The sequence below is a fragment of the Hemiscyllium ocellatum genome, chromosome 18 (assembly GCF_020745735.1).
Source record: "Hemiscyllium ocellatum isolate sHemOce1 chromosome 18, sHemOce1.pat.X.cur, whole genome shotgun sequence".
Classification (NCBI taxonomy): domain Eukaryota; kingdom Metazoa; phylum Chordata; class Chondrichthyes; order Orectolobiformes; family Hemiscylliidae; genus Hemiscyllium; species Hemiscyllium ocellatum.
In genome coordinates this window covers 31,889,744-32,033,922 of record NC_083418.1, presented here as the reverse complement: position 1 = coordinate 32,033,922, position 144,179 = coordinate 31,889,744, and the positions used below count along the sequence as shown (strand labels likewise).

At 40.4% G+C, this 144,179-nt stretch overlaps 2 protein-coding genes across 3 annotated transcripts; both read right to left on the bottom strand.

Moving 5' to 3' along the window:
• Nucleotides 1-34,835: 34,835 nt before the first annotated feature.
• LOC132824287 (inner centromere protein-like) lies at nt 34,836-98,815 on the bottom strand. The gene is given in 17 exon segments (XM_060838629.1): nt 34,836-35,044; nt 38,061-38,213; nt 44,271-44,469; nt 45,388-45,523; nt 56,990-57,171; nt 60,793-60,908; nt 61,060-61,169; nt 63,524-63,618; nt 66,162-66,261; nt 70,499-70,544; nt 73,930-74,047; nt 77,556-77,754; nt 81,838-81,883; nt 83,761-84,479; nt 85,874-85,975; nt 95,712-95,866; nt 98,693-98,815. Coding segments are annotated over 16 exon segments (2,679 nt in total). The 5' UTR covers nt 95,861-95,866; nt 98,693-98,815.
• A 2,213-nt stretch (nt 98,816-101,028) lies between these two features.
• LOC132824402 (inner centromere protein A-like) lies at nt 101,029-141,799 on the bottom strand. 2 transcript variants are annotated; one of them, XM_060838829.1, is made up of 19 exons: nt 141,648-141,799; nt 134,263-134,433; nt 133,516-133,671; nt 131,680-131,775; nt 129,226-129,971; nt 126,432-126,468; nt 121,631-121,700; nt 121,406-121,523; nt 119,937-120,000; nt 118,475-118,592; nt 115,813-115,947; nt 115,478-115,587; nt 113,180-113,300; nt 112,927-113,049; nt 111,392-111,585; nt 110,986-111,127; nt 105,774-105,980; nt 103,463-103,622; nt 101,029-102,459 (listed from the first exon to the last, which is right to left on the bottom strand). In XM_060838829.1, exons 3-19 carry the CDS (start codon nt 133,662-133,664, stop codon nt 102,251-102,253), a joined length of 2,799 nt encoding a protein of 932 aa, XP_060694812.1. In that variant the 5' UTR covers nt 133,665-133,671; nt 134,263-134,433; nt 141,648-141,799; the 3' UTR covers nt 101,029-102,250. The 2 variants fall into 2 exon arrangements, with proteins under 2 accessions (XP_060694812.1, XP_060694813.1); XM_060838830.1 differs by having other exon boundaries at nt 119,937-119,985.
• Between the last annotated feature and the right edge of the window lie 2,380 nt (nt 141,800-144,179).

Below are 144,179 nucleotides of genomic sequence, written 5' to 3'. Positions count from 1 at the left end.
CACCACTGGAAAGGCTGCCCTTGAATTGCAGAGAAGTTTGTGGTAAAGATGGTATTGGGCTGTCTTTTGAACTGCTGGAAAAGCACAGCAGGTCAGGCAGCATCCAAGGAGCAGGAATATCGAAATTTCAGGCAAAAGACCTTCATCAGGAAAGGGCTTTTGCCCGAAACATCAATTTTCCTGCTCCTCAGATGCTGCTTGACCTGCTGTGCTTTTCCAGCACCACTCTAATCTTGACTCTGATCTCCAGCATCTGCAGTCCTCACTTTTGCCTGTCTTTTGAACTGTAGCAATCCTTGTGATATTGGGATATCCACAGTGCTTTCAGGATGGGAGTTCAGGATTTTGACCCAGCATTATCGAAGGAATGGTGATATACTTCAAAGTCAGAATGCATTGTGGCAAAGAGGACTTTGTAGTTAGTGTTATTGACATGTATCTGCTGCCATTATTCTTCTGGCGGTAGAAGATATGAGTTTGGAAGGTTTTGTTGAAGGTGACTCGGTGAAATGCTGCAGTGCATCTTCTAGATGGCATATATTGCTGCCACTTTGCATTGGTGGTGGAGGGAGAAATCTTGGAACCAGTGGTTGGGGTGTCAGGCATGTGGGTTACTTTGGCCCAGATGGTATCAAACTTCTTGAGTTTTGATGAAGCTGCATTTGTCTGGGCAAATGGAGAGTACTCCATCACACTTCTGACTTGTCTCAAAAGATATGTTTGGCACTGTGGCTCAGTGGTTAGTACTGCTGACTCACAGCGCCAGGGACCCGGTTCAATTCTAGCCTCGGACAACTGTCTATGTGGAGTTTACACATTCTCCTGTGTCTGCGTGGGTTTCCTCCAGGTGCTCTGGTTTCCTCCCATAGCCCAAAGATGGGCAGGCCAGGTGAACTGGCCATACATCATTCAGAGGGAAATGAGCCTGGGTGGGTTACTTTTCGGTGGGTCGGTGTGGACTAGTCAAGCCAAAGGGCCTGTTTCCACACTATAGTGAATCTATCTAATCTAAAATGTGAGAAAAAACAGCAGTCTGTGCCATAGACATGTCTTATCTGTTTCCTTTTCAAGAAGACACAAGAGCAAGGCCAGTTCAAAGCTGGTTCAACACTGATCTGCATGTACAGTCATAGAGACATAGTCATACAGCATGGAAAATGACCCTTCAGTCTAAATCATCCATGCCAACCATGTTGCATTAACTGTATATGTCTCATTTGCCTAAGTTTGACCCTAGGGAGAGGTTGAATAGGCTGGGCCTGTTTTCTCTGGAGCATCAGAGACTGAGGGGTGACCTTATAAAGGTTTATGAAATCATGAGAGGCATGGATAGAATAAATAGACAGAGGCTCTTACCTGTGGTAGGGAAGTCCAGAACTAGAGGGCGTATCTTTAGGAAGAGAGGGGAAAGATGTAAAATAGACCTAAGGGGCCACATTTTCATGCAGAGGGTGGTACCTGTATGGAATGAGCTGGTGGAGGCTAGTACACTTGCAACATTTAAAAGGTATCTGGATAGGTATATGAATAAGAAGGCTTTGGAGAATATGTGCCAGGTGCTGGCCAGTAGGACTAGATTGGGTTGGGATATCTGGTCGGCATGGACGAGTTGGACTGAAAGGTCTGTTTCCGTGCTGTACATCTCTATGACTCTATGGTTGAGGGCCAGACAACATACAAGATGGAGGATCGGAAAATAATTGGGGGTGTAATACCTATTCCTTTTTTGAGGTATTTTCAGTGTTGGAGCTGATTTCCTCAAATTCTAGGAGCAGTAATAACTATTTTATAAGCTGTTGCATTGTTTTGGAACTTTGGGGGATAAAAGATCAAAACGACAGCACTTTTGTATGAAGACAGACAAAGATAGTGACCACATGGGAAGTGAATCAAACAGAGAAATAAACCTGCACTACTGTCTGACCCAGCAGTGAATCTACAAAGCTGACTGTTCTGCTGTTTGATTACAAGTATCTCTGGATATCAGAGTTCATTGTAAGTATCATTAATAAACAGAGACATTCATAACTGACCTTGGAGAAACCTGTGTGGGAGAGTTCACGGCAAGGAACAGCTAAGTGACTTTTTAAAGTGTAATCTTATTGTTTTTATTGTAAATCTACAATAATGAGTACAGTGATTTTGATTATATGTTTTATTGAAGTCTGTTTCTTGATTACCCTATAAAAATATAAAATATGGTACTAAGTTAACCTGGAACAGGGTTTTTTTTAGAACAGTAAGAGTGCTATTTCTGGATATACAGATTGTTAAGTTGCAAAGATGACCTTTAGTAGAGTGATGTGCTCTTCCTGTCAGATGTGGGAGATTAGGGACAGTTTCCATGTTATTGATGCATATCTGCAGGAAGTGTGTTTGGTTCTAAATCCTATTGGACTGCATGGATGGGCTGGAGTGGCAGTTGGAGGCAATGAAGAAGTTGTAGGAAGGGAAATGAATCAAAGATACAGTCAGGTAGATAGGTAGGAGAGGGAGGCAGGTGGTGTAGGAGTCTCCTGTGGCTATCCCCATCTCGAACAAGTATGCTGTTTTGGAAAATGAAGGATGTGATGGTCTCTCAGGGGAATGGAGCTCTGACAGGCAGGTTTCTGGTACTGAGATTGGTTCTAATGTAATTAGGGTTATGCCAGGTTCCAAGTAATCAACATTAATCGAGGACTATCTAGCCAGAGGCACAGATGGACATTTTTGCCGCCGACATCAAAACACAAAATGGTGTGCTGCCTCTCCAGTGGCAGGATCAAGGATAACTCAGAATATTTTCAAAGACCAAGGGGGCCAGGGAAGTCATTCTGAACTTTGGAACTAACAACATAGAAAGAGAAAAGGATGCAGTTATGAGGAGAGAATATAGGAAATAAGCAGAAATTTAAAAAGGAGATCCTCAAGGGTAGTGATACTTGGATTACTCCTGGTGCCATGAGCTAGTGAGGGGAAGAATAGGAGGATACAGCACATGAATGCATGGCTGAGGAACTGGTGTATGGGAAAAGGATTCACATTTTTGGATCACTGGAATCTCTTCTGGGGTAGAAGTGACCTGTATAAGAAGGACAGATTGCATCTGAATTGGAAAGATATTAATATACTGGCAGGGAGATTTGTTAGAGCTGCTCAAGAGAATTTAAACTAGGAAGCAGGTGTGGGGATGAAGTTGAGATCCAAGGAGATAGTAGGGAAAAAGATCAGTCTGAGACAGGTACAATTGGGAAAAGGAGTGAGTCAAACAGTCAGGGCAGGCATGAACCTAGCAGAGAACAAGGTAGGACTGATAAATTATACTGCATTTATTTCAATGCAACAGGCTTAACAGGGAAGGCAGATGAATTCAGGGGATGATTGGGAATATGAGACTGCGATATCATTAGCAATTACAGAGACATAGCTCAGGGATGGACAAGACTGGCAGCTTAATGTTCCAGGGTATAGATGAAAGGAAGGATAGAAAGGGGGGAAAGAGAGGGGAGGGGTGGCGTTTTTGATTAGGCATAATATTACGGCTTTATGTATGGAGGATAATCCCCTAGGAATATGTACAGGGAAGTTATTTGGTTGGAACTGAGAAATAAGAAAGAGATGATCATCTTCTTGAGATTGTAGTATAGACCTCCAATAGTCAGCAGAAAATTGAAAAACAAATTTGTAAGAAGATCTGTTATCTATAAGAATATGAGGTGGTAATGGTAGGGGATTTTAACTTTCCAAACATAGACTAGGACTGCCATAGTGTTACGAGCTTGGAATGGAGAGGAATTTGTTAAGTGTGTACAAGAACATTTTCTGCTTCACTGTGTGGATGTGCCTCATAGAGAGGATGCAAAACTTGACCTACCCTTGGGAAATAAGGCAGAGCAGGTGACTGAGGTATCAATGGGGGAGCATAATTCGATGAGTTTTAAAATAGTGATGGTAAAGGATGGATCGAATCTAAAAGTTAAAATTCTAAAAGATTGAGCGGGTCGGATGTTCGCAAGTGAAGGGACAGCTAGAAAATAAAAAAATTAGATCACGAAAGTCCAGAGACACTATGTTCCTTTTGGGGTGAAGGGCAAGGTTGGCAATTGTAACAATGTTGGATGACTAGAGAAATTGAGAAAAAAGATTTGATTAAAAGAAAAGAAGCAAGACAGGTATAAACAGGAGAGATTGAGTGAATCCCTTGAAGAGGATAACAGCAGTCGGAATATACGTCAGATGGAAATCGGGAGGGCAAAAAGGAGACATGAGATAGCTTTGGCAAATAGGGTTAAGGAGAATCCAAAGGGAATCTACAAATACGATAAGGACAAAGGGGAAATTAGAGAGAGAATAGGACCACTTAGAGATCAACAAGGCTGCATGTTTGTGGAATCGCAGAAGGTGAGAAAGACGAGGGAGAGAGACATTATTTTGCATCAATGTTTACTATGGAAAGGATATGGAAGATACAGAATGTGGGAGATAAATAGTGGCATCTTGAAAAAAATGTCTTTATTACAGAGATTAGATTAGATACCCCACAGTATGGAACAAGCCCTTCGGCCCAACAAGTCCACACCGACCCTCCGAAGAGCAACCCACCCAGACCCAATCTCCAAACCTATATTTCGCCCTGACTAATGCACCTAACACTATCGGCAACTTAGCTTGGCCAATTCACCTGGCCTGCACATCTTTGGATTGTGGGAGGAAACCCGAGCACCCAGGGGAAATCCACGCAGGCACGGGGAGAATGTGCAAACTCCGCGCAGTCACTGAGGCAGGAATCGAGCCCGGGTCCCTGGTTCTGTAAAGGCAGCAATGCTAACTACTGAGCCACCATGCCGCCCAAGGAGGAGGGCACGGATGGCCTAAAACACATATAGATGGATAAATCCCCGTGACCTGATCAAGTGTGCCATAAAACTTTGTGGGAAGCTAGGAAAGTAATTACTGGGCCCCTTGCTGAGATATTTCTATCATCAATACCAACTGGTGATGTGCTGGAAGACTGGAGTTGGCTAACATGGTGCCACTAATTTAAAATGTTGGGAAGGAAAAGCCAGGGAACTATAGACTGTGAGCCTGATATCGGTGGTGGGCAACTTGTTGGTGGGAATCCTGAGGAACAGGATTTATATATATTGGGATAGGCAAGGTCTGATTAGGGGTAGTCAACATGGGCTTGTGCATGGAATCATGTCTCACAAACTTAATTGACTTGTTTGAAGAAGTAGCAAAAAGGATTGGTGAGGGCAGAGCAGTGGACATGATCTATAGGGACTTATTGAACAAGGTTAGCAAGATTAGATCACATGGAATATAGGGAGAAGTAGCCATTTGAATACAGAACTACCCAAGATGGAGGATGGGAAAAAAATTGTGACTGTAAGAGCTGCTCCTTTTTTGAGGTACTTTAGGTGTTAGAAGTGATTTCCTTGAATTCCAGGAGCAGCAATTACTGTGTTATATGCTGTTGCATTGTTTTGGAACTTTGGGGTAAAAAGATCAAAACAATGGCATTTTTAAAAAGAAGAAGACAGAGAAAAGGCAGTGACTACGTGGTCAGTGAGGGAGAGAAAGAAAGACACCTACACTGCTAACTGACACAGTAGTGAACCTGTGCAGTTACTGCCTTTCTTGTTCGAGTTTATGTATCTCTGGACATTGGAGTGCATCTAGGAAAAATGAACAAACAGCGAAATTCACACTGACCTTGGAGGAACCTGTGTGGAAGAGCTCGCAGCACAGGAACAGGTAAGTGCATAGTTTTAAAGTGTAACCTTGCTATAACTCTACAGTCGTGAGTAGAGTGGTTTCTTTCTTGAATATATGTTTTATAGAGATCTGTCTCTTGAGTAAATTTTAAAAATATAAACCATAAATACAAAGTTAGCCTGGAGCACTATCTTTGAGAGCAAAAAGACAGTGATATTTTCTGGGTCTGTAGATTATGAAGTAGAGGGATATGCTCTTCCTTTTGGATGTGGGAATTTAGGGAGAGTTTCCATGTTACTGAGATTATGTCTGCAGAAAGTGCCTTTGGTTGAGAATCCTATCAGACCGCATGGATCAGTTGGAGCAGCAGTTAGAGGCAATAAGGAATTTACAAGATCTCCGGGGTGTGATGGATGGCAGTTAGAGGAAGGTAGAAAAGCCGCTGATACAGTCAGGTAGATGATTTAACTCTAGGAAAGGTAGGAGGGGTAGGTAGGTAGGTAGTGCAGGAATCTTCTGTGGCTATCTCCACTTCAAACAAATATGCTGTTTTGGGAAATGAAGGGGTCGATGGAATCTAAGGGGAATGTAACACAAACAGCCAAGTTTCTGGTATCGAGAATGGCTCTAATGTAATGAGGGGTACATCTGGTTCTAAGCGATCGATTGTGACAGGGACTCTATAGTCAGAAGCACAGACAGGTGTTTCTGAGGCCTGGAGCGAAAAATCAGAATGGTGGGTTGCCTCCCTGGTACCAGTATCAAGGATATCTTGGAGAGGGTGCAGAATATTCTCAAAAAGAGAGGGACCAGTAGGAGGTCATTGTACACATTGGAACTAACAACATAGGAAGGATGAGATTCTGAAGGGAGAATTTAGAAAGTTAGGCAGGAATTTAAAAAGGAGGTCCTCGAGGGTAGTAATAGCTGGTTTACTCCCGGTGCTACGAGCTAGTGAGGGCAGGAATAGGAGGGTAGAACAGATGAATAAGTGGCTGAGGAACTGGTGCAGGGGAGAAGGGATCACATTTTTGGATCATTGAAATCTCTTTTGGGGTAGAACTGACCTGTACAAGAAGGATGGATTGCACCTGAATTGGAAGAGGATATTGGCAGAAAGGTTTGCTAGAGCTGCTTGGGAAGATTTAAACTAGTGAGCTGGGAAGTAGTGGGGGGGAGGGGTGAGGGAAATAATGAGGAAAGAGATCAATCTGAAACTGGTACAATTGGGAAAGGAAGCAAGTCAAACAATCAGGGCAGGCTCAGACAAAGCAGAGAACAAGGTAGGACTGATAAATTAAAATGCATTTACTTCAATCCAAGAGGCCAAATAGGGAAGGCAGATGAACTCAGGGCATGGCTAGGGACATGGGACTGCGATATCATAGCAATTACAGGAACATGGCTCAAGGATGGACAAGACTGGCGGCATAATGTTCCAGGATACAAATGCTACAGGTAGGGTAGAAAGGGGGCAAGAGGGAGAGTGACGATTTTGATAAGGGATAGTATTTTGCTTTACTTAGGGAGGATATTCCTGGGAATACATTCAGGGAGGTTATTTGGGTAGAACTGAGAAATGAGAAAGGGATGATCACCTTATTGGGATCATATTACAGACCCCAAAGAACCAGCAGGAAATTGAGAAACAAATTTATAAGGAGATTTCAGCTATCTGTAAGAATAATTGGGTGGTTATGGTAGGGGATTTTAACTTTCCAGACATAGACTGGGATTGCCGTAGTGTTAAGGATTCAGATAGAGAAGAATTTGCTAAGTGTGTACAAGAAAATCTTCTGATTCAGTATGTGGATGTACCTATTGGAGAAGGTGCAAAATGCAACCTACTCTTGGGAAATAAGGCAGGGCAGGTGACTGAGGTGTCAGTGGGGGAGCACTTTGGGGCCAGCAACCATAATCCTATTAGTTTTAAAATAGAATGGAAAAGGATAGACCAGATCTAAAAGTTGAAGTTTTAAACTGGAGAAAGGTCAATTTTGATGGTATTAGGCAAGAATGTTCAAAAGCTGATTCAGGGCATATGTTCGCAGCTAAAGGGACAGCTAGAAAATGGAACACCTTCAGAAATGAGATAACGAAAATCCAGAGACAATATGTTCCTGTTAGGATGAAAGGGAAGGCTGGTAGGTATAGGGAAAGCTGGATGACTAGAGAAATTAAGGTTTTGCTTAAGAAAAAGAAGGAAGTATATGTCAGGGGTATAGACAAGATAGATCGAGTGAATCCTTAGAAGAGCATAAAGGCAGTGGATAAATCAAAAGGGCAAAAAGGGGACATGAGATGACTTTGGCAATTAGGCTTAAGGAGAATCAAAAGGGATTTTATAAATACATTAAGGATAAAAGGGTAACTAGGGAGAGAATAGGGTCCCTCAAAGATCAGCAAGGCAGTCTATGTGTTGAGCTGCAGGAGATGGGGGAGATACTAAATAAGTATTTTGCATCAGTATTTACTGTGGAGAAGGAAATGGAAGATATAGACTGTAGGGAAATAGATGGTGACCTCTTGAAAAATGTCCATATTACACAGGAAATGGTGCTGGATTCTTGAAATGTATAAAAGTGGATAAATCCCTAGGACCTGATCAGGTGTACCCTAGAACTCTGTGGGAAGCCAGGGAAGTGATTGCTGGACCCCTTGCTGAGATATTTGTTTCATCGATAATCACAGGTAAGGTGCCAAAAAACTGGAGTTTAGCTAAAGTAGTGCCATTATTTGAGAAAGATGGTAAGGAAAAACCAGGGAACTATAGACCAGTGAGCCTGCCATCAGTGGTGGGCATGTTGTTGGAGGGCATTCTGAGGAACAGAATTTACATATATTTGGAAAGTCAAGGACTGATTAGGGATAGTCAACATGGCTTTGTGCGTGGGAAGTCATGTCTCACAAACTTGATTGAGTATTTTGAAGAAGTAGTGAAGAGGATTGACAAGGGCAGAGCTGTGGACATGATCTATGTGGACTTCAGTAAGGTTCCACATGGGAGATTGGTTGGCAAGGTGAGATCTCATGGAATATAGCGAGAACATTTGGATACAGAAGTGGCTCAAAGGTAGAAGACAGAGGGTGGTGGTGGAGGGTTGTTTTTCAGACTGGCGACCTGTGACCAGTGGAGTGTCACAAGGATTGGTGCTGGGTCCACTGCTTTTCGTCCTTTATGCAAATGATTTGGATGTGAACATAGGAGGTACGGTTAGTAAAATTATAGATGACACCAAAATTGGAGGTGTAATGGATAGTGAAGAAGGTTATCTCAGAGTGCAATAAGATCTTGATCAGATGGGCCAATGAGCTGAGGAGTGACAGATAGAGTTTAATTTAGATAAATGTGAGGTACTGCATTTTGAAAGGCAAATCAGGGAAGTACTTATACAATTAATGATAAGGTCCTTGGGAGTGTTGCTGAACAAAAGACCCTGGAGGGCAAGTTCATTGTTCCTTGAAAGTGGAGTCACAAGTAGTAAATAGGATGAAGGTATTTGCTATGCTTGCCTTTAATGGTCAGAGCATTGAGTATAGGAGTTGGAAAGTCATGTTGCGACTGTACAAAATATTGGTGAAGCCACTATTGGAAAACTGTTTGCAATTCTGGTCTCCCTGCTATAGGAAGTATTTTGTGAAACTTGAAAGGGTTCAGAAAACATTTACAAGGCTGTTGCCAGGGTTGAAGATTTTGTCCTGAAGGGAGAGGCTGAATAGACTGGGGATATTCTCCCTGGAACATTGGAGGCTGAGGGATAGCCTTATAGAGGTTTATAAAATCATGATGGACATGGATAGGTTAAGTAGTCAAGGTCTTTTCCCCAGTGTGGGGATCCATAACGAGAGACCATAGGCTTAAGGTCAGAGGAGAAAGATTTAAAAGGGACCTAAGGGGCAACTTATTCACGCAGAGGATGGCGTGTGTATAGAATGAGCTGCCAGAGGAAGTTCGGGCGGCACGGTGGCACAGTGGTTAGCACTGCTGCCTCACAGCACCGGAGACCTGGGTTCAATTCCCGACTCAGGCGACTGACTGTGTGGAGTTTGCACGTTCTCCCCGTGTCTGCGTGGGTTTCCTCCGGGTGCTCCGGTTTCCTCCCACAGTCACAAAGATGTGCGGGTCAGGTGAATTGGCCATGCTAAATTGCCCGTAGTGTTAGGTAAGGGGTAAATGTAAGGGTATGGGTGGGTTGCGCTTCGGCGGGTCGGTGTGGACTTGTTGGGCCGAAGGGCCTGTTTCCACACTGTAAGTCTAAGTCTAAGGAAGTATTGAGGCTGATTTAACTACAGCATTTAAAAGGCATCTGGATGGGTAAACGGGGATATGGGCCAGATCGTGGCAAATAGGACTAGATTAGGTTAGGATATTTGGTTGGCATGGACGAGTTGGACCGAAGGGTCTGTCTCTGGGTTGTTTATCTCTAATCTTCTATGGTCCAACAGCAGAGTTCCAAACACCTGGATATAAAGAGAGATAACCTCATGTGAGATTAGCAGCTGTCATGTTTTTCAGGGAGATAATACAGCCTGGACAAGTTTAACTGCATGAGTCATATCTGGTCCTAGTCTGGTAGCCAGTAGTAGTTTAGCTAAGGATTGCAACAAAGACTTAACGTTGTGATTCGTGGAGTAATTAATGTCAGAATCAGCAGTTTTATAGTGAGAGCAGGGTTTTGGATAATATTTGGCAACATGGCTCTTTTGTGACTTCGGTGTATTTTGTGAATAAAATTGCAATCAATTACGCTCTGATTCCTCTGTTTCACAAGTATAGTACCTGAATAAAAGGAGTTCACGTAGCAACTGGTCTAAGTATCCTAAGCATGACAACACTCCTTGCCCAGGAACTTGACAATTTGGGTAATTCGACCTGGAATTGTGGTAACTTGGAAACCCTCATCTGGGGCCTGCTCATTCGAAAATGGGATCTCATGGCTGTCATGCACAGCCGCTGATGAAATAAAAATGAAAATGGCAAACTGTCACTTTGAAACCAATTTTTATTTACAATAAGCTGGAAAAGGCTTTATTTTTGCACTGCTACAGTACAGAGATGTCCACATTGGATATCAGCACAATACAAACAGAATTAAGGGAAGTTCCTTTTGACGATTTAATTGTCTCTGGAACAGTCAAAAGATTTAGTGAGGGCCTTGGGATGAGAATGAGGTATAGAAGCAAGAAGTGAAGAGAATTTCAGGAAAAATGGCAGGAAAGGGAGCTTGAACTAAGACAGGCTGGGCTTCAGAGTCTTTCTGTATAGGAGACACTACAGGCTCTAATTTAAGAATAAAAGCAGCAGACGGTTGCTAACTTAAGTTAAAAAGACAGAGGCAAGAAGCTTCTTTTAAAATCCCAGAGTGTGTAGCACAGCAATTAAAGTGGCCAGTCCTTGTTACTGCAGAATAAGATTTTGAGAAAATTCTACAAGATTCACACTGTTTTGTCTGAGGAGTGTGCTACTGATTATGAGGTAGCAAAACGGTAGTTAGTGTCTAAGGCAAACTGTCAAATATTCATCACCCCCAGGAAACCGCCTAACCAGAACCTCCTGGAATTTGAAAGGCATGAGCAATTTAGGTTTGACCATTGAGTATGGGCACAGAAGATACTTTCATAAACCTCCATGAGCTAATTCTCCTTGAGGAGTTCAAAAACTTAATATTGTTCTCAATAAAAAGCACCCTCAAGGACAGAAGGTGACTGGGTCTGTGTTGTAACCGGTTAAACATTCTCATTTTGTTTTCCTTCCCTATCAAAATACCTTTTGAATATCTTCACACAAATCATCTAGATTTCTTTCTAACTGGTATTCTTATCAAATAATTCATTTCAATTTCCTATGACTTTTTGATTTCTTGTCTGCTTTCTGTTTCATCACATGCTGTGCAATTTTTAAATGCTGTCTAGCCAACTCTATTTAACCTTTCTCTAAATATTTGACACTCTCCAGATATGTGGACTCTGAAATCTAAACACCAATGTCTCCTTAAATAATTAACTCCAATGGTCCTCTCATATCACACCCCAAAACTAATTCAAATGGATGGAATATAGTTGATTCATTAGGTGCATCCCTACTTGCCAAATGTGCATATGGAATTCCTTTACCCTCATCCTGTGTAACATCTTGACTATAAGTCCTCAACATGGTCCTTAAAATTTGATGTCACTGTTCTAATGTTCCCTGTAATTCTAGATGGTATGTGGTGGATTTGAACAGTTGTATTCCTAAGGTATCCGTAACTTGTTTGAATAACTTTAATGTAAATTTTAATACTTGTTCCAGTACAACTGTGGGTAGTCTATACCTTGTTTAAAAAAGTTGTATAACTCTTCTATATTCCTTTTAGCTGTGATTTTATGTAATGAATGACCATTAGAAATCCATTATAGTCAACAAATACTGATTCCCACTTTTGTTTTGGTAGGGGTCCTATGCAATTACTTACGATTCTTTTGTGTACAGTAAAAGTTTCCTTAAATGTTGGAATGGGTATGAAGGGTGCTGGTTTTATCGCTGTCTGAGGTTTTCCAATTGCCTGATGTGTATGACACATTTGGCAAAAGTCAACCACACCCTTATGCAATCCAGGCCAATAAAAAATGTTTTTATGTTTTGGCTTGAATTTTCTTAACTCCCAAATGACTTCATATTGATATTTCAGGTGCCAACTCCAACACCTTCTTTCTATAACTCACTAGAAATACTCCATTTCTCATTTGCCTGAATGGACCAGACCAAACACCTTCAACCCTATTTTTCCAACTTTTAAACAAAACACAAGGCCTTTATTTATTGCCTCTGAGCAGATTGTTCGGCACCTCTGTCTTAACATCTCTTTAAAAGAACAAAAGGACAAAATATATCTCTTAAAGTCATATATTACCATAGATTCCTCATCAAGGCTTCATTTTTAAGATAGTAACGTACTGGGTTACACTCAATCTTCTTTGTTTGTATGCTTTTTGATACAATCACTTTAGTTTTTAATTTTTCTATTGCAATTCGGCTAATTTCTCTGAACTAAAAATATCCAGTTTGTTCTCCACCTGTTCTTATTTTTTCTCAAGCTTTTGATCAAACATAGTTTCTGATAGTAGAACTTCAACTTCATTATTTTTACTCTTTCATTTCTCCTCCTGCTTCAACCTGTGGTTTTGTGACCTCGTTACCATACAGTCAGGAAAAATCCCAGGACATACTTCCTATAACATCTCAGTTGCCTGTGTTTCCACTGGCTTTTCAACCGCAGTAGGCAGCACTCCTATCTGTGACCCAGTCATATTGTTAGCAAGGGCAAATTGTATTCCTGGTCCTGACAGTTCTTCCAGTACTCCTGCCATGACTTCTCCACTATTCATTCGGCACTGTATCCTCAGTCTACATAATTGAGCGTGTCTCATCTCACCATGAGTTCCACCTAATAACACTTCTACTGGCAATACCCCTTTTGAGTTACATATCTCATCCCTCATAAAAGATTGACTTGCACCTGTACCTCTTAAATTTTTAATTTCCTTTCCTGGCCCTCCTGCCATACCTGAGTAAACCTTACCCACACTTCTCAACCACTTTCTTCTCAACCAGTCCCTGACCATTTTGGTGCGGCTCTTTAGCTTTTACTGTGTTCTCCTTTATTACTTCAACAAAACTCACTGGCTTATCTGGTTTTCCCACATCCATCTTCCCAGTGCTGTTTCTAAACCATCAACACTGCCACTTCATGTGAACTACTTAATTACAGTAAAAGCACCTGAGTTTTTTTTACCTCTTTCCCCCCATAGTTTTCCTTTTACCCTGTTGTAGGCTATCGTTACTATCTTTAATGAGATCCCCCTTTCCTTCGACACCTGAGGATTTCTTTTTTTCCCCAATTTCTATCCCTCACAGATTGAAACTGATTTTGCAAGCCAAACTTTGATTTATGAGCCAACTCATAATCATCTGCCATTTCTGCTGCTAATCTTGCAATCTTAATTCTCTGCTCTTCCATGAGTTCTCACTACTTCAGGAAGTGAATTTTTGAACTTCTCCAAAATAATTGTCTGTCTAAGAGCAGCATATGTTTGATGAATTTTCAACACCCTTATCCACCTAACAAAATTACTTTGATCCTTTCAAACTCAGTATAGGTTTGATCAGATTCCTGCCTTACATTCCTAAAATGTTGTCTGTATGCATCTGGTAATAGCTCATATGCACTCAGGATGGCATTTTTCACCTTATCATACTCCTCAGATACCTCCTCTGATAGTAATACAAACACCTCACTAGCTCTACTGACCAACTTTGTTTGAATCAACAATATCCACACGGTCACTGGCCATTTCATTTGTTTAGCCATCTTCTCAAATTAACTGAAACAGGCTTCTACATCCTTCTTGTCAAACCTAGGCAACCCTTGAACACATTTAAATAGATCCCCACCAGACCTAAAGTCACAGTATCATCACAACAGGCACCAGCACACTGGTTGCTGGTGTATCTTTACCATCATTGATGTGGCTATCCATTTCCCATAGAGAGCCATATTAACCAAGACAATGGTGAAGGAATTGATGCAATTCTCCAACCAGTATCATTCACACACTCAGATCAGAGCTTAAATTTAACATCCAACCGATTCCAGGAAGTTACGGAAAACTTGGGTGGACCCCCGCTGAAGTCTTTAGCATATCTCCCACTGTGCCAGGGGGTGTTGGAACATAAAAACAGAACAAATAGATCAGGACAAAGCCATTCTGCCTCTCAAGCCATTCCATCTATTCAACAAGTCAATAGTTGATCTGCCCCAGACTTCAACTCATTTTTCATGTTAGCTCATTGTAACTCTGAGCTCCCAATATTTCAAAAATCTATCGACCTCTTTAATAACAAAAATGAATAGGAACAGGATAAGAACAGTGCCACCAGACTCTAAAATTAATGATGAGTGTACTGCCACTGCTACCTGCATAATTGGGATAAAGGACTAGACTTAATCCCTTTTGCCATCAAACATTCCCCAATGAGTCCATAGGTTTTACTCTGTTTTAATTAGTTTACAGCCATCAAGTGCAAGGGCATTTGAAGGTAATCAAGGAGAGGTTTTTAAGAATAGAATAAGCTACTTCTGAACTAAGAGGCTCAGGTTCAAATCCCACCTGCCCCAGAATTGCATAATAACTCAGAACCATATAACCTCTACAATGTGGAAGCAGGCCATTTGGCCTATCGAGTCCATACTAATCCTCTGAACAGCATCCCACCCAGACCCACCTCTCCATCTAATCCCTATAACCCTGTATTTCCCATGGCTAAGCCTGCACATCCCTGAACACTAAGGGGCAATTTAGCATGGTTTATCCATCTAATCTGCGCATCTTTGGACTCCTCTGAATCGGTTGATGAGAAAATATATAGAACAGAATGAGAAAGTCTCCACCAAGCAAAGTTCCAAGAGCAATTCTCGTCAGGCTGTAACTTTCATATGGCTTGAGAACACTTCAAATTATGCAGACAGTGATATAAAAATATATTCCAGCCAGAACCTTTCAGCTTGCAGACAAGGTGTGAATGCTCCTATCAAACTCAGGTGAACTTAACTGTCCAAATAGATTAGCAAAGTAGTTTGTTAAAGCAGGAAACTGTGTCATGTAAACAAGCTAAATCAACATCACCAAGAAGGGGACAAGTAGGTAATGATTTATGCCATTACCATTGACGTAGAGGATGAGGCTAGTGGTTGGGGTGAATTGGAAGGAGATGTGGGTGAGGCCCAAATTGATCCATCTCCTATTCAGTTAACAATAAAGTAAGTATACTTACCTATCTAGCTCAACATGATGTGGATATGGGAGTGCCTCCAACCATAAAGCAACATTTCTTCATTTAAGTACAGAAAGACTTCCACAGCTTCAAGAGATTAACTACATGGGAGCACCAATTAACAGAGCATTAGAGCAGTAGCTAGAGCTTCCCAGCTGTGAGTGCTCCCAAGCAAGACTGCTCAAGGCTCTGCATTGACGCCTGGGAAGTCAATGCAAAAACCAGAGCCAACTCCTAACCAATATACCAGATGAAACATTGCACAGACACAGAGTGGGGCAAGGACAGGTACTGCAAAGGCTTCAAAGCTATAAGCAGTAGCACCGTTCCTCTGTCCGACTATGAAACATAAAAGCATGAAGTTCTCCAGAATTTGAAAATTCTACCAAAATTTGGGACAAACACAGAAGCTGTACCACTGACAGTCCCACTATAGCAAAAAGATAGTGTGGAGATTCATGATGATGACACAATAAAAAGTCTGCTCTGTTGAGCTCTGTGCCATACCCCTGGCGAGGTGTGCTCCTACCTCCACTGTCTCATTAGCCACCCCTAAGTAAAATTGTCAGTGTAAAGCAGGCAGAACCTTTTAAATTTGGATTTGGAGGTTTTCGAGTCGAGATGAAGGCAAACAAAGGAAAAGGAGCAAGAGGAGCACAGTAGGCAGGGCACTCCCCTACTGTGTCAGGCACACCCGCAGCCACTGTTTTGACTCCCATGGTGACGCCTCTGAGCTCAGTGGAGTAGCAGCATCTACTCTCAGAGTTCGCAAAACTCCATGAAAAAAATCGAAATGTCGCTGGAACCGATTCCTGCCATGCTGACAAAGCATGAGCAGGAGATTCAGTCATTGGATCAATGCGTGGAAGCGGTTGAGCAAAGGACCGCAACATTGGAGACCGCGACGGAGAACTCCGAGGGGCAGGTCCAAACCCTGGAAGGCCAGGTTTAGGCCTTGCTGGAACAGGTTGATGACCTCGAAAATCTAGGATGGAGAAAAAAACTTATATGTAGTGGGGTCTTCCAGAGCGCGAGGAAGGTGAGAGTCTGGCTGAGTTCCTGAAGATGTGGCTTCGAAGCTGCTGGGCTGGAGATCGAGTCAGGCCGGGTGAGTGTGGAGCAGGCCCGGGTCGGATCAGCGCCCCGCCTGGTCCTAGTGCAACTCCAGCACTATAAAGAAAAGCAGTTATTAGTAGAAACATCCAGAAGACTGGGAAGAGATCCACAGGCTCTGGTATATAAAAGTTGGAGATAATGTTTTTTCAAGACTTTTCTGGGCCCATAATTAAGAAGAGGAAATCTTCTGATGATGTTAAGAAAAATTTAAGAGTCTAAAATATTCAATATTATCTAAGGTACCTGTCAGTAAGTTTTAATTATGGGGGCTCTGTCTAAAACTTTGACTCAGCGGAAAAAGCAAAGGAATTTGTGAACTCGCTGAAATGATAGACTTGGACCAAGGGGGGGTGGGGAAGAGGAAAAGATGTTTGCGGACAATGGCATAATTTTTTTATCATCTCTTTCTTTGTTCTTTTCCCTTTTGTGGTTTCTGGCCTTATAAGCTTGGTATTACTTTGGTGTAAAATCTGGATTGTTTCATACTGCATCCGTTTGGAAGTTATCTGGTATGTTACTGCTCTGTTTTTCTGGGTGAGGGATGGTTACTTCTTTGGTGTAAACATGTGTGGGGTTGAGATATGGAGGTGGGGGTTGGGGGGAGTGGGGGGGTGTGGGGGTGGGGTGGGGTGTGGGGGGAGAGAAGGGTGTCCATTACACTTGCCGAAACGTAAGTAACATGTTTTTTTCCATTGCCTGGGTTTGGGGCACAGCCTTAATTGGGTGGTGCCAGGCCAGCTATAAATATGGGCGAGGGGGAAGATCTCTGGAGATATGTGGTTTTTGTGTTTATTTGTTCAAGTTAAGAGGAGTGGTTAGTTTCTTCGTTTTAATAGTTTTAATCGTGTTTCTAGGAATAGTTTTCAGATTTGATAGTGTGTATTTTCCACTCGCCGCACATTTAATGGGCTCTTCCTCTTGGGGGACTGCGGGCTGTAGTGTGCGATCATGGCTAGTGTTCTGTTCAGCTGGTGCACCTGGAATATAAAAGGCAGTTATTCCCCCATTAAAAGGAAAAGGGGGCTCTCAAATGTTAAGAAGGAAAGGGTTGACATCGCTCTATTGCAAGAGATACATTTAACCAATAGGGAACATGTGAAATTATAGCAATGGGGATACGATAGGGTTTTCTTCTCCTCCTTTAGCTCCAAAAGCAGAGGAGTGGCCATACTGGTACAAAGGAACCTTCCATTTCAGGTGATAGATCAAATCAAGGATGAGTTTGTATGGTTCATCATTCTCAAGGTTCTGGTACACGAAGAAGAGTATGGCATCCTGAATGTTTACTGTTTCCCGGCATGTTCTGTCAAGTTTTTAATTGATACAGTCTCTAAAATAATGGCTTGCGAGCGCTGTATGATTATAGGAGGAGACTTTAATCGCCTCATTGACCCTGGGGTTCACAGGATGCCAAGGGGTCTGTCAGGTACACCTCTCCAGTCTAGACAGCTAGTATCTACCTGGTTTATCCCCATATTTGAACAGCGTTTGCTTTGCAAAGGAGACCCCTCTCTTTGCTGCTTGTGTGAGCACTGAGTCCAGAGCAGCCCAGAGAGCCATGACCCATGGTAACTTAATCACAGATGGTCTGATATAATATGCCCACTTGGCTGCCTTCAGCCAGGCCTCAAGCATCTGCTGCTGCTCTCCTCTCCGCCTCTTTTTAGTTTTGAATATCAGACTTATCTGGCTTGGAAGAAAAGTGCTCCGCAGTCCATTGTGTCTATTAGGGAGTGAACTGGCAACATCACTCGCAAGCTGAAAAGGATGAAGGCCAGATTTTGGGAATTCTATGCAGAGTTATACCGGTCAAAGGGTTGTGGAGATGGAGTAGTGAGAATGGAATCCTTTTTTGAAAACCTGGACCTCCTCAGTATAAATGCAGATCAGGTCTCCCTTTTAAATGCACCTCTGACGATACAAGAGGTCAAGAGGTATTAAGGCAGCTCCAAGGTGGTAAGGCACCCCATCCAGATGGGTTCCCGAGTGAACTTTTCAAGGAGCTTATACACATGAGCTGAACCACTTCTGAAGATGTACAGTCATTCGTATTGCCAGGACTACCTTCCACCCTCTCTTAGGGAGGCCAATATTTCCCTTCTATTAAAGAAAGGGAAAGACCCTGTTGGGGATAATCTGCTATCGGGGTACCTACATTGGGGCTAGGGAGGGGAGCACCATTATTAAAGCAGACACTGTCAGGTACCAGCTAAAACACAGCCATGTAAAGTAAACCCAGCCACTGCAGGCCACATTCCTTGGGGATTAGAACATGTCCGTCGAGGAGATCCAAGATGGCGGCGACTCAGCAAGTCTGAGTTTACAGTGCTCTTCCCAAAACCTGGGTAAAGTGAGTTACTCACCCCCAACACACTTACCAAACCACCCAAAAAAAATTTCTAACCTTAATTAGCTGCTTACTATTATATTTAAGCAGTTTAATATTAAGTGGATAATGAGTAAACCAAAGGGATCCCGCAGCTCTCAGAAAACAAAGACCCCTCCCCCACCCTCCTCTCCTCCTCCGGCTGCAGCTGATGTAAAAACAGGCCTTGAAGAGATGATTGCCAGGCTGGAAACGACACTCGTCAATTTCATCGCAGAATCCAGACAGAGATGGAACTCATTCGAAGAAAAGCTACAAAAGCACAGCCAGGCTATTGAGGAACTGCAGGGCCGAGTGAAGGGGGCGGAGCTAAAGGCCACGACCTCCGAGGCTGCAGCACAAACAGCTGCAGAACAGGTGCGAGCTCTGGAGCAGAGAGTCAGGGCCTTTGAAATCTACATGGATGACCCGGATAATAGAAATCGGAGAAAGAATATCCGTCTTCTGGGCCTCCCTGAACAAGAAGAGAAGGGACAGTTAGCAGTATTTCTGGAGCGATGGCTGCCCCAGCTTTTAAACCTGGGGGCTGAAACTGACCGGGTAAGGGTGGAGTGGGCCTACCGGGTCGCAGTACGCGGATCTGGCCCAAACCAGCGCCCACGCCCGGTCCTGTTCCGGCTGCAGAGTTATAGGGAGAGGCAGATACTCCTGGACGCCTCCAGAAAGCTTGGAAAGGATCCTAAAGCTATGATTCATGAAGGATCCAAGATTATGTTATTTCAGGACTTCTCCCCGGCTTTGGCACGAAGAAGGAAGGCGTTTGATGAGGTGAAGAAATGTCTAAGGAACTTAAATATTCAATACACCTTACGCTACCCAGCGACGTTATGCTTTAACCACGAAGGATCCGAGTATAATTTTAGATCACCAGAAGAGGCTAAGGAACTTTTAGACTCGTTTAAATAAATCGTAAGAGACAATTTATGTTGGCTCGCCTCTCCCACACTCCGTGGGGAGAAATGGATACTTTACTCTACTTTACTTTTGCTTCTGGGAGCAGGGTTGTCTTCCCTTGCTATTTATGTTATTATACTTAACTGTAATTTGTTGGAGTTGTAATTTTATAGTTATGTGTGTTTGTACGTGGCATTGATGCTATCAGATATACTCAGGTATGGGTGGGGAGGGGTGGGGTGGGGCGCTCACTGTTAACTCTAGCTCGGTATTATATTTAAATCCTATTAAGGAGCGCCCGGGTCAAGGGTGGGACACTGTTTGGGAGAGGATATGGTGGACCTTTAGAAAGGAAGTAAGGCCCCCTGAGAACAAGGGGGAGGATCTCCATTCAAACATGTTTTATTTTTTTTGTTCTTATTGTTTGGAAATAGTTTCCTTTTTATTATACTGTTATGAGTGTATTAGAGAACATTTTCTCTTGTTTGAAGGATATAAGTGACTCAACTATACACTCTGGATAATTGTGGATTAGATTAGTAGTTAACTGAGTTTCATTGTTTTTCTTTCTTCTTTAGTATCATTCCTTTGAATTTTGATGATTATATATTTAAGATCTATTTTTATATTAATGTTTGTGCTTGAAAGTTCTGTTTATTTTTGTAAATTTGTCAAAATATTAAATTTCTAATAAAAATATCTTTAAAAAAAAGAACATGTCCGTCAGTTTCAGATCATCCTGTTACAATCTCATTGTTAATAAAGGAAACCGGTAACTATCGGATAGTGTAAATCGCACCGATACTACACTTGATTGATAAAGTACTTGCTAATGCCTCCGCTGACGTCAAACTCATTCGGGTCCTGTGTTAAATGATAATACCTGTATATTCAACTATGGAGAACTATTGTGAACGCCCAGACAGCCAGGCGCGTAGCAATGAGGAAACCCTTCCAAACAATAAACTTTTAAATTACAAGATCGGAAACTGCTGAACCCAGGATGTCTACCCATTGTTCAGCACAGCAGGAGCTGGACAGGTATCTCGGGGCAGCCAATAGAGACACTAATCCCTTCACAGACAGGTGAACCGACCAATGAGAGAACCGAACGAGGGGAACCTGACCGGGAACTCGAGGAAGCGCGAAGTATAACTGCTCCAGGTCCGTAGAGGAAGACAGAACGCCTTCTCCAACGAATTGCATGCTCTTGAATTCGTTGTATAGCTTGCCAGTCTTGATTCTGTAATAAACGGTGTTTTTGCTCCAAACTCTAGCCGGTGTGATTTCTCCTTCCAAAGAACACGTGGAGACGAGGCGTATCCATTTTTGGCGAATACCTTGTATAGGTGTTGTATACACCAGAACTGCGAAAAGAGGAACAGGAACACCTATACAAGGTATTCGCCAAAAACGGATACCCGCACAACTTTATCAACAGATGCCTAAGAGATAGGCCACGGAACGAGGACATGCCACAACCAAAAGGACTAGCCACACTACCATACATCAGGAGCGTTTCAGAACTGACAGCCAGACTACTGCGACCCCTAGGACTCATAACGGCACACAAACCAACAGCCATGTTCAGACAACAACTTACTAGAACAAAGGAGCCAATACCCAACATGAGCAAAACTAATGTAGTTTATAAAATACCATGCAAGGACTGCACAAAACACTATATAGGACAAACAGGAAGACAGCTAACAATCCGCATACATGAACACCAACTAGCCACGAAACGACACGACCAGCTATCCCTAGTAGCCACACACTCAGACAACAAGCAACATGAATTCGACTGGGAAAACACTACTATCATAGGGCAAGCCAGACAGAGAACAGCCAGGGAATTCCTAGAGGCATGGCATTCATCCACAAACTCCATCAACAGACACATCGACCTGGACCCAATATACCAATCACTACAGCAGACAGCTGAAACTGACACCCGGAAGCGGCAAGGACAGACCACTATAAATACCGGAAGAAACATCAAAAAAGCGCTTCGCAGGAGGCTCCAGAGCACTGATGATGTCTCCTAGCCAGGGAACGAAACGTTTGCAACAAAAACTTCCAGCTCGGCGAACAGAACCACTACAACAAGCACCCGAGCTACAAATCTTCGCACAAACTTTGGACCCTGAAATAGTGGCACCAAAGGTGGGAATTGGAGAACACAAAATTATGCATTATGCAGATAATGTCCTTCTGTTTCTGGCTAATCCAGAAAAGTCCGTACCCCAGCTAATACACAAAATTAAATTATTTGGCAGTTTTTTGAGATACAGGATATATTTTGCAAAGTCATGCCTGTGGGGAATTGTGGAAGTGCTGGAGCTGGAGGACAGTTTCCTTTTCGGTGGTCACAGAAAAGGTTTTCTCTACCTGGGAATTTTTATTATCTCTACCTTCCATCAGCTGTACAGAGCTAGCTTTGTACAATTATTTGAGAGAATAAAGCAGGACTTGCAGCGGTGGGAGGGGCTATCAATCTCATGGTTAGGCCGTATAGCCCTGATTAAAATGAATGTTCTTCCTCAGCTGTTATATCCTATGAGGATGCTCCCATTGCTGTTACCCAGACACTGCGGAGGTGCCGTAGATGCCCCCTAATTAAATTTACAAAGCTGCAACTTTCGCAGGATTTGGGGTGGGGGGAACCTCCCAGATCTGAAGAGATACCAAATAGGCACCCTGCTGTCATATGTGGGTGACTGGGTGCTTAAGGACTTGAGGTTGATATGGCTTGATGTTGAGGCTTTGCAGGCAAGATGTCTCCTCATTAACTTACTGTTTATGGACAAAATGAGATCCGTGGCTGAGCACTGTGAGAGCCCAATTATCCTAAAACAGTGAAAGCATGGAGGATAATACGGCAGGTTGAGGGCAATTTGCTTAAGACTTCACCATTCACCCAGTTAGTGGGGGATAACGGAGAGACTCCATGAGATCTGGAATCAAGAGCTAGTGGAAGAAATTTAATCAGAAACATGGAAGGATATATGGGAGAATGTAAAGAAAAATTTCAATATGCAATAAAGCACAAGCTTTACAATTGAAGGTCCTTCCCAGGGTCCATATGGCGCCAGAGAGGTTAGAAAAGTTTAAGAAAGGATCTTCTCCAGAATGTCTCAAATGTAAAATCAGATTAGGCATCCTTACACATTGATTTTGGTCCTGGTACAAGATTCACGGATATTGGGGTGCCATAATGAATGCACTGGAGAGGATCCTGGGAATTGATATCCCTTCTTTTGGGACTACCAAATCTGTCCTCTCTGGGTGAACTCTGGAAGAGTTTACTTAACATTCTTACACACTGTGCGAGGAAGAACATTTTAATGAAGTGGACGTCAGAAAAACGTCCAGGTCACGCGGGGTAGCACAGACTTGTGATGGAGCTCGTCCCGCAAGATTATCTGACGAGTATGGTGCACCATGGAACAGAGCAATTTTATAAAACATGGCAGCCTTTTCCGAATTAACATAGACATTGACATATTGGTGATATTGTTTAGGGACTTTATATAGCTGTGAGGGTCGTATATGGTGGTCTGAGAACCCTGGGGGGAGGAGGTCTAGTAAATACAGGTATAACTGGTGCTCCTGTGGATGGGAGCTTCGGTGGAGGTGCAGCAAGTGAGTAGTGGAATGTAATGTAATTAATTTCATAGTATTACATTAAATTTCAATCCAATTTCGTTTAATTTGAGTTTATTTTAACTTGGGCTAAGTTAAGTAAATAGGAGACGATTGTATCCCGAAGAGTAGTAGATAGTTTATTATTAACATTATTATATTACAGAATGTGGTATTATTTCTATTGTTTTCTTTGTAAAAGTACAAAAATACAAAACAAAAAGTAATAAAAGAGTAAAACTTTTTCAAAAAATATATTAAAAAGATTTTCTAAAAAAAAGGTACTATGAACTGAGAAATGCCAGGCAGCTTTGAAAAGCTGATGGCCATTTTATTAAGTTTTTGCTCACAGTACCCAACTTTAACCAAACATTTAAAGCAGTAATCGATGTAAGTGACATAGGAGTAAGGGCTGTCCTCCTTCAGGAAGATATACAATCATAGGTACAGGAGTAGGCTATTCAGCCCCTCAAACTGGCTCTGACAATCAATAAGCTCATGGCTGATCTGTGACTTAACTCCATCTGCCCGCCTTGAACCCATGTTCTTTGATACCTTTGCTTAATAAAAATTTCTCTCACATTTAAATTTAGCAATTAAATTAACATCGCCCACTATCTGAAGAAGAGTTCTAAACTTCTACCAATCATTGCATGTAAAAGTGCTTCTAACATCACTCATGAATGGCTTGGCCCTAATCTTTAGACTATGCTTTTCTAGGATCTTCAACCGGTGAAAATGGCTTATCTTTATTTATCTTGTGCCACCCTGTTAATATCCTGAAAACCTTGATAGGCACACTCCTTCATCGTCTAAATTCTAGGGAATAAAGGTTTAATTTGTCTAATCTCTCCTCATAACACCTGAAGTCCACCTGCATTAAACTCCCTCCAGGGCAAAACATTAGCTCATGGTAGTCTAAGTGGGGCCTAACTAGGACCTAACTAGGACTTTGTATAACAGCATAACATCTGCATCCTTACACTCCAGCCCTTTAGATAAGGAGATTAATTGAATGTTTGCCTTCATAACTATGTGCTGCACATTTTCATAGATTTTAAAAGAGTTATCCATCTGAATCTCCAAATTTCCTTGGACATCCACTGCATTTAACTTTGTGACTTCTAAAAAAAATACTCTGGTCTGTTTTCCTTTGGTGTGAAATGAATAACCTCACACTTGTTTATATTAAAATTAATCTGCCACAACTTTGCCCATTCACCTAACCTATCAATATCCTATTGCTATTTTGTGCTGTTATCTAAACTGCTGCACAATTTGTGTCACCAGAAAACTTGGATACTTGTTTTTTTTTATGTCATTATCCAAGTTGTTAATGAATATTGTCATGAATATAGTAAGATAAACCCAGAATAAACAGACCAATCAGGGTACTTTTCCAAAAAACCTAAACAAATATCAGAGCCAGCTAACTCAAGTCTGTTGAAGGGGGGATAAAACAGCTTCAGAGACATTAGAAAGGTAAACTCTCACAAGTGAAAGAAAGACTGAATATGGGTGTAGAAACAACCTTGTGTTGACCTCAAAAAATCAAAAGGCAATAATAAAGGAAGTCATCAAATTCTGTCGTCTGCACTGTTACTGGTGAACTGTTTTTCCCTGATATTTTTCTCCTTCGTCCACACTTAATATTCATGCAATGTCTGTCTGTATGTGAGGAGTTATTTAAGAAAGAATTGAGTTTAAGTTATAAATTGCTAATGTATAATTCTATATTATCTTTTTGGCATTTGTTCACAATTGCTAGTTTTATCTTTTTATGTATACAAACGTGATGTACATATTCTTTTAACCGAAATAATTAAATGGAATTTGGGTGGCTTAATCAAATTTTCACATTCGTGGAAACTCCAGGAACAGTGGAGCTTAATTTTATAGTGCACTTTCTAATGAGTCATGACAGTATGCATGTCTGTGTTGTAAAGTATTCCACTCCCCTCTGCGTCTAATACAGTGTGAAAAAAAAAACCTTTTCCTGTGTTTTTTTTAAACCTTTACATCAGTGTTATGATCTTTACAAAGTCGGAGCCAACAAACAGAAGGAATGGGGGAAATTACAGACAGGTGGGGAGAATAGGGCGAAAGATTTGTTTAAAAACCCAATTGGACTGTGACAAAGGATAGAGACTGCATATGTTATCCTGTGGTGGTGTTTGTATATGAGAAATTGAAAAACAACTCTGTTTGCTGAGTACATCTATTTTACTATTTCATCGATTTTCCAGAAACTTGAGGAGAGGGTTCAGAAAGAAGAGAGACAAATAATTTTCACCCAGGCAGCAGGATACATATTTTACCTTGCACAATCATCCCTTTTGGTACTTAATATTTGACATCTCTTTTCCACTCCTCTTACTTACGTCACACCCCTTTCCCTAAGTCTGTGCTTGTTTAAGACCTATTTTATTTCTAACATTTTCTTACTCTGAAGAAAGGACATTGACTGAGATAATTCTGTAATTCTCTCCACAGGAACAACATGACCTGCCGAGCACTTTTTTGTTTATATTTCAGATTATGAGCTTCCCTGTTTTTTGTATACTTCCCACTGTCCAAAGGTGTGCAGGTCAGGTGAATTGGCCGTGTTAAATTGCCCATAGTGTTAGATACATTAGTCAGGGGCAAGTGTAGGCAAATGGGTCTGGGTGGGTTACTCTTCATAGGGTCGATGTGGACTTATTGGGCCAAATGGCCTTTTTCCACACGATAGGGAATCTAATCTAATCTAATCGTCCACCTGTTTTAGAACCTTCCGGTTATATTGAAATTAATGGAAAGGAAAATCTGGCAGCTCATATACTGGATGAGTGATCAACTCTGCTAATTTACTGCACAAGTTGCAAAATTTGAAAAACAGTGCAAAGATTTTTTGATAAACTAGAGTTGAAAGGGAGGTTTCAAAAAGACCTTTATGAAACAATAAATTCTACACTTTTCTGCAAATAGCTATTGCTGCTGTAGGTGGCAGTGTGATTTGCTAGAACCAGCACATACTCTATGATACAAAGTCTTTCTGCGATATCCTTTTTTTTGCCACAGGAACATTTTTATTGTTTTTAATTGTGAGCGCAGTTTAAAAATGCTTTAAGTCTTAATAGAATCGGTGGCCAATTGGAGAATCTTTGGAATTCTCTGACCCTAGAGTGTTCTGGAGTACCCATAGCTGAGCATATTTAAGGCATGATTTGGAGATGCCAGTGTTGGACGGGGCTGTACAAAGTTAAAAATCATGCAACATCAGGCTATAGTCCAACTGGTTTATTTGGAACCACTAGCTTTTGGAGCGCTGCTCCTTCATCAGGTGATTGTGGAGAGTTTATAGCAAAAGTTTAGTGAGATGTAACTGAAATGATATATTGAAAAACAATATGATCATGTTTGTTAAGTCGCTCATGTTTAGAGTGACCATGTTGGTCTCATTTCTTTTATATGTAAATCACAAAATTTTTTAAAAGTTACATTCTCAAGTGAACTTTAACAATTGGTGTCATCTCAGCCCACAAAGTATCGCAGGTGTCAGGGCCCTGTGAGGCTGTCTGTGCCACAATGGTCAGACTGGTTCTAATCTAAAAAACAGATTTACAGAGTCTTACATAGATTCATGCAGTTTTTGAGCAAAGTAAAATGTAATTCTGAAAGTACAAATTCACCCCACAAACTTACATGTATGTGTGTGTAGACAGGTTCAAGTCAGAGAGAGACTGAGTGTGAATGAGTTCAAGTCTGTGAGAGGGAGAGTGTGTAGACGGGCTCGAGGGTGTGAGAGTGAGTGTTAATAGGTTCAAGTCTGTGAGAGGGTGTGAGTCTGAGTGTAGACAGGTTCAAGTCTGAGAGTGAAGTATGAGTTCAAGTCTGTGAGAGGGTCAGTGTATATTGCAATTGGTAGTATGACATGAACCCAAGGTCCTGGTTCAGGTATTCCCCATGGATACCGAACTTGGCTATCAGCCTATGCTCAGCCACTCTTCGTTGTTGCCTGTCCCAAAGTCTGCCTTGGAGGACGGTCACCTAAAAGGTCCGAGGTCGAATGTCTCAGACTGCTGAAGTGTTCTCTAACTGGGAGGGAACACTTCTGTCTGTTGATTGTTCTGCGGTGTCCATTCATCCATTGCCGTAGCCTCTGTTTGGTCTCACCACAGTATCACACATATTTAAGGCACCACACATTTTTGGTCCCTTACAGGAGGTTGTCATTATTTAACCAATTGCCAACTATTTCTGAGGCTACCAGAATTTAATTGTGGCTCGGGGATTATGAGGGCAGCATGGCTTTCTGGTCTCCAGAAGGCTGCCCAGCAAAAACTGTGGCCTTGTACTGGTTTCCATTTCTCAAAGGTCTTACATAGAACCAGAATGTAGCCTTGAAAATCATTTGGTTTGAAAATTGCAAAAGTAGGATGGAGCTGCAGCCAGTACATGGAAGAAAAGTTTGAGACATTTGATTAACCTTATCATACGTTTCTTAACTACCATTATGTTACTTTTTCAAGAAAAAGTCTATGCCCCTGAACTGTACTTTAACAAGCAATATACTGCATCTTTTACTTCAGTTTTCTGATGTCACTGGGCACATATTCTTTATTTCTTGGACATTTTGTACAACTAAGGTCAGTAGTCACGGCTACTATAACAAACAATTCAGGCCATGAGAAGATCTCCTTGGGAACTTACACAGATTCTCTGCTCCAACTATGTGAATTGACAAATTTAGTGCCAGATTAGTGGTTAAATAGCTAAAAGCTGTTGTTCTGGGATTATTTAGTCAAACCATACATCCACAAGCTTCCAGCTCTTGTTCTGTCACTTAATTCCAAGTAAGTAACACCCACTTATTCTCAGTTTTTACTGGTCATAATCTTAGCTGATGACATTACTAGATAGGTCGGATCTCAAAACACTTGGCCTGATAGCATATTTATATAGACAATAGGTGCAGAAGTAGGCCATTCAGCCCTTCGAGCCTGCACCGCCATTCAATATGATCATGGCTGATCATTCCTAATCAGTATCCACTCCCTGCCTTATCTCCATAACCCTCGATTCCACTATCTTTGAGAGCTCTATCCAACTCTTTCTTAAATGAATCCAGAGACTGGGCCTACACTGTCCTCTGGGGCAGAGCATTCCACACAGCCACCACTCTCTGGGTGAAGGAGTTTCTCCTCATCTCTGTCCTAAATGGTCTACCCCGTATTTTTAAGCTGTGTCCTCTGGTTCGGCACTCACCATCAGCAGAAACATGTTTCCTGCCTCCAGAGTGTCCAATTTATTTGCTGCAGATTTTCTTTAATAGTAAAAGAAAAGTTTATTCCACAAGTGTAAAATAAAACAAACCAAGCTAGAGAGAACAGTTTGAAAGATCTTAAAACACAGAGCAAATTCAAGTTTTATCTACTCCCAATAGTCACTACAACATTTCATATCCACAGAAATTGTCCTTCTCTATCATATCTTTAAATTTGACTTGTAATCATTATCCTGTGAATTATGAAGCTGACTTGAATACTTACAAAACTGAAAGTTTAAGGCTTCCTTAGTCTAAAAATTTGTCAATTTCTACCCAGACACTCCTAGTCTTGATTTATTACTGTCACATATACTAAAGTATACTGAAAAATGTTATCTTATGTGCTTTATGGGCAGATCATACAAGTGTATCAGGGTATCAGAATAGGATGCAGGATATAGTGTTACAGCTGCTGAGAGAGATCAAAATTAACATTAAAGAGGTCCATTCAAAAGTAGGATAACAGCAGGGAAGGTGGTGTACTTGAATCTAGTCTGGCAGATTCACAAGTTAGATTTTTATACCAAGGTAATTGAGCTTTTCCTTCACTGTCCTATATTCCTTTCCCTAGGCAGGTTTGACTACTCAATACAATCATATCAGATTTTTGGCTTAAACTCCACTTTCCCATCTACTCTACATACTCAACTTCATGAGGGGCCCAAAGTCTATCTGTCTTTCTCATCCCGAAACATTATCAAAATGATCCAATTCATGGTTCATATCAGTACTTCAGTGGTAATAATTTTACTTGTACAAATGTAATTTCTCAAGATATGTTCTAATATCTTTTGATCTTCAGAAGTAAAAGCCTGACTTATAGGTTACTTTTAAACTATGTTTATTAATAGACTCTATTGTGGTAAGAATACGAGCAGCATGTTCTGTGCTGTACAGGTTCCAATCTCCTGGCAGAGTGCTATCACATGACAACTAAGGTCACCATTACATCACAGCTTACCTCAGAGGCTAATCAAGACATGCATTAAAACTTTAGAAATTGCCAGAACACTGCAAATAGTGTTTATTCAAGAGGTTCAATGTGTACATACAAGGTGTAAGATATTGTATTTGCTTCACCAACTTACTCACTGGTGCACTGTTTTCTATACTGCGCTTCCATCCATTCATAAAGCGATTTTGTAGTACATTTTACTGTTTTACAAGAAACTAAATTCAAACATCCCTTTCAAACCATTACTGCTTCTTTACACCTTTCAATTCTAATCGGCCCATGCTGCAAGCAGTGTTTAGACCTGTCTCTGTATCAAAGGCTACTCCTGAAAGAGTGTTAATTCTGTAACCTACCCGAAACAATGCCAACCCTATCGTGTCTCCATAACTCACTCTAAACTATGGAAAGATCATCATACTCATCTCTTAATAACAGTCTCTTAGGATCTGAATAGACCGCAGAACATCATACAATTTTCTCCCCTAGCATGTACTTTATAAAACACATTAAATAGGGCTGCTACCCCTTTTAAGAAACTTACTGTCAATAGCACTTCCATGAAATGGCATGAATAAATATGTAAGAATTGTCAGAACTGGCAACAGTAGATGAAATCTCTTAACCCAACTGTGGAAGATCAGTTTAATATCCTCTATACATTTATTTAGCACATGTATATAGATTCTAACTTATTTAGATCATATAGGTCTACTAGTTATTTACCAACATTACTAACTTTAAAGATAGCTCTTCTTAATTATGCAACTCAGATCAGACTGTCATTCTAATCCCATCAGGAATAACAGCCAGCATTTAACAAGTGCTTAAACCATCTCTTGCTTTCCCAGGACAGATGGCACACAAACTAGTGTACGATAGATACAATTATGTAGCACCATAGTGCTAAGATTTTAATATATCTAGGAACTGTATATAAAGCAGCTTCTGTAAAAACCGTACTTCAAATTCTATCGCTACCTCAAACTGTGCTACTGTGGATGCACAAAAAAAAGATTTTCACCACTCACTAACTTCGGTTGTTATTGAACACAATCCCACGGGAGGTCAGAGATAGGAATGTAAAGTCTTAAAGCAGCAGGTGGCCTTCATTTACCTGAGGAACTGCAAGCAGAGAGTCAGAGTCAGAGTCAGAGTCAGAGTCAGAGTCAGAGTCAGAGTCAGAGTCAGAGTCAGAGTCAGAGTCAGAGTCAGAGTCAGAGTCAGAGTCAGAGTCAGAGTCAGAGTCAGAGTCAGAGTCAGAGTCAGAGTCAGAGTCAGAGTCAGAGTCAGAGTCAGAGTCAGAGTCAGAGTCAGAGTCAGAGTCAGAGTCAGAGTCAGAGTCAGAGTCATCGAGCACAGAAAAAGACCTTTCATACTTAGAATAAATGGTTTGCTTTCATCAGGGATTTAAGTTGATCATACAGACCACAGGGTCAAGAGATTTAGTTTAGAAGTTATCAAGTTAACCCTAATAAAATATTAGAGATATCACAACTAACTCTGGTTTCAGGAGTTTAATGTTTCAGATTGAAACTCTGCAGTCACATTATGCACTAGACCTATAATTACATTTTCCCCTCCCTAAAGGACACAACAACTCATGTCTTTAACAGCAGCAAGTAGTTTCGTGGTCATGATTATGCGAATTAACTTGAAGTAAACTATTTTTTAAAATCCAAATCACAATTAGTAGGATTGAACTCAACTTATTAGACCAGGTATCTGAATTATTAATCCACTAATATGAACCACACAACTATACCTGTACACAATGTTAATCATTTAGCAAGCTTGCCCCTTAATCCATCTATACTGTAATAAAACAACCTGCAATGTGATTGAAACCATAGATTCTAAGCTTTTTTTTTGAGACAGTCCCTAACTTTAACTGGTGGAAATTGACATTGGATTAAAACCAGATAAAAATGATAAAAGCTATTTGACGTTCAATTGCAATACAGGTAAAGCTGAAAGTGGAAGTTGGGTCCAGGAGCTGGGATTTATTTTTTTAAAAATCACCCTGTTCAACTATCTTACAGACAGATGAGATTTGCTTTCTGACCCAGAATTAGGGACCTACCATTCCATCATAAGAGCTCTCCCATAAGCAGACATTTTATTTAAAATCAACTTGTTCAGAGATATTATTACATATCTCTGAGCAGGTGGGACTGGAATCCAGATCTAACTTTGAGGTGGTAGGAACTCTACCACTACACCACATGCTGTGACTAGGCAAATACACATTTACTGTTGTTACTTGAAGAGAACTAGTTGCATAGCCTTGAGACAGTCAGGAGCAGCATTGTGACAACTGCACAGATATCTGCCATTTAGGTAAAGACTTGGAATTCTGCTCTCATCTAAAGACCAAGCTAAATCCTGAGGGAGCTGGAGTTCTAGTGGAGGTACTTTTCGGACTGAAAATAGTGCCAAATATATGCAGTGGACTTGCCCTAAATGAGTACTTTTAAAAACAAAAACTGCCACTTAGCATAATTCAGTTTACACAAATTAAAAGCAAAATTACAATTAATATTGGATTCCCTGGCATATGACTCTTTGCATTTGGTCAATCCCCAGAAGGATCATAACAACAATTAGGTTGCAGTTTTATTATTCATGGAAATTAAAGTCATACAGAAAAGATGCACGGATTGGCAACATTACCAATTATATTTTGACTGACTATTTTATTAATACGTTCACAGAATACAAACGTTGTTACCTTGACCAGCATTTATTGCAATCGTCCCTAAATGTCAAGGAGATGCTGGCAGTCAGCTGCCTTCTTGAACTACTGCCAGTACATAATGTACGTAGAACTACAGGGCTGTTAGGGAGGTCCAAATCTTGGAACTCTAAGTGAAAGAATCAGAATATACTCCAAACATCAGTTGCATAGCTTGCATTTCCTGTCCCTTGTTGATTGAGCTCATACAGTTCACAATTGGAAGGTGATTGTGAAGGTATTGGACAAGGTGCCAAGCCAAACAAGCAGGTGGCTTGGCCCTGAATGGTGATGAGCTTAGAGTGTTATTGCAACAGCACCCATCCACACAAGTGGATAGCTGGCCATTACACTTCTCGCAGAAGTTGGCCTGGAGTTCAGGAAATAAGCTACGGACCACAGAATTCCTAGCCACTACCTGCTCTTCGAGTTACAGTATTTGTACAGCTATTCTCAGTCAGTTTCTGGTCACTGACAACCCACAGGATTTTGAGTGTGGGGGAATTCACTGATATACTGCCATTGCATGTCAAAGTTGGATTCTCCCTTGTTAGGAGATGGTCATTGCCTGGTACTTCAGTCTTATGAATATTATTTGCCATTAACCCAATCATCATGCAATACATATGTTTTTCTTGGATCAGGGAATGGACTGTTACTTAAATGAATATTTTTCCCCTTGCCCTAACAAGTGCTGATTATTGAAGGACAGAAGACATTATGGAACAACATTTTGTGTAGTGTGCAGGACCCTACCATACATGCAGCAAATGGGCAATAGTGTCAAAATCATGGATTTTTTTTCCTGTTAAAAACAGCATTCAAGCATTTGTGCAAGTAGACCACTTTAGTCTGTATTATGGGTATTTTTACATCAAATTTTACTTCCACAATAAATAATTGCTTCAGAGGTAATTTCAATCTAGAGATAAATGGCTGTTCATGAAAGTGTAAAATAAAATTAGCTGCAAAAACACCTTTACAATAATACTGTACTATAGTTGCAATAATATTTCAATGACATTCAATTTGAAAGAATAATTGAAGAATAAAGTTAATAAAACTCTATATTGAGTTTAGTTAAAAAAAATGAAAGTTCCCCTCATTAGACTTTTGCACATGATTTATTTACAGAAAAAAAAAAGACTTTACACCAAGATACTCATTACAAAATAAAAGTTTTGACACATTGCAGTTTCAACCTCAGTGCTGCATCAGATTTTGCAATGGTTTTAAACAGTAAAGAGCTGTGTGTGGTCAATTTACTCACCTTTCAAGACAATTTCTGTGGGTAATGAATGTGCAAGCCCTTTCAAGATTGCTGCCAGCTGATCATCCTGCACACAAGGTTAAATAATGGAGTTTGGCAGTCTAATTTGAGAAGGGGCACAGGGAAAGACAAGCCTGATCTTGTCCTCAAGTCTTCAAAAAAATGAAGATTTTGCCAGTTTCCCAGCCCCTCATCCAGGAGGTGTTTTTACTGATTTCACAATTTTAAAAAAATATTATTCCAATCAAGGTAGTGAATTCATAATAGATAAAGAAATTTAACCTGACAAATCTTGGACCACGTGGCCACATATTTCCAGTATTTTTGGATAAAAAGTACTATTCTAGTAGCTTCCAAAAACAAAAAAGTGCCAAATACACACAAGATCAATTACTACTCAGATTAAAAAAAAAATTCTATTGGAAATGAAATCCTCAATTTTAAACACAAGGAACATTTCACCAATCAAGAATTAGCAACCTGCCCAATTCAAGCAATTGGAGTCAAGACAGAGCCAGATGCACAACACAAAGCTTCTTGCACCTTGCCCAAGCCACTCAAAAAAAAAACTATATTCCAACAATGAGATTTCTTCAACTACAATGCATCATATCACATATCAGGCACAAGTTTGCCAATTGTTGCTAAGTTAGGAGTATTGTGCAGGTTCATCTCGGCAGCATAAACTTAATGGTATTTCCAAATTACATTTTGTACATGACCCTCTGGAAGGCAGGAGATAGAGACACACTTATCCCATCAGGGTATGAACTCAGGCACAAAATAAAAGTCTCATGAAAGTTAGCTTTAAGAAAGCCCTAGGTGTATTAAAATGCAACAGCTTTAGAACATCAATGCTCAAGAGTTTTGTGACAACAGCTGAGAGATGCTTGCCGGCAAAATAGGACACAGTTTTTAAAAAAAGCAATAAAAGATATAATATAGATAAGAGGATACAAGGAGAGTTCATTTTACTCATTACAACATTTAGAATGTCATTTCAAATGAAAGGATTACTTTCAGTATTTCATAAAACCATAGGGTACGTTCCTTATACTGTTTGATGCTGGTGGCGAATGCCACACTGCAGAACTCGTGCGTTTCAGATAACGTGGCTTGCTTTTACCGAAGATGTTCTCAAGATTTGGGGGTTGAATGACACCGAAGAATTTGTCTAAATCAAGTGGGTGATAATACTGCTTTACGAGCGCTTGCTGCAATTGGGTACCTGATGACAAAAAAAATAATAATGGCAATGTGATGGACTGGAGCTGAAAGTAAATCTTTGTTACAACTCTCCACATTGAGTGCGCAGACAACTTAGCGGTTTTGCTGATACAAGGAATTTACAAAGTTTCCAATAAAAGAGTGGTGGTGGAGGATATGGATGTTAGGATAACGAGGGCAACTTCATTTGACTGCAATTAGTAGGCTATACATGAAATAACTATTCCCTTACAGAAGCGTCATGACCATGGTTTTCAGAATTTTCTGATCGGAATTCAGATTTCCAATACTTTTCTCTCCTCCACAATTTCTGTGAGAAAAGAATTTCATCTCAATTGCTCAACATGTGGCTCAGACAAACTAATAGGAGGCAATTTCCACATACCCACGAGACAATGAGGGTGGCAATTTACATCACAAAAACAAAAAAAAAGGCACATATGCGCTAGAGAAAAAAAAGTGGAGGGACCAATAATAGATTATTGGGGCAGAATCAGTGGCAACAACATAGGAGTACGAGGATTGCAGGTAACACTGCATACAGCTGGAAAGAGATTGGATTTGACACCTGGGGAGGTTAGTCCTCACCAGCTGGAATTTGTCTCCATCTTCCAGCAAGTTGGAGATGGGATAACAGTTTTCAGAGGAGACAGATAGGAGAGGAAGTTTAAGGAGGGCAGTCACAAATTTGAATGGAACAGAGCTGTACCAGAAAAGAAATTGTTAATAGTTGTCATAGGAGCCAGATTAGTGACTTTAATGAAATTAAATATAAAAGTATTCATTAAATTCTTGCACGGAGCCAAATGGGTTGAGTGAGGGGTTTATCGGAACCTGTTGGCAGTGGAGTATAGGAAAAAAAAAGGAGTTTTCTTCACTTCCAGAACCATCTAGAAATAGCTGTTGGCTTTTGACAAAGAAAAACACCTTAAATAAGAATAGAAATATTTCTAAGGGCTGGCAGCATTTGGAAAGGATGAAATAACATTAACATGGGAGTCAGATTTGACTACTTACCTTCAGTTCTAAAAAAAAAGTGATGAGACTTAAGCCATTGAAGTGGGAAAGGGGAGGAAAAATAGAGAAGTGCTGAAATTGAATAGTAGGTTGGAGAGATGAAACAAAAATATTATGATTGGAAGACAAAAAAGCATTGGTTATAAAAATGCAGTGGTAGAAAAGAAACAGCATTTGGCCAGAGATTACAAGTGGCAGAACAATATTGTTCAAAAGCAACACAGAAGCAAAATTCAAAACAGTCCATGGCAAAATTAAAACGTTCCTGGTTTGAAATTGTTAAACTCAAATGTGAGGTCAAGAGAACATAAAGTGCCTTGTTGAAAGGCATGGTGCTGTTCCTCAAGCTTGCACTCAATGGAGCAATGAGTAGGCCAAGGACAGAAAAGTGAGCATGAGAGCAAGAGTGAACTAAAATCAAGTGCAGCCTCGTGTCATGTTTGTAGATCAAGTTGGAGATGTTTGGTAAACTGTCACCAACTCGGTTCTGTGGATCCCAAATATATGGGTGAGTTGCTTTGTTGGCTTTTTTGGCCAATGCAGACTAAACTCTTGTATGTATTATGATAAGGAGCTTATTGCAAAAAAAATTTCAAAAATCAGCATTATTAAGCTTCCCCTTCTCCAAATGTTAACTCTGAATAACAAATTCAGAAAACAAGGCTGAAGACAATTTTGAATCTTGGATTCAGTCTGTGGTGTACCAGATATGATCAAATCTGAACTTCAATTAAAAAGGTAAGAACTATAAACTTGGTAACAAACCTACATGAGGTAAATTTTAAGAGGAATAATACATTTAAAAAATGTAAAAAAAGGTGTAGCCAAGGATGGAGATACCTGAAGATAGGGCTACAGGACAGCCAAAAGGCAAGGTAGTTTAGATACTCTAAGATACTCAAACTGATTTCATGGAGAGCTCAAGGAATAAGCAGAAGGGTAGAATTGGGCTAGTTTTGCAATTACAGCAAGGGAAGTGGTTTTGAGTTAGTGAGGATGCTGCTGACAAGGAGGCCCTTTAGAGAAAGCCAAAAGGGACAACATTTAACTAACTGTAAGCTTATTCTGTGTGTCTTGGATAGTAACAGTGCCAGAGACAAAGAGAATGGTTGTGATCGGGATTCAAAAGAATCTTCACAAACAAAATGTAATTTGTAAATCGCATGCCAGATTGTAGAAGCACTTGCAGCAGTTTTAAAGTGAGATGAATGGAATCTTGACCAGGTTTGTGCACATATCTTCCATCAACTGATAAACCATGTTAATGTGTGTGTAAATTATGATTGCCAAGCTTGACCCCTTCTCTCAGTTGTAATCCAGAGTTAATACTTAGTTGGAATTGAAAGGAGAAATAGAAGGCAAACAGCAAACTCACCAGTATAGATACCCGAGTAAAAAATGAGGTCTGCAGATGCTGGAGATCACAGCTGAAAATGTGTTGCTGGTCAAAGCACAGCAGGCCAGGCAGCATCTCAGGAATAGGGAATTCCCAACAAGCTAATCTTTTTCATTTATTACGTGGAAAGATTTAGTCTTGTTTGTGCAAAAAACTGAAAAGGAATAAACTCAATTCTACTTTTTCCTCTGAGCTTGTACTTGCAATAATTCTTTAAGCTTCACTGCAAAGCCCATACAAGTGCTCCTTGCAAGAGTTAGAAATAGAAATTGATGGAAATATTGGCTGGTAAGGCAGCATCTGGAGCAAGTGCAGTGAGAATGAGAAAACAAGACCAAAAGTCAATATTTCAAGCGGATGGAGTATTTCCAGCATCTTTGTTCAAGTTTACAATTTCCAGCATCCACTTTGCTTTTGTTCCAAAGAGTGCATAACAAATCAAACATGGGAAGAATTACATAATTTGCCTGTTCTTATTGTGACCAGTTGTTGCTACCAAAATAGGCTAACTGAGCTGATAATTGGGATGGAAGTTGAAACTTTGTTTGCTTACATAGAGTCAGCTGCCTAATAAAACTCTAAATTGATCAAGTTATTTCCTTACCATTAGCCCAAGTAGGGATAGGTTTACGTGGTGCTCCCTCATCATCTGTTGAATCATCACTTTGTAAATCCATCCCGTAAGTTTCCAGATCGACTTTAGACAATTTAATTTTTGAGTAGCCATTAGGAGTCATAGTGTAAGACTCCAGTACCGCTGAGTGCTGGAAAAAAAAAGTTAACCCATTAAAATCATAAATTGTTGAACCATCAGCACTTTTCAAAAACACTGTCCCTTGAGTTCTCAATGAAGTACACATTTTTCCAACTATACCACAAACTCGAGGGATGACTTCCCAATCAGCCAATTTCTACAAAGTCACACTAACAGGTCACAGATCTGGTTGTTAGGCAGCCATTTACTGTTCGGCAGGTACCAGAGTTTTGGGCGGATGCCAAAAGGCATGCAAGCAAAGCCAAGAGAAGAATCTAGTTTATAATGCACAGCCACTTACGCAAAACTGCTCAGTTCGCTTTCAAATGGTGATTAAAAGAGGGAAAAGACAGGATTCAAGAGAAATGAATTTGCATTAATTTCAATATGAAAACATTAAAGTTAAATTCAGCAAGAATTAGAAAACATAGGTTTGCTTTTATACTACTTGGATGGGCAATAATAAAAAAAATTTCTGAAGCTGCACAAAACAGCCGGCCATTTAGCCCTTTGTTATTTCAAAGCACTGTAGGTACAATTTGTCTTACTTCATTGTTTCTCATGCCCTTGCAAGGGTTAAGTGTTGATCAAATTCCTCTTCAAGTTACTGAATTTGTTTCCTTGCATGAAGGCATTCCCGGTCATAACAGGATGGGTTTTCCAAAAAAAGAGAGATCTATTTGTTCATCTGATCAATCATTTGCTTATTATTCTTAGACAACAAGGATGCTCTTTGTACGATATGTGGTATAGCAATAAGTATGACTACATTCAAACATTGAGATCTTAGGGGACTGATCTTGCCTTCAAAAGCTACAAGAACAGGTTTCCCCCTTTTGCACAAAATAACAAATTTTACGAACTACTGCATTATCTTTTCACAACATTACCTACTTTTGTTTGTCTATATAAATAATTTGGATAAGAACACAGGAAGCATGGTTACTAAGTTTGCAAGTGATACCAGAATTGGTGGTATAGTGCACAGGTAGTTAAAAATACAAAGAGATCTTGATTAATTGGGTCAATGGTCTGAAGAATGCCAGATGGAATTGAATTTGGATAAATGTGTGAGTTGACATATCTTGGTAATACAAATAAAGGGCAGGACTTATATAATTAATGGTAGGGCCCTGGATAGTATTGTAGAACAGAGATTTAGGGGTTCAGCTACATAATTCTGTGAAGTTTGCATCATAGGTGCACAGTGGCACAGCAGTTAGCACTACTGTCTCACAGCGCCTGAGACCCGGGTTCAATTCCCAACTCAGGCGACTGACTGTGTGGAGTTTGCACGTTCTCCCAGTGTCTGCGTGGGTTTCCTCCGGGTGCTCCGGTTTCCTCCCAGTCTGAAGATGTGCGGGTCAGGTGAATTGGCCATGTTAAATTGCCCATAGTGTTAGGTAAGAGGTATATGGAGGGGTATGGGCGGGTTCCGCTTCAGCGGTTCGGTGTGGACTTGTTGAGCTGAAGGGTCTGTTTCCACACTAAGTAATCTAAAAAGTAATCTAACCTAAGGTAGACAGGCTAGTTAAGATGACGTTTAGCATGCTTGCCTTTATTGCTCAGACCGTTGAATATAGAAGCTGGGATGCAATGCTGAGGGTGTACAGAATGTTGATGAGGCCTCTCCTGGAATACGGTGTCCAGTTCTGTTCTCCCTCCTATAGGAAGGATAAATTAAACTGGAGAGTTCAGAAAAGATTTACCAAGAATGGAGAGCTGGAGATATATAAAATATAGACAGACTTTTTTCCCTCTCCATACTGGATTGTAAAAGGTGAAGGCGTGATCAATATTGAAGTTTATAAAAATTGAGGGGCATAGGCATTGTGAATGACAAGGATCCTTTCCCTCAGAGGGGATAGAGTTCAAAACTAGGGAGCTTATTTTTAAAAAAGGAGAGAGGGGGGAAAGTGTTTAAAAAGTTGCCGGTTGTCCTTTTAAAAAAAAGGACACGTGTGGAATAAATTGCGAGGAATTGGTGAATGCAGGTACAGTTACAACATAAGAAATTTGAATAAGTTCATGAATACAAAAGGTTGGGAGGGATTTGAACGAAGTGCAGGCAGGTGGAACTAGTTTAATTTGGGAACATGGTTGGGTGGACTGGAAGGGTCTATTTCGAAGCTATATGGCTTTGCAACTCTACTCCTCCAAACCATCTACCCCACTGATGAACCCAGAATAGCATTTTGTATATAACCATAGTTACACTATGTCCTTCGTTTCTTTGCAAAATGAATTCACACACGTCTGTCGAAATGCACTTTTCAGAATGCAGTTAATTGGACTCAAGAATGTTAGACATTGTGAATGACAATGCTTGATCTGTAGATTATTTCTCAGCTGGAGGATCTTTTCTCTCTTAGATCCTTTGCAGCATGAGTTATTTCACGTAAACTGTTGTCATGACCACAGATAATAACCCCAGATCATCAAAGGACAGGCCAAAACCTTAAACTCCAAAAACAGTTGTAGATACAAATCCAGTAGATATCTGGACAGGAACTCTGGAACATTACACCTGCAAATAAAAAAGAACTTTAAAGGGAACGTGAGGAGGAGAAGCGAGTGGCATTATCTCTGGACTATTAATCCAGGGAGGCAAAAGTGACGACTGCAGATGCTGGAGATCAGAGACAAGATTAGAGTGGTGCTGGGAAAGCACATCAGGTAAGGCAGCATCTGAGGAGGAAGAAAATCGACGTTTTGAGCAGGAGCCCATTATCAGCACTACTCTAATCTTGTCTATTAATCCAGAGACCCAGGTAAACATGCTAGGGACCAAAAACAAATCCTGCCATGGCAGATAGAACTTAATTCCAACTTTTAAAAAGTGACCTTAAGTGTTAAATGATGACCACAAAACCATCAACATGAAAATAAAACACCATCTGTTTCACTAATGCCATTTAGGGAAACAGATTTGCCATCCTTACCTGGTGTGGCCTACAACATGCAATTCCAGACCCACTGAATGTAACAGACTCTTAACTGCCCTCTGAAACAGCCTAGCAAGCCATTTGGTTGAAATAATCACTAGAAAGTAGCACCACCCAAGAACGGACCCTCTTTTGTAAGAGGGTTGATTGCATCATAGCAATATATGTAAATTTTATTTAGTCAGGCATAATTGCTAAGACCCAAGATGATCTGTCCCCCCTCAAAGCTGAAATAGAAAACCTCGTCTCTATCCACAGATTGTGTGCAAAGCAGACAGAATGCGTACAGCCAGTGTAACTTGAACATTACACTGCCTTTGACACCATTATCTCATACAGCAAACTTTATATTAAACGGGTACCTTATGAACCAAAATTCTTGATAATGCAGCAAAGATTATAGACTTCAAATATCAGATGTTTATTGTATTATCACAATCAGTACTGTCCAAAGTAGTCAGTTGTTTTTTTTTAAGATTAGATTACTTACAGTGTGGAAACAGGCCCTTCGGCCCAACAAGTCCACACCGACCCGCCGAAGCGCAACCCACCCATACATTTACCCCTTACCTAAGGCTACGGACAATTTTAGCATGGCCAATTCACCTGACCTGCACATCTTTGGACTGTGGGAGGAAACCGGAGCACCCGGAGGAAACCCACGCAGACACGGGGAGAACGTGCAAACTCCACACAGTCTGTCGCCTGAGTCGGGAATTGAACACGGGTCTCAGGCGCTGTGAGGCAGCAGTGCTAACCACTGTGCCACCGTGCCGCCCACAAGTGAGAAGGCTGTCTGCCAGTAAGTTTTAAGGAAAAGTTGCATGATTTTTTCCTTTATTTACAGTAATAAATCACTGAAATAGTGATGTGTATAAGTCCCTGCAGTAAATTTCTATTATCTTGTGTGCTTTTACATTGATTTTGTGGACCTCTTGATCAACCGAAATTTTTGATCAACAGCACATTCCATAGATGCTGCTAAATAAAGTTTGCTCTACAAGATTTGTCACCTTCAGTTTTTTGTCAATTATTTTATTTTATTAAAGAATATCCACATATTATTGACCTTGTTACTGGAAATAATTTAATCAAAATAGTTCATGATTTTAAATCATCTTTATCAAATCTCCTCGACCTACTTACTTCAAGGAGAGCAACTTAAGTATCTGCAGTTTGTCCACTTCTAATGAATTATGCTAGTCTCAGATACCATTCGAGGGAATAGATTTTGCTGCCTCACTAATGTTTTCACATCCTTCTTAAGGTATGACCCTCTGAACGAGGGTACTCCAGATGAGATCTAAGCAGCATACTTCATAAACATTTAGCCCAACATCCTGCTGTACACTTCATGTTTATAAAATCAACAATTCTGCATTATCATTTAAACTGACTGTTCAAGGCCCTGCCATCTTCAAAAGATTGGTGTATACATATCAAAGTCTTTTTATTGTAGCATTCACTAGAATTGTTTAATTTGGGTTACCTTGGCCCTAATCCCTAAAAAGGATTGGCTTCATCTATCCATTTCAAAGTCTTCCTGAGGCCCTTTACTATCAATCACACTGAACCAGAATTGCATTTTACCTGCAAAACTTCACAATTTGTGCAATTTGCATGAATTCCATTTGCTATCTACTGTATCAAGAGAATTCCAATATTGATCCAAGGGAACACGTCATTGCATAGTTTCTTCCGGTCCGAAAACCCTGACGATTTTCACTTTTTCCTCCTCCTCCTCAAACATTTAATAATTATGCAGGCATTTCCATTTTAATCCAAAGACTTCAAAATTTGCTACAAATCTATTTTGTTGTACTCTCTCAAAATACCTTTCAAAAGAACTATGTACACAATTTCATTACATGACCCAATCAAGCTCTCCAAACAATCATGCATGTTAAAATGATGTGTCTTCAACATGCTTGAATCCATTTAATTCTTTTGTTCCATCACACATGACAGTTTCATCCTGGATTACTGTTTCTACACCATCAGGCCTAGTTGCCTGCAATCACCAGGGTTAGGTCATTCTTTTGAAAAAAAAAGGGGAAGTCAAGTTGCGGTTGCACAGGACATTGGTGAGGTCTCCTCTGGAGTACACAGTTGGTTCTGCTCAAACATGTGCTTCTTCAACACAAATTTACTTGAACATGATTGAAGAATTTCGACCGGTATTTATAGAAGGCGAATATTTCCTTCCCATATCGGCTATAATGCCCCATTAGTTGAAATGGTGCAGCTATTGCACGATTTTCTTATAACCACAGATTGCTTGAGAACGGAATTTATCGGTTATATTAGAACCGAATGTACTATGTCCAGTTCTAGTTGCCCTGTTAAAATGAAGGATATTAAGTGTGAGAGGGTTTAGAAGAGATTTAGCATGATGTTGTTGGGTACAGAGCATTCGAGTTGTAAAGAAAGACTAGAACGTTTTTCACTAGAGCATAGGAGGTTGAGAAATGAGGGGTTTAGATAGAGTTAGTGGTAGGTGTCTTTTCCTTTAGATGGCAGGAGGGGGTGGCGCGTACATTAAAACATGAGATTTAAAAAAGGACAGAGGGGCAATTTATTCCCCCTCCTCGCACCCCACAGAAGTTCACATATGGAATGAACTTCGAGGAAGTGGTGAATATGGGCACAATTACAAATGTTTAAAAGACATTTGGGTAAGTACATGAATAGGAAAGGTTTGGATGAATATGGGCCAGGAGCAGGCAGATGGGACTAGGTTAGTTTGGGATTATGTTCAGCATGGACTGGTTGGACTGAAGATCCATGCTGCAGTGATCAAGGAAGTTCTCAATTTGCAGGAATTTTTTTGCATAATTTCTAGATGTAGGTCTGCTCTGTTGTTGCAGAGTCTTCGGGCAAGTAATTTGAAACAATAAATTGTCAGACATAATGCAGTCTCAAGATCGCTCAACTTTGATTAAAGGCAGTCATCCCAAAAAAGTTAAGGAGAAATTATTCAAAATGTCACTGAATAGCCCCAGTGTTCCAACAAACTTTTGTATTTGAAGAAGTTCATTATTCTAAGTCAAACAATTGAAGAGTCATGTCCTTCATAGTTATCACCCTCTCAGCCCCAGTACTGAAACAAACACACTCACATGGACATCTATAGTTACATTCAGTATATTTTTGTTGGAGACCTCTTCCTTCACTTTCAGGTTCTTTTCTTCCTTGCATTTTCTTTGATCTTCACAAAGTCTACTCTCATTTTCTTGCTGCTTTGGTTCCAATTTTAGACTTGTTTCCTCATTTGCTAAAGTCAGACTTCCCAGCTCTTCCAATTGCTGTTCTTCCTATAAATAGGGATATAAGTATTATTTCAAATCTTGCTTTCAAAACTGCTTTCCCTTTATGGCCTTTAAGATGCCTGACAAACTTCCTCAAGTCCCATACCTTCCAAAATAGGGAAAAAATAAAGAATTCATATTACAGAAGTTTGTCAGTCAGCCCATTGCACCTATGCCAACTTGGTAGAGGTATACATCCGAATCCCACTTACCAAGTTATTAGTTTGAAGCTGTGTTATGGCACTTCAGATGCATACCCAAGTGTTTCAAGAAACTACATGGAGGGGTTCAGCCTTTCCCATCCCAGGCTGAAAATTAAGCATCTTATTTACATCGTTACACATCAGTGCACTAGTGTAATTACCAGTGCATAGCATTTCAACATTAAAAAAGGTTTACTTTCAATTTGCCAAACTGTACTGGACAAACATTTCAGTAACTCATCTTCAAATCAGGAGTGCAAGCTAGTTGGCCCATGAAATCTTTGCCGCCATTTAATGAGATTGTGGCTGTTTTGATAATCCTCAACTCTACATTCCTGTGCAACCCCACCCCCCTCCCCAAAAAGGCCAACATTCCATTTGCCTTCTGAAGTAAACAATTTCACCACCCAAATTCCTTTAATCTTTTTGTACTTAACTGCAAATGCTATAATGTGTACAGTTTAATACACATACAATTTTCATGCAATATTGAGCTAAATAGCACTCCTAAATGGTTGATGGAGTCAGATACCATGGTTAGCAAAATGCTATACTTCAGGATAGCATTGACAGTAATAAAATCATTTCAGATATTTGCCCAAAACATGAACAAGGCTTAAGTATTCAATTTGTAGCGCCACTTTGAAATTTTCAGATTGTACAATCAGGGACTGGGTGGTCATTCCGAACATCAAACTCCCACTCGGAGACCGCCTCTTACCAGCTTGCTTTGTGTGTCTTGGGTTGCTTCATGAAGCTGTCCGAGTTCTTGTTCAGCCAGCAGGGCAGCATCCTCTGGTGTGGTTTGCTCCAGCTTTTGCTGCATGGCTTTGTCTTTCTCTAGATGTTCACACTCTCTGTTAAGAAAAATTAGGCAGTCATTTTAGTCTTCTATTTGAGGCAAAATCTACTGAGCTTGAAGTCCAAACAGGACCCCTAACCAATGCAGTACTTAAAATTTTAGTCTTGAAGAACACATGCATGAAAAATAGAGGGAGAAAAATCTACTGGGAAATTCACAGACATGTGTAAAAATTATATTGGTGACAAGGTGTAGTGCTGGTGGCAGGGAGAAGTGTGCTTACATTTCTCAAACATCAGTGTTCAGAATTTCCTTAGTCAAAATGCTTTTGTCCAAAAAGAATGGAGTCATTGCTGAAATGAGGCAGGCCAAGCAGACTAGTCAAATACATTTGAAAAGGTGATAAATGTGAAAAGGTGATAAATAGTCAAGTTGGACTCCAGTGACAAGGGAAATTACTTTTTTTTTAAAAAAATCTAGTAACAGACAATAATAATACCACACTGTGCACACTAAGCAAATTATTCCAGTGTGAATCAAGCCAACAAGTTGGAGGGTGAAGACAAAAGACAACCAGATATGATACATAAATGGTAACAATGGCAGTTGACAGCAATGGGGATCCCAAAAATATTAACTGACCTGTATTAATAGAGTCAATATATGGATAGAGCAGAACATAGAACAGTACAGCACAGGCCCTCAATGTTGTGCTGATCTTTTATCAGACTCTAAAAAGGTCAAACTAACTTACATACCCTTCATTGTACTAACTTCCATGTGCCTATCCAAGAGTCACTTAAATGTCCCTAATGTATCTGACTCTACCACCACTGCTGGCAGTCCAATCCACACACCCACCCCTCACTGTGTAAAGAAACTACCTCTGACATCTCCCTCAACCTTCCTCCAATCACCTTAAAATTATGCACCCTCATGACAGACATTGCCATAATGGGAAAAGTCTCTGGCTATCTATGTCTTTCATCAAGTCAAAAATGGAAACAGACCCTTCGGTCCAAACCATCCATGCTGACCACATATCCCAACCCAATCTACTCCCACCTGCCAGCACCTGGTCCATATCCCTCCAAACCCTTCCTATTCATATACCCATCCAAATGCCTCTTAAATGTTGCAATTGTACTAGCCTCCACCACTTCCTCTGGCACCTCATTCCACCGTGTGCGCGTGAAAGAGTTGCCCCATAGGTCTCTTTTATATCTTTCCCCTCTCACCCTATACTTATGCCCTCTAGTTCTGGACTCCCCAACCCCAGGGAAAAGACTTTGTCTATTTACTCTATCCTTGCCCCTCAATTTTGTAAACCTTGATAAGGTCACCTCTCAGCCTCCGACACTCCAGGGAAAACAGCCCCAGCTTGTTCAGCCTCTCTAGAGCTCAAATCCTCCAACCCTGGCAACATCCTTGTAAATCTTTTCTGAACCCTTTCAAAGTTTCCCAATATCTTTCCAATAGGAAAGAGACCATCCTTTCCAACAGGATGGAGACGATCCTATCTACCTGTGACTCCACTATCAAGGAGCTATGAACCTGCACTCCAAGGTCTTTGTTCAGCAACACTCCCTAGGACCTTACCAATAAAGTGTCTAAGTCCTGCTAAGATTTGCTTTCCCAAAATGCAGCACCTCACATTTATCTAAATTAAACTCCATCTGCCACTTCTCAGGCCATTGGCCCATCTGGTCCAGATCCTGTTGTAATCTGAGGTAACCCTCTTCGCTGTCCACTACACCTCCAATTTTGGTGTCATCTGCAAATTTACTAACTGTACCTCTTATGCTCACATCCAAATCATTTATGTAAATGACAAAACGTAGAGGACCCAGCACCAAATCATTGTGGCACTCCAGTTTGAAAAACAATCCTCCACCACCACTCTCTGGCTTCTACCTTTGAGCCAGTTCTGTATCCAAATGGCTAGTTCTCAAAGTGAGTAAAGTAAATATTGGTGCACTAGATGTGTTCCAAAAGAAAAAAAAAGTTTAGAATGTACAAGTCAGCTAGTCCAGATGGTGTCTATCCTCCATCGTAAAAGAAATTAGGCTGGAGATAGAATTGATATGATGCAGGAGGCTGTTGAGCTCATCTTGTCTCTATCAGCTCTGAGCATATTAACCTGTTGCTGACCACCTGCCTTTTTTCCAAAACCCTGCATATTGGATATTTCTAATTAAATCAATGCCTTTTTGAATACCTCAGTTGAACCTGCCTCCTCAACACTAAGTGAGGTCTGCAGATGCTGGAGATCAGAGCTGAAAATGTGTTGCTGGAAAAGCGCAGCAGGTCAGGCAGCATCCAAGGAACGAGATTCCTGAAGAAGGGCTTATGCCCGAAACGTCGAATCACTTGTTCCTTGGATGCTGCCTGACCTCCTGCACTTTTCCAGCAACACATTTTCAGCTCAACACTTTAAACAATGCATTTCATACCCTAACTCTGGTGCAAAAAACATTTCTTCTCACCTTGCATTTGGTTCTTTTCTTGCAAAAAAAAACATTAAAATGGAGGCTTCTGGCTCTTGATACACTAAGCAGGAACAATTTCCTCCCAATCTACTTTCCAGTCCAGGCTAGTTTTGAAAACTTCTATCAAACCTCCTTTTAGCCTTCTACACTCCAAGCAAAAACAAGTCAAGTCTCAAACTTTCCAGGCTTTCTTCATTAAAAGTGTCTCAGAAAAGGGAAAAAGTTAAAAAATCACAACACCAGGTTATAGCCCAAGTTTAATTGAAAGCACACTAGCTTTTGGAGTACCACAAATCAGAAAAGAGATCGTTCTCAAATCTGTTCTGCACTCTCTTCATGTCCTTCATATGTATTCATACCCTTCCTCAATGTGGTGCCCAAAATTGCACACTATTCCAACTAGAGGTCGAAACCAGTGAATTAGAACCTCCCTGCTCTTGTACTCGCAAAGTCCCTACAATAGGCTATTTGGTCTAACAAGTCCACATCGACCCTCCAACTCTAGACTCATTCGCCTACCCTATTACTTTACATTTCCACTGACTAAAGTGCCAAGTCTACACATCCCTGAACACTGAGCAATTTAGCATGGCCAATTCACCTAACCTGCACATCTTTGGATTGTGGAGGAAACCAGAGCACCCAGAAGAAACCTACGCAGACATGGGGAGAATGCACAAACTCCACATAGGCAGTTGATGGAGGCTAAAATCAAACCCAGATCTTTAGGGTTATGAGACAGCAGTGCTAACCACTCAGCCACTGTGCTGCTTCTACTAATATAGCCTACTTAAGTCCCTATTAATATAGCCCAAAATACAGGACACTAACAGCTCTCTGTCCTGCTACCTTTGCCTTATGCACATATATACCCAGGTCTACGTTCCAATACACCCTTTAGAACAGTGGCATAAAATATAAATTTAAGGATAATGTTTTGCACCAAAGCACATCACCTCTCACTTCTCTGCAATGAACTTCATCTCAGTAAAAACAAGGACTGCAGATGCTGGAAACCAGACCCTAGATTGGAGTGGTGCTGGAAAAGCACAGCAGGTCAGGCAGCGGAGGAGCAGGGGGAAAAAAAAAGACATTTCAGGCAATTAAAAAAAAATCGGTTCCTGATGAAGGGCTTTTGCCCAAAACATTGATTTTCCTGTTTTTCTGATGCTACCTGACCTGCTGTGCTTTTCCAGCACCACTCTAAATCGAGACCCCAGTGAACTTCATTTGCCAAATTTACCCACCATCGACAAGCAGGAGGCCAGAACACAGCAAACCAGGCAGCATCAGGAAGTGGAGAAGCCAATATTTCAGGTGTAGCCCTTCTTCTGGGCTAGGGGTGGATGTAAGGGGAGCTGCAGATAAAGAGCTGGGGGAGGGAGGTGGAAGGAAGGAAGAGTTTGGGTGGGGAGATGGGTAGTGTGGTGAGAGAGTGATAGGTGAACAGGTTGAGGGTATAGCCTGGTTGGTCAATAGGAGAAATGAATCTGGTTGGTAGCTGAAAGGAAGGGTCAGACAGAGGAATGGGGAGGGGCTGGAAAGGGAGTCAGGGGATGGGAAGTTATTTGAAATTCTGCACCAACATCCTCAGTTTACAATTCTCCCAAGTTTGAGCTTTCAACAAACTTCGAAATTGTCCCCTGCACACCAAGATTAGATCATAAATACAAAAAAAAAGTTTCAATTCCAGTCTTCCTGCCTAAAAAATACCAATCATTAGTCTGTTCCCTATCCTTCAGAGATTTTTTGTACCCAAATTGCAACTGTCCCTTTCCTTTCATGACCTACAATTACCCCAAGTCTTGTGTGGCACTATATCAGATGCATTTTAAAAAAAGTGTCAAATTAGTACAGCACTAAAGGAGGCCATTCAGCACATCACATCTGCTCCAATTCTATTACCTTGTGCCAATCTCGTTTTTTTTCCCCCTATCCCTGTTCATCATATCTACTCAAAAACATCCAATTGCACCTTGAATGCTTCAATTGAAACGGTCTCCATCACAATCCTTAATTGGGTTTATTTCATTAACTAAATATTTGGGTAAAAGATTTTTTGCCATCACCCTCATTTCATTTGTGCAAATCAAACCAATAACATCAAACTTTTTCTTCAAAAAGCAGAATGTTCTTCACCATCTACTCTGTCCAGCTTGCTCATGATTTTGAAAATGTCTAACCCCTCAACTTTCTTCTCTCCAAGGAGTGCAATCCCAATATCTTCAAGTTATCCTAATACCTGAAGTTTCCAATCCAGGACCAATGTAAGTTGCTTCTACATTCCCATCTTTCCTATAATATGGGACTGACAAATGGTGAGTAATACTCCAGCTGATGTCTAACAAGTATCTTGTACAAGTTCAACATCATCTCCAAGCTTGTACTTTACACCTCCATTAAAAGTAGACAACTCTGCTTTATGAACTGCCATCTCCTGTCCAGCCACCTTCAAGGATCTGTGCGCAAGGAACATTTGGCACAACACAAATGCCAGGTTCTTACCACCACCAATAAAGAGACAAACTAACCACCGCCCCTTGTCCCTCAAAGTGTTCCCATCACTGAATCGCCCATTATCAACATCCCTGGGGTTACCATTGACCAGAAACTCAACTGGACTTGCCACATAAAACATAATGGCTCCAAAAACAAGTCAGAGGCTGGGAATATTGTGGCAAGTAGCTCACCTCTGGATTCCCCAAAGCCTAGCCACCATCTACAAGACACCTGCTTGCATGGGTGCAGTTCCAACAACACTCAAGAAGCACACCAAAAGGATAAAAACAGCATACTAGAATGGTACTATAAAATCGATAACTATTCATTCCCTTCACTACCAATACTCAGTAGCAGCAGTGTGGATCATCGACAAGATGCACTGCAAAAATTTACCAAAAATCATCAGGCAGCACATTTCAATCCCACAACTACTTTCATCTAAAGAGGACAAGAGCAGTAGACTCATGGGAACACCAGCACCTGCAAGTTACCCTCCAAGCCAGTCACCATCCTGACTTGGAAATACCTTGCTGTTCCTTCACTATTGCTGAGCCAATATCCTGGAATTCCCTCCCTAATGGCAGATGGACTGCATTGGTTATGGTGGTAGCTCACCTCCTTCAAGGGCAACTAGGGACAGGCAATAAATGCTGGTCAGCCAGCAACATCACATCCCACAAGGTGAATAAAAAACACCTGGGTTCCTCTGCGCCTGTACCCCATTTAGAATTGTACACCTATTTTGTATTTCAAAGTTCTTTAAACCAATATACATCACCTCACTTCTCTGCATTGAACCTCATCTACCTCCAATTTGCCGACACCAGTTTGTCAATGTCCTTTTGGTGTTCCATACTATTTTCAGTTTATAATTCTTCCAGGTTTAATGTTAGATGCAGGCTTTGAAATTGACATGTTTATTGCATAATACGGGAAAAGCAAAGACTTCTGGGGAACTCGAGGTCAAACAAACCTCCAGCCCAAAAAAATACAAATATCTAGTGACCATTTCTGTTTCCAATCACTCAGCCAATTTTTGTATGTTGCTACTGTCCCTTTTATACCACAACCTATAAAGGTTTTCTTAAAACTATTACAGCACTGTATCAAATGTCTTCTGGAAATCCTTGTATACCACATCAATAGCATTAGACTCATTTAATCTTTTTCATCTCCTCAAAAACTCCAATTTTAGAAATCGCTGCCGACTCTAATCAAGCCAACTTTCCTCCCTTGATTACTAATTCTAGAAATGATGATTTGGGATAGAACATGAAACTGACTGGTCTGTAATTGCCAGGATTATCCATAGAACCTCTACTGATCGAGGCAATAGACATTTGCAATTCTCCAGTCTTCTAGCACCTGCAAGTCCAAGGAAGGTGGGAGCTCAAGGTGTTGGGGCTGTATTTTGGCATGGATAGAGAATTGGCTACCTGGGCTGTAAACAGTAAACTGGGGATAAAGGGTCCTTTTTCAGGTTGGCAACCTGTAACGGGTGGTGGGGGTTGGTGAAGGAGTATAGGTAATTCTGGGATAACATGATTTTCAGCAGGGCGATTTGGGGATAATGTCGCTGAAGAATTGGGAAACAGTATTTTAGAGAACGTTTACCTTCGTTGGTAATAGTGCAAGACCAGTGAGGATCTGTTTAGGTGCTTTGCTCTGTGAATGTGATGTCAGCTGCCAACTGAGCAGCTTTCAAATGTGAGGTACTGTACACAGAACACCTTGTTTACATTTTTTAAATGCATTGTGTTAAAAATTCACTTTTAGTTTTGTTAATAAATCAGATTTCAACCTTCATTCAGACTGTGCAATACTTTGCATTAGACTTTTGGGCAATATTTGAGCAATCGCAAGTGATTTTTTTTGCCAGTCTGTTCCTAACCCTACTTTCCTCATAGGCTCCATTATTCCTATTAAGTGGGGTTTTGCTGGAACGCAACTATGGCATTACAAGAGAACTACCAATACAAAATCAGTTTACAGAGAGAGATTGATAGTTTAAGCAAGCAGGCAAAACATTGACAAATGGAGTTTATAATGAGGGAAAACATGAGGTTGTTCATTTTGGAAAGGAGAACAGTATTTAAATTTAGGAGAAAGACTGCAGAAATCTGCAACACGAAAGGGACTTGGGTGTAGTTGTGCACGAAACAGAAAGCTAGCACACAGGTTCAGCAGGTAATCATGATATTAGTAGTAAGGCTATTGCAATGTTGGCCCTTTATTCAAAAAAAAGAGGGTTGGAGTACAAGAGTAAGAAAGTCTTACTGCAACTGTACTGTACAAGGTACAGGTGAGACCACATCTGGGAGTAGTCCGAGCAGTTTTGGTCTCCTTGAAGATGTCATTGGAGGCAGTTCAGGGAGTGTTCACTCGGATGATCTCTGTTATTGAGGGATTGTCTATGAGCAAAGGCCTAACAGATTTGATATCTATTGACCTGAGTTTATAAAGAATGAAAGGTTATTTCAGTGAAACACAGTATCCTATCAAGGGCTTGACAGGGTAAATGTGAGAAGATGTTTCCCTTCATAGTAGCATATGGGACCAGAGGGTATAGTCCCAGCATTAAAGGGGCACCCATTTAAGAATGAGATGAGGAATTTCTGAGGGTTGAATATCTTTGGGACTTTTGACAGAGCTACCAGGTGTGGGGTATGGGGGGTAGTTTAAGGCTGAGATACATTCTTAATCAGCAGGGAAATCAAGGGTTACAACAGCTTTGGTCTCAACCACAAGTTACCTCTTTTTAAAAAAGACTTCCAAAATGAGACACTATTTTCCCTTAAATCTATTCTGACTCTTCCGAGTCAATTCACATTTTTCCATGTGACTATTAATTCTATCCAAAATAAGTGTTTCTAGAGAATTCCCCAAAACATTAAACTGGTTTGTTTATAATTAGAGAGCTTACAACTTCTTTTTGTGCAAGGGCACAATGCTTGCAATTTTCCAATCTTCTGGCCCCAATCCTGAATCCAGGGAACATTGAAAGATCATTGCAAGTCCTTCCACAATTTCCACTCACTTCCTTCAATATCATTGGAGACATATCCAGTCCCAATGCCTCATCAACATTAGGTGTCAACAGCTTATCCAATGCTCCCCTCATTGATTTTAAACCCTTCAAGTAACAGTTTCTTCCTTAGTCACCATCAATTTAGACTTCATTGCTTTTTCCTCTTACTCTGATTGCACCCATTAACTTCCTATTCTTTACTTTAAAAGTAGTATCTGACTACCAGCATTGTGCACTGATACTTGCCAATATTCTCTCCTGGTTCCCACAATTGTGCAGGTTTAATTAAATCTTTCCCAAAAGCACAAGCAAAACACCCCACAAAGGAATGGAGCCCTAGATCTGTCAGATGCTGACTTGTACTGGTTCTTGTCCTGCAGCTGTTCTGTGACAACCTTGACATTGACACCAGAGAGACAAAGCAGCATCCTGCAGTCAGGTTGACAACCACAAAAATGCCCATTTCTTCTGCTCAAGACTCCCCGACCAGCGGCGGCCTTCTTCCTGTACATCAGGGCCACCTGTGCTGTCAAAGATCTATCGCTCAACGTGACATCCAGAATTGAAAGGAGTTTAGTAAGTGGACCCTTTGAGGATTCCTGCACTGCTCGTTTCTCTTGTAATGCCTATAGTCACTCCTTGCTGAAAATGTGTTACTGGAAAAGCGCAGCAGGTCAGGCAGAATCCAAGGAGCAGGAGAATCGATGTTTCGGGTATGAGCCCTTCTGTAGTCACTCCTTCCCGATCATCTTTCTGAATGGGCTATTCCTTCGTTCGCTACATCACTGATGCAACTCTGACTTCAGTGTGTAGTCCATGATACTACTTGAACTCAGGCTTTTCTGGGTCACAAGTAGTTGACATGATTCCCCAAGTGATAGGGTTAAAATTTAGCTTGGTTGAGCTGTCTGCCAATCCTTAACATTAAAATCTTGACATGACTTTCACCTTGCTGTGGTACTGTTAACTATAAACCACAAGACCATAAGACATACGAGTGGAAGTAAGGCCATTCGGCCCAGAGTCCACTCCGCCAATCAATCATGGCTGATGGACATTTCAACTCCACTTACCAGCATTCTCCCCGTAGCCCTTAAATTCTTGATATCACAAGGAATTATCAATCTCTGCCTTGAAAGACATTTAGCATCCCAGCCTCCACTGCACTCTGCAGCAATCCACCACTCTGGCTGAAGAAATGTCTCTGCATTTCTGCTCTGAATTGACCCCCTCTAATTCTAAGGCTGTGTCCATGGGTCCTAGTCTCCTTGCCTAACGGAACCAATTTCCTAGGGTCCACCCTTTCCAAGCCATGTATTATCTTGTAAGTTTCTATTAGATCTCCCCTTAATCTTCTAAACTCCAATGAATACAATCCCAGGATCCTCAGCCGTTCCTCATATGTTAGACCTGCCATTCCAGGGATCATCCGTGTGAATCTCCGTTGGACACGCTCCAGTGCCAGTATGTTCTTCCTGAGGTGTGGGCACCAAAACTGGACACAGTACTCCAAATGGGGCCTAACCAGAGCTTTATAAAGTCTCAGTAGCACAACGATAAACTATGAGAAAATAGTTTACTATCTCCACCACCAGCAGCTTCTCTTGTGCCAATAAAATTCTTAAAACTTCCAAACTGGCATAGTGATTTTCAAAATTACTGGAAATGAAAAGTTTCCAACAGCAGCTGCTAAACAAAATTGATTAACTCAACTCTCCTGTGATGTCATTTACACTATTTATCACACTCAGCCAAGTTCAAGGGTACTCAGTTTCAACTTTTCACCCCAAAGGCAAGTGAAAAGTCCGAAATTGCAAACTCTCTGCAGATCTGAAATGTGCTACAAGGATCCAACTCACCCATGGAAGCCAGGTCAAGAATGACTTGCTATGACCTTCCATCAAAATGGAGGGTGGGGATGCCAAAAGATTAACAAGTGGCATATTGGGCACTCATTTCTGAAAAGGTCCAATGGCATTCCTCAACTACTGGTCAATTTCACAGTGGTAATTAGTTTATGAATAAGAAGGAAAAATTAACTGAAACTTGGAAAGAGTTGAGATGACAGAGCAAGAGATTTTTTTTAAAAAAGCACTTAATATTTAAATCAAAAAATTCAATTAGATCAATCAAGTAACACAAAGTTGAAGTAGTAAATCAGTAGATAGTGGCTATTTGGATTTCTAGAAAGCTTTTGAGAAAGTAGCAAATAAAAAGGCTAATCAACAAATTTAAGATGTTTATATTACCTTCAGCTGGAATCATAATATAACAGAGGAGAGAACAGGATGCATTTTAATTCGGCTGTCATACTGACAAGACAGTACAAATTCTTCAGCAACCAGTACTGTCCCACAATCAGTTAAGACAATTGTTGCAGTTACAACCAACTCATTACACCAAACACTGAACTCAAAACCAACATTAAAAAAAAGTGTGTAAGTGAACATACAGTGAACAGAAAATAGGAGCAGGAAAAAGGCAGTTGCCTAGTTTTAATTTGTAACCTTTCCCTATTCACTTTGCAGGAGCTCGGAGAAAAGTAATTCAAATTGCAAGTATTAAAATGCCTTGGAAAATCTCCTTGACATAATTCACAGTACACTGTCTGGTCACCAGGATTTCTGAAAAAAAAAGTATAGTGATTGAATTCAAATCTCCATTAAACCTGTAAATACTCAGTATTATAATTGCATCTTCTCACTTTTCAAAATAGAGAACACTTGGGATTTTAAGAGTCATTTGGATGGGTATATGAATAGGAAGGTTTTGGAGGGATATGGGCTGGGTGCTGGCAGGTGGGACTAGAGATTGGGTTGAGATATCTGGTCGGCATGGACAGATTGGACCAAAGGGCTGTTTCCATACTGTACATCTCTCTGACAATGGAGACTATAGCTCTCAATAGTATATGGTAGTAGTTGCCAGGTGGCCCATGGACTGATATAAAATGCAAGTCACTACCATACAAGGATGCAGGCCAAACCTTAATTCCACCACTCATGAGTAATCTCACAACCATTCTAGTTCCTGCATATGCAGCATAAGCAACACTGATTTTACAAAATTTAATATTACTGTTACAACATACAATGGAGGCCAATTTTTCAATACTTGTGGGGTTGAAGACAAAAGATCAGACATTGGCTAAACAAAAAGCAAAATAAAAGACTGAGCTCGAGCATGGCATTAACAACTAGGCATTTTAAAACAAAAAGCAGTATTCCCTTTGATTCAGTTTAACTTTTTTGCAGTGATAATCAAGAGAAGGCTGGGCAGGACCAGGTGAGTAGTCCACTGGGTTTTTGCCCCACCTTGAGTGGTTCTTCTATTTAAAAAACAAATCTTAGAGAACCACTAGCAATAGGGTAAGGGAAAGTTCAATTCAAGGGAATGAACAAGTGGAAGAGAAAAAGATGACTCATGTTTGACCATTTGGGTTAAAAATTAATCTAATCTATAATTGGGTAATGGAACTGCATTATTTTAAATAGGTACATACTTGTCTGTCTGGGTGTGCTCTTGCTCCCTCTCCCTTTCCCACTGCCTATCTGTAGTCAGTTGCAACTCATGCAGTTTGGCCTTCTCCAGCTCAGCTGGTTGCTGCTCTTGAAGCTTTCTAGCTTCTGCCATTTTGTGTTGCTTCTCCTCCTTCTGTTGCAGCAGCTCTTGGTGTTTCTCTTCCTGCAGGAAGAAGCACTAATTGTTTCAACTTCAGAATTTAAATAAAGCAGTTCACACTGGACATCAACTTAAGATATTGCCAAAATTTTTAAATTCATAGAAATACCATTTTAAAAATATGCCATTATAAAAAGGCCTTTAAAGTAAGCTACTAAAAACAGTTGAAGGTTTTGACTTGTGGCAAAATCAGAGGGGGTAGAAAAGAATCTATAGAGTTAGCTTACTTGATGCTCATGAGTTCCTGGATTCTGGACTCGCTAATAAAGGAATGGATACATTACACACTGGCTAAACAGGCATACTGGAGGAATATTTCTCAAAGGATACAAAGAAAAACATACTATCTTCTGATAGCATACATTCAGAACATGGATGGAGTCATTTGCTGTAATAGAAGAGTTTTAAAAAAGTCTTCATATACTCAAGAATGTGGAGATAATTTGGGAGATGAACCAACTTTTTAAGTTAATAACACCTCTTTTAGCAAGGCACCCAAAGGACAAGGTGCATTAACTCAGGTGGTATGCCACTATGATCAAAGCAAAAAGAAAAAAAACTGTTGGAATGAAATACAAGGACACAGCCTCCACTAAGCCATATCCTAGTGCAGCATAAAGTGAAACAAGATACTAAGGAGACTACTTCAAAACCGGCTGGCCCAACATAATTACTTTTGTAAAATTCACTCCAGGGATGAGTGTGTTGCTAGCTGACAAACATTGCCCATCCCTAGTTACTTTTCAGAAGATGGAGATGAGCTACCTTCTTGAACTTCAGTCCATTTGGGGTCAGTAGATGCACAACGTCATTAGGAAGGGAAAGGTATTCCAGGTTTTTGACTCAGTGATACTGAAGGAGCAGCAAAAATCTTTCCAATTCAGGATGATGCATAGTTTGGAGGAGAACATGCAGGTGGCATTCCCATTTATTTACTGCCCTTGTCTTTCTAGATGGTAGGAGGTTTGGAAGGGACTGTTCAAGGAACAATGGCAAAATTACTGCAGGGGGGAGATCCAAGATGGCGGCGACTCAGCAAGTCTGAGTTTACAGTGCTCTTCCCAAAACCTGGGTAAAGTGAGTTACTCACCCCCACCCCACTTACCAAACCACCCAAAAAAATTTTCTAACCTTAATTAGCTGCTTACTATTATATTTAAGCAGTTTAATATTAAGTGGATAATGAGTAAACCAAAGGGATCCCGCAGCTCTCAGAAAACAAAGACCCCTCCCCCACCCTCCTCTCCTCCTTCGGCTGCAGCTGATGTAAAAACAGGCCTTGAAGAGATGATTGCCAGGCTGGAAACGACACTCGTCAATTTCATTGCAGAATCCAGACAGAGATGGAACTCATTCGAAGAAAAGTTACAAAAGCACAGCCAGGCTATTGAGGAATTACAGGGCTGAGTGGAGGGGGCGGAGCTAAAGGCCACGACCTCCGAGGCTGCAGCACAAACAGCTGCAGAACAGGTGCGAGCTCTGGAGCAGAGAGTCCGGGCCTTTGAAATCTACATGGATGACCTGGATAATAGAAATCGGAGAAAGACTATCCGTCTTCTGGGCCTCCCTGAACAAGAAGAGAAGGGACAGTTAGCAGCATTTCTGGAGCGATGGCTGCCCCAGCTTTTAAACCTGGGGGCTGAAACTGATCGGGTAAGGGTGGAGTGGGCCTACCGGGTCGCAGTACGCGGATCTGGCCCAAACCAGCGCCCACGCCCGGTCCTGTTCCGGCTGCAGAGTTATAGGGAGAGGCAGATACTCCTGGATGCCTCCAGAAATCTTGGAAAGGATCCTAAAGCCATGATCCATGAAGGATCCAAGATTATGTTATTTCAGGACTTCTCCCTGGCTTTGGCACGAAGGAGGAAGGCGTTTGATGAGGTGAAGAAATGTCTAAGGAACTTAAATATTCAATACACCTTACGCTACCCAGCGACGTTATGCTTTAACCACAAAGGATCCGAGTATAATTTTAGATCACCGGAAGAGGCTAAGGAACTTTTAGACTCGTTTAAATAAATCGTAAGAGACAATTTATGTTGGCTTGCCTCTTCCACACTCCGTGGGGAGAAGTGGATACTTTACTCTACTTTACTTTTGCTTCTGGGAGCAGGGTTGTTTTCCCTTGCTATTTTATGTTATTATACTTAACTGTAATTTGTTGGAGTTGTAATTTTATAGTTATGTGTGTTTGTACGTGGCATTGATGCTATCAGATATACTCAGGTATGGGTGGGGAGGGGTGGGGCGCTCACTGTTAACTCTAGCTCGGTATTATACCTAAATCCTATTAAGGAGCGCCCGGGTCAAGGGTGGGACACTGTTTGGGAGAGGATATGGTGGACCTTTAGAAAGGAAGTAAGGCCCCCTGAGAACAAGGGGGAGGATCTCCATTCAAACATGTTTTTTTTTTGTTCTTATTGTTTGGAAATAGCTTCCTTTTTATTATACTGTTATGAGTGTATTAGAGAACATTTTCTCTTGTTTGAAGGAAGTAAGTGACTCAACTATACACTCTGGATAATTGTGGATTAGATTAGTAGTTAACTGAGTTTCATTGTTTTTCTTTCTTCTTTAGTATCATTCCTTTGAATTTTGATGATTATATATTTAAGATCTATTTTTATATTAATGTTTGTGCTTGAAAGTTCTGTTTATTTTTGTAAATCTGTCAAAATATTAAATTTCTAATAAAAATATCTTTTAAAAAAAAATTACTGCAGTGTACCTTGTAGATGCTATACACTACTGCTACAAAAGGGTCAATGGTGGAGGGAGCAAATATGGTGCTAATCAAGCAGGCTGATTTATCCTGGATATTCCATCACTCCTAATTTGTCTTGTTACAAGGCTATGGAGAGAGAGAGTGAGACAGCAAGTCACTTACAGCAAACTCTAGGCTCTGAACCGTTCTTGTTGCTGTAGTATTTACATGGTTATGGATTAGTGGTGCTGGAAGAGCACAGCAGTTCAGGCAGCATCCGAGGAGCAGTAAAATCAATGTTTCGGGCAAAAGCCCTAAACATCGATCTTACTGCTTCTCGGATGCTGCCTGAACTGCTGTGCTCTTCCAGCACCACTAATCCAGAATCTGGTTTCTAGCATCTGCAGTCATTGTTTTTAACCCATTTACACTTCAGTTTCTGGTCAATGGTAACCCCAGGATGTTGACAGTGGGGGATTCAGTGATGGCAATGTCATTGAATGTTAAAGGACCCATGGACCCATAGTTAGATTCTCATGTTGATGATGGTTAATATCAGTTTCTTGGAACCACAATTACTACTTAACACTTGTCAGTCCAAACCTGGATGTTACCGCATTTAGATCCTGACTGCTTTTCGGTATTTGAAGAGTTGGGAATGGTACTGATCATTCTGCAAACAAAAATCCCCACTTTCTGACTTTAACAAATTCACAGACTGGTTATTGATGAAGTGGGTAATGATGGTCAGGTCACTACACTGAACAACTCCTGCAGAACCCATCCTGCAGGTGAGCTGTCTGATCCCAGCAACCAAATATTTTCCTTTGTAGCAGCTATGAACTGGCATGAGGGGATGGGGGGGGGGGCAGAAAAGTAACAGTGAACAAACAGGTACCTCACTGGTAACATAACCATACCACCTGAAGTTTCTGTTTTTGAGCTTCTTCCTGTGGCCTTCGGGATTTTGCCTCTTCCTTCCTCGGAGGGGCTTTCTTCTTGGCTCTTTCTTCAGCAAGACATTTCTCATGCATCTGTTAAAAAAAAAAGATATGGGAATGCTACACTGATCTCCAAGTGGAGTTTTTATTGGGGATGGAGGTGGTGAGAACAAAGAACACTCTCTGCCCACTCAATTGTTCAATAGCTGGTTTGCCCATGAGAAAGCCATCTTTAAAAGTAACAATGGTGTACCTTTTCATCAATCTGAGAATTCTTTTGCTCAGCTTTTCTCTTTTTCTCCTCTTGTTGATCAACTCGGGAACGAGTTTCCAAAACACATCTCAGATGCCTCCTTCTATAAGAGGACAAAACAAATCAAAAATTCTACTCAGAAAAGCATGTGTAGAAAAATGATAGAACCTACGTTATATAGTGTCCACTCAGAGGAAGGAAGATGGTGTACACTACTGCTTCAAAAGGGTCAGTGGTGGAGGGAGCAAATATGGTGCTAATCAAGCAGGCTGATTTATCCTGGAAGTTCCATCACTCCTAATTTGTCTTGTTACAAGGCTATGGAGAGAGTGAGAAGGCAAGTCACTTACAGAAAAGTCTAGGCTCTGAACTGTTCTTGTTGCTGTAGTATTTACATGGTTATGGATTAGTGGTGCTGGAAGAGCACAGCAGTTCAGGCAGCATCCGAGGAGCAGTAAAATCGATGTTTCGGGCAAAAGCCCTTCATCAGGAATACAGAAGGGCTTTTGCCCGAAACATCGATTTTACTGCTCCTCGGATGCTGCCTGAACTGCTGTGCTCTTCCAGCACCACTAATCCAGAATCTGGATTCCAGCATCTGCAGTCATTGTTTTTAAACCTATTTACATAAGCCTGTATGCATTCATGATCTGTGGTCACATTTAAAATTCGCATTCAATTTTATTGAATCAAAAAAAGAGAGTCATTGAAGGGTTCAACCATTAGAAAATTATCAACATTGGAATCTAGGAGAAAGTGGGGACTGCAGAGGCTGGAGATCAGAGTCAAAGCGCTGTGCTGGAAAAGCACAGCCAGTCAGGCATCCAAGGAGCAGGAGTCATCGTTGTTTCGAGCAGAAGCCTTTCATTAGGAATGTGCCCCTCCAAATTCTCAGATGCTGCCTGACTGGCTGTTCTTTTCCAGGTTACTCTGACTATACTGGAATCTGGACACAACATTTTGCCACCCAAGTTTTTAGTTTTAGTTTACAGCTTTGGTTCTCATTTCTAAGAGATTTTACAGCTCTGTTCCACAAAGTAACTGTCAGAATGATGTACAGCTGTGTGTTGCTGATGGGATCCATGAGCAGTACCTCTTCAAATGCAGAGGTCCCTTCTTTTATATAAAAAAAAAGGCTGGAGTGACAATCTGCAGGGAATTGCTACTTCCTGAAAAAGAAAATGCCGCTGTATGTTTCTTCAATTATCTAGGTACTTTATTTTCCCTCCCAGTTTGAAAAAAAATCATTTTTCAGATCATCTCCTAATCCCTTGAATCAAGTCATAGAATCCCTATAGCATGGAAACAGGCAATTTGACCCAATAAGTCTACACCAACCCTCCAAACAGTAACCCATCCAGACCCTATCACTCAGTTTTTTAACCCCGACTAATGTACCTAACCTACACACATTCTTGAACACTATAGGCAATTTAGCATGGTCAATTGTCAATTCACCTAACCTGCACATCTTTAGACCGTGGGAGGAAATCAGAGCACCTGAAGGAAACCGACGCAGACAGAGGGAGAATGTGCAAACTCCACACAGACAGACACCCGATGCTGGAATCGAACCTGGGTACCTGGAGCTGTGAGGCAGCAGTGCTAAGCACTGAGCCACCGTGCCACCTAAACCCTCACTGATTCTCAAATAAAAAAAATAAAAAAAAACAAAACCCAATTTGTTTATCCACTATTTAAAGCATCGTGTATATGTTTGAATCTGTGAAAATAACAATGAGAACAAGCACATTCGCATGGAACAATAAACTAACTGTCCTATACTTTTCTTCATCTCAGCAAAAATTGTCTGCAAATGCCTTTTATTCCTTCCCAGCAGGTTTCATTAACTGAGTTTCACGCCAGCACGTGTAAAGGAATTCACTTCAGTGTGGTGCAGGATTTGAAAGTAGCAAGAAATAATTAAGACCAAAGGTTTGGGCATTCCCAAATTTGCAGGATGTAGTAAATCAAGTCAACGAGACTTTTAACAAACTCCTGAAGCTGACTGAAAAGAAACAAGATCCAGAGGGATTTCTGGATACTGAAATAATTAATAGTGGTGTTTAAAATTTTCAAAATTAAAAAGATTCAATTCCCTCTTTGCAAGTAATATTTTCATCAGACTTCCATGTCCTTCATACACAATTACTTTGAAATATTCTAGTAATGGATGAGGATCTTTTGGTGTGATGTTGGAAGGAAACACGTTGACCAGGATCGAAAACCTTTCTTCAAATTGTGCACTGGACTCAGGAGCTTTTGAGTATCATTTTTAGAGAGACTGCAAATTTTGGTCACATCTGGAGACTGTAGGGCTAGTATCCAGTACTATTGTAATTAAAAAAGGTGAACAACAATTTAAACAGATAGCAATGAAATAATTTCACAATGTTTTCAGATTTTGCAACTAACCTCCATCTGGAATAGCACATATTAAAATGAACATTTTCTTACTTTTTAAGTTCTTCCAATTGGCGTTTCTTTTCTTCCTCTCGTCTCTGTATTCTCACTTCTTTCTTCAGATTTTTCAGGCAGATCTTCTCCTTTTCCTGAAGCGCACAAGGGACAATTAAAGGCATACGCTCAACAGACTTTTTAATAACTGCAGGAAAATCTATCTTTTCAAAAACAAGAAATTGACAGTTGGATCCCAAATCCATTGTTCTCATTTAAATAAAAATGAATCAAATGTTGCTTAAATCTGTTTCTTTGTTATTGCCCCCACCACCACCACCTTTATTTGAACAACAGGAACTCATGACACTGACTCAGGCGACTGACTGTGTGGAGTTTGCACGTTCTCCCAGTGTCTGCATGGGTTTCCTCCGGGTGCTCCGGTTTCCTCCCACAGTCCAAAGATGTGCGGGTCAGGTGAATTGGCCATGCTAAATTGCCCGTAGTGTTAGGTAAGGGGTAAATGTAGGGGTATGGGTGGGTTGCGCTTCGGCGGGTCAGTGTGGACTTGTTGGGCCGAAGGGCCTGTTTCCACACTGTAAGTAATCTAATCTAAAAAAAAATGATAAGACAATATACTTTGTGGTGAAACTCCAAGATCAGGGAAGTGAAATACTAAGTTTGCAGTAAGTATACCAAATTGACAGCATTGGAAATTGGAGTACCCCTGAAATGGAATAATTTTTAAATTTCATCTTTAGTAGTTCCTATGCAGCATTTAGCATCACTTAACTGTTGTATAGTAATAACTATCCTTTCACAAAAAAAAGGAATCTCGAGCAAATGAAAATCAAAAAAGATTACAAGAATCAGAGGTCACAATGCTTCACTGAACTAACCTTGTGATTTTTTTAATGTGGTAAACAAAAAGTCATCTTGATGGCAAATGGTAAACTGTCTATTAAATAATTGTGATTACAAACCCCAAAATCAGACAACAAGGGTCATTTGCTCCAAACCTGTACATAAGTGTTTGTATTTCAAAGCCTGTTAATACTGACAGAGTCAGACTGAGGAAATTAAAAAGCTACTAAGTGATAAAGAGCTTTGTATGGTATTTTGTAAATGACAGACAAACAAACACTACAAATCGGACAAACAGGCAGAAAGCTAGCCACCAGGATACATGAACACCAACTAACCACAAAAAGACATGACCCAATATCACTAGTATCCTTGCTTACAGATGAAGGAGGACACCACTTTGACTGGGATAACGCATCCATCCTAGGATAAGCCAAACAGAGACAAAGACTTGCACGAGAATGCCGAGAGGCCTCGTATTCCAACCAGAACTCCGTCAATAAACACACTGATTTGGACCCAATCTATCACCCACTGAAAAAAAGAACTGGTAATGATATCACTCATCTTAAGAAATCAAGACCCATAAATAAATAAAAAGGACATAACCAGCACTTCACTGATAACGTAACCTAGTACGGTGACAAAACGCCCAAAAACAAAATTTTCCATCTCGGAGCAAACTAACATCCGAAATCATTGATCATAATGATCATAGAACCTGTACAGTGTGGAAACAGGTAATTTGGCCCAACAAGTCCACACTGACCCTCTGAAGAGTAACCCACCCAGACCCATTTCCCCTACCACATTACTCTAAAATATATCCCTGACTAATGCATCTAGCCTCTACATCCCTGAACACTATCACTTAACTTGCAGATCTTTGCATTGTGGGGAGGAAACCGGAGAACCTGGAGAAAACCCACACAGACACTGGGAGAAGGTGCTAAATCCACACAGAGTCACCAGTGGCTGGAATCAAAACCCAGGTCTGGCGCTGTGAGACAGCAGGGCTAACCACTGAGCCACCATAATGGCTTGAAAATAAAAGAGCTCAAAAAGAGCAGTTAGTCAATATGCTAACTACAGACAAAATACTGAGAAAGTTGTGGAAAAAGCATTAGGACTTGACAGAATGTATCCTAAAATGCTGAATGAAAAAGAATAAATCAGCAGAGCCTGGACAACAAATTGACAACATTTTTGAGCATGGAACAACCTTGAAGGGCAAAGTTAAATCAGTTAACCATGTGTCAATTAGGCCAATATTGATTGCAGGTATTGGGAGACTTCAATTCAAAATTCAATAAGACTATTCAAATCTTGCAGAGAGAAAAAAAAATGTAGGGAGAACAACAATGTCAGGGACAGGTTCAGAGGCAACTTGCCAGTATCACTTCCAGGAATAGAAATAATGTCTGGTTAAAAAGAAGATTGGGACTAAAACAAAAAAGATTGAGGGCTACGAGAATATAGAGAGAAGTCCAGGGCTCAAATACAAATAGGAAACTAAGGATATGTCTTTCAAAATAATACAAATTTAAAAAAATGAAAGTGCTGAAATATTTCAAACTTGAAGTAGAGTTAACAGAAGAATTTTGTTCTGCTACAGAACTAGCACAGAAGGATAATCAGGGTCTAAAATCTTTCACCTTATTTTAAGTTATGTTGGAACAAGAGACCATCAAAATGGTTGTCACAAGACTAAAATGTGAATGAAATCAAGAATGTGCCACTGATTTCCACTAAGCAGATAGGAGGGTAAACAGGTATTTTTTTTTAAACATTAAGTAGTGCAAATATCATGGAAAGTTTTGCTTCCAAGACTAACCTTACTTGGAGGACAAGATGGGGAAGCAGTCTTCTTTCTTGGCAGAGAATCGTCACAATTCAACACCCCAGCATGATTATGCACATTTTCAGCGCCTTGCCTGTAATTATTTTTGCATCGGAGAAAGAGTAAATTTTAAAGGGCAATAATGTTCCAAACTAAATGATCAAAACATGATTCAAGCTGATAAAATGGTGCAAAGTGTAACATTATATTTCTTAAACACAGGTTATTGTTTGATATTATCAATTCAGGCTTAACTAGTATCATTTTTACTGGACCATTTTCATTCAAGGACATTAAATAGTTTATTTCTGTTCATTCACAAACAGAAACCAAACTATATGCTCAAGACTGCTGAAATTTTATTCAGATAGGAGGGGATTATTAAACAATATTAAAAATCTGCCATTGTTTCAAAATTCAGTTCAACAAAACTACACCTTTCTCTAGCCCTGACCAAGAATCAGAACTTTTTCCCTCCCCAAAGATTGCACAGGCGATTACACTGTAGGGTGCTTTGAAAAACATTGATGCAGACAAAGACTCAGGACCTGATGGGATCTATCCCAGAATATTGGAAAAAGGAAACAGCTTAGACATTGTATAAAAGTCTTTGGTACTCTTTAGTCACAGGAGAGGTCCCAGAGGACTTCAGAATAGCCAATATTGTTCTTTGTTTTTTTTTAAAATTGGGGGTATGGGGAGGACACAAAGGGATAATCGGACAAATCAGACTATTGACCTTTACATCGGTGTTAAGGAAATTATTGTAGAAGACTTTTAAAGGACAGGATTTACTCAAATTTGGAAAAACGTGGACCTATTAGGGATTGACAGCATGGCTTTGTGCTGGTCAGGCCTCAAGCTATAGACTCAGTCAGACCATGGAAACAAGCCCTTTGGTCTAATTCATCCATGCCAATCAGGCATCCCAATCGGATCTAGTCCCATTTGCCAGCCTTTGGCCTATAGCCCTGTATATCTCTTCCTATCCATATACCATTCCAGATGCCTTTTAAATGCTGTAATTGTCCCAGCATCCACCACTTCCTCTGGCAGCTCATTCTATACACACACCACTCTCTGCATGAAAAAGATACCCCTCAGGTCCCTTTTAAATCTTTTTCCCCTCACTTTAAAAACAGTTGTCCTCTAGTTTTGGATTCCCCTGCTCTAGGAAAAAGGCCTTGCTATTCATCCTAGCGATGCCCCTCACGATTTTATAAATCTCTACAAGGTCACCTGCAAAGCTAGACAGGCACCAATAATAGATGACGCATGATGGAGGATGGTGCCTACATGGGCTTTAGCAAGGCATTTGACAAAGTCCCTCATGGCAGGCTGGTATAAAAAAGGTGAAGTCACATCCACAGTGAGCTATTAAGATGTATACAGAATTGGCTTGGTCATAGAAGACTGCAACAATGAAAGGGTATTTTCTAACTGGAGGTCTGTGACAAGGATCAGTGCCTGGAGCCCTATTGTTTATAATATGTACAAAATGATTTGGAGGAGATTGCAGATAGTCTGATTAGTAAGTTTGCAGGCAAAGACTGGGGCGCTGGGAATGGTGAGGAGGATTAGCCAAGGATACAGCAGATATAGGTGTGGAGATGGGTGGCAACTTAAGCTGTAAAGGAAAAAAGCAATGATGGATTTTGGAACATTTAATATGAGGGAAGTATACAGTAAATGGTACAACCGTTGGAGCATTAACATACAGAAAGATCTCACCATTCAGGTCCACAGTACCCAGCAAGTGGCAACAAAAGTGGATAAGGGGGTCAAGGCAGCATATGGCATGCTTGCCCTCAGTTAGGGCATAGGAAAACGAAGAAAGAAAAAAATAAACTAACAAAAAAAATTGGAACACAGTCATGTTGCAGCTGTACAGTAGCCACATTTAGAATATTGCGTATAGTTCTGGTCACCACACGACCAGAAGGATGGGGAGACTTTGGACAATTTTCAGAAACAGTTTACCAGGATTGCCATGAAAGATTGGAAAAAAACTTGGTTTGTTTTCACTTGAATGCTGAAGGCTAAGATGTGACCTGTCTGAAGTTTACAAAATTGAGAGGCACACAGATTGGATAGTTGGAGTGCTGAGGAGAGAGCGCCCCACCAGGTAGAAATATCAATTACTTGGTGGACAAGAGGTTTAGGATTAAAAAAAGGGGAAACATTTCAAAGGAGATACAAGAGGCAAGTTTGGAGGAGATTGCAGATAGTCTGCAGAGAGTGGTCAGCACCCAGAATACACCAGAGGTGGCAGAAGGAGATACAATAGCAACATTTAAGAGGTCACTTGATAGATACAAGAAAAGGCAGGAAAGAGGGGGATATGGACATCACCGAGGCAAAAGATTAAGTTTAAAAAGGTATGTATTGACTCAGGCTTGGTGGGCTGAAAGGCCTATTCCCGTGCTGATTTTTATCTATTAAAGAATGGTGATAGAATGGCCAGGCATGATGGTGTGCTGTTTGGAGGGAAACTTGCATGTAATCTTGTTCCTACGTGTGCTTGCCTTTCAGCTGAAAAGGTCATAAGTTTGGAAAATCCTTGTGAAGAACATGGATGTGATGCTGCAATACATCTTCAGGAGGATACATGCATTTACAATTGTGTATCAGTGATAGAAGCAAGCATTGAAGGTGGTGGGTTAGGTGCCAATCAAGTGGTTTGTTGCACATGGACCCGGCTGCTTCAGCAAATGTGCAATCAGCAAACACATGCCCAATTCCAATCTTAAATGATTGAGATAAGGAATTAGATAAACAAACTAAGATGGTTGGGCCAAGGACACTACCCGGAGGAACTTGGAGCTGTTGTGGTATCATGGTAGTGCTCCAAAGAGTCGGGGGGGGGGGTGGTCAAGGTGGCTTAATGGTTAGCACTGCTGTCTCAACGCCAGGGACCCGGGTTCAATTCCAGCCTTAGGCGACCATCTGTGGAGTTTGCACATCTTCCCACAAATATAATTTATGTAGGAAAGGTGAATTAGCCATGCTAAATTGCCCAGAGTGTTCAGGTATGTGTAGTTTAGGTGCATTAGTTAGGGTTAAAGTATAGAGTAATAGGTTTGGGGAATGGGTCTGGTTGGGTTACTCTTTGAACCTAGGTCCATTGCACGGACAGGCAGCAGAGCTAACCACTGAGCCACCATGTCATCCCCTCTGGATGACACACTTGGTCAAATGCTCTGGAATTCAGCCGTTTAGTTCATGTTTGGATCAAGATTGCAATAAGGTCAGGAGTCAAAACCCAAACAGATGATCAACAAGCAGGTTATTGCTGACTAAATGCAGTCTGACAGGGCAATAATTTGCCAGATTAGATTTGTCCTGCTTCATGAACAGGTCATCTCTAGGCAAATTTCCATGCTGTTGGTACTTGTTAGTGTTGTAGCAGTACTGGAACATGGCAAATTCTAGAGCATATCATCATTGCTGCTGCTGGAATGCTACCAGGATCATTAGCCTCTCATATCCAGTGCCTTCAGCTGATCCATTTTGTCACAGTTTACTGAATTGGCTGAAAGCTATCCAAGATGCTGGGGTCAGGTTAAATCAGCACAAGGTTTACCTTACCTTGACTTAATGCTACAAGATTCCACAGGGGTCCAGAGTCAAGTGTTGAGTACTCCAGAGGTACTCTCTCCCAACAACAAAAGAAAACACGCTCAATGCCACCATCTTGGGGAGTCAGTTTTATTGATGGAACAGGATATACTCAGGAATGGGGTGGACCAGTTAGGACAGACATGGAGGAGACATTTCGTCATCCAAAGAGTGGTGGGGCTGTGAAATTCATTGCCACAGGAAGTAATTGATGCCAAAACATTGAATGTATTCGAGCGGTGGCTAGATATAGCACTTCGGGCGATTAGAACCAGGGTTTATGGGGAGAAATCAGGATTAGGCTATTGTGTTGGATGATCAGCCATGATCGTGATGGATGGCAAAGCAGACTTGAAGGCCTGAATGGCTTCCTCCAAATCTATGTTTTAATGGCGACAGTGTGCCTGGGACAGTCATAGCCACAGACTCAGAACTTAGATGGGCAGGCTGTTGTTTAACTATATTTGCAATAATGGCCTCACTGTCAGAGAACATTGATCTGCAAACCATTTACAAACTATTACCACAGTAGAATCTCTTAGCCCACTCCCTCTTCACACAAAACGTGAAATATGCAAAAGGATTTTTGTATTTTGGTATTCAGTTATAAATGCAAATCATTGTAATGTTGGTCATGTGCTATATTTAATTTCAGGACATTAAACTCACCATTCAGTTGAAACCAAACATACAAATCATCTTCACAAACTCACCCAAGCCTCTGATTGTCAGAATTCAGTTCATCAGAATTGCTGCTATCTATGGAGTTATAAAACAAATAATCAACATACCAAGAAACAGGCAAAGTGATCTATTCTGATTGTTATGGTCATCCAGTTTCAAAGCTACCATTAAATCTCAAATCATAACTTGCATTCCAATGCTCTCTCAACTCCGACTTAGTATCAATCAGGTGGGAATTGAAATGACTTCATCACTCTGATTTTTCAGGTTTGCAATGCAATGTCAGCACACCAGAAGGCATGCCAAGATTGTAACAGGAGCCTCAGGGTACCTGCACAGCTCAACAGGAACATGACCCCAGACAAGGTTAAAAATCTGGAAGTGGCATCAGATTCCATGGGGTTGTTGACAAGAATTTAGCATGCCCATCGAAATTAGTTGCAGAGTTACAGAATGATACACACATGAAACTAAGCTCCTTCATTGCTCCAGTAAACCAAGTTATAGTCAGAAGTGACTATTGCATTCTTGCACAAGAAAGGAACAGCTATGATTTTACCAGCCCATTTTTATTTTGCTATCTTTTCACATAGATCAGTTAACAGATTGCTAATACAGTCACCTCAGTAGCCAGACAGATTTCTCGTTTATAAGTATATCCATCCAGAAAATAGCTGTCCAAAACGGCCAAAAATGAATTGACTCCAAAAAAACCTCAAATCTTGGAAGCAAAATTGTTTTAAAGCTCAAATTTTATGGCACAGTGCACAAATATTGGTATATTACTAATTCAGGAGAAAGTGAGGACTGCAGATGCTGGAGATCAGTCAAAGAGTGTGGAAAAGCAGCTGGTCAGACAGCATCCAAGGAGCAGGAGAATCGTCATTTTGGGCATAAATCTATTTCTTGTGCACGAATGCAATAGTCACTTCTGACTATAACTTAGTACCTTGGAGCAACGAAGGGGTCTCTTTGCATGTGTGCGTGCCCATGTGTCATCCTGTTACTCTGCAACTAAATTTGGCATGCACGCTAAATTCTTGTCAACAACCCTATGGAATCTGATTCCATAGGAAGGGCCTATGCCTGAAACATAGATTCTCCTGTCCCTCGCATGCTGCCTGACTGGCTGTGCTATTCCAGCATCATGCTCTTCAAGATTACTGATTCACCCAAATTAGGAATGTTTCCCAAATTCAACTCCTAAAAGAGAAAGCTATACAGGCTAGAGAACTCCAACATTGATGTTTTGAAAATAGTTCACATTTCAGAAGAGGAAATCCTAGAAGTCTTAGAAAATACAGTAGTCCCTCATACCCACATGGGATATGTTCCGAGACCTACGGCGGAAGCCAGAAACTGGAGGTAAGAGCGAACCCATTCATTTCCGGCAGGCCCTGGAAATGATTGCTGTAATGCGTTGGGGCTGCAGTAAACGGTGGGTAACTGAAACGGCAGTAACACTATCTGCAGATACACGAGTTGCCCTGTATCAAAGTGGATAAATCTCCAGCACCTGATCTAGTGTATTCCAGGACATTGTGGGAAGTTAGAGATGAAATTGTGGGGCTTCTTGCAGAAATATTTATGTTACCTATACCAATGGGTTAGATGCTGGATGACTGGACAGTGACTAATTTTATGCCTTCATTTAAAAAGGGGATGTATGGAAAGCCCAGTGGAGTTGTTCAGAACTCTGGATCAGTGGTGGGTAAGCTGTTGCAGGCGATTCTGAACAAGCTTACCTTGTGCACATTTGGAGACAAGGAATGATGAGAGATAGCCAGCATGGTTTTGTTCAAGGGAAATCCTATCTCAGACTTGATGGTTATTTTCTTTCAAAACAAACCAAAAGATAAATGATGACCGCGTAGAAGATACTGTTTAATTGGACGTTAGTAAAGCCTTTGACAATCGTATGTTAGGCAAATTAATAAAGCTCAATCATATTCAGGGTGAGCTTGCAAATTGTCTCCTGCTATTAATCCAGAGGGTGGTGATAGAGAATCGTGTTTTTTGATTGGAGGCCTACGACCAGCAGTTTCACAGGGACCAGTGCTGGGTCCACTTTTGTCTGCCATTTTATGCAAGTATTAGGATGAGAACATCGGAGGCACGGCTGGTAAGTTTATAGATGACACCAAAATTGATGGTATAGTGGAAGTGAAGGGTAGCTAAGATTACAGAGATCTTGATCAACTGGGTTAGTGGGCTGAGGAGTGGCACAGGGAGTTTAATTTGGATAAACGAGGTGCTGCATTTTGGTAAAAAAAACAAAAAAGGGCAAGACAATTAATGATAGTATTGTAGAACAGAGACCTTGGGCTCAGGTACATAATTCTTTGAAGTTTGCATCGTATGTGGATAGGATGGCGTTGGCTAAGACTGAGGATAACAGGAACCTCAGGTTTGGCAATGGCCTGTTATGTGAACAGAACTATGCTGAGTCATGCAGGTCTGCCAAGAATTAAAATGGAGGGAGGTCAGCAACAGCAGACTCTACCAGATAAGACATACACTTGGACAAAATATTTGGATTGCTCACATGCACGGATAAGTCCATGTAAGGCATACACTTGGCACAGAGAAGTATACAAAGATGCTGAAGAAAACCCTTAGTCCAGCAGCACTTTGAAGATTCAAGTTGTAATGATTGCCCTACATCAGGAGATTTTAGGTTAGAATAGATTCCCTACAGTGTGGAAACAGGCCTTTAGGCCCAAGTCCACTCCGACCCTCTGAAGGTAACCCACCCAGACCATTTCCCTCGACTAATGCACGTCACACTATGGGCAATTTAACATGGCCAACTCACCTGACCTGTACATCTTTTGACTGTGGGAGGAAACCAGAGCACCCGGAGGAAACCCATGCAGACACTGGGAGTATGTCCGTGTGGAGTTTGCACAGTCACCAGAGGCTGGAATCAAACCTGGGAACCTGGTGCTGTGAGGCAGCAGTGCTAACCACTGCATTCCAGGAAGAATAGACTTTGCTGGTACATTTCAATACACAGGAAAGTGCACAATCACTGTACCCAATATAGGCTTCACAATGTAAAGCAGCATTGCTGACCTTCAACAAATTAATTTGAGGTTGCAATGATGACTACTCAGTAAACAATATCTCAAAGCACACAGTATGGCTGCAGCATTGCAAAATGGTTATTTTTATTAAAACAAAGCCACTCCGCTTAATTGCTCATTGTGCGCAGCTTTTCCGTATCCTCTTGGAGGTGACAATCCATCCAAAAGCATGAGTTTGAAATCATTATTGCCTCACATTAGTTCAGTATCTGACGGTTTTTCCTGGCTTGACTTTTGACAAGCTTCAACACATTCTACAAATTTCCAGTTTTTAAAAAATTAGCAAGAACACCATCTCAAAACAAAACCATATAACTATGGTGAGATTTTCAAAAGTAAAATTGAACTTTTAAAAAAAAAAATTTACCACAAACCTTTTCCCTGAAACTTGGGTGAATTTCTACAAGCTTGCAGCCGAGACACATTCTCAAGGTCGGCCTTCACAATTTTTGCGGCATTTCTAGTGCATCGAGGACCTTGCTTTTCAGGACCCTGCAGATAAATAGAACAACTCAAAAAAAAAGGTGTGGTTTGCATGATTGCTCACATCGCTAATTACTATAGAAGGTAAATGTAAAAAGATTAGAAGAGCAATACAACTTGACTGATACCTACCAATGTGACTGGTTGATTTTGATTTGGTTCAGTCACTTCAACACTGCAATGACAAAACATTCAAATTTGCTATAATTTTCAACATTTTGAATTAAAGATCAGAACAAATACTGTTAAGCCTTTTGATAAAAAAAGGTATGCCATAGAAATCTTCTGACAAGTGGAAGAAACTTGCAATTTAATACAACTTACAACTCATTGAATTTATTTCCAAAACACACATTACATTTTTAGGTTAAGCCACTTTATGGCCATCTCAAAAAGATATTGCAAAAACAACATGAAATGAATCTACTTTTCTGTTTAAAAGTTATCCAGGATTAATCAAAATAATTTTCTTTCCTCAGGATTGCTTTTTGAAATTACCCGGAGGGCACTCTTTTGATTAAAGGGCATCATTTTCATGCTCACTAACTCCTGTGTTAGGTCATAGTCACATGGTGACATATCCTTAAAATCCAGAAAGTATTATCTTTAGATGGAATATATAGCAAGATTAATAATTAATTCCTTAAAACTTGATATCCATGAGCCAGGTCTTGGTATTTGGTTTCTACAAAACAGGTTTTATAAAATAATTTGAAATGAATACATTTCCCTTCCTATTTCCAAAATGAAAATTTTGACATGAAATGCATCTCATATACAATCACTTAAAATATAACTGAAAACAAATAATACATGTTTTGGAGGGTGCAGACTCATCATACAGCAGAGAAACAGGCCCTTTCATCCGACCAGTCCACCCCAACCATGCTCCCAAACTAAAACTAGTTCCACCTGCTTGCACTGGGCCTGGTTTTGTTCTATTTCACATTTCTTTCCCTTCACTATGTATGTTTTCAGCACACACTTCAAAACAGACATTGCTACTAATTTTCACAGGTCCAAAAACTACAAAGGAAATTGACAAACTAATGTTGCAGCACCAAGCTACCAATCAGACAATGCATGGCTCCAGACCCAGACTCCAAACTCCCATCCCCATGAACTAGCACTCATGCAAAGTCTATCTAGCTCTCACTTCCCTTCAAAACAACACCCAAATTCACCTATGCTATCCCAATGACAAAGGTGAAAGATCAACCAAATCCCCCACTATCCTATCTGCATGTACAACATCCAGGTCAAGAGCAGGGAGACACCAAAATTACAGCTACCCCCAGCTCTGCTCCTGGTCTCATTGTTAGGTCCATTTGCCTCCTCCGCGTCTTTGCAATGTGGCCAAGGAGGAGAATGCAACACAATTGGTCATGGGGCAGCCAAAAGAATCCTGGTATGACAGCAGCAATACCAGCCAGAATAAATGCACCAACTCCTTCAAATCACAAGTGCCAGTTCTTGCTGCTCCTCCAAATCATAACATAAGGGGAACAGAAGGAGGGAAACTTGATGAAGGGACTAGACCAAGAAAGTATGATTTATTTTCTGTTTTGATGCCCATTCGTAGTAAAGACCACCATAAAACAATGGTAATACATATTTGGAACCATTCCTTCATTTTCAGCTTTGAGACTCAACGATAGAATCCCTACAATGAGGAAACAAGCCCCCATTTGGCCCAACAAGTATACACCAACTGTCCAAACAGTAATCCACCCAGACCCATTCCCCTACTCCTATTACTCTACACTTTCCCTGACTAATGCACCTTGCCTACACATCCTGAATCCTTGGGGCAATTTAGCATGACCAATTCACCTAACCTTCACATCTGTGAGGGGAAACCAGAGCATTGGAAGAAACCCATGCAGACATGGGGAGAATGTACAAACTCCACACAGGCAGTCACCTGAGACTGGAACCGAACCTGGGACTCTGTTGCAAGGCAGCAGCGCTAACCACTGAGCCACTGCACCACCCAAAGACTAAACCTTCCATCTCTATATTGAGCACTGAACTTATCCAAAAACATTACATTAAAACTCATTTTGCAAAAGGGTTACAAATTACTTGCAGCACTGTACAAACGTGACAAACCAAAAGAAAAAAAAAGGAGGAAGCAACAAGTTTCCAATAAGTGAGAAGGGCAACTTTATCACAATCACATAGCAGTGTTTGGTGGCTGATCATAGAATCCCTACAGTGTGGAAGCAGTCCGTTTGGCCCATTGGACTCTGCAAAGAGCATCTCATCCAGACCCACACCATTCCCATAACTCTTTCACATAGCAAATCAATCTAGCCTGCAAACCTTGCGTGTAGGAGGAAACCAGAACACCCAGAGAGAACCCACAAAAACAGTGTAAAATCCACATACACAGTCATCGAAGGCTGGAGTTGAACCTTGGTCTCTGGCACCGAGAGGCAGTAGTGCTAACCACTGAGCCACTACATCACCCCTAACTTGAAGCTAAAAGAAAGGATGTCAACTCAGCCAAGGAATTTTCAGCCCAAAATCACATCTAACAACCTTTGCCGAAAATGTTGCTCACTACTCGAGTCCTGGGATGGCAGGACTGACGCAAAAGGAAAGAAGAGTCAGTTAAGATTGTACTCACTGGAGTTTAGAAGAATGAGGGTGAATTGCAGAGAAACTTATGAATTTTAAAGGGATTGGACAGGTTAAATGTTTGATGGCGGGAGAGCCCAGATGAGGGATCATGTTGAAAAATAAGGGGTACCCCTTTTAGGACTGAGATGAGGAGAACTTTCTTCATCTAGGATTGTGATCCTGTTGAATTCATATCATTACCACAAAGTGGTGAGGCCAAAATAGTGTTTTCAAGGAGGTAACAAAGCTGTTACAGCTGGAGGAATCAAGGGATATTTGGTGGGGCGATGTAAAATTTAGATACTGAGCTCCATGATCATCCATAATACAGGAATTCCCTGCTTTTCGAACATTCACTTTGCATAATTTTGCTTTTATGAAAGACCTACATTAGTACCTGTTTTTGAAAATCCAAAAGAGGATTTTTGTTTTTACACAAACAAAAGCAATGTTGTCCCATATAAATCATGCACCTTCGCTTCACACCATTTTTGGCTTACGAAAGGTTTCCGGGGAATGTTCCATTTTCAGATAGTGGGGGCTACCTGTATTAAAAGATTAGTAGAGTAGGCACGAGGGCTCGAATGGCCGACAATCCATCCCTATCTCCTCTATTTACATGTAACTTTCATCAAAGCAGCTGAAGTGATCCTTAGCAGCCCAGATAAAAGTGAAATCATCTGTCCAATCTCAATGATGCAATTATATTTCCAGGATCTGGATTCAGATGCTTTTGCCAAAAATTAGCGTACTTTCTTCAGTCATATACTGTACCAAGTTGTTGAATTTCTTCTGTCAGTTGAGATAGAAAGTTGACAAAAATAACAAATCACCTTCAATTACATAGGTAATTAATTCTCAACTTTGTATTGCCTCTTGCACTGCCTCCTACAGCAGCTGCAATTCTGAGATGCAAGAATATAGATAGTTCCATCAGTAGTTGTCCCAAGATAATGGTGCTAGACTTCCTCCTTAAACCATGATACCCTTGCAGCAAAAGGCATGATGTGGCCAGCTCTAGAACTTTTATATTTATTTCCATCACTTTTGAAGGTGCACAAGAGGCAATGTTTTGTGCTCCATTTATTAGCCTGAAAACAAAAAACATAACTCTATACCCTAAAAGCATTACAGGAAATAAAAGTTGCAATTTCTTTACCACGGCTGTGAAAAAGCAATGGACCTGAAGAATCTATTCCCCATCCCCAATCCATAATCTCTATATTCAGGAATGGTTTCTGTGGACTGGAAAGTAGCAAAGTATATTTCTCTATTCAAGTAGGAGGTTGTAGAAAACAGGAATCTGAAATCCAGTTAACTAGATATCCGTTGTAAGGAAGATGTTACAAATTGGTTAGAGAGATTATGGATGTGCACTTAGTCAAATATCTCTGAAACAGACCCTTCCATCCAACTAGTCCATGCCAATCACGTTTCCAAACTAAACAAAATTTATATATATCTTTAAAAAGCCCAAGTTAAATTGGAAGAGTCAGCATGGTTTCAAAGGGAAGTCATGTTTAACCAAATTTCTTTTCTGGAGGGAAAGTAGTTACCACAGTGCTAGCACAGCCTAGGCTGCCCTCTCAGAGAAATGACTGGTTTAACCAGAGGGTCACCACACCTCAAGTGAAGGAGGGGGTCAAGAAGGTGGACAGCTGATACAGTAAGTGTGCCATGAACCAGCCCATTCATCCAACTGAGCTAACTGACCGGAGGGAACAATATGCATGGTGAATGAAGGAACACAGGACGCATACAACATTTGGGTTTAAAAAGGCATTGGATATGGTGCCACAAAGATTAATGTGGCAAATAAAAACAAATTGTATGGGATAACAAGCATGGATATAAGTACAGCTGACAAAATAGATTATGCATAAAATGGATCCTTGCTGATTAACAACGTGATGTGGCTTCAACATTTTTCTTAAAGATCAAATTCCATGAATGACTTAAATAAGGGGAGCAAAAACATGGCAGATATATTTACAGAACACAAAGACCAGGAGGAAAAAGTTAAGCTGTGAAGACTAAGGAGGTTACAGATGGATATAAATTGAATGGGTGAGAAAAAGAATTGGAGGAATCTGATGTGAGAAAATGTGAAGTTGATCCTTTCAGCAGGAAAGAATGAAAAAGTAGATCATCTTAATTGGAGAATGACTGCAGAAATTCCAAAGGTGCAGAGAGATTTGGGCATTCTGGTGCAGGAGTTATTATGCAGGTACAGTATGCAATCAAGAAAGCTTGTCCTTTCGGAGGGGAACGGAACAAAATGCTTTAGTTGTTTAAAAAGATTATGCTTCAATTATGCAGGACATCATTGGACCAAATCTTGAACATGATATACAGCTATGGTATTTTTATTTAAGTGATGTAAGTGTATTAGAGATGGCTTACAAGATAAATGTTTGAAAGGAGTGGGTTGACTTTGAAGGTCTGACCTTGTTTCCACTGCAGATTTAAGAATGACAGAGACTTGAATGAACGAAACAGGATCCTGAACAATCTTGACAAGATGGATGCAGAAATGATGTTTCCTCATACGGGTCAGTGCAGAATTAAAATTGGCAGTTGCCCTTTCAGGCTAGAGAGGAGGAAAACCTTTTCCGCAAGTGTTGTGGTACTTTGGAACACAGCTTCACAAAATGATGGAGATGGGATTATGAAATCTTTTTACGACAGGAGTGGATAAAAAAAAAATGTTAGACAGGGGAATCTAAAGGTTTTGTTTTTTTAAAATATAAAAAAGGTTATGGGGTAGATGTGAATGTAGAATTCAAAGCAAACAGATTAGCAATTCTTGTCCTGAATGGCTGAGCAGGTTTGAAGGACAAATGGTCTAATTTGGCTTCTATTTCATATATTCAAAAAAGGACCAAGCAAGTTGCATCAACTGCAAAGTGATCAATTGTACATTTCTTAGATATTAACATATACTGGTCCACATGATTTGAGTTCACGAATGGAAGGTATTTTGAAACACAGACACCACATGAGAAAGACACAAAAGAAGAACCAGAGGCAAAAAGAACTACAGCAAAGGAACTGGGAATGTGAAGGTACAGATGCAGACAAGAAATACAGAGACTGAAACAGGAATACAATGAGAGAAGCAAATCACTCTCAGGAAGTAGTCAGCTTGTCGAAAGAAAAAAGGAGATCTTTGAATTAATGTGCAAGCTGGCCAAAAAAGTATAAACGCTTTACAAATTGAGTAACTTTGAGATGCTAAACCTTGGTTCTCCTGGCCACTTCTTCGTTGTACCACTCCCTATGGATCAGGTTCCCTTAGAGGTTGTGCGAAGAGCTTATCAGTTCTGGGCAAAAATTTGGAGCAGCATCCTGGAATTTTCTTTTTAAAGTAGTACTATAAAATTCATCAACATTACAAAACTGACTTTTTAAAAAAGAAAATAAAAGTAGTGTGGGCCTTTAGAAATATCTATTCTTTGAAAATGTCAGCTTGTCTCAGCTGCTATGGTGGAATATAATCACTTAGTCCAGACCGAGGAGGCAGAGGTTCAAGTCCCACCTGTTTCAGATGTTTTAGAAAATATCTAGATCACAATAGACTTAGGTATGTAGACCATACATTCTAAAGACTAGCAGACCATATCCAACAGCATATTTCTTCAACTATTTGTATTTAACAAGGTATTGATCATGTTTAGAAAACTTGCAACACAGGCATCCAACATAGATTCCGCACTTGAATTATCCCTTGTGTGCATAAAGTTATGTTGTTAATTTAGGATGGTCAGGCATGCAGTGTGGCACATACTTGTACTGGAAGCTGCATATTAATACATAGGGCCCTATTCTTTAGAGGCAAGAGAACATGTACACGCACTTTGCCCATTTCAACTCCATAAAAGTCATGACAACCAGGTTCTCAGTCCTATTTTAGTGACCATATTTCTCTCAATTAAATTCAACTTGTTTACACTATTTATCTTTTAGTTACTGTACAAAACGAATCTCAGGTTCAAATGTGGTGTTCATAGTTGGTTTGAAAAGTTTGAATGCATTGTAGACAAAAATGCATCCTGTTCATAAGATCATTTATCATTGATTCTGGTCAGGACAATTAGCCTGTTTAAGATTTAAACAAAGCCTGGCAGGGAACAGTCAACCATCATTATTTATTGCATTTATCATGGCAAGACCTCTAACAAGAGCACATTTGCTATCCAGTCAGCACTCTCCTCTCTCACACACACAGTACTTACATGTCGCTTTCCCCAAGAACAAATTTGCAAGAATACCAGGTTGAGTATAAGACAAAACAGTCTGGCAAACAGTCCCCCGCCCCCCCCACCAAGGCATATTTAAAAATAAAGACTTAAGCACGGTGGGAAATATTCCTGTACTAAGTGCATCTTTTACATTTGGACAGTTTTCATCTTCTACCACCCTTGACTACAACAACGGTCACAAACTTTCAGATATGGTACTAACGTTTGCGTAAATGAACTATGCAGCTTAAAAGCTGAAGCCTTGCAGAAAATTCTTAAAAGGTTTCAAAGCACTTTGCCAGTGAGTCTGGTTACTAGGTGTTATACAAAGTCAATCACCAAAAACAGGATGATTCAAAAAAAAAACTCACTCAAGTTTGAGAGACATGATTTCCCATGCACAAAGCCATGTTGACTACCCCTAAAAATCAGTCTTTGCCTTTATGAATAACAAATTGAAGTTTGAAGCTTGAGTAGTGACTAAAAAGGTAATTAACACAAACAAATTGGACTTCAATGAGAGAAATAAAGTCACTAAAATAGAACTTGTGAACCTGGTTTAGAAAGGATTTAACAAAGTCGGCAGAGTTCCCCATGTAAGAGCTATGCTACAAATCTATATTAGTTAGTGAATGCTAAATGGGAACAGGACCATTTGGTGACTGTTGTACTAGCCTATAGCATAATCTATTAAACACACTTGGGAAGGAAGCAGAGAGCAACTTGCATTTGTGAAAGGACTCCAGTTAAAGCAATTACCTCCAGGACATGGTTAGTATTACTGCTGTGGTTTCTACATTGAAACTAGTTTCTTGGGAGTTATAGAGCAAGACATCTTCCAGAGGAGATCTCCTTTAAGAGATGACAATTTTTTTAAAAAATGGATTATACTTCATTCAGCCACAAGCCAGCTACTCAAAAGACAAATCTCACCATTCTTCTTCCATATTTTTCTTCAATTTCTGAATAGAGTTATGATCTAAGGACAAAAGGAAAGGAAATTAATCAAAAGTGAAAAGAATGTTGGTATAAAACAAAACTTCCTGTGTCAAAGAGCTCAATCAAGTATTAGGTAAAGATTCAAGAAGCTGATACAAATAAAGTCTGTAGAATTAAATGGTCCAACCATATTCTAAAATTTGGAAGAATGTGTAGGTTAGGTGCATTAGTCAGGGGGAAAACGTAGAGTAATAGGGGAAAGGAGTCTGGTTGGGATACTCTTTAGAGGATTGGTGTGGATCTGTTGGGCCAAAAGGGCCTATTTCCATACTGTAGGGATTCTATGAAATGTTTCATGTTCAAAACCATCCTCATCAAGAGAATGAGAAACAGTACTAGATTCAAATTACAGCGTACTGAAAATTCATTGGGTGCAGTGAGGAACTGGGGTTGAAATACTGAAAAAGAACGAACAGGATTGCTGCTTAAAGTCACTACTGAAACATGACCACAAAGCACAGCATGTCTTTTATAATCGGGATTTATTTTCTCACTGTTAATGAACCCGTATAATTTCACTATCCTTGCTCAATTAGTTTGGCATATTAAATCGCTATTTTAAAATATTTTGCTGGCTCTTTCCACAGTTGGCTTCCATTAAACTGCAGCAACAGAGTCGAGAGACCGAATCCACAAAATCTGTATTTCTAGGAAGAGAAAGCAGAAACCTCCAGTAAAAAGACGACTTTTTGTTCCAAAATCTGAAGGAAAGAAAAGGGTAATCACACTGCTCAAGAACCAGTCAGCATACAGAGGTAATGAATGGACAAAAAGGTAAAGCTAAACAAATGCTCTTTGATCTGAAAGTTAAAAATGGAATTAACCAGATCAAGACTATCAGCTTTAGATAGAAAATTACCTTCATCATAATGAAATATCGTGGCCAAGTTTGTTTAGGTTTCTAGTAATTTAAAATTTCATTTGTTGGCAACAGCTCATCTAAGTCATCCTCGAAACCCAAAAGAAACTTACAATCTTTTTGGTTAATGCTGCATTTCATAATTTCTTTAGAAATGAAGGGCAATTAATTAGATTCTTTAGGCTTTAAAAAAAAACTTTGTACAATGGAAGAGCTTAAGATTCAATTTGACAGAAATTTGGCAAAAGTCCAAGGAGAACTCAAGATAGTCAATTATTCTCCAGAGAGTTTCTTTAAATTCTGGGTAGTTATAGCTTTTCCTTGTAATCCCTTCACTAATACAGCAAGGAGGTGATGCTAAAGATTTATATAAGTCACGGATTAGACTTTGCCTGGATTATTATGTAAGGTTATGGGTACTGCATAAGAATAATGTAAACACATTGCATAGAGTGCAGAAAAGACTTAGATAAATAGCTGCAGAGATGAGAATTTTTCAGTGATAATGGATAAATTGGAAAAGTGGACTATTCTCTGGAGAGAGAGTAGATCTGATTGAGGCTTGCAAAATTAGAGGGTGCTGAATGAAGGAGATTGGGAGAAACCACTTCCTTGTTAAAAGGACTACTAAAGAACAGGAAGATGCAGATTTCAAGTGATTTGCAAAAGAAGCAAGTGTAATGTGATAATGTTTTTCTTAAAACAGTTCAGTTCTGGAATGCATTGCCTGGAAGTGTAGTGGAAGCAGGTTCTATTGAGGCAGTAGATTATTTAACTAAAAAGCATATGCAAGATTATAGAGAAAAAGGCATGAGAATGGTGCAGTCATAGAGCTCATTTGGAGAGTCAGTAGGGCTCCACCTCAGAATAACCCTTTTATGATTGAATAGATTCTTTTAGCACAAGTTTTGGTCAAAAAAAAAGGTGCTCAGAAAGGAGAGCCTTTCTGCATTCAGAATACAAAGCAGCTGTGAATTTTCCTTAGTTTGAAAACTTACAACTGGAAGTAGAGGACTCCTGCATATTTTTTCTCCAGGCAATTGATTTGTGCGAAGATTTTCTGCTGGATTCCTGCACCACGGTAGTCCGTTGAACATTCAGTGAAAGTTTATCCATCAATCTGAAGCAGCTGGACCGGCGACTGCTAATGCTTTTCCGTACCGATCTGCGATTATGGTTGCGAACAAGCTCATTTTCAACTTCCCCAGAGTTGGAACCCCCATCTGCAATGGGGGTATCGCTTAACTCCCAGTTAGCTAAATGGGTGTCTCCAGTAAGTGGATTTACTTTAGCAGTAACATCAATTTTCAGCTTCATTGCTTCAGGATTTGAGCTGCTGGGGTTCACTGCAGTTTCCAAAATAGTTTCACACTCAGGTTGTTTTGCTTTAACGGTTTCTTGAAACAAGTTCACATCTTCAGAAATCTGAAAAGATTGAGCTAAGTTGGCCACATGATTCGTCTGCAATTCTGGAGGCTTGCAGTCATTCAGCGACAATTCAATCAATGGAACTCTATTAACTGGGACAATATTGTGTTGTTCAGTTTCTAGATTGGCCATTGTTGCTCTTGAAGGTGACTCTGATTGTGAGAGATGAACAGGACAGGCTTGCTCAGTTCTGCTCTTATAGTTACCATTATTTTCCACAAAGATTCTGTTTAAGAGTTTCGGCCGCCGAACTGAAGAACGTCTTAAACTTCTTCGGCTTCTAGAAAACCTGGAAACAAATTTTTAAAATACAAAGATGCTTAAGTAATTTAGCAGTTGGATTTGTCAATCTCAAAAATGGAGAATAAATCACTTTTCCTCCATTACTTAAAAAAAATTGCATTTTTATGAAATCAATTCATAGTAGCAAAATTTTATAACATTAATAGAAACAATGTATTCTATCATTATAAAATTACAATCTTCAGGAGAAACATTTCTCATTTAGATCTAAACAAAATTAACAGCAACGTAAATGTTGCTTATAAAACCACATTGCTATCTCACATTGAAAAACCCTGCCATGCAGGCAAGGGTTGGCCTGGTTGAGAGACATCAGGTGCATGATTGATTTGAGGACTCTGCCCCAAGTGCTTGAATTTGAATAGCTGCTCCATGGCATTAAGCATCAATTATTTGCAACTTGGAACAGCCAACAATCCATCGAGAAGACTCCTGTCAACCAGGCTTTGAAAATCACTGCACTAACAGCGTGGAAAATTCTTGTCCCCTTTTCAGGGACTATACCAGCCAAAGACATTGAATCTAAATGTTTTTTGGGAATAGGATTAGGTAACAAATACATTGACGATAGAGTTTGTCTCTAAAGGAACACTTCACTGCTCTGATGGAGATGCTTAATACTCTCCTAATGCATTCGAAGGCATTAAAGCTAGCCACAACATGTAATACCAACCAAGCAGAATAAACAGTCATTTGCATTTGAAATAGACTGCATAACTGTTTGAAGAAATGAAAACAAAGTAACTAATTTATACCTTCAAACTGCATGATTAAGCTACACTGACTTGCTCGGTAAAAGCAAGTCAACAATAAAAAAATGATTTTCCATTAGTTTTTGGAGAGTGAAGCAATTAGCTGAACTGTGTTAGCTCCTAACTCTTCCAAGTCACAAATATCTTATAGTTCATTATGTTGTATGGTTTCCTTTTTATGGTTCACCTTTCACCCTTAGCACCATTTAAAAAAATTAATTGCAGCATCAGGTCTTACGGTTGTTTAGCCTGTCGGAAAAATAGAGAGGAAGGTTTTTCACATCTCCAACCGTCCGGGTATAAACTGAATACACCATTTATCCTGCCCAAGAAAATCAGAACAACTTGATCAATCCGAGTTGTTACCACAGTTGAACAAGTTTATTCTATAAAAGATCACACCTTTGTGTTATCATTTTAGGTTTGCAAAATGAGTTTTACCAAACCACCAATGTTTCTTCGATGATTATTCAATGTAACATTAGTTGAGAAAAGAAAAATGTCATAGTCAAAAGAAACAAATGGCAATTCATATCTCTGGGGGAATTTTGGCTTTTAAAAATCACTACTGAAAACAATTGAGATAGGTTCAATCCCAGTGCCAGGGTTCACTAAATGGCACTGATACCCTTACCTATAATTTGAATCCTGAATTACAGATAGACGCTTTCTAAGCAGTTTTCTTTCTGAAGGGGTTTTTGGCATCAACTCTGGCTCTCCATTAAAGTCACTGAAAAACATAAGCTAATAAATATTTCCATTGAAATTGATAAAATACATTAATTCTTCTCCATAATGACCATTGATTAAAATGAATGAAGGATAGGTTGAAGTTATTAATCTTGTGACTTAGTATAAGCATGTTCATATCAAACTGATTTTCTTGATATAAAAATTGCTGGACAGTTTAGAGGATGTTAGCGAGTGTTAAGATTTGTAGCTCAGGTTGAGGTTCTGAATGTAGGTTTGCTCACTGAGCTGAAGGGCCATTTTCAGATGTGCTTCGTCCAGAGACACCTAGTATGATGAAGAAATGTCTGAAAATGCTCAGCGAGCAAACCTACATCCAGGTTAGAGGGAAATGCTACGACATCACAATGCCAGGGGCGAGAAAATAGGTATGTGCACAAAAAGGAATATCCAAGTGTTCATCATACACTTGTTTCAAAAGCATATATTCAAACAATGATCTCATGTTATCTGGCAACTAATCTTTTCTCGATTACAAGCTTGAGAACACATCTAGGGTTGCCAAGGAAGTGGGCAGCATGGTGACACAGTGGTTAGCATTGCTGCCTCAACAGCACCAGAGAATTGGGTTCAATTCCCACCTCAGGCGACTGACTGTGTGGAGTTTGCATGTTCTCCCCGTGTCTGCGTGGGTTTCCTCCGGGTGCTCCAGTTTCCTCCCATAGTCCAAAGATGTGCGAGTCAGGAGAATTGGCTATGCTAAATTGCCTGTAGTGTTAGGTAAGGTGGGTTGTGCTTCGGCGGGTCGGTAGGGACTTGTTGGGCTGAAGGGCAAAAACAATGACTGCAGATGCTGGAAACCAGATTCTGGATCAGTGGTGCAGGCAGCATCCAACGAGCAGCGAACTCGACGTTTCGGGCAAAAGCCCTTCATCAGGAATAAAGGCAGTGAGCTGGAAGCAGGGAGAGATAAGCTAGAGGAGGGTGGGGTGGGGAGAGAATAGCATAGAGTACAATGCGTGAGTGGGGGAGGGGATGAAGGTGATAGGTCAGGGAGGAGTGGATAGGTGGAAAAGAAGATAGGCAGATTGGACAAGTCCGGACAAGTCATGGGGACAGTGCTGAGCTAGAAGTTTGAAACTAGGTGGGGGAAGGGGAAACGAGGAAGCTGTTGAAGACCACATTGATGCCTTGGGGTTGAAGTGTTCCGAGGCGGACGATGAGGCGTTCTTCCTCCAGGCGTCTGGTGGTGAGGGAGCGGTGGTGAAAGAGGCCCAGGACCTCCATGTCCTTGGCAGAGTGGGGGGAAAAAAAAAAAAAGAGTTGAAATGTTGGGCCACAGGGCGGTGTGGTCGATTGGTGCGGGTGTCTCGGAGATGTTCCCTAAAGCGCTCTGCTAGGAGACGCCCAGTCTCCCCAACGTAGAGGGGACCGCATCGGGAGCAACGGATACATGATATTAGTGGATGTGCAGGTAAAACTTTGATGGATGTGGAAGGCAACAGATTCCTCCTTTCCCCTTCCCCCACCTCATCCTAGTTTCAAACTTCCAGCTCAGCACTGTCACCATGACTTGTCCGGACTTGTCCAACTTGCCTATCTTCTTTTCCACCTATCCACTCCTCCCTGACCTATCACCTTCATCCCCTCCCCCACTCATGCATTGTACCCTATGCTACTCTCTCCCCACCCCACCCTCCTCTAGCTTATCTCTCCATGCTTCCAGCTCACTGCCTTTATTCCTGATGAAGGGCTTTTGCCCGAAACGTCAATTTCGCTGCTCATTGGATGCTGCCTGAACTGCTGTGCTCTTCCAGCACCACTGATCCAGAGTTGTTGGGCCGAAGGGTCTGTTTCCACAATAAGCAATCTAATTGGTACAGAAAGCAAAACAAATGGCATCTGAAGATGTAGACCTTCTCTCAGTGAGAAATGAGTGTTTGAATCAGGTTCAAAAGTAGTCAGAAGAAAAAAAAGATTAACAAATGAGTGAATAAAATTGATCAAATTCACTGCAGTTTACTGAATAAATAAATTGAATAAATAACCATTTGCGTTTGAAATACACTGCTTACAATGGAAGTTTTAATTGATTCAAGAAATGAAAACCAAGTAGTGTTTGAAATTGGACATCTAAGCAATGGAAATTGTGTACTTAAAATCAGTTCAGATAGTTTTTTTTACTTGGTACCAAGCCAAGTGAATTTCTTGGTTCAAGCAAGGATAAGAAAACTTCATTCAAAAATCAGTACTTTCCAAATCCTTTTGCCAATTACAAACTCTTTGGTTGAAAGCAACAATTTTGTAGCAGGTTCTGTCCCATTCCGGCTGATATCTCAACACGATCTCTTCGAGACTGCATTTTAGACACCATAAAATCAAATTGCTGAAATGCTCAGGTCTGACAGTACCTGTGCAGAGAGAAGTTTTCAGTCTCTTCCCCCTCAGATTCAGATGTTGCCAGACCTGCTAAACACAACCAGCATTTTGTTCTTATTTCAGATTTCCAAATTCAACAAAATTTGATCTTTGTAGAAAGTGGACAGAGTTTATTTGGCTTGGAGGACGCAAATATATTAAATATTATTTTCACAAATTCAATTTCCAGAGTAGGCTAAACTGCTGTAAACAGGAGCCACAATTTATTTTTCCAAAGTCTACTTTGTTCCCAAACCAACTGTAGCTTACCACCATCTAGACAGATCAAGAACTAAATAGATCAAAAACAGCTTGATAAACTCAGCAGACCCAGCAACATCTGAGAAGAAACATCGGGTTGACGTTTCAGGGCTGGTGACCGTTCCTCAGAACTGTTCCGAGGAACGGTCACCAGACCTGAAACATCAACTCTGATTTTTCTTCAGCTGCTGCCAAAATCGGCTGAGCTTTTCCAGCAACTTCTGTTTTTGTTCTGATTTGCAACAAGTGCAGCTCTTTTGGTTTTTATCAAGAACAACAATTGACCATTTAATCCATTAAAAAGTCTTGCATTTTTTCTCATCCTTTTCAACTTCAGGTCATTCTAATTCACTTCACAAACAAAACAAAAACAAACAAGCCACTGCAGTATAGTAATTGCTGTAGAAAGTGCTCCATGCAGATTGGTTCACAAAGATTCAAAAACAAAAATGATGATGATGCCTAGATATTTTGTTTAGCTATTAGCTGCATTATGAACACTGGACAACATTCCTTTGAAACAGTACCATGGAATCTCATATCTACAGAGTCCAACTCAGCCATTTGCTTGACCATGCCAATTTGAAATAGCAACCCTATCGAGTAGAACTCTTATCAACCATTTCAACGGTTTTGCATCCGAGACATTCTATGTTTTCACAAACCATGTGTGGAGAAATTTTTGACATTTGTGCCACATGGTTTGAATTTTATTGCATTCTTATATTTGAATTCTATATTTCAAATTTTTTCAGTAAAAAGATTTCAAAGTACATCACTCCTCAATTTCAATAAAACTTTAGTCATATTCTAAGTCTTTCATTTGGTCTAGCCATTACATTCAAAGAGTTTAGCCAAAGTAGTTTATCCATTAAAAACTCTTTTCTGCTATGGTTCTTTGCATTTACTATTCCAATCAATATAAACTTTAATACTGCTTTATTAAATAATCTTTATATCCAAGGCCCACAATTTCCATCAGCATTTTCTCTTTCTGCCATTTAGATTGTAACCCCCTCACTGTTTCTCTCACTACCTCACATCAAATGCACCTGTCATTTCTTAGCCTGTTCATTTAACCAATATTATTGGTTTCTCATTTACTTCTACAATTCATTTGTGCCTTTTTAATAATTGGTAGGTATGAACATTTTTACAGTAGACAATGGCAGAGGAGGGGGGAGGTGGAGATTAGACCATCGAGACTGCATCAGAAAGCTAGGAAATGAGGAAAGGGTGGGCCTTGGGAGATGGTGTGTGTTTAGATCACTTTTCTTTGGTGGGGGGAGAAAAGGGAACAACAGGCCCAAGATAATGCTGAAAGTGACTAAGGTAGTGAGATCAGGCACAGAAGACTAAACAATGCGATGAACTATATCTGGAACTAGAGGCTTTACTTGTATTTAACAGGGTGATGGTGATGCACCATTGATCTCAACTTTAGCAAGCAGATGGAGAGGGGGAAGTATAATCATGGTGTAGGTCCTGGAACCTTTTGGTGAAGCTAATCAGAATTGCTTTCTCTAATTTTAAAGTGTGACAATAGTCAGGTTAGATTGTGTCCTTGTTCACCACAGTTGATGAACAGCATAATCAAGCACTTTTATGCTGCCAAGCGTAGCAGATGTAGTAACTAGTGGTGTCGAAACAAAATCAGATTTCAAGGAGGCTAAATGCTAAGTGATCTTACTCATGGAGCAGGAGAGGAAAACAATGTGAACCAAACCTTAGGACAGGAGGCATAGAATGTGGCCTTTCCACCCAATGTCAGCAGGGGCTCTGATGCTGCTACGAAAGTGCTCCATACCATCATAGCAGGTTGGAGATTTTCCATTCTGAAATCCCACATCCACACAACATACTAGGTTTGCATGCAGACAGTATAAAGAGACTCATTCATGACATCTATTCCCAATTGAGGGACTTTACATTAGGGAAGGGAGCCTGCCACAAGACATTCACACTTTCTTCCCACAAAACAGTTGTTGACTTCTTCCCTGCACAGGTTCACTATATCTGGGGACAGAGACAGGTCTACGGCACAGACAAATAAAGACCCTTTGGCCCACTGAGTCTGCACTAGTTTAAAAATAACCATCTAATTATTCTAATCCCATTTTCTAGATCTTGGCCCATAGCCTTGTATGCCTTCGTATCACATACATCTAAATATTACTTAAAATGTTGAGGGTTTCTGCCTCTATCACCCTTTACAGGTAGTGAGCTCCAGATTCTTACTACGCTGTGGATGAAATAAAAACTCCTCCCCTTGTCCTTATGTCACCCTAGTGAACCTATTCTGAACTGCCTCCAGTATAGTTTCTTAAATAAAGATATACATAGCACTGTTGGTATGGTCTCATCAACTCTATTGTACTTATTACAGAATCATAAATAGGAACAGGATTAAACCATTTAGCCCAGTCATCCCATTCTATAGGATCATGACTGATCCAACATTTCTCTTATTCACTTTCCTTACCTTTTCTTGATTATCCTACTGATCCAGGACCCCTCTCAGACAGAAATATACACAAGGTCACACCACTGATAGCTCTCTGCGCAAGGAGTTCAAAAGACTCAACCCACAAGAAATTCCTCCTCAGCTCAGTTTTAAATTGCAGCTGACCTTCCAATCATCATTTGAGACTATGCCCTCTGGTCGTAGACTCCCCCACAAGGGAAGCATCCCCTCAGCATTTCCCCTGCCACCATTTAAGAGTCCTACATATTTCAATGAGATCGCCTCTTATTATTCTAAATTTCAAGCAAGTCCAAACTCAAGCTTTGCTCATTAGACAACGCCTCCACTTGTATTAAGACTATCGCACCATTTGTACTCCAATCCCCTTGCAATGAAGCTCCATGTACCTTCCTAGTAACTTGCTGTCACTGCATGTTGACAAGTGTGATTTATGCATACCATGGGCTTTAGGACTTCTGCCATGCCTCTGGTTACTAAAATATGTTTAACAAAAGTAAACTCAAAATTTACTCATGTAAACAGTTCCAGGGATGAGGAATGTGACATGGTGATGGATTGGAGAAGTTAGGACTGTTTTCTGTGGACAAACAGAAACGATTTGATAGAGATGTTTAAAATCATGAGGTCTACAGAGTAGATGGGGGAAAACTTGTTACCATTTGTGAACACCGATTAAGAACTAGTGAGTACAAACTAAATTAAATTAATTGGCAACAGAAAACCTTTTCATACAGTGAGCCGTTAGTGTACAAATACAGATTAGAGACAGAAGTAGACCATTCAGTCCCTTGAGCATGCTCTACCATTCAATTAAATCCTATATGATCAGTTGGCGTTTGGAATTTTATATTCCCATCTATCCCCAATAACCTTTGATTTCTTGTCCAAAGATCTAACATCAACTTAATTCAATGGCCATAAATCCACCCCTTTCAAGCAACCCCTAACTTTTTATTTTAGGAAACATCTTTGTGCGTACCATGTCAGGGCCATTCAGGGTCTCGTATAATTCAATAAGTCATCCCTCGTTCTCAAAATCCAGTAGGAACAAACAGCCTGTTCAGTATTTGCTGAAGTAAACCCACTCATTTAAAGCTCAAAACGTCCTCTGAACAACTTCCATTTACATCCTTCCAAGGAGACCAAAACTGCACAAGCTATTTGAAATGCTTTCTTACCAATGCCTTGAAGAATAATCAATTTTATTCTCAATTCCTCTCATAAAATAAGGGAGAACCCCATGTACCAATTAATTTGCTTATTGAAGGACTCCTGCCCAGAAAACACCTAAATCTGTCGACTTCTTGAAACTCTGCAGCTATTCTCAGTTTTTTTTTGTAAGAAGAGTGAAAAAACATTCTCCCCCACATTAGATGCCATCTGGCCAGATTTTTGACTGCTCACTTAATCCATCACAACCTACCACTTCGTGACATACAAAGATAGGAAAATGGCAGCTGCAAATTTACCACTTTTGCTCCCTTCATCCAATTTATATCCATAAACTGTAAATAAAACGTCCACAGTACACCCTTTTCATCATATCCTTCCAATCAGAAAGAGGTCCATTTATGCAGACTCTTCTCTGCAAACTAACCTTCTATCCGTGCTAATGTTACCCCTTACACCATGCACTCCAACTTCATACAATAATCGTTAATGTAGTAACTTGTCAGACAATATCTGGACAGCCCATTTATTCGTGACAAACCTTATTCAAACAAGTTAGTTAAACAGGATTTTTCTTTAATGAAACCATGCCAACTCAATTGTTCAGCCATTACCTCAAATGATTGATTCTAACACCTTCCCCATAACAGGCATCAAGCTATGGCAAATTATCCTTGTTACATATCAGTTTGATAGAATTTTTGTACAATCAAACAAAATTTGGAAAATTAACACCAGTTATATCAACTACCCCATTACACAGAGCTAGAAGGCAATACTTCAATTGGCATATTGATGGCAATGCACAGAACCTGGGAGGAAACATTGCTGGAGCTCGGTTTGGAGGTTGACAAGGGGAGTCAGATCAGTACGTGTCATTTGCAACCTCTACTGTTTCTTTCTTTTGGGGTAGCCCATCTCTTAAGGCCCTAGGATGAAGTTTATCAAGAACTGTGGGTTTATCACAACTGCAGCTCCATCAATTAGCCCAGTGGAAGGGACAGTTCTAATCAATTTGTGGAGACATTCAAAGTAGACTCTGGTTTGGAAAAGGAATATGCAGGTTTATGGGGAGAAAGCAGAAAATGCCATGCTTACTCAGTCATGCAGGTATGATGGGTCAAGTAGCCTCCTTCAGTGCTCTAACATTTGTGGATTGAGAGGTGTACAAATAAGTCTAGTCATCATCCTATGTTGTGCTGACTTGTAGTTATACTTGGATTTAAAAACAAAAACAAACATTTTGCTGTTTGGTATTTACACACACACACAGCTACTCTCAAGTCTGAACAACTAATGGATGATACAATGATGTCTCACCAAGGTTTATTTTTCCCCTTCAGCAATCTACTCTTGCACTTTTCAACACCACTTTAACTTGTTGGTCTCTGGCACCTTTGCATTTTAGTTTCATTCACACTCAAGTTTACCCAAAGTCACAAGAACATAGAACTCAACAAGAGAGCAATTAAGACAAATTATGCATTCAAGGAGAGACTGGATAAACAAACCAGAACAGAGGATTAAGTAGGAGTTAGAGGAGGAAGAATGGTGGGAGGTGGAGTGGAACATCAACTCATCATTTTGAGCTGTATATTAACTTTAATTCTACGATAAAAACACTTTTATTCTGGATTATTGTTCAAGATTGGAAAAGCATACTAATAAACCAAGGGCAGTTAACGGAGATGCTGCAATATTTTACGAAGTTTTATGGCAACTCATACAAGTTGGTTACATTGTTGCTTTGTTAAAAGCTAGTAGTAAAGATATTTGAGACTTAATGGCAACTGAGATGTACATAAAGGGCAAGTATGCCCAGAGACATACTATTGCTTGAGTTTTCAGTGGGGACTAGCTGTGTCATCCAAGAATTATCAGCCTGACGATAACTACTGGGCAGTCGGACAGTATGTACTGGGTAGTAGATAGGCAGTGCTTGCTGAAACGTGACATATATTTTCATCAGAAGCCCAATTTATAACTTATCTGTCAGGTAGACCTAGGCTAACAAAACATGTGCCAATGCTCTGTCCTGAAGAACTCTATTACAAATCGAGAGGAACCTTGATTATTGGAATATCAATTATCTGAAGGAGATCGAGGTCCTGATAGAAACATTACGTCAAAGAGCTGTATCAACCCTAATCGCATCTTTTATTCATAGGTACAAATGATTAAAAACAAACTCGGCTCACTGAAATGCTCCCGAGAACAGTCCTGGACAGTCCAGGCACCGTCTCCAAATAACTGACCTCCTGCCCTCTCTCTTCCCGCAACACTTTCCGAGTTCTACACAGGGGCATACCCTGAAACTCCCTTCCCAGAAAATCTCTCAAAACGTTGTCCCGTACAGGGTAGAGGTGGAATGTGTCAAAAAGTTGCAGTAACATTGTGAGCGTCTGGAGACTTACCTCAAAGGCAGCAGCAGTCTTATTATTGGTGTACAAACCAGCTGCCCCAGGGAAGGGGTGGGGTTGGGAAAAAAAAAATCAGGCCTGGGGCAGGGGGTGGTGGTGAACAGGGGCGGGGTTGGAGGTGTACAGAGTGGGAGTGGATGGAGTTGGGGCAGGCAAGGGGTGGGTTCTTGCACAGTGTGTTGCTGCCTACTCTCCTGAACAGGGAGCAGACTTCACAGAAAACTTTGAGCCCCAGAGGAAATCAATTAACAATAATAATCCATTATCTGAACGAAGTAGTGCCCGTCCATCTTGTCCAGATAATTGAGGTTCTTCTGTAAATAGGTTCCAACCCCAGGAAAACCATTATGAACTGTTCGAATACAATGCTATAGTCTAAACTCTATTCTTCTTCTACTAAGCCCCTCACCACATATACTTGACAGACAAAACATTAGGGCTATGGATGGAGGAAAGAAAAACTGGGAAGCAGTTCATGGGCGCCAGTCCACAGCATTCGCCAAGAAGAACATTTTGCTTGCTGGGAATTTCAGTTTTAAAAATCTCTTTTCACCAAGTTACTGGTTAATGTACAAGGAACAAGAGACTCTGTAGCTAACAACTTCACCTTACAGCAACTGAGTAAGGGAAAATGAACTGCCTTTCTTCAGCCATTTTACTGGACAGAAAGACACACCATCTGGCCCATGTCAAAGGTTTCTGCTAGTATTATGCACACTCATGCAGTGACTAAAAGATTGAAAAATTAATTTATCAACTGTCTTGTATCTGTAGTAACGAATTGAAAAAGGATAAACAAACAAGATCAGAAAACAGTAAGGACTAGCAAGTACTAGAGAGACACCTCATCAAATACTGTGGACTAGTACTATTGAATTACATTCCCTTAAATTTTTTTCTTTCTTTGCACAGAACACAAGTTTTTACCAAAATCGGTATTGTTGTTACACAAAATTTGGATCATCTCAGCAAATACATCTCCTTCTCAACATAAGGAGAGATAGTTTTAGCAGTATGCTCACCAGATAAACATCTTTGTGGCTTCCTCCTGGATTTCTTTTAACCATACTTCATTTGCTTTAAAGTCTTCAATAAGATCATTCAGTTTCTCACCAAAAAACTTCAGCATGTTATCAGTATCCACAAATGCGATGGCTGTTCTTGAAGCCATCGTGCTCTTAAATGGGGAAAAAAAAAGTTAACACAGTCAGAGTAACCAAATGCAAGCAGCTTAAAATTATTAAGAGCTTAGCAAGACACCAGTTGTCCTTAAAAAAAATTAAAAAAAAGAATTATGTATGCTGGAAACTTGAAACAAAAGCAAAGCATTGGTGGAGAGAAAAAGTTCATGTTTTGAATTCAGTATTATACTTCAGGAAGAGGAAAGATACAGACAAAGACATTGTTGATAATGTAAGAGAGAGGAGTCAATACTGGATAGGGTGCTAATAACACATTTAAATGGTTGAAAAAAAATCATTTGGCTGTGCCTATACAAAATAGAACCTAGGGGTTTGGCACAAATAAACATGGAGAACAAAAATTCTGAAGTGATTAAACTCAACTTTGGAGTCCTAAAGTTGAAGGTGCCAAGGGCAGAGCTGTTGTTGTTCTTCCAATTTGGATGAAAGTTCACAACACTACTACAACAGGTCAGAGACAGAAATGTGAACATGGTAGGGTGTTGAAGTAGCAAGGCCATTTTTAACAGACAGAAACAATTGCTCAGCAAAGCAGTCACCCAGTTAACATTTCTGTCCCCTCTACACAGAGGGGTGACATATAGAACAACCTTTGTTACTTATTCCTTCCACATTTATTCCCATTTAAAATAAAACTCAAGTTTAACATTCAGCAGAGACAACCAAGACTTCCTCTATAAAATCAACACATACATTGAAGTCGTATTCAATCGCTCATCTCAATTTGCCAGAGTGTTGTGGGAATAGCAAACGAAGCAGGTGGGTGTGGATTCATTGTAAATCAAGCCTTATAAAAAGGTAACCAATGACAATTACAAGTTTCCTAAGTTGAAGAGCTTCTTGGTCAAGCTTATACATCACTTATCTACCCCAGTCTATAAGATGTCATCAGCAAATTATTAATCAATCGTATTCGTCCATTCCATCCTGGCATTTGTAGGATTATTATTCATTGTAGCAGCTTTCAACAGACAGCAAAAAAGAACAATTACAGCAAGGTGGCGGGTACACAGAAGTACATAAAAGACTGCTTAAAAACTGTGGAAACTTTATAATAAACAAATTAATTAAACCAAGCCTCAAGTGGGTGCTGCGTTATTGCTCAGAGATGGCATTATTCCTCCCAGCGTGACCAGCTCCCCGCGCTGCTGAGGCCACTCTAGGAGGAGGGAGTACATCAGGACCCAGAGAGCTGACACCCTCTCACCTCCAAGAAGCGGCGGTCCAGAGATAGCCCTCACCCCGGTAACAGACACTTACCAGACCATCCCAAACAACCACCAGCTGCAAGTTTCGCACCCTTTTAACTTTTAAAGTCAGCGGTCGTGACAGAGCGAACCAATAACAGGTGTCAGAACGTGCGTAACGTTACCCACCGCCTCGACGATACTGCGCAGTCTCGTTAGAGCAGTGTGTGAAAGAATAGACCAGTGCCTTTAAAAAGGAAGTGTTGTAATTAAGTCTGATTCCGCTTCGTTTATCGTGTGCTATTATCCCGCATTGAAAGTTTGTGTTCTTTACAGACAAATTAAGGCGATAGTAAAGTCAAGGCTGTGTTCAAACATCAAAGGAATACTTTATTTGACATTAATATTAACTATATCCGTTAATCTGATATTATTTTGCATATGCATTCCTTATTTGGTCCGGAACAGTTTTGTGTAATTATACAATTGTTTTACATTTGTCATTATTTCACCCTGTTGCCGAAAGTTCATTAACTCATTCTTATGGGCAATAATTTTCTTTGTTGTTTCACTAAGTGTTTGATTTTACTAAAATGTATATCCTAAAAATAACAAGGAACCCTCTGTACAATAAATAATCATGGATATATAAACTTTTTGCTTATATTAGGTAACGACGAATCGATCTGCTTCGTGTGTTCAAGCGAAGTTCACCAATTTAAGACTTTCAGACTAGATTGGTAGAAAGCATAAATGGGTTTCTGTTTTCAACTAGTCACTACTTATTACAATAACTTATTCCAGCTACAGCTAAACAGTCCTAAACTATTGGCATATGACATTAAGAATCAAGCGTCGTGCTGGAAAACCACAGGAGGTCAGATAGCATCAGAGAAGGAGAATCAACGTTTCAGGCATAAGCCTTTCAACCGGAAACTAATTAAGTATACTCATACATATAAAATAGGTTATTGACTGGGGGGTGGAAGAAGAACTGGAAGGTGAGTTCAGTAGTCTTGCTCCGCTATTGATGAGAGATGAATATGCATATAGGTTTACTTGCTGAGCTGGAAGGTTCATTTTCAGACATTTTGACACCCTACTAGGTAACATCTTCCGTGAGGCTCCAGTCAAAGCACTGCTATGTTTCCTGCTTTCTATTTATGTTTGGTTTGCCTTGAGTTAGTGATGTCATATCTTGTCTTTTTTCCCCTCGGGGAAAAAGGCAATATGTTTGTTGAGAGAGCGCTGGTTGGACAGCTGACTAGCACATTGCCTCAATTGTCTTTTCCCAAATGCTTCCACTAGTTGGTGAGAAAGACAAAATAGCTAGCTCCCTTAAAAGTAATGTTACGACGGCTGGAGGAGGAGCGCCTCATCTTCCGCCTGGGAACCCTCCAACCACAAGGTATGAATTCAGATTTCTCCAGCTTCCTCATTTCCCCTCCCCCCACCTTGTCTCAGTCGGTTCCCTCAACTCAGCACCGCCCTCCTAACCTGCAATCCTCTTCCTGACCTCTCCGCCCCCACCCCACTCCGGCCTATCACCCTCACCTTGACCTCCTTCCACCTATCCCACCTCCATCGCCCCTCCCCCTAGTCCCTCCTCCCTACCTTTTATCTCAGCCGGCTTGGCTCTCTCTCTCTTATTCCTGATGAAGGGCTTATGCTCGAAACGTCGAATTCTCTATTCCTGAGATGCTGCCTAACCTGCTGTGCTTTGACCAGCAACACATTTGCAGCTGTGATCTCCAGCATCTGCAGACCTCATTTTTTATTCATTTCAGTTAAAGGTCATATACCTGTTGCAGGAAATAAACTGGTTTTCATTCTGTTTGCAGTCAAAACTCATGTAGACAAATGAAAGTGAACAGTCTCTCTAAAACATTCACAGCTCTAAACATTTCAATTATCTAAAAACCAAGTACACAGGCAAAAAGTCTTATCATTGACAACTAGGCACTAGTTCCTGGACCAGTCAACTTCTTGGGGTCAATAAAAGCTATATCAGTACAGTTGTTAATGTGATACCTCCAATGGCTATCCGATTATTTGTTGCCAAAAGTACATCAACCCTGTCAGATTGTGTTTTTTTTAACCCTCATCCACGCCATCAAAAAAAATTCAATAACTTAACGAGAGCTACAAAACTCCAAGCTGAATAAACAACTTCAAGATTTTTCTTGAGGTACAGAATTTAAAATGAGCTGAAGAAAACAAATTAATGCTTTTAAACTGTCAGAGGAAATATTTCAGAAATGTGTTAACTTTGCTCCTCAATCTATTTTTGGGGGTGGTAAAAGACTGCTGGTCCCTTCCCCTAAACAAGGGATTCAGCTTTGGGTACCTGTTAATCAGCCACTTTTCATAGATGGTAGTTTTGATTTCTCCTCATAGCTGTTAAGTGCTGTCAAAGTCTACGCACTACTTTCTTAAAAAGGTTTTGTTACCCCTATTATTAGCCTTTTATCCCAGCTACCAACAGTTATCATGAAGCAGTCAGCTTGCATTGAAAAAATAGACTTATGTGCACTCTGGGAATTCAGGATACACAGATAACGATGCAAGTGCCTTGAAACCAGTTCAGAGAACTCATTCCCATGTAATCTGGTAAGAGTGTGTTGTCTTGAGGAAAAAAAGTCAGAAGACAAGTTTTATAATTGCTGGAATATAGATTTGAGCTGCCATAATTTTATATAATAGCAGAATAGGCTCAAAGGGTTGTATACCTGTTTATATTTTGTATTGGTGCCTCTCATTCCACTTCCTGAAGAAAATTTTACATAGCCACATTTTGATGGAGAAAAAAATGTAAATATCATTGGTAAGCTGCCAGAGTCAAAGGTGTTGCCCATTCCTAAATTACCCTTTCAATTGAACGGCTTGCTTAACCATTGCAGGACTATATTTGGAGTCAACCACAGTATGATGGGTCTGAAATCACAAATTAGTGCACTTTGTGTCCTTTAAGTTAAAAGACAAAGATTAAAGATGTTTTCAAAATATCAGAAAGCACTCAGACAGATGGAAAGTTGAGTTCTAAAGAAAAGGCATGCATATGCTATTAACAGAACAACAAACAAAACATTTTAAATTAGTCCTTTCAGATGCAGGCCTGATCCTCCATGACAGCATAGATACTTTGAAGGCTCATTGCAAATTTGGTATTTTGTGACTTTGCAGTATGGTTCAGCTTCAAGACGGAGTAGAATGAATTCATTGACAGAGAGCAAAGACAGTGGTTTCAGGTCATTCCAATACTGTATATGGAGAGAATTTCTGCTTATCCCAAGTTTGAAATTGTCAATGTATATTTAAGTACTGAAGATAAAATGTAGTTACATATACAAGGGGCAACGTATCACTGAGAATTGATGGTAGTCTTGTACAGCATTCCTTTCCAAGGCAGAATTGCCACAAGATGGAGGGATAGAATGTAGCTAAATAGGTAAATTTGTAAATCTTGGAGACACCTACAGCCAGCAGTAAGAGGTTTTGGCTGACCAGGAAAAATCACATGGTGTTGTCACAGTGCCAAACCTTCAGATAAAAGGCTCCACACCATGAACAATCATTCTCTACTACCACACATTAAGTGGCAATATTCCATATTTGAATCACCAGCAATACCAGAATGTCACCTTTATCAGGCAAATACACTCTTCCCCCTCCATCTCAAGGTAGAATTTGAATAACCCCAGACATGAACAAAACATCAACTCCATGCATCAATGAAAGTGATATCAGAAAAAAAATCAGGAGGCCAGTGTTTTACAAACATTTCCAATTCACAGCATTGGCTCATTATTGCACTTTAAACTACTGTGACATTAACTTCAAGAATGAGTTCAAGGCACCACTTAGTGTATGTTTTTTTTCTACAAAAAAGGTAGATATCTTCATTTAACATGACCCCTTTTACAAGATTTTTAAAAATAAAAACATTGCCATACAGGTCCAATCATTTAATGATGCTGGTCAGACAGAGATTCATTGCACAAGAGATACTGACAGTTTAGACTTTTATCGTACTTGAAGTCAAAGTGAACCCAAAGTTCAAACCTCTCAGCAACAGTAAGGACAGCATTAACATTTAACAGTTGACAGACATTTTATTGCTAACATGCTCTTAAAAGAATAAATTTTCAGGATACAGTTCCATGGGTGTTAAGATATCTTATCCAAATAACGGTCCTGCACCAGAATTTAAGTAGCATTTATTTCTTGTTGTAGAGACGAAAAACACAAGCAAGCCTATTCTTGTCCTCAGACCTCCCCATGGACATATCCAAGGCAACAAGAAAAGTCAGTCGAATTCAAACATTTCACAAAACAATGAAGCTGATTTAGACAGTAAAGTGTCACTCAGCACAGACAAGTAACTGGACAACTGTCTTTTAGATTTATGGTTTCTTTCCAATCTTTTGAAATTTGCAATCAGAAGCTTCCAAGTATTTCTTTTTAAAAAGCAGTACTAGGATTAAGGCTCCTTTTAAGCAATAGGGAGTACCTACAATAATCCAAGAAATCAAACAACAAAATGTCTGCAGTGGAAATGCTGGATTTCTCTGTGTTCAAGATATGGACTAGAACTTAGCTCATTTCAGGCACTTTGGTCTCAGGTCAAGTAAACTGTCAAACCTCCCAATGTCTTAGTCATGGCTGGATCAAAGTTTAAAAAAAAATCTTACCAAGATGCCCTTCCATCCTGTTTCCCCACATCAACTATTAGCTTGCTAACTAAAACCACCTGTTAGACATGACTATTTGTCCCCTTTCCTGTGCCAATTACAAACCAAACCAATTAGAAACTTTTCAAACTCATTACACAGAGGCACCTCAACAAAATTTTATCACCTCAGGCAGCACTGGATTTAAATCTTCACCCAAAGTAAAAAAAAAGATTCAAAAGTAATTAAAACTACCCAAATAGATATCCTTAATATTACAAGGTTAAAAACCTCAAAGCAAACCCAGACTTAAAAAAGGCTCCTGAGAAACAGTTGACCAGTTTTCCATTTGAAGTTTTTATCTCCTAAAGTATATACAAACACAAAAAGAAAGAGAGCTAGCAAAGTCACAACATCAAGTTTGTCAATGATTAAGGTATAGAGCAGAAGACAGATTCACACTGTACAATAGTTGGAATGCCACTCTAAGATAGAGGGACAGTCAGTATTTCAGAAGGCCATAAGGTATATTCCTCATGCTGCTCGATACTGGTGGTGAATGCCACACTGCAGAACTGGTCCGTTTCAGGTAACGTGGCTTGATTTTGCCAAAGATGCTCCTAAGATCAGGAGGTTGAATGACACCAAAGAATTTGTCCACATCAAATGGGTGGTAATACTGCTTTATAAGGGCTTGCTGCAATGGTTTACCTGGTGGCAGAGAAACATATTTCATTACAGTTAAACATAATATACAAATACTGGAAAATTGTCACCACAACTCTTCAGACTCAAAGTACAAACTGACTTCAGATTTGAAAAAAAAGAGTAGGATCTGGATGATGCAAGTAAAAGGTTAATCCCCAGGTGGCATACTGCGGCAACAATAACATCAGATCAAGCTGTTTGAGGCTGCTCTTTGTAACAAAGCAATGACAGGTCCCTCAATGGGTCTTCAATTAGAATGCCAGAAAGATGCACACAGAATAGTTATTTATTTTGATAATACATTTAAACCAAAGAAAGGAGTGTTGTAGGACTAGGGGGAAGGAGACAAAGAACAGTTATGCCTATGCTGGATAATGAAAAGCAGCATGTAGTAATCCAATATGAATCCAAGTATTTAGAATAATTTGCAATATATTAACTAAAATTGGTCAACTCAGCAGATGCCAAGTTTCAAACATGAAACCCTGTATTTGTGGGGATCATTCTGTAAGCTTGTTCAGTCAGCAAGTAATTCTTCAGTAAACAAAAATTTCCTCAACAATTAATGCCCTCAAAAAGGAGAATCCTCTTCATTGATGCCTATTGCAGTTTGATCTGGTAAGTGACAATTACAGCCTGTGGTTTCATTTTGCTGAAGGAGGAGATACCTGCAAGGATAGGCCAAAATAGTGTAAAGTAATGGATTAAACTTCTTAGTTATGTCTATACTCACTTAACTATAAAAGGTTCTAAAGTATTTGTTTGAAGCAATCACACCCTCATTAGGTCAGCATTGCATGTTGTTACAGACAATATAGCATGTGGGGTGAAGCAGGGTGCTCGTCAGAAAATATAGTTCATTGTCACATTGTCCCAAAATTTCAAGTGTACAAGCATCAGCTATCACAATTAATAACTTGCAGTTGCCATGACCGGTTCAATTAAAGGCTGTAAACTTTCCATTTCATTACACACAAAATGTTTTCTTCCTAAATCAATTACTTACCGTTAGCCCAAGCAGGGATTGGTTTACGTGGTGCTCCCTCATCATCTGTAGAATCATCACTGTTCAGATCCATTCCATAGTTGTCTAAAGTTACTTTTGGCATCTTGAATTTTGAATAGTTATTGGGAGTCATGGCATATGATTCTGGGGCTGGAGAGTGCTAGAAAACAAGTACATTTGTCAAATCTCAATTACTGCACGATCAACAAGTTTCCATCCAGACTCAAATTGAACTAGTTTTGAGGGCATATGCATGGGTTCAGTATTGAAAGTTATCCCCAAAACTTTGTTCTTATCTCAACTGAAGGCAACTGACATTATGGGTCAGAACCTAAAGCCATGCATGAGTTCAAGTGTCTCAGCAACAGCATGCATCCAAGTTTTGCAACTTTCCGTCCAAAAGGTCCACAAGTCAAACGATAAAACTAATTAACATCTGCAAGATTTAGCAGACAAGTTTAAATTATAAGAGTATTGGAGACCAAGGCCATAGGAGGGAAAAATAGCAAAACAATGTAAAATTAGAAGTAGATTTAAAATAAAGCAGTAACAAAAAAAATTAACATACATACTTTAGTTTAGTAGCTTTTTGAGCAGGGCAATTAAATTGGGAGAAAATGGACAGGCAAAAATGAAGTTGATGAGGTAGCTCTCCCAATTAATGGATGAAATAAACAATCTTAGCTGCACTTCCACACAAATGAAGCCAAGAGATAAGAGCATAAAATAATTGTGAAAATGCTTCGACGTCTTTTCATGGCGAGATAGGTAACAATTGAGAAGACAAATTTACAGTTACACCATGTCATGGTTAGCTTTGAAAATAAACTTACTACCTCAACAGTTCTTTGAAAAGAATTAAATCAGGCCTCAACACTTTTTCCACACCAGACGGAGTACCTGTCTGAAACACTAAGGCCAAGGATTTCTTTCCCAGAAAATCAATCAAGAGAAGGTATAACTAGCAAGAAACAAAAATCTTCATCCTCAAAAGAAAAAAAAAAGAAAAAAAAATACAGACCTTCAGATGCAAGGAAAGAGCTATCATAATGGGCAATAATGAAGCAGATGATAAAAGGTTGCTGGAAACAAGGGTTAACAAGAGTATAGATAGGAAGGCTATTCTGAGGAAAGATCAAATGAGCTAAGGTTTAATGTTCTCTGGAGTTATGAAAGACTGATTCACTGAATCGCTGGAGTCTATAATTAAAGGGAATATAGATCATTCTAAGACAACACACATTTTGTTAACACGAATTGGCTATAATGCAATTGACAAGTTGTGGACCTTTTGATAATGCAAGCTTTTTACTGAATGGGCATAGCGATTTTCTATTCACAATCTTCCATTACGTAATTTTCTATAGCATGTTGCTGAGGAACACAACTGTCGAGACATAGAACAACCTCTATGACATAGTAGAGCAAAATGATATCTACAAAGTGTGCATGCATACAAGTCGATTAGAAAATATCTGTAGTATGGTATCCTAAGTAACCCTGCAGTGAATACCTGGAGCAGAGATGATTGGCCTCCAACAACCATAATCATCTTCCATTGTGAAGAGAGTTTTTGCCCAAATTCCCATTCACTTTCCTGTTTCTCAGGCATCTTAATACTACATGCTGTCAAAAGGCCAGGGGCCTTTCAGAACCTAAAACTAAACACCAGTAAGCAGGTTATTGCTAATTCAAGTGCCACTTAATAGAATTGTTGACAACACTTTGATAATGGAAAGTGGACTGATGGAAGACAAACTGGGCTGGATTAGATTTATTGTGGTTTTTGTGGACAGGAAATCCCACAGTAATTTTCGACATTATCAAGCAGAAAACAGCAATGGAGCTGGACTAGAATAACTAGCTCTGGAGCACAAGTCTTTAGTATTATTGCCAGAACACTGCAAAACATTTGGGCGGTAACAATTTTTGGCATTCAGCTGTTTATTGCTAACATGAAGAGTGAATCAAATTTGCCAAACATTGGCATGCAATGCTGGTAAACTCAGGAGGCGGGGTGGATCATCTAGTCAGCACTTCTGGCCTACAAGGGGTTTGCAAATATTCAGCCTCATCTTAGTTGATGATGTTAAATATACTTTTGGCCCAATGAAAGGAATCCAAAAAAGGAAATAGGGAGAGGAAATTGGATTTAATTAATTTCCACAACAATCTTATTGAATGGCAGAGCAAATTTGGTGGCTGTACTTCTGTTCCCGTTTCTCTTGTTTGTCTAATCTGGGCTGACACTTCTGTCTAGTACTGAAGACATTGCATGATCAAAGATGTGTTTCAAATACTGTTAACTCACATGCACTTCCACAGTCACATTCAACATATTTTTACTGGTGACCTCCTTCTCTGCTTTCTGGTCTTGCTCTTCCTTCCATTTTCTCTCTTCAGCTTCACGAAGTTTCTTCTCTTTTTCTTGTTGCTCAGACTCCAGTCTTTCCTGCTCTTTTCTAATTCTCTCTTTTTCTAAACGCTGCTTTTCCAACTCTGCCAAACGCTGCTCTTCCTACAAGATGCAAATATAAACTCAAAGTTAAGAATCACCACGTTAATAAAAAGTCACAATTGTTCAAATACTTCCAATGGGGAAATGGGATTAAGCCCAATAATGGAATTTGATTTGCTTTGTACTAGCAGAGAAACATAAAACCTAGTGATCTGAAAAAGATTAATGTGGAGAAGTGGATACTAAAATGGATTTAATTCCTTCCAAGCCTCTTTCCTCCCAGTGAGGCAGAACAGCAGCAGCCAGAGCTTCATTGAAATTAGGTCATTTAACCAAATCGCTTTTTGTTGGTGAAGAAAAGGCACTATTATTCCATTAAATTTTGTCCTCAATTTATTACCCAACAGTTTTATAAAACTAAGAAACTCCAAAGAGAGTTTCCTCCTGTTGAGCGATTTAACACACTCGCACTTCTCCACAGGAAAGAAAGGAGTTAACTTAACATAGTCAGCAACAATTCACCCCAAGACTTTCTGACAAACATTCAGCAAATAAACAGAGTGGCAATTGGAGGGATACTGAATTGAATTGTTTAACAAACATAGCAACTTTTGAGACGCATTATGGTCAGTGGTAGTGTCCTACTTCTGGACCAGGAGGCCTCAGTTCAAGTCCCACTCACTCCAGACAGGTGTCATTACATGTCTGAACAGGTTGATTTTAAAAAAACCTTTTCAGCAACCTTGTGAAGAGAGATCAACGTCAGCATCTTTTTCCATTACCGGATTCAAAAAGATAACAAAATCTACCTTCTGAAACTGAATTTTCAACTGTTGAAAGGGGATAGATGCATATTTAAATATGACATTTTAATAATACACACTGCAAAAATCCAACTCTTAATTATACTGATAATTTACTGTGTAATGACACTACAAAAATTTGCCTTTTCAAGAATTCACTGTCACGGCGTGGGCATTGCTGGCTAAGCTAGCACTTATTATTTTGCACTAATTGTCCTGGTGGCGATGGTTGTAGTATGGTCAAGTTGCCTTCTGGAAATGCGGTAGTCCATTTGGAATACGTATACTATGCTATTAGCAAGGGAGCTCCAGGATTTTGAACCAGTGAAGGAAATAAGGAACTGCAGTATAGTACAAAGTCAGGATGGTGTATGGCTTGGAGGGAAATTTGCAGGTGGCAGCATTCCCATGCCCTTGCTTTCTTTGTCCTTCTAGGTTACAGAGATCACTGGTTCAGAAGAGACTGGTTGGAAGAGCTTTGATGAGTTGCTAAACTGCATCTGATAGATGACCCACACGATTGCAGTGGTGGAGGGAGTGAAGATTAAAAGGTTGTAACAAGTGTTACAGTTTTCTTGCTTCTATGTGGATCAAGGTCTGTGCATAGTAGCAAGTTCCAGAATTGTATGTCAATGCTGCAAAGAGTGTTGGCATACCAAACACCTCAGTGACTGTGCACATGCACAACTTACAACAAAAGTTTTGTTGCAAAACCAAAACAGATCGCTTTTCCAGGATAGTATCAAGGTAGCGTTGATCACATTCTTCAAAGTCTTGACTTGGAGTTGAGATGATAGGCAGGATTGGAAGTCAGGATGCAAGCTACTTGCTGCAGAATTCCTTCCCCATGCAAGCAGAATTTAAATGTCTGGTTTTAAAATCCCCAAGCCCAACATTTTCCAGGTTTTGCTGCATTTAGACAAACTGCTTCATTATCCAAAAAGGAGTTGCAAATGATGCTAAACCATGTAATCAATGAAGATCCTTCTCTCTATCACAAGGTCAGAAGTGAGGCGATTGATGAAGGACAGACTTCTGCATTGATCTCCTAGGCCTGAGATGATTGACTGACAACCATTAACATCTTCCTTTGTGCAAGGTATGACTGTAACAAAAAGTATTCTCCAGATTCCATCAACTTAAACTTTTATTTAGGCTCCTTGATGCCATACTTGCTTAAATGCTGCCTTGATGTCAAAGGCAACCCCTATCATTTCACCTTTGGAACTTAACTCTTCCAGACTTGCAGGTCTGTACCAAGATGAAGGGCTGAAGCTCAGTCAACTTGACTGAACCAAAATGTAGCTGAAAATGTGTTGCTGGAAAAGCGAAGCAGGTCAGGCAGCATCCAAGGAACAAGAAATTCGACGTTTCGGGCATAAGCCCTTCTTCAGGAATGGTGTATGATAGCAGATGTTTAAATGCCAATGCACTTTCCACCATTTTGCTAATGAAGCAGTAATTGGACAGGTTGGATTTGTTTTTAAAATTCGCTCATACGCCAAATCAACATTTTTCTCCCCATACCCAATTTCACTGGAGAAAGCCGCATGAGCAGGCTTCATTTCATCATGTTGCAGCCCTGGAGATTTAGGAACATCTGGAGCGTTGTCAGAAAGGGAGTGTTGTTATTGCATCAAAATTCCAAAGGAACATTGATTTAGATGCAGGTCAGGACAGTGCTGGAAACAACTTGTAGGAAGTGGTGTTCCTTCACATCTGTTGCTCCAGTCTTCCTAGATGATACAGATCAAAGTTTTGAAAGATGCTATTGAAAGGAGAGTTTTTAAATCTATGTAGAGTATCTGCCAGGTAAAAACAATGACTGCAGATGCTGGAAACCAGATTCTGGATCAGTAGTGCTGGAAGAGCACAGCAGTTCAGGCAGCATCCAACAAGCAGCAAAAATCGACGTTTCGGGCAAAAGCCCTTCATCAGGAATAAAGGCAGAGATACTGAAGCGTGGAGAGATAAGCTGGGGAGGGTGGAGCATAGAGTACTATGGGAGAGTGGGGGAGGAGATGAAGGTGATAGGTCAGGGAGGAGAGGGTGGAGTGGATAGGTGGAAAATAAGATAGGCAGGTCGGACAAGTCATGGGGACAGTGCTGAACTGGAAGTTTGAAACTAGGATGAGGTGGGGGAAGGGGAAATGAGAAAGCTGTTGAAGTCCACATTGATGCCATGGGGTTGAAGTGTTCTGAGGCAGAAGATGAGGCGTTCTTCCTCCAGGCATCTGGTGGTGAGGGAGCAACGGTGAAGGAGGCCCAGGACCTCCATGTCCTCGGCAGAGTGAGAGGGGGAGTTGAAATGTTGGGCCACGGGGCGGTGTGGTTGATTGGTGCGGGTGTCTCAGAGATGTTCCCTAAAGCGGTCTGCTAGGAGGCATCCAGTCTGCCCAGTGTAGAGGAGACTGCATCGGGAACAACAGATACAATAAATGATATTTAGTGGATGTGCAGGTAAAACTTTGATGGATGTAGAAGGCTCCTTTAGGGCCTTGGGTAGAGGTGAGGGAGGTGGTGTGGGCACAGGTTTTTACAGTTCCTGCAGTGGCAAGGGAAAGTGCCAGGATGGGAGGATGGGTTGTAGGGGGGCGTGGGCCTGACCAGGTAGTCACGGAGGGAATGGTCTTTGTGGAAGGCGGAAAGGGGTGGGGAGGGAAATACATCCCTGGTTGGGGGTCTTTTTGCGGGTGGGGGAAATATCGGCAGATGATTTGGTTTATGCGAAGGCTTGTAGGGTGGAAGGTGAGCACCAGGGACGTTCTGTCCTTGTTACAGTTGGAGGGGTGGGGTCTGAGGGCTGAGGTGTGGGATGTGGACGAGATGCATTGGAAGGCATCTTTAACCATGTGGGAAGGGAAATTGCGGTCTCTACAGAAGGAGGCCATCTGGTGTGTTCTATGGTGGAACTGGTCCTCCTGGGAGCAGATACGGTGGAATTGGGAATATGGGATGGCATTTTTGCAATAGGTAGGGTGGGAAGAGGTGTAATCCAGGTAGCTGTGGGAGTCGGTGGGTTTGTAAAAAATGTCAGTGTCAAGTCAGTCATCATTAATGGAGAGGTCCAGGAAGGGGAGGGAGGTGTCAGAGATGGTCCAGGTAAATTTAAGGTCAGGGTGGAATGTGTTGGTGAAGTTGATGAATTGCTCAACCTCCTCACGGGAGCACGAGGTGGCACTAATGCAGTCTTCAATGTAGCGGAAGAAGAGGTGGGGAGTGGTGCCGGTGTAATTATGGAAGATCAACTGTTCTACGTAGCCAACAAAGAAAAGGAGAAATTGTTAAGGGTGAGGAACAGTTCGGCCAAACGAATGAGTGTGTCGGTGGAAGGGTACTGTTGGGGACGTCTGGAGAGGAAAAAACGGAGGGCTCGGAGGCCCTGGTCATGGCGAATGGAGGTGTAGAGGTTTTGGGTATCTGCCACCACTGTGGCGATGAAGAAAAGAGGGAATCGTGAAAGCTAGTGGGGTGCCAAACATCCTGGGTGGTGTCAAGCTTCAATGTTATTGGAGTTCATCCAGGCAAGCAGAGAGTATTCATCACTCCTGACTGCACCTTTAGGTGGACAGTCAGATATCAGTTAATTGAAGAATTCCTAACTTTTGATCTGCTCTTTGATCTGAACTTGTAGCCACATTTAATTGATTGGTCAATTGAGTTTGTGGGCAATAGTAACATCCAGGAATGTTGATAGTAGGAAGGCTTCAGTGATTGTAATGCTATTAGTTGCCATAGGGCATTGATTAGATTCACCCTTGTTGGGTACGGTCATTGCTTGGCACTTCTGTTTTTTACGTGCAGGACATAATTGTCCACCACCATTCATTTAGGAATGTTAGAAGATTACAGAGTTTAAATATGGTATGATGATTGTGTAATTACTTATTTCTGTCGAGCACATGCTGCTCAGTATGCAAATAGTCCTGTATAGTAATTATAGCAGGTGCACTCATCATTTTTACGAATACCTGGCACTGCCTATGTGCTTCCTTCCTGCACTTTTGACTGAACAAAACTGGAAAGATTAGCATTTATAGCACATTATTATCCATAACTCTGGCTTGCTGGACTATATCATTATGCAGTAGAAAGTCAACCAGATTGATGTGGAACAAAGCCAAAGGCCAGACAGCTGTGGAGTTTTTCCAAGTTACAAATTGCCAGCTTCATTGTCACTTTATCATATTTGAAATACTAATACTAGTGATGGCTGTGTGAGCAAGTGGAAACAAGTGCAGCGAAGGGGGAGATCCCGTTACCCATTTTCTCTCTTTCTCCTGCACTTCTTGGCGAAGCTTTTCCTTTTCTCGTTGAGCCTGGAGTGCAGCATCCTCCCGTGCTGTTCGCTCCATCTCCCGCTGTAATTGAAGGGCCTTTTCTTTCTCCAGTCGTTCACGTTCTCTGTTAAGAGAAAGTGTACTACTTATTCTAGATCTTGCACAAATCTAATTGAAGCAATGTTTAACAATCTACTAATTTGAACTCTGAATTGGGTCTCTCCTTCCAAACTTGGCATTTGTTTTTTAAGTAACAGTTAAGAAACATTTCACACAAGAGTTAAAATAAAAGATAATGATTTAAGAATACCATAACAGGTGGTCATGTGGGTTTCTGATTAAAAAAAAAGTTTCTCTGGAGAGGGGGATGCAGAACTTTGTTACATACTTCTCCGCCCGAATGCTCTCTTCTTCCTTTTTTCGTTCCCGCTCCCTATCTGCAGCCAGCTGCAGCTCATGCAATCGCTCTCTTTCCAACTCAGCTTGCCGTTGTTCTTGAAGCTTTCTAGCTTCTGCCATTTTACGTTGCCTCTCCAGTTCTTCCTCCTTCTTGCGCTGCTGCAGCTCTCTGCGTTCTTCCTCCTGCAAGAAACATTTGAATGCCTTTATACCTGGCATCAAGACTTGGAATCACTATTAGAATATGTACCATATGTCAGTGATATGGTTAACTTTACTGAACAGACATTACTTTTTAGTAGATCTGATGTGGAGGAGGTGCTGGTGTTGGACTGGGGTGGACAAAGTTAAAAATCACAACACCAGGTTCTCGTCCAACAGGTTCATTTGGAAGTACTAGGTTTCAGAGTGCTGCTCCTACTTACCTGATGAAGGAACAGTGCTCTGAAACCTAGTACTTCCAAATAAACACACTGGATGAGAACCTACCATTACGAGTTTTAACTCTGATCTGAATTGAGCTTTGCAAGACATCGAAACAGTGGAGTGGAGCATAACAAAAAAAATCCACAGAAGATAAATTTAAAAAAATCAAAAAAAAACTTAGTCCTCTAATAAATGACTTACCACTCAAAACAGATATGATTTAGAGGAGATAGACAGCATTGTTTTCAAACAGCAGAACACAGGAAGAGCATGTAATGAATGATGAATACAAACCATAATGAAGTGAAGCTTAAATAATTAAATCAAATATTCACATTAAAATCAAACTTAAGCCTGGTGTAATGACACTATCACTTTAAGGTGGTGTATTTGGTCTTTTTTGGAAAGGAGATTGAGACAGAGCCACCAAGCATTCCATTCCAAGCCAACAAAGTAAAGTTTCAGGCACCTTGGCTTTTTCTTTCCAAAAAGTTGGAACGATAGAAGCAGCATGAAGGAATGGGGTCCAGCTGCCACAGAACCAGAATTTGTGTTTAGCATTCAAGAGTTGCTGCATCCTTCAAGCTGGGTTCTGTTAGTCCTCTCTCTCTCGCTCTCTTACAGCTAGAAGGTTGGGATCTCTTCCTGCAGCTAGAATGGTCTCACATTCAGTCTATTTTAAGGAATTGTCTGGCAAGTTTGTGTATGGGACGTAACTATTGGAATAGTTGATGTTTCATTATTAAACAATTATTCTGTTAAGTTTCAACAATATAGAGTTAAATTATTCCAAATCTTTGTATTTTAGTTTAGTGTAAGAAAAAAAACAGTTTTGCTTTAAGCTTGAATTGCATCTGAAACATATCCCCTTATACTTCTCTTTAAAATAAAAAAAAAGACAGTTGGGGGTCTATGCTACCTTAATATAATTTTGAAGGGGGCTGGTCTGGTTCATAACACTAATAGTGAGACATGCTTATAAGAAAAAATTCCTTGATTAAAGTATCAAGTAACAGAACTGTAACCAAGTCAAATTTACATGGCAAAAGTGAAATAGCTAAGCTTTTTTTAAAAATAAAAAAAGTACAGTGGCCACACCAGCTGTTGCAGTTTCTTATTTCGGGCTTCCTCCTCTTGCCGCCTTCGAGCTTCTGCTTCCTCCATCCTCTTGGCAGCAACTTTTCTTTTTGCTTTCTCTTCAGCAAATCTTTCCTTACGAATCTGTAAAGCAGTATAGAATCCTAGGTTAATCCCTTGATACAATGTGCGTATTCACTCAAAGGAATGGTAAATCTTTCCAACTTGGTTGATTCTTCACTTCTGTCATTAGGCAGCATCAGAATTGACATACCTTTGCATTCTTTTCGTTAATTTGAGCAAACTTCTGCTCAATTTTCTTGATCTTTTCTTCCTCTTGTTGTTGAACTCTGGAACGAGTTTCCAAAACTCGCTTTACTTGCATTTCCCGCTTCCTAGGACAAAACATTCCATAAAGCTTCAAATAACAGTTTATTCCATATCCCTATAACCACCTAACATTAGCATGAGTGAATGAAAACTAGGGTTAATTCATTCCATAGGTCAGCCACATTATTTTGGAATCACGGAGGGGAATGAGATGGTTTCAAGTTTCTTTTTGCTCAAATGGTGAAAGAAACCAAGATTAAAAAAAAGTCAAAAAGGTATCAAACTCAAATTGTTCACAAGGGGAAGATACACAAAAGCCCATCTTGTACATTTTTTTTGACAAACAAATTCTAATTTCCATGATATTTCTAGGCATAATAATTCCACATTTTTAATTTACGGAAGCCTCCTTTAGTCTTCAAGCTCCCGAATGGCACTGCTGGTGTTTCCCTGTCCCCTCAGTCAATGTCAACCAAAAGTTAATCATACCAAATAATATTCCAGTTCTATTAAGAGTCTCTTTAAATCATGTCCCTACAGTATTGAGTGGCAAGTTATCAAAATGATTTTTCATTCAGTAGCCCAGAGGCTGTCAACATTCAAATTGATTTAGATAGCATGGCTGTCCTCAAAACACTAATCTCCACATACCCTCCAACTGACAAAACATCAAGCTGGTTGAAACCATGTTCCAACTCACTTGCTACTTCATAACGACCTGTTTAGTTCATCTATTGTGTCTTCAATCTCAACATCCAAATGATGAAATCTCCCTGAGCGAAATCTACCTTTGAATCAAAAGGATAGTAAAACAGGCAGAGGCAAATCACTAGCAGGTTCTTCATGATAAACCACATGTGTAAACTATGATGTGGAATGCCCTTGTTAACCAATTTTGAGTCAAGATAAGCATGTCACAATCAAATTCCACTACTGGACTTCAGTATAAACTCCAAATGCACTTACATACAAATGTTGCATGTTATGAAGATATGGCATGGTGGCTCAGTGCTAAGCACTGCTGCCTTACAGCACAAGAGTTTTAGGTTTGACTCCAGCCTCAATCTGTGGGGCGTTTGAATGTTCTCCTAGTATCAGCGGGAGTCTCCTCTAGGTGGTCTGGTTTCCTCCCACAGTCCAAAGATGTTCAGATTGGGTGTCTTCAGGGATGTGCAGGCTAAGTGGCCTAGCCATGGGATTTTAGGAAAGATGGGGGCTGGGGTTGGGGACACTACAGGTTAAGGTGGACTAGATGATCTGCTCCCACCTTGCAGGGATTCTGCAATATGCCCTCTACTACACAATAGCAATCTAATCACCTTACATTCAGCAAACATTACCGATTACTGGATTCAAATGACTTGAGTTCACTAAAAAAAGAGAACAAATTTTCCTGTTGAGCATTAAAAAAAAGGATAGAGACATTAAATGACTTCTGGGCAGCACAAATTGTTATTTTTAGCCTAAATATAGCTTTTATTGTTTTCAAGCCCAAAGCTATCTTCCAACCTGAGCCCATTTTGCTTTCTTAAAAAGGATCTTGCAGATTCCATTTGACTGAGCTCTTCCAGTCAGCATTAAAAAAAAAGTCAAAATTGTATGACCAAGTGTTCAACAGACCACGAGTTTGACACTGCAGTTAAGCCAGTGTCAAAATAAGCATTAAATAGCATTGCAATTGATCAGCTGTTGAATTGACTGCAACTTCCTAGTTGCATTTGTACAAGAATCAATTAGGAGGTGGTATATCTCAGTAGGAAGAATAAAGAGATCATGTAAAGTTGGATGATAATCTAAACCAAATACATCTCTATGACTCTAAGGCATCTGGGGAGGTACTGATACAAAGGGACTTTGGTTTTGTGGAGTCTGTTTATTGCACTACAGTACATTCCAAATAGCTTATTGGACTTGCAGAAGCAGCAGTTCATCATGCTACTAAAATACAGGGTCCTTCTCAGAATACAAAATTAAGAAAGAGTTGTTAAAGTTGCATAAAATTTTGATTAGACCATATTTTGAGCACAAAACAGTTTCATTCTTCCTGCTATAAAATTTAGACAAAACGTTTCTTAGCCTGCAGCAAAATACAGGGAGTTTCATAAAAAGGTGGTCGCTTCAGGACAAAAGAAAACTAGTCTAACAGAGAATGCTTCTAAAATTATGCTCATGATAGATATTCTCACCCCTCCCCCAAAAGCTGATAGTGTCATTTGATATAAATTCTGACATGTTTGCTTACTTTTTAAACTCTTCCATTTTGCGTTTCTTCTCTTCCTCCACCTTTTGTATCCTTTCTTCCTCTTGCTCTCGTTTCTTCTTTAGATTTGCCAGACGAGCTTTCTCTTGTTCCTAAAATAGAGTGTGGTAGGCAAGCAAACACTGATTGCATAGATACATTAAGATATTGTACCATTTCTTTGATAGTAAATTTTAAGCAAATATTTCCTAAAAAAGGAAAATTTTTAATAAACTTAGATGTAGTACCACAAAACTTTTCACGAGCAGTCACTTGGACAATGATTGCATTTTTTCACATACAAGACTAAATATCTTCAGAAGGCAGAATACACATACCTTGGGATCAACTTTCATTGGAGTGTTGCGTTTAATAAAGGACTTAACTACTGTGCGGCCAACAGACACTGGGGTCATCAGCAATTGATTCTTTTGAACTGCATGGAGGAAGCTTTTGTGCTTTGGTCGAACCACCTACCGGAATGAAAAGTTGGTCTCTGTCATATGTAGGAATTAGGGAATGGGTGTAATTCATGTTCAGAATTTACCTCAAGAGCAAATAACAGTCAGATATCCAGCACAGCAAACCAGATACAATAAATTAATGTAGTCCTGTTTGCCAACATTTGGCCTATCTCCCTCTAAACTCTTCCTATTCGTTAGGGAGTTTGGAGAAGCTTTTGTAGCTCACGTAGAGGTTCTGGATGTAGGTTTGCTAGCTGAGCTGGAAGGTTAGTTCTCAGATGTTTCATCACCATACTAGGTAATGTCATCAGTGAGCCTCCAGATGAAGCATGGGTGACATGGCCTGCTTTATATTTGTGTTTACGTTTCCTTGAGTTGGTCACATTTCCTGTTTTTTTTGTCCTCAGTGGGTGGTAAATGGGATCCAAGTCAATGTGTTTGTTGATAGAGATCTGATTGGAATGCCATGCTTCTAGGTATTCTTATGCGTGTCTGTTTGGCTTATCCTAGGATGAATGTGTTGTCCCAGTCGAAGTGGTGTCCTTCCTCATCCGTATTTAAGGATACTAGAGAGAGTGGATCATGTTTTTGTGCTTAGTTAATGTTAATGAATCCTGGTGGCTAGTTTGCTGCCTGTTGGTCCAACATAGTGTGTTGGAGTTCTTCCAAGGTATTTTGTAAATGACATTAGTTTTGCTAGGAAAAGGACAAAGACCTAACCAAATAGAAAGCAGGTTATGCCACCTGTGCGTCATCTGAAGGTTCACCGATGTTACTAGTATGATGATGAAACATCTGAAAACAAACCTTCCAGCTCAGTGAGCAAACCTACATCTTCCTATTTATATCATTTAGATACCTTTTGAATGTTGTAACTGTACCAGCCTCTATCGCCTCCTCTGACAGCTCATTCCATAAATGCACCACCCTCTGCATGAAAGAGTTGACACCTAGGGCTACCTTTTAAGTGTAGAAAAACATTTAACTTTATTCAGCTTGGCTCTGTAGACATTGAATCTTTTGAAGTTTATGCGAACTTCATTTTATGTCTTGCAGCATTTAAACTTTACTAGTATCAAGCAATAATTGAATAGCGTAGTATGGAAGCAGTAAATCAACATATTGCAAGGGCTCGGACCAAACATTTTTTCATCTGAATTAGAATTTGTTTAAGTACCAAAGGCAAATCAAAAAGTCTATTGTTGGAAAAAGCAGAACATACCTTCAAAAGAACTGTCCCTATTGCTCACCCATGCCAAACTGGCTAACTGAAGCACAAGTTGAAAACAGAAAATTTAAGTAAACAAGAAGTCACAAAAATCGAGGACGCTAAATCAAGAAGTGACAAGTAATATGCAGTTGCTCCAAAGTAGTTAGAAATTAGAAGTAGTTTTTAAAAAGTCAAGAAAGGACCATTAGAAGTGTCCATTTAGAATATGTGGATGCTAATATGATTAAAGTGACTATACTGCGGTATTTGTCTATTTAGTCTTAAATTTAATCTGATGGTTCTGCCAGTATTTTCCTCAGGGTATCATTCCACCACACAAATGTAGTGTCTTCGGATTTCATCTGCAGTCTCAATAAGTACTTAACTTTTCACAGCAATTTTCAAATTTTAAAAAAAAGAGATAATTATGAAGTTTCTTCACTACCAGTCACCCTCAGAACCTGCAGCACTCTGTTCTGTTTACTCTAAATATAGTATTGCTGTTTAATAAACATCAGTTCCAAATTTTAAAAAGTCTGCAATAGTAATCTCTTTAGGACTGCAACAAACTAAATAGTCTACACTTTGCGTCCCCTCTTTTGTCTAAATATATTTAGTGTGACTGGACTTATTGTTCCAATTCTTCTACACCCACAAGAAAAATAAATTATTCAACTAGATATTTTTAAAAACAAAAACTCTAGTTTCAAGGACATCTTTAGGACACCAGCTTTATTTGATTAATAAATTTGAGGTTGCAAGCTTACTGCTGGAACTTTAACTAGTCCTTTTGGATTATTGGACCCACTCTCTCAATTACCAGTTCAGAAATAGGATTACCATAGGAGCCAAGAGGTCAAAAGATAATGGCATTTGTTCTCAAATTCTGAAGAGAGAAAATTTATGATGATCAACCATTACTAGATGGCAGATAACCCCACATGGCCAACAAAGGGGCTGACAGAGACTAGATGCTGTGATCACACACGGGAACCTGAATTCATTTGATCTATAAACAATTGACAGCAAAATAAGAAATAACAGGGCCCAATGATAGATTTGTGAAAGAGGAAGAAAACCAGGAGAATAAGAACTATCAATATCAGCCAATATAACCAGGAAGGAAAGAAAGTGGTCAACAGTTTAGTGAGAACAGAAAATAGTTCTGGGCAACAGGAGAAATTAGAGAAAATTTGCTGGTTCACAACTAGAGTCGAGAAATAGGCTTGACTTTATTAACTAAAGTCAGATGGGAAACAGTAGATGGGTGGTCTTAATCAGATTGATACATGTGTTAGGAGATCCCTGCACTGTGTTTAGACTTACTTTGCTGGCTGCAAGGTCTGGTGAAGGGGTCTTCTTTCTTTGTGGAAAGTCATCAGTTTCTAATTCTTCATTGTAATTACACACATTTGCCACTGCACGCTTGTAACTACGTTTCCGCCTAAGAAACCACAACACAAGTTAATGACACTGCAAATAATATCATTACAATATGATCTATTGCTCTATTTTAATTTACACCTGGCTTTGCAACAAAGCTATTCAAACACAGTCTATTAACCTTAAAAAAAAACAACAAAGGACTGTTTCTGAAATACAGCATCTGCAAAGAGAAATCACTGAAAAAGCTCAGGTTTGGCAGCATCCGTAAAGAGAAATCAGTTAGTATTCTGGGTCCGGTTCAGAGGAAGGATAACCAGACATGATACGTTAACTTTGACTTCTCTTCACAGATGCTACCAGACCTGCTGAGCTTTTCCAGCAACTTCTGCTTTTGTTTCTATCATGAACATTCAAGGATCAAGCCAAGTAAAGTATTATCCTGATAAATCTGAAACCAATTCAGGCAAATTCAGCTGAAAAGAAACCAACATACATTATATGCAAGCAAGCCTACTCAACACCACATCTAAGAAAGAATCTTTGAAAAGGAACACTGAAGAGGTTATTTCTCCTCCTGAAAAACTCCAATAATTAACAATATACAACGTTCTTTTAAGAAATATGCCCACTAGCGATGCTGCCTTCAGGCTGAGCTGCAACAAACCAAATAATCCCTGTGCAAGACGGTCTCTTAAAATCAAAGAGAGGCTACAACTTCAAGGCAAAAAAAAAATGGCAAAACCATTTGAAAGTACATGGTTTAAATTAGATTCCCCTACAGTGTGGGCTTGTTGGGTCAAATGGGCTGTTTCCACACTGTCCCTCTGAGTAACCGACCCAGACCCATTTCCATGGGCAATTTAGCATGGCCAATTCACATGACCTGCACATCTTTGGACTGTGGAAGGAAACCAGAGCACCTGGAGGACACATGCAGACACATGGAGAGAATGTGTGTGAAGCTTGCACAGTCACCAGAGGCTGCAGGAGACATTCTTCCTCCAAGTGTTCGTGTCCTTGGGGTAGTGGAAGGGGGCATTGAAGTGGTCAGCCACAGAGTTGGTCCACAAGTGTCATTCCTGATGAAGGGCTTATGCCCAAATGTCAATTCTTCTGCTCCTCGAATGGCACCTGACCAGCTGTGTTTTTCCAGTGCCATACTTTCCAACACACTCAGCCTATTTCAGAATTCTAGATACCATCTTTGAACTTTGAAACATTCTCTTGCTTGTATTGTGTCCCACTAAATCACCTGAAAGGTTAACAATTTAATTGTTGCACATTTTGGAGCCAAACGCCAGTAGTAGTGGAGTACCAGCTCAAGTCACACTTCAAAGCTGCATGTAGCTACAAGCCAATAAAGTTAAACCAATGGCAGGCAGGAATCTCAAAAGATACTTACTCAACATTCTGGCCATCAAGAAAAACTGGTTCGTCAGAATCACTGCTCTCTGTGATAAGATAACCTGTATTAATACACCAAATGCTAATAGACATCACATGTTCTCTATTTAAACTGCAGTATCCTTCGAGCAGGACCAGTTGGCTTAACGGTCAAGAAATTAACATGCAGATGGTAGTTATCATTACTGTCAGCAACACTGCATTCACCATGACTACTACAGTGGTGACTGTTGAACAACCACATGACCCACATTCCCTCTGAACAGCACATGGCACAGTCACTGAGGGCTCCCACTGCAATGAGCATGCTGACATCTCTAGCATTGACTTCCATTTCTGATAGTTGCTGACACGCAGATAGGAGATCATGCAGATGAATATTAGCAGGAACACTGCTTGTGACAACCAAGATCACAGATTGTGGCACTGCCATTTCAATTTTCACATCTACTGTTGTCCTTTTTAATTAGTCAACCTTCTCATCATGCTGAAATATTCTGAACTATCCTAATGTGGTACCTTTTAGCACATTTAGATTTCCAGAAAATATTTTACATCAACTGGCCATAGTTTAAGTCTACACTGTTGGTTTGTTACTTCAAGGAATGTTCAGACAGGATTGCTCCGTCTTAATCAACACTTTTTCAAAATTTAATAAGTATTCCTGCACATCCAGTAACTACATCATTTATAAATCTCATTATGTTTTAGAACATAACTATTCTTGGAAGATTTGACTAGTGCATCCACTATCTCTGTAGGTACTTCATTATCCTAAGAGGTCCAGGGCACTTTTCAGCTTTTAACCTCATTAGTTTTCCCTAGCACTTTCTCTCTAGATAATTATTGCTTCTTTCTCCTCATACTCTTGCTCCAGGCTCTAGTATTGTTGGAACGTCACCCTTACCATGAAGGCTGTTCAAAGTATTTATTGAACTCCTCTGCCATTGTCTCATGAGCCAATGTTCACTTTGACCTCTTTTTTGTATATTTAAGGAAGTAAGCTTTTGCTAGTCTTATTGGCAAGTTTTCCCTCTTGCTTTTGTCAGTTTAAAAAACTCAATCCTCTGGATCACCACAACTCTTTGCAACATTGGATTTTGTCCCCCAATTCCTCCCCACCCCTCAAATTTAAAGCTATCCTCAACTTCCCTGGTTAACCACAATTGATCACATTAGAATCTCTGACTCTCACTGGGATACTATTTGTTGCAAGCCATTTGTTAAACATCTGCCATTGTTTGCATTTCTCCTTAGAAATATTACCAAGTCACTGCTGGAGGGTAAATATTTTAGGAAGATCGATTCTAATTTTCAAAACCTTTTCTAAATGTTTAACCCATTCTAATGGCTTGAGATCAGTAAAACAAATCTTCCCCCCCCCCCACCAAAAAAGTGCAGTGAACTTAATGCTCATTATAAAATGAAAGCACAGCTTATTGAAGTTGTAAAATTGAATTTATATACCTTTCTGAACTTTAGAAGTTCTACATGTTTCTACATTAGCTGACACTTCCTTCTCTTGATTGTTCATGGCAGTTTTCATGACACTTCGTGTGCATCTACGTTCTTGATTTTCAGAAACCTGCACAAAGTGAAGCAGCTTACTTTACACATTTACCGAAACAGAAAAAGTTCATGTACAGAAGTTAAACTTTTTAAATTAAAAAAATGCCAATTCTTAAAACCTACCTTAGTAGCTGATTGCTCATCTTCCTTTCGCTCTTCAGTTTTAAGTGGAGCACCAGAACATTCTTCAACTCTGAGTGATTTAAAACAAAAATTGTTCAAGCTTCCAAAATGAAACAGTTTGCAACAATGTGAGCCAAAGGATCTGCTCTTAATCTTAGTTTCATCAGCTTAGCTATGGAGATGGGAATAAGTCTTTCCACATGCAAAACAAAAATAGACAAATTAGAGATTCTGCTCAGTTGTACAGGTTTACAGAGCACACAATGCCCAGAAAAGAGCCAACAGAACAAATGATGCATCGAAGAGGTACCCTGATATTTTGTAATGAAAAGAATCTTCAAACTACTTTTTGTGTGGTGCACAAAACAGCCCAAAAGCCCCAAGATGAACTGATCACCATTTGTAAATTCCATTTCTCATGTTCAATGTTAGCAGTCAAAGTCATAGATATACAGCACTGAAACAGACCCTTCATTCCAACTCTTCCATGCTGACCAGATAACCCAACCTAATTTAGCCCCACCTGCCAGCACCTGGTCCATACCCCTCCAAACCCTTCCTATTCATGTACCAATCCAGATGCCTTCTGAATATTCCACCACATCCTCTGGCAGCTCATTCAATAAATGTATCACCCTCTGCATGAAAAGGTTGCCCCTGAGGTCTTATCTTTCCCCCTCACCCTAAAACTATGTCCTCTCATTCTGGACTCTCCCACCCCAGGTAAGAGATTTTGTCTATTCATCCTATCCATGTCCCTCATGATTTTATAAACTTGTATAACATCACCCCTCAGCCTCCAACGGTCCAGGGAAAACTGCCCTAGCCTTTTCAACCTCTCCCTACAGCGCAAATCCTCCAACCCAAGCAGCATCCTTTTAAATCTTTTCTGAACCCTTTCAAGTTTCACAACATCTTTCGGAGAGGAAGGAGACCAGAATTGCATGCAATATTCCAACAGTGGCTTAACCAATGTCCTGTACAGCCTCAACATGACCTCCCAACTCCTGTACTCAATACTTTGATCAGTAAAAAGGAAACATCATACCAAATGCCTTCTTCACTATCCTATCTACCATCTTTCAGGGAGCTATGAACCTGCACTCCAAGGTCTCTGTTCAGCAACACTCCCTAGGACCTTACCATTAAATGTATAAGTCCTGCTAAGATTTGCTTTCCCAAAATGCAGCACCTCGCATTTATCTAGATTAAACTCCATCTGCCCCTTCTCAACCCATTGGCCCATCTGATCAAGATCCCATTGTAATCCGAGGTAATCTTCTTTGCTGTCCACTACACCTCTAACTTACTAACTATACCTTTTATGTCAATGATTTGATGTGAATAAATGGTGAAAAGTAGTGGACCCAGCACCAATCCTTGTGGCACTCGATTGGTGACAGGTCTGCAGTCTAAAATACAACCCTCCACCACCACCTACGTTTGAGCCAGTTCTATATCCAAATGGCTAGTTCTCCCTGTATTCCATGAGATCTAACCACGCTAACCAGTCTCCTATGGGGAACCTTACTGAATGCCTTACTGAAGTACATATAGATCACATCTACCACTCTGCCCTCAATCCTGTTACTTCCTCAAAAAAAAAAACTCCAAGCTTGAGGCATGATTTCCCATGCAAAGCCATTTGACTATCCCTAATCAGTCCTTGCCTTTCCAAAAACACGTACTTCCTGTCCCTCAAAATTCCCTCCAACTTGCCCACCACCAATACCAAGCTCACTGGTCTATATTTCCCTGGTTTGTCCTTACCACCTTTTTTAAAAACAGTGGCACCATGTTAGCCAATCTCCAGTCTTCCAGCACCTCACCTGCTTCTGAGGCCATAAATTTTAAGTGCAACAACAACTGACAGATTTTTAAAACAAAAAAAGTTATCACAAAACTGACTTAAGTACACTTATTGAGTACACTCAGATGTGCAGCATGGAAACACCCTTCGGTCCAACCCACCCAGATATCCCAACCCAATCTAGTCCCACCTGCCAGCACCCAGCCCATATCCCTCCAAACCCTTCCTATTCATATACCCACCCAAATGCCTTTTAAATGTTGCAATTGTACCAACCTCCACCACTTCCTCTGGCACCTCATTCCATACATGTACTACTCTGAGAAGGTTGCCCCTGTTTCATAATTCAATAATTGAAAACTGCATTGCTTACAAGTTATATATAAAAAATGTAAAGCCACTGTAGTCCTACTGGACCATAGAGCTGCGCTCTCAAATACTGGTGATGTTTTAACTCAAGGATTGTAAAACTTCAGACTGACAAATACAAAGCTCAGTGACAACCATGTGTACCATCCAAAAACTTGCAGTGCAGAAACTCAAAGTTCCTTATAAACACTCTCCAAACTCAATCTCTACCATCTAGAAGGTCAAGGGCAGCAGATCCAGAAAAACATCACTACCTTCAAAGTTTCCCTCGAAACAAACGGCTCAGATTTGATTTATGAAGCAGTCATTGCTTCACTGTCACCAAAAGAAAATCCTGGAACTCCTTTCCTGACAGCACTTCAACACTAGACTACAGCAGTTTAAGGGAGTTCACATCAAAGTCCTCAAAAGCAATAAAACACGAATTTTTAAAAAGCCTTTATTTCCAATAGCATCTAAAGTGAACACTTGCAATGCAAGACTTACAGTTCTGACAGTATGTAGCAAAAGACTTTAAACAACTACAAAGGATGGGAAGAGAGGACATTGTTTGGAGCCTACAGACCCATGCTGCAGGTTTATATGAATGGCTTTCACAGTGCCATAGCTAATATACACATGCTCAAATAGCCATAGGTACAATTCTCTAAGTGTTTCCAATCTTCGATTTAAAAATCTAGGAAAAGATTGATTAGATATTATCTCACTGGCCAGATGGTTGTGCACTTTTGCTTTTACAGCAAATTTAACTCTTCAGCTCCAACTACATTTTGCAGTTGGAATAGAAAATCAAGGGAAGAGAATGCTGCTGACATGTGTTCCTATACTGAAATCTATTCTATTCCATACATGTAATGTGATTTATATATGTGCTTATCAAACTTTGCCGTTCATAAATTGCAATTGGCCCCGGTATTAAAACATACAATTTATATTGTTCACAACTCTAGGACATCCCAAAGTACAGCAATCCACAACCAATGACCGGAAGTTTAACAATACTATTTAGTGCAGTAATACAGCAATGAAATTTGCACACAGCAGAGGTGCAAAAATAGTAATTTAACAACAATTGATAAACATTTGTTTTTGTGATGCTGGTGATAATAAATATTGACCAGAACTTAGGGAGATTTTCCTTGCTCTTTGAAATAGTGACGTGGAAACTTTTGTGGGCCCAAGTCCAAAGAGGTACTCCGTTTAGCAGCTCACTCAAAAGATAGCGCATCAAAAAGATAACAATGTAGCATTTCTATAATGATAACAATAATAAGTCAGCCTCAGTTGTGTTATGAAGCCTCTGGTGTGGTACATAAAACCAACTTAGAAGTGTGTTAGAACACTGAGCAAGATGCCATTTAGCCCTGCACTACATGTTTCAATTAATTAATAAGCCATTTCTAAAACAGAGCACACTATTCTGCCAAAGAATCTCATTGTTCATATCTTAGCAATTTAATATTTATGAGCAGTACAAACTAACATTTTCCAACTAACTAGTTTCCTGAACAGGCTACTTCACAGCTTAAAAAGGCAGTGTATAGTTATGCATAGATCAGGTGACATCTAAAATCAGGAAATATGTATGTGATAAATGCAAAGTATAACTGTTTTTGGACATTTCAAGGTGAAGTCTTACAGACAGCAGGGCTCAATGTTTCCAATTATATTGGTATCTAGAGGAATGTAGCTGTTTTCACTAACCAGAACACAAAACTCAATTTAAGGATTAAGCATTTTTAATCATTGTAGATCTCATACCTTGTGTCAGCAGATTGTAACTTTCAATAACTAACAACTAGTCTGGTTACTGGATCTTAGCTAGGAAAAATACAGGGCACATAAAAATTGGCCTCAGAAGATCCTGTTTTAAAAGAATTAACAGGAGTGGTCAAAAAGGTTTGAAAGGCACCTTATCCTAATTGAAATTGCAAAAACTCGTATCACCTATGCACCAGCTGTTTATAACAAAATTTGCTCATAGGAAGAGCAAATGTTTTAACAAGAAAATATACACAGACGGGGGAACAATGTGGATGATCTGACTTTGTGTTATAGCATACAGTGGGCTGCTCCACTCCACACCTCCCCATATCATTCCCATTTCCACTTTCATCGTTGAATTTAGAAGAAGCAAGAGAGAGAGAGAAAATAAGAGTTCCCATCATCACATACAAGTGAAAATAACAGCCATTACCTTCCTAGGTTAAATTTTGAATAGACCAAGGGGAGTGGAGGAAACAAAAAGCAAGCAGTGATGGAACCATTAAACCATTGCTTTAAGCACCCTTCCATTACACTCTGTCCTTGAGGGAAAGAAATCTGCCATCCTTACTTGGGCTGACTTAAGTGATTTGCGACCCACGGTCATATGGTTGACTATTAACCGCCCTCCGAAGTGGTTGAACAAGCCATTCACTAATACATCAGTTAGAGTTGGGCAACAAATGCTGGCCTTGCCAACAGCACCCATATCCCATAAATGTAGAACAGGTCCTTCAGATAGCCACAAAATTTAGAAACTTGGATATTTGTTCCGAAAAAGAAAAAGATTATTTGTGACCCATTTAATGACTTGCTGGTCAATATTCAGAATGAATATTGAAATAAATATTCTCTTACCGCATTCTCTCATCCATATTGTCATTATTGACGTGAGCTAAAAGCAAAAGACAGACAAGCAAATTAGAAGGTTTTAAAATGAAATAAAAAGCACCAAATAAAATCTTAAGTTGAAAAATACCTGATCAATTCTGGATTCTGACAGGTGTATTTAAGAGAATAAAGCCAGTTACAAAATTTGGCTAGATTTTCTAGCACAAGATACAGTACAGGATAGTAGTCAATGATCAAACAAAAATAGTAGATAACATCTGCACCTGAACAATCCATGCGCCACACTAAATAGTCTTTTTCCAACTTGTTCCATGATTTTGGGTGATCATTTAATTAACATAATGCAAGACATGAGTCATACAACACAGAAACAGAACCTACAGTCCAACCAGCCCGTGCCAAACATAATCCCAAACTAAATTAGTCCCACCTGCCTGCTCCTGGGCCATATCCCTCCAAACTTTTCCTATTCATGTACCTATCCAATTGTAATTGTGCCCACATCCACCACATCTTCAGGAAGTTCATTCCACGTGAGCCACCTAGTGAAACAATTACCCCTCATGTCTTTAAAATCGCCCTGCTCACCTTTAAATTGTACCACCTAAGTCTTGAAATCTCCCAATTTAGGGAAAAATAAGCTCCCATTTTATAAACCTATCAGCTCATCTTTCAACCTACGCTCCAGCGAAAAAGTCCCAGCTTCTCTCTCAAACCTTCCATACCCACCAACATCCTGGCAAACTTCTTCAGAACACGCTCCAGCTTGAGAATATTCTTCCTAAAACTGGATTGGACACAGCATTCTAGAGGTCTCATCAATACCCCAAACAACCTCAAATGGCTTCCCAACTCCCATAATCAAAAAAAAAGGACTAAGCAATGAAGGCAAGCATGTCAAATGCCTTTTTAACCATCCTGTCTATATGTGACACAGACTTCAAAAGAGGTTTTGCATTTTGGTACATTTATCCAGATTGAACACCGTCTGGTACTTTTCAGCCCATTGACCCTTTTAATAGACATCCCTTTGTAATCTTAGAAAACCTTCTTCACAGTCTACTATGCCACTAATTTGGTATCATTTGCAAATTTACTAACCATGCCTTCTATATTCTCATCCAAAAATTTAATAATAAAAAGAACCCAGAACTATCTGGGGACTGATCACAGTAAATTGCAACAAAAATGCTGTGGAGTTTCAGTTATCATAGCATACTAGGATTAGATCTGACATGACAATAGCATTTTGAAAGTTTCAGACAGATGGGATTGGGACAGATCAAGCTGCAGAGAAGATAGTAGTCATTATGACAAGTCTACGCAGTCAGAAACTCATGGCAAATTTAGCTGCCATGATTAGCATTGCAACAGCAGCTGCAGAGTGAGGATAGAATCTTGACAAGAATTATGCAGATGACTAAAGTTGATATTATCTTCTCCCTGAAACAAAGTAGGGGATGTTGTGATCCAACTAGGACAGCAGATAAAATTAAAGCAATACATGTTTGGATTTTCAATTAAAAAACAGGTGCAAAAGGTTAAACTACAAGGAGATTACATGATCGGGTAGCAGTCTTTGGAACTTCAGAGTCAAAATAGGTGATTTGACTTTTTCCTAAATCAACCACTTCAGAGATGTCTGGAGCAGATGGGACTTGAACCTAGGTTTCTTGGTTCAGGGCAGGGACACTACCACCAGTGATCGTACTGACATTAAAAAAGCAATTCAGAGAGGACATCTCAGTTAGAAGCCTAGAATGAGAGGATTATAATCTCAAGAATAAGGGATCAGTCATTTTGGACAGACGTTTCTTCAAAGTTGGGAAGCCCTGGAACTCTCCAGAGAGAGAATACTATAGATATTTCACAATTATATTCAAGTCAGAGAATCAATAACTTTGGGGCAATGAGGGAATAAAGGAAACAAAGGAAAGGGGAGTTAATGTTGAAGCATATTCATGTTGTTACTAAACTAGATGATAAAGTTCAACATGCTCCTATTTGGACTACGCTGTCCAGTTTGAACACCATCCACTTTCAAGCTATTCTGCTAGATTAAGACAACAATAGCTAACCTCCAGATCTCAGATGATTCCTGTCATTGCTTCTTAAGCCTAAACCTGGAAAGATGTGGTCAGGTGAATTGGCCATGCTAAATAGCCTGTAGTGTTAGGTGCATTAGTCAGGGGTAAATATAGGGTAGGGGACTGGGTCTGGCTAGGTTGCTCTTCGGAGAGTCAGTATGGACTTGTTGGGGTGGTGCAGTGGCTCAGTGGTTTGCACTGCTGCCTCAGCACCAGGGACCCAGGTTCAATTCTCACCTCGGGCAACTGTGTAGAGTTTGCACGTTCTCCCTGAATCTGCATGGGTTTCTTCTGGGTGGTTCGGTTTCCTCCCACAAACCAAAGATGTGCAGGTCAGGTGAATTGGCCATGCTAAATTGCCCAAATAGTGTTGGGTGCCTAGTCAGGGATAAATATTGGGGGCTGGGTGGGTTGCTCTTTGGAGAGTTAGTGTGGACTTGTTGGGCCAAAGGACCTGTTTCCACACAGTAGGGAAATCAAATCAAATTTATAATAAACAGGTTATACAACAGTGTTATACAAGCTATGAGATAGGCTTTTCTTCCTTGTCTCAACAGATCCTTATATTTGCAAATATAGCCAAAATATTTTGTGGTCTTAAGTTCAGTTTCATATGGTTCAAGTAGAAGAACTTAGTTAACTTTTTTTTTGCAGATAGACTAGGTACAATTTGTCACCACATTGTCATCTAAAACATGTACATTTATACTTACAGCTGGAAGCAGAGGATTCTCGAATATTCCTCCTCTTGGCCATGGATTTACGCAAGGATTTCCTCATCGATTCTTGTACCATGACAGTCCGTTGAATATTCAATGAATATTTATCCAATAAGCTATGACAGCTGGACCGGTGATTGGTGATGCTTTTCCGCATTGATCTACGAACAGCCTTATGGCTAGACTGGTTTTCATCTTCAGTGATGGAGTTCTCACTAACTGTTGACGACTTCATAGAATTATTTAATTCCTGATCAGCTAAACACTCATTCACATTATTTTCTTTAGCAGTTACTGCACCTGCTATTTTCATCTTAGTTGCTGCTCGATTTGGGCTCCTGGGGATCACTGAAGTAGCAGCAGATATGGTTTCCAAAACAGGTGCATTAGAAGGTGGTTGTCTTTCAAATTCCTTTTGCACATCTTCAGAAGAAGTCGACAGAGTTTTGGTTAAGTCAACAACTTCACCTTTTTGGTGAAACTCAACACTTTTACAGTCATTGGGTGACAGGACAACAAGTGGCACTCTACCATTAACTGGGACAACTGCAAGCTCATTTTTCTCAGTTTCAAGATTGGCAGTTGCTAATGCACGTGTCGTTGACCGTGTTAGACGTACAGGAGGTTCTGGCTCCTCAACTATCTTATTGTAGCCACTGTTATCTTCCTCAACAACCCTACTTCTGAGCTTTGCCCTTTGAGTTGAAGAGCGCCTCAAATTTCTTCTGCTTCGAGAAAGTCTGGAGAAATAAAATCCTTCAAATTAAAATCTCTACACAAATCAAATTAACCAGATCCAACACTCCTTCATATGAGCAACATTTTCTAAAGTTTACTTCACACGCAGTTAGGGACATTCCATCCTTCATTCACTGAAGCTTTCATAACACTGGTTCAGTTCCAAAAGAATTGGAGTTATTCAGTACTTTTGTCACATGATGGCACAAAAAGTAGTTTCATTAACTATTGTACAGTGAAATGTGAATACATTAAAGACAGAACCTTAGTACCAAACTTCAATGGAAGTCAAAGCAAAAATCAAAATAGCTGTCATGGTACTAGCCAAATGATCCATTAAGAACAATCCAAAAAAGTCATCATATAATGAAGCATGAAACATGCTATGCATTGGACTCTTGGGAAGAGAGTACTTTGAACTGCACAAGAACTCACCTCTCAATTCAGCATAAAATGGAAGTAGACTCATCTTCCTCATCCCATCCTTCTTTTTATCATTTGGACTTCCAAACTTTGAAACAGTGTAGTGGAACTACATTCTACAAAAGCAGCATACTACTTTTCCCCAAAACCTTATTAAATTCAATAACTTTGAGGTAAATAGAATACAAAGGAGAGCAACTCATTCACACTTGAATCGGAAATTTCTTTCAATTTTATACTTTCCTGCGCACACTTAATTTCAACCCAGACAGCCATCCAGCAGACTGCTCTGTACCAGCATCAGATTACCCACCAGTAGTTCACAGCCTGAAAAGGCAGACCTTTACATGCAAGAAATAGGAAGAGGAGTGGACCTGATGTGTAGAGTCTGCTTTGCTATGATCATGGTGGATATTCTGCCTTTACTTCATTTTTTTTGACTACACATATTCCTCGATTCTATTGGGCCAAAAGTCTATCTCAGTCTTGAATAGTCAATAATGGAGCATTTACAACCTTCTGGAGAGAGAGAGAGTGATCATCCAAACATTTACTATACTTTGCATGAAGAAATTTCTTACCTCAGTCAAAAATGCATATTTTTGGGCCAGTTTCTAATGTCATACATTGCCCAACCAATAGAAGCAAACTCTTTTTGCCCATACTAATGAGCTTTAATGCCTTAAGAAATCATATTTCATTCTAATGATAGCATGCACCGTTTACTTGGTCCATTGTACAATGGCCCTCACTACCACCCCCCCCCCCCCCCACATAACATCCCACTTATCACAATTCTTTTCTTGTCCATTAATCAAACCAATATCAACGCAAATACTATTGCTGCAAATCCATGAACCTTCTATTGCCTATGGCCTTGGGTTTGACACCATATTGAATTTCTTTTGGAATCCAAATGGCTTCTCTTCACCCATGTCTCTCATTACACCCTTAAACGCCCTAAATAAATTTGTCAAACTCAAGTTACCTTTTGCAAAACAATGCTAATGCAATGTCATACTCTAAGATTGCCTTACCAATAGATTCAAGAAATTCCCATATTAATGTCATAGTCAGTACCCTGTTGTGCCATTTTTTCTTACCCTATTTTTGAACAGGATTGTGTTTCCAAAGTTGACACTATTCTGAAATTCAGGAAATTTTGCAAACTTAAAAACCAGTATTTCTCTTGCTTCTAAAGAAAGCAATTTGACCACTGAATATGTTCAGGAGATTAATGCCTTCAAACTACATCTCAGTTTACTGGACACCACTGATAATGCTTACCTCTTCGTGGAATCCTGGGCCAGAGATGGTCGCCTCCTACGCCGCTTTCTTTCTGAAGGTGTTTTTGGCATCAGCTCAGGTTCGGCAGTAAAATTACTGAAAATATTTTCAATTCTCACATTAGCAGCTAAACTCAACTGGTGCTCAAGTTCTTATTTGTGTTTATATTCATTTGTGCAAGTGAATAAATGTGCACTGTATACTGGCAGTGTACATGGCCCTATTTCTTTGATGATAAAGACAGACTCAGGGCTTGAAGGGAATTGTAACACCTACACTCAACATTTTAGAATTTACTAGATGGATTTTAAGATCGGTGGAGAGAAAGATTCTATATTTTTGGTTGGCAACTTATAACCTGTTCATTTACTCGTTCTTGGGGGCCAAATGAACAATGCACAAAAACATCCATTTCTGGAGACACATTTTACATAGTAATACATCACAAGACATTTAAGTGATACTAATGAAAACAACATTTTTTAAAAAAAATTGCTAGGCCACAATGAGCAAGAACTTGATCTAGGATCTAGATTTCAAAAAAGGACATGTCAATAAGAGAGGAGAGAATTTCATATCTTGCAACAAAGGAAAATGGCAGTAATGTCACCAATGATTAAGCAATTTAAAAAAAAGACCAAAAATAACTATAGGCATCAAAAGACTTTAGGGCTGCAGCAGCTGCACTGAGTGGGGGGGGAAAGAGAGAAGCGAAAAGAGACAGTGATGAGATCTGAAGACAAGGATAAGAATTTTAAAAAGAACTTAGATATCATCTGACAGGAAGTCCATGATGGTTAGAAAGCACACATGATTGGCAAATGAGATTTGAAGAGTCTTAAAATATGGGCAGAATTGGAGGGCCCATGTCTATACTGGGTGCAAAATCAAATTATTCAGGAGACCAATAGAATACTCAGCTTTCTGGGGTAACAAAGATTTTAGATGAACTTGTCTAACATTAGAGAGCTGGAAAGTAGTGGTCTTTGTTGACAGTGTGGACAGAAAACTGTTTCAGGAGTCAAAGATAATAAATTGAAAATTGGAAGGGTTGTTGACTGCAAGACAAATATGGCTATTTTTCACAGAAACAAACAAACCAAAACAACCTTGCAGATTAATCTGAAGTTGTTGAAATCAAACTAGGCCAAAATGATGAAATGGCAAATCTAACTGGACATTGTCACGGAAGGATGCACCAATTGATTTTGACTTTCTGAATGAGGTATAGCTCCTATTTGTAATGAAAACTACTTAGAAGGATTTTGACCAGGGAACAGTGGTTCATGCACTAAAGCACGAAGTTTATGATTCACCAGGTAACCAATGATAGTGCAATTGGCTGCAACACCATTGGCAGCTTTTGTCTGAATTGTTTTTTGCTGCATCTTAAATATGATGGTAAAACATGTCTCAATTCAGCCTGTGTTTCCATCAGGAGACTTGAAAAAAAACTTAATAAAACAACACTTTTAATGATTTTTTGAAACAAGTGCCAATTGAAATTAACTTTTAAATTAATAATATAAAAATGTTCAATTATACTTGAAGTGACAACTGTATTCACCAATCCCAGCAAAACATCTCAAATAGCTTGCCTTTATTAAGCTACCTATTCATGAGGTTGGTTAAGGGATTTAGCCCTATAACAAGTTAAAAATTTCATTGAACTGAAAATCTAAAACTTGTATAACTCTGCAACTTTTGTCGAAAAACCAGCCTCTGGTAATCTACTCAATATTTTGTTTCGACAGCTACAAAACTGACAGTATATCAAAAGCAAAAAAGGTACAGTAGCCAAAATGGAGTTTGCAAAATTACAAAACTTTTTTTAACCTGATGAACATCTTTTTGGCTTCCTCTTGGATTTCTTTCAGCCATATGGTATTTTCTTTGAAATCTTCAATAACAATATGGAGTTTTTCACCAAACAATTTCAGCATGTTATCCGTGTCTGCCATTGTGATTGCTGTTCTAGAAGCCATGATGTCACTGAATGGCACAAAAAAAAGGATAAAATTTAAGCAAAGTAGACAGTGATTTAAGTTAACTAATGAAGTTTAAATTTGGACTATATATGCACATGAAATGCAAGAGTGCACAAAGGAGGAAGGAAGGAAGGACAGACCTGACCTGGCCTTCATGTTTCTCCAAACTCTCAACTATGTTCAGAGCAATAACTGAAAACCCACATCCCATAAACATGAACAAAATAAAAGCAAAATCAAATCATCCACAATCCATTACATATTAACCAATTTTCAATGTAGTTAACAAATCAGATGGGGAACAATTAGAGTAGAAGATAGAGTCAGCCTGGACTCTGACAAAACTCTAGCCCATTATAGATTTCAGGTCCATGAAAGACTCAAGCATCCTTTCAGAGAATGCTTCAATACAGTAATGGAAGCACACGGAGGAGATACTGTCTTCCTGATGACAATCAAAACACTGACCCATCTAACCATAAACGAAAGAACATTGTATGCTCACCCAGGGGAATTTTTAAAAAAGGACATCAGGCATGTAAACAAGGAGAGCAATCCAGTAGGAAAACAAATTAAATACACATTCATTTCATACCTTAAAAAAAGGTTCTGACCCAAGACTAAAGTTGTTTAATCAATGTCTTGGATCATCAGCAGTAGCAAATATCTCCGTTGTCTTGAGTACTCCACGTCCTGATGTGATTTTAATCTTATCTAGTCACTGAGCAGACTCTTGAGAGCACACAAGCTTCCTCCAGCTTCAAACCTGTTGTCATAAACAAAAACTATTAAACAGCAGCTTGAAATACAGCTTGCTTTGTTTTCTGCCTGCAGAAGATTCTTTTATAGGTGAGGTTTCATCTCCAATGTGAAAATTCCCATAAATGGTGCAAATCAAAATTGACAACAACTTATCACACCCAATTGGAGTGACTGGTTTCAGTCCTTTTTGATCAAAAGACTACTTATTTGTCAATACCAGCTCATGATGTAGCAATTTTATGTGCACACAAATCTGCACATTCATGTTGATACAGGAAGTTCATTGTTGCAAAAAAATGGGCCACATTCATGTAAGGATAGATATCTTCACAACAGGGGTCTGCTGCAGTTCCATGCCATCCACATACACCAACTATCTTGATATTGGGGGAAAAAAAAATCACTGATTCATTTACTTCCAAATAAACCTGTTGGACTATACCCTGGTGTTGCGTGATTTTTAACCTTGTCCATCCCAGTCCAACATTGGCACACCACATCATGTTTGATTAATGTTATTTTTAAGATCAGGTTAATTGCACATTGATTTTGTGAAATTTGGGTAACTTACAGTCACGCCAATGGTGTGGGTTTGCAAGCTATCAGAGACACTAGTTGATGCATTACATCCTTTGCAAGGTTTCAGTATAACACAATGCACCATTGGATTAGAGAGAATGTTATTCAAGCAGACCGTTTTGTTCAAGTTAAGGTTGTGTTTTCCGAGTCTTGGAGTTTAGATTAGATTAGACTAGACTTAGTGTGGAAGCAGGCCCTTCGGCCCAACAAGTCCACACCGACCCGAAGCGCAACCCACCCATACCCCTACATTTACCCCTTACCTAACACTACGGGCAATTTAGCTTGGCCAATTCACCTGGCCTGCACATCTTTCAACTGTGGGAGGAAACCTGATCACCCGTAGGAAATCCACGCAGACACGGGGAGAACGTGCAAACTCCACACAGTCAGTCGCCAGAGTCGGGAATTGAACCCGGGTCTCAGGCGCTGTGAGGCAACAGTGCTAACCACTGTGCCACCGTGCCGCAGATGAGTTGTGCTCATCTACACAAAGAATACTCCAACCTATTTGTGCTTTGCATGTGGCAAAAAGACTGAAGTCAATGGCTGCCAAGTAACACCACAAAACTTGTTCTTGCAACCACAGTACTATATTTTCAGTACTGACAACCTCCCTGCTCCTGCTAGACCTTCCCTGTATTTGAAAAGGCAGACTTGCTCAATGTCAAACATTGAAATTATAATAAAGCAAAGGGAACGCTCCTCTCAACCCTTTCTATGGTAACAACGGGATCTTGCTCAGGTGGGCCAAGGGGCTGAGGAGTGGCAAATGAAGTTTAATTCCAAAAAAATGCGAGGTGTGGCATTTTGGAAGAGCAAATCAGAGCAGGACTTGATGGTAAGGCCCTGGGGAGAGTTGCTGAACAGAGACCTTGGAGTACAGGTTCATAGCTCCTTGACAGTAGAGTTGCAGGTAGATAGGATAATGAAGGCAGCATTTGGTATGCTTTCCTTTATTGTCAGAGTATCGACTATGGAGTTAGGAGGAAATGTTGCAGCTTTACAGGAAATCGATTAGACCTCTGTTGGAATATTACATGCAATTCTGGCCTTCTTATCAGAAGGATGTTGTCAGTGTTGGAGGATTTGAGATGAGAGAGACAGAGGCCGAGAGGTTTATAAAATCATGAGGGGCACAGATAGGACAAATAGATGAGGTCTTTTCCCTGCAGTAGGGGAGTCCAGAACTAGGGAGCATAGATTTAGTTGGGAGGGGAGAAGAAGAGGGACGCAACATTTTCACAAAGAGATTGGTATGTGAATGGAATGAGCTGCCAGAGGAAATGGAGGAGGGCTGGTACAATTACCAATTTAAATTAACGTTTTTCTTTTTGCAGTCTGTTTTTTCCTCCCAAACTAGGAGCAGGAACCTAGAAGTCGTCAACAGAGGCTTCTGGGAAGGTAAGAAGTTTGAGTGGAGATGGAACCCGAGACACTCCACGTAGTGTCTCCATCCCTCCTCTAACCTTAAAAAAAAGGACTCAGTCGGCTGAATAGGTAAGCTACTTACTGTTCTTGTTTTGGAGACTAAGTGTAGAGTTATGGCAGTGCAGGCAGTGGAATGTTCCTCCTGCAGAATGTTTGAGATAGGGGTGACCACCGATGCTCCTGCCGACTTCAACTACAGGAAGTGCAGCCAGCTCCTCAGATCGCATTAGTGAACTGGAGCTAGAGTTGGATGAACTGAGGATTATTCGAGAGGCTAAGAGAGTGATAGATAGAAGCTACAGGGACATAGTTACGCCAGAGAACAGAGGTAGCTGAGTAACAGAGGTGGGAAGGGGAGGAAGCAGGCAGTGTAGGGATCCCCGGTGGTCGCTCCCCTCAACAATAAGTATACCGCTTTGGATACTGTTGGGGGGGGGGGAATGGCCTAGCAGGGGTAAGCTGCAGTGACCTTGTCTCTGACACGGGGGCCACCTCTGAGGCTGAGAAGGGAAAGGGGGAAAGAGGAGGAGAGCGCTAGTTATAGGAAACTCTATAGTTAGAGGGACAGACAGGCGGTTCTGTGGACATGGGTGAGACTCTCGGATGGTTTGTTGGCTCTCTGGTACCAGGGTCCGAAACATCGCGGACCGTGTCGTCAGAATCCTTAAGGGGGAGGGTGTGCAGCCAGAAGTCAAGGTGCAGATTGGCACCAATGACATAGGTAGGAAGAGGGGTGGGTAGGTCATTCAGGAGCTGGGAGTTAGGGTGGAAGCTAAAAGCTAGGACGGATAGAGTAGTCATCTCTGGGTTGTTGCCGATGCCACGTGACAGTGCGGCAAAAGTGCAGTTGAACACGTGGCTGCAAGGATGGTGTAGAGGGACGGCTTCAGGTATTTGGACAATTGGACTGCATTCTGGGAGGTAGGTTTGCTAGCACTCTTCGTTGGGGGGTGGGGCGGGGGGGGGGAAAACAAGGATGTCCAAGAACATAGGGAAGCTGTGAAGAAGGTAGCACTGACAGGGAATACTTGCGGACACAGATGGGCTCAAGTGTGTATACTTCAACGCAAGGAGTATCAGAAATAAGGTGGGTGAACTTAAGGCTTGGATCGGTACTTGGGACTACGATGTTGTTGGCATCATGGAAACACGGATAGAAGAGGGACAGGAATGGTTGTTGGAGATTCCTGGTTACAGATGTTTCAGTAAGATTAGGGTGGTTGGTAAAAAAGGAGGGGGTGGGTGGCGTTGCTAATTAGAAATGGTATAACGGCTGCAGGAAGGTAGTTCAAGGGGGATCTGCCTTTGGAGGTAGTATGGGCTGAAATAGGAAAGGAACCTTGTTGGGTGCTTACTATAGGCCCCAAAATAGCAGCAGAGATGTGGAGAAACAGATTTTGGAAAGATGCAGATGCCACAGGGCAGTAGTCATGGGTGATTTCAACTTCCCAAATATTGATTGGAAGCTCTTTAGATCAAGTAGATTGGACAGGGTGGAGTTTGTGCAGGGTGTCCAGGAAGCTTTTCTAACTCAGTATGTAGATTGTCTGAACAGAGAGGAGGCCATATTGGATTTGGTACTTGGTAACGAACCAAGACAAGTGATGGGCTTGTTAGTGGGTGAGCATTTTGGTGATGGTGACCACAATTCTGTGACTTTCATCTTGGTTATGGAGAGAGATAAGTGCGTGCAACAGGGCAGGTTTTACAATTTGGGTGGGGGGTGGAGGGGGGAGGAGAGAAGGGTAAATACGATGCTGCAACACAGGATCTGAGGAGCATAAATTGGGAGCATAGGCTGTCAGGGAAGGATGTCATTGAAATGTGGAACTTTTTCAAGGAACAGATACGACGTGTCCTTGATATGTATGTATCTGATGGTCGCGTGAGGGAACCTTGGTTGACAAGGGAGATTGAATGTCTAGTAAAGAGGAACAAGGAGGCTTACATAAGGTTGAGGAAACAAGGTTCAGACAGAGCGTTGGAGGGATACAGGATAGCCAGGAGGGAGCTGAAGAAAGGGATTAGGAGAGCTAAGAGAGGGCATGAAAAATCTTTGGCGAGTAGGATCAAGGATAACCCCAAGGCCTTTTCATGCATATGTGAGAAACATGAGAATGATGAGAATGAGGGCAGGTCCGATCAAGGACAGTAGTGGGAGACTGTATGGAGTCGGAAGAGATAGGAGAGGTATTGAATGTGTATTTTTCTTCAGTGTTTACAAATGAGAGGGACCATATTGTTGAAGAGGAGAGTATAAAATGGACTGGTAAGCTAGAGGAGATACTTGTTAGGAAGGAAGATGTTGGGCATTTTGAAAAACTCGAGGATAGACAAGTCCCCCGGGCCTGACGGGATCTATCCTAGGATTATGTGGAAACAAGAGAGGAAATTGCACAACCGTTGGTAATAATCTTTTCGTCATCACTGTCAATGTTTGGGGGGGGGTTGCCAGGGACTGGAGAGTGGCGAATATTGTGCCCTGTTCAAAAAAGGGAATAGGGATAACCCCGGGAATTACTGGCCAGTTAGTCTTACTTCGGTGGTAGGCAAAGTAATGGAAAGGGTACTGAGGGATAGGATTTATGAGTATCTGGAAAGACACTGCTTCATTAGGGACAGCCAGCACTAATTTGAGAGGGGTAGGTCTTGCCTTACAAGTCTTATTGAATTCTTTGAGGAGGTGACCAAGCGTGTGGATGAGGGTAGAGCAGTGGATGTAGTGTATATGGATTTTAGTAAGGCATTTGATAAGGTTCCCCATCATAGGCTTATGCAGAAAGTCAGGAGGCATGGGATAGTGGGAAGTTTGGCCAGTTGGATAGAGAACTAGCTAACCAGTCGAAGTCAGAGTGGTGGTAGATGGTAAACATTCAGCCTGGACCCCAGTTACAAGTGGAGTTCCACAGGGATCAGTTCTGGGTCCTCTGCTGTTTGTAATTTTTTTAATGACCTGGAAGAGGGAGTCGAAGGGTGGGTCAGTAAATTTGCAGACGATACGAAAATTGATGGAGTTGTGGGTAGTGAGGAGGGCTGTTGTCGGCTGCAAAGGGACTTCGATATGATGCAGAGCTGGGCGGAGGAGTGGCAGATGGACTTCAACCCAGGCAAGTGAGAGATTGTCCATTTTGGAAGGACAAATAAGAACGCGGAATACAGGGTTAACGGTAGGGTTCTTAGTAAGGTGGAGGAGCAGAGGGATCTTGGGGTCTATGTTCATAGTTCTTTGAAAGTTACCACTCAGGTGGATAGAGCTTGTAAGTGGGCCTATGGTGTATTAGCATTCATTAGCAGAGGGATTGAATTCAAGAGTCATGAGGTGATGTTGCAGCTTTACAGGAACTTGGTACAGCCACATTTGGAGTATTGTGCACAGTTCTGGTTGCCTCATTTTAGGAAGGATGTGGAAGCTTTGGAGAGGGTGCAAAGGAAATTTACCAGGATGTTGCCTGGAATGGAGAATAGGTCATACGAGGATAGGTTGAGTGCTAGGCCTTTTCTCATTGGAACGACGAAGGATGAGGGATGACTTGATAGACATTTAGAAGATGATCAGGGGAATAGATGGAGTAGACAGAGACTTTTTCTCCAGGTACAACAGTGTGTTACAGGGGGACATAAATTTAAGGTGAAGGGTGGAAGGTATGGGGGGGGGGGGGGGGGGGGGTATGTCAGGGGTAGGTTCTTTATCCAGAGTGTGATGGGGGCATGGAATGCGCTTCCTGTGGGAGTGGCAGAGTCAGAATCATTGGTGACCTTCAAGCGACAATTGAATAGGTACATGGATAGGTGCTTAAATGAGGACAAATGTTCGGCACAACATCGTGGGCCGAAGGGCCTGTTCTGTGCTGTATTGTTCTATGTTCTATAGAGCAGGTAAAAAGGCATCTGAATGGGTATATGTTTAGAGGGATATGGGCCAAGTGCTGGCAAATTGGACTAGATTAGGATATCTGGTCAGCATGGAGAAGTTGAACTGAAGGATCTGTTTCTGTGCTGTACACCTCTAGGACTGTATAAATGGTCTGCCCCAAGTCGAAAAACAAACCTGTTAATTAATTTATTTTTAAAAGTTAAGCAAATCTCAAAAGAACACATTTTAAGAATCTCTCGTCTCAATTTCTAACTTTTTTAAAATTCTGGAGAACTACAGAAATAAATTTAACCAAAACCAGAAATTGCTGGAAAAGCTTAGCAGGTTTGTGGAAAGAAATCAGTTAATGTTCGGGGTCGAGTGCTTCCTCCTCCCCCCAAAGAACTCCAGTTCGATGTTCAGAGGACGGGACACTCGACCCTAACGTTAACGGATTTCTCTACAGATACTGTCAAATATGCTGAGTGTTTCCAGCAATTTCCGTTTTGGTTTCCATTGTCTAACATCCGCCGTTCTTTGTGATTAAAATTTTTACCTCAATTCACACCTTAACTGAAAACCTTCTCGGAGATACTTTATAGCGCACCTCTTCAGAAAGAATTCAGAAATAATTATTGCCGTGGATGACTATCTAAAGATACCCTCACACCCTGTGTAAATCCTATGCGCAGACACAGAATTCCTTGATCAAACTGAAGATATATCCCCATAGTTAAGGGTGGATGAAGCAGCTGCAAGATGCCTAGGCATATGCGAACCCAGCCTGAATAGAGAGGCACCACCATACATCTGAACACATCGAGCATCAAAAAGTGATCCCAAAAAGTGTTACACTTCACAACACACAATAGTGAGAACTCTCTGTAGACATAGCAAAACAAATACCCTTAAATATCTTCCAATGTACATGTTACGGAAGTTAAGTTTCCTGAAGCCAGTAGTATGTCAATAAATCCAATCTTACTACACCATTGTGGAGATCAAAACTCAAGTATAGATTCAGTTGAAAAAGGAGCAAGCCACCGCCAACCCTCATGGACCCTCCGCATCAGAAATTCAAGACCAGGCCTTTAGTAACGTACGGACAGATCCCAGAACCCGAGGCGGCCGTACTGCCGCACACACAGGGCAGGGCAGCCCTTCTTCCTGCTCACATCCCTGCGGGCCCTCCAGTGCTGGCGAATCCTCCATCCTTCCCTCAAACCCTTCTGGGAGCAAGTAAATTAGGAGGCGACAGCCCCTCACCTCCCGGGACCGAGCGGCCGTCTACATTCCCCTCCCTCACACCCCTCACCTCCCGGGACCGAGCGGCCGTCTACATTCCCCTTCCTCACCTCTCCACCTCGGAGCGAAACAACCGTCTGAATCCCCGTCCTCCCCGACTCGGGATCGACCGGTTGTGTCCCCGTCCGGAGACAGCCCTCTCCCCTGTAGTTGGCGCTTACCGGAGGATCGCTGACAAAGCCAACAACCAGCAGCGGCCGCGCGCCCGTTTAAACTTTTAAATTCAGCGACGGTTACAGAACGAGCCAATGTCGACAAAGCAACCCCCCGTGACGTACATCCGCAGGAACTGACGTAAAACGTATACAGGCCAACTTCAAAGTTAAATATCAGACAATATTAGGTTGCAGTCTAACAGGTTTATTGACAGTGTCATATAACTGAAATTTTATCTTGAAAAAGACCGGATTTAAAGTTAAGGTTACAGGTTTGGCTCTTTTCACCCCAGTCCAACACCGGCACCTACACATCAGGCCAACTTTAAACGAAGTTTTTAAAAAAATCACACAACACCAGGTGCGCTGCTTCTTCATCAGGTGGTTGTGGAGCAGCACCATAAGACGCAGAATTTATAGGAAATGGTTAGTGTCATGCAGTTGAAATATATTAAACAAACTTAGTATTTCATCTTTTAGAATGGTTTTACTAATTTTGGTTCGTTAATATGTAAATCCTAGACTTCCTTTAAAGTCACATTCTTAAGATAACTTCTGGTTTTCTAATGAAATGTGTCATGTCAGCTCAGACAATGCATAAAGGTGTACGGTTAAAGTGTGTCTGTGTCCCAATCTTGAGTCAGACTGGTTCTATTTCGAAAGTGGGATGTATAGAATCTTAGATGGATTGACTGTAGGTTATGTATTTTTGAGCAACATAAAATATAATTCTGAAAATACAGATTTGCCCCATAAAATTGTGTGTGTGTGTGTGTATGCACGTGCGTGCATGCAGGAGAACCAGAGTGAGTATGTGTATGTGAATGCGTGTGTTTGGGTGTGAGTGCATGTGAGAGAGTTTGTGTGTGTAAGCTTGGTAAAGTATGTGTGAGTGTGACAGGGTATAAGCCTGTGAGATGGTGAGTGTGGAGAATGTAAGTGTGTGCATATGAAAGCTTGTGTATGAGAGAGGGTCTGTGTGAGTAGGAATGTGTGTGTGTGAGGGACCGAATAGTGCAGTGGGGTCACCTGTAGTGTGACATAAACCCAAGATGCCAGTTGAGGCCATCCTCATGGGTACCAAACTTGTCTATCAGCCTCTACTTGGCAACTTTGCATTGTTGCTTGTCTCGAAGTCCGCCTTGGAAGATGGTCACCCGAAAGTCTGAGGCCGAATGTCCCAGACTGCTGAAGCATTTCCAGACTAAGAGAGAACACACTTGCCTGGTGATTGTTGTGCAGTGTCCATGCATCCATTGTCATAGTGTCTGCTCGGTCGCACAACAATCACCAGGTAAGTGTGTTCCCTCCCAGTTGGGGAACACTCCAGTGGTCCAGGCCATTCGGCCTCAAACCTTCGGGTGACCATCCTCCAAGGCAGACTTCAGGATAAGCAACCACACAAAGTAACCAAGCCTTCCCTCCCTCCATATTCACACACTAACACACACCCTGCACTCTCCACGCATGCACGAACCTTCTCATAGGCTTATACTCTATCTCACATACACATGCATTACCAAGCTTACACACACTCTCTCAGATGCACTCACGCACATGCGCACACTCTCTCTCTCCTGCACGCACAAACAAGTTTATGGGGTGAATCTGTATTTGCAGAATTATATTTTATTTTGCTCAAAAATGCATAACCTACAGTAAATCCATGTAAGATTCTGTAAATCCCACTTTAGAAATTGAACTAGTCTGACTCAAGATTGGGACACAGACACACTTTAACCGTACACCTTTATGCATTGTCTGAGCTGAGATGACACACTTTGTTAGAAAACCTGAAGTTATCTTGAAAATCTGACTTAAAAGGAATTCTGGGATTTACATATTAGCAAAACCATTCTAAAAGATGAAAGATTCAATCTAAGTCTGTTTAATATATTTCAGCCGCATGACACTGTAACCTCTTGCTATACATTCTGTGTCTTACGGTCCTGCTCCACAACCACCTGATGAAGAAGCAGAGCTTTGAAAGCTAGTGCTTCCAAATAAACCTGTTGGATGATGATTTTTAACTTTGTCCATCCCAGTCCAACACTGGCTCCTCCAAATCCTAACTTGAAATGACAACGTTTGTGACATAGTGATGTTAGGTTGAACCTTACCTCTCTTTTTTCAACTAAAGATTTCTGCCTAGAGTGGCTGCAGTTCATTTTCCGCATGTTTGCTCTCACCCTTCCCTTCTGGCCCAGAACCACACTGGGGTGCTTCGTGCTGTTTTTGGACCCAGCCACCAATCTGTGTATTTAACAGATCCAGCAAGAGGCCATCATGTTCTGCATACCCTTTCCAACATTCCAAAAGGATCATTGCCGCTGTGACTCCATGACTTACTCCTCAGTCACCCCAATCCGTCAGTATCTATTCCCTGAAAAGCCACAAGATGTATAGCACCTCTTTACATCCTTCTCT

Bases quoted from the DNA above. Each gene is read 5' to 3' on its own strand.
- LOC132824402 (XM_060838829.1), bottom strand. From the start codon at position 133,664: ATGGCTTCTAGAACAGCAATCACAATGGCAGACACGGATAACATGCTG. The intron at 121,701-126,431 runs GTAAGAGAATAT...TAAATCACTCAG, and splicing joins AATATGGATGAGAGAATGCG to AGTTGAAGAATGTTCTGGTG. The intron at 121,524-121,630 runs GTAGGTTTTAAG...CACTTTGTGCAG, and splicing joins ATGAGCAATCAGCTACTAAG to GTTTCTGAAAATCAAGAACG.